This window comes from Podarcis bocagei (assembly GCF_964188305.1).
Source record: "Podarcis bocagei genome assembly, chromosome: 7".
Taxonomy (NCBI): Eukaryota; Metazoa; Chordata; class Lepidosauria; order Squamata; family Lacertidae; genus Podarcis; species Podarcis bocagei.
The window spans coordinates 12,971,630-13,093,525 of record NC_138132.1 but is presented as its reverse complement, the minus strand read 5'-3'; the positions used below and the strand labels follow the sequence as shown (position 1 = coordinate 13,093,525).

The window sequence follows — 121,896 nt, the reverse complement described above, 5'->3', positions numbered from 1 at the left end:
CCAGCCCCGCAAACTCGGACAGCGGGAGAGGCGCAGCGCGCCATCCCGCTGTCTCCCGACATGGTTTGGAGGCTGGCGGAAGGCTTCCTCCTCCCCCAGCCCCGCAAGCTCCCAGAGCGATGCCAAAGCTGTGCGCAGCTTCGGCATGGCTCTGGGTCCCGTTCTGGGGGAGGGGGAAGCTCGGGCTTCCCCGCCCCAGCCCCGCGCCTGGCGGGGGGGGGGATAATTTTTTTTTGCCTTTATTTTCCCCCCCCCCCCAAATCTAGGTGCGTCCTATGGACCGGTGCATCCAATAGTCCGAAAAATACGGTAGCTTTGGAAATCTCGGGATCCCTCCAGCAATTGTCCTGTGCATAAAAAGCAAAGGTTGGAGTTATTTTCCATTTTCATCCAGAACGGATACGGCTCTTTTTCAGAAAAAGGTTGCCCACCCTTCTATCTGAGGGAGAGGTTTCGGATTAAAAAAACATGTTGTTGTTGTTTTCCAACAGAGGAAACCCACCTGATGGCGGCTATCCGAGGCTGTGCAACAAATAATACGTGTGATTACGTTAAGGGGTTAAGGGAGGCTGGTTTTGATTATGTAGGAATTATGATCGATGAAGCAGAGTGCACCAAAGCAATGGACGACGATGCCAAAGAGCTGTAGCTGAGGGAAGGCAAACCTCCGCCACCCAGAAGAACCCACCATTTATGGAAATTGGAGGCCTAGTGGTTGAAGCAGGGGAGGTCTCAGCCTGAGGACTCCCAGGCTTTCTTTCCAGAAGTCTAGAAGCTCCCCCTCAAAGACAGGCTGTATTTGACTTTCATGTTCAAAATAAATATATATGGCAAATAATGTGTTTTGTATTATTTTACCAAATGCAACAATTGTTGGGGGGAAATAATAGTGCTTGGGGATGGGAGATATGTTTCGCAGGGGTGAAATCCAAGGTCAGACTTCCATGTCCAATTTTAACTTAACCTAGAAATAGTACCTTGGTTTAAGAACTTTGCTTCAGGATGAGAACAGAAATTGTGCAGCGGTGGCGCAGCAGCAGCTGGAGGCCCCATTAGTTTAAGTGGTGCTTCAGGTTAAGAACAGCTTCAGGTCAAGAACAGACCTCCAGAACGAATTGAGTTCTTAACCCGAGGTACCACTGTACTACCTGCACCCCAGGCCCCTAGGCCCTGTGGAGGGGAATGCAGTGGCTGCATTTGGCCCCCAGGTCAGTGGTTCCCCACTCCTGGTATAGATTACTCAAGGCCTCCATAGTTTCCCAATTTTCTCTCTCCTTTTTCTTCCTTTACTCAGCCAAATGAACAGCTTGGTGATTTTAGAAAGAAATTGTGAAACCATGTTTCTTCAGCAGGTACATTGTGAATCCCCTCATCTTCAGCAGGTACACTGGGTGAGCACCACTTTGAGGAAATCAAAATTTGGGCTAATGTTAGATTTCTCACAAGCTTCAACTGGCACAGCTTGCATCAGCCTGCTGAACCAGTCCAGCTGTTACAGAACCCTGTTGTTGCAATGACCAGCAAGATGCCGGTGCAAAGCCTCAAAGCAGGACTGGACAGCAACACCAGTTGTCCCCATCCCGTCCCATCCCGTCCCCCCACTTGTCATTCCCACAAACTGACATTCACAGGAATACTGTCTCCAACACTTGAGGAAGAACATGGCCAAATTGGTTAGTAGGCATTGTTAGTCTTATCCTCCATTATTTTCTTCTAATCCTCAATCAAACACATCCACGTTGCTGCCCATCTTTACTTCCTGAGAGCAAATTCCAGAGTTTAACTATGTGCTATTTCAAACAGTACAGCGGCCGCTCGGGTTGTGTTACCTTCGGGTAATGTAACTTTCAGGTTGTGGATGCAGCAAACCTGGAAGTAGGGTTGCCGTTCATGCACATGCAGAAGCGCTCTGTGCACCTTGTGCATGCGCAGAAGTGCTCCATGGCGCCGCACACATGTGCAGAACAGGCGCCTCCGGTTACGAAGATTTCAGGATACGGCCAGGCCTCCGGTATAAATCCCGTTCGTAAGCAGAGGTACCACTATACTTTCTTCCATCTTTCGTGAATCTTCCAACATTCACTGTCCTTGGCTTCCTACAAATTCTAGTATTGTGAGGAAGGAATAACAGCTTTTCTCTGTCCTGTTGCAATAAAGGCTTCCTGTGAATTGAAAGCTGACTAAACCTCTGATAGTAGTAGTAGATAGGTAGCCGTGTTGGTCTGCCATAGTCAAAATAAAAAAAATTCCTTCCAGTAGCACCTTAAAGACCAACTCATACCAAGAACTAACTTAGTTGGTCTTTAAGGTGCTACTGGAAGGAATTTTTTTTATTTAAACCTCTGATGTGTAGGGAGCTACAAGAATTGCCCCCAATAAAAGGATCTCACTGCTTGAGGTGTAGCATAAGGGTTTGTGCATTCCTCAAGGCACTTTTGGCTCACATTGCTCAGGAATCAGTGGAAATAAACATAAGCACCTTGAATGTGACCTGGCAGCAAATTGGCAACCAGTGCCACTGTCTCAGCAATAGAGTGACACGTAGCCAGTAGCCTGCTGCTATGAGCACACTGGCTGTTGTGTTCTGCAATAGTTGCAGCTTCTGGACCTGATACAAAGACAGCCCCACTGCATGCTGGCATAATCAAGTCTTGAAGTTACCAGTGCATGAACCCCTGTGTCCAGGCTGCCAAGCAATTGACCTATCTTCAAGACACAGAAATTCATAAGGCTTCCAATTTTTCATGGTTCAAGCTCAGTTTGTTGGCTGTCATGCACCATGGCATCCAAGCACCAATCCAGAGTTTCACTCCAAAACTCCTATTGACTCTTCCCAACAGCTTCATATTGATGTTAAAGAGCCACTGCATACCCTCCAACATTCCTCAGATGAAAACATGGACATTTCTCACTCCACACAACAGACACACACCCCATTTTTGTCCCCCACCCCATCCCCCCACATACAGCATCTTCTGTCAGAAGAATGGCAAGTTCCACAGCCACATCACGAACAGGACACAGCATGTATATCCTCCACTGACCTGAGAATGCCCCATAATCCCAGTTTTATTTTATTTCATGTTTGGTACATTTACAAAAAGAAAAGAATGCACCAATAAATATTTTTTTGAAAGTGGCAACATTAGACACAAACATAAAAGATTTTTGGGGGAGAAGAGAAATCTAGACTCCTTGCACTCCCCCCTCCATGCCGCCCAGGGAGGCCTTGCCCTCTGCTTGCCCCTCAGATCCAATGCATTATGTGGGGGAAAGCCTCAGTTTTAGCAGCCTCTCCTGCTTTACCTTTGCCATCTCTGCATATAATAATAATAATAATAATTTAATAATAAATATATTATTTATACCCCGTCCATTTGGCTGGGTTTCCTCAGCCACTCTGGATGGCTTCCAGCAGAATATTAAAATACAATTCTAAGGCTTTCACCATTCATTCTTCCTTTCAGGGTATTCTCACAACTTTCCACCTCTCACAACAAATCCACATCATTCGCACTGTCTTTGACTTTCATCAGCATCACAAGTGAAACAAAAGCAAAGGACGTGGAGCTGTGCTTGTGTATATCCAACCCCAGTAAAAGATAGTTCCTTAAATCTGCAATTTCCTCTGGACACAGACCTGCAATCCCCACCCCCTGCTCTTAACTCTGTTGTTGTTTAGTCGTGTCCGACTCTTCGTGACCCCCTGGACCAGAGCACCCAAGGCACTCCTGCCATCCACTGCCTCCCAGAGTTTATTCAAATTCATGTTAATAGCTTTGAGAACACTGTCCAACCATCTCGTCATCTGTCGTACTCTTCTCCTTGTGCCCTCAACCTTTCCCAGCAACAGGGTCTTTTCCAGGGAGTCTTCTCTTCTCGTGAGGTGGCCAAAGTATTGGAGCCTCAGATTCACGATCTGTCCTTCCAGTGAGAACTCAGGGCTGATTTCTTCAGAATGGATAGGTTTGATCTTTTTGCAGTCCATGGGATTCTCTTAACTCTAACCAACTTATTTTAAAGAGCAAGTTGACCAATTCTGTACCCCAAACAAGTGCATTTAATGGGACAGAGGAAATCTAGATCATGAGTAACTGTGCGTTTTATTACTGTACAACAAAGGAAACTGGACAGACACTTGTCTCCCCTTACCAAAAATAAATAAATTCGTGATTCTGACTATAAGAGAAATCTGGCAAAATTGCCTGGACTTCTGGAAATCTAATCCAATTTCACTGCTGAGCTTTGAATTCTGGTGTCACCTGATGGGGCTTCACTTCCTGGGTGGTGAAATTGTGGGTGCCACAGGTTAAAGGGGGGACATGTCCTTGGAGCTCTGGGAAGGGGGAAGAGACTGATTTGCCCCAAATGCAACTACATTTAATGGGAGGGAGGGGATCCGGGTCTCCGTGCATTTTATTACTGTACCACAAGGGAAACTGTTGACAGACATTTGTCCCCCTTTCAAAAAAGTTCATGCTGTCAGGGCTTCCAGAAACCTAATCCAATTTCAGTGCTGTAACCTGAAGGGACTCGTTTCCCCACATCCATGATGGTGAAATTGACGCTGGCACAGATTAGGAGGGACGTGTCCTTGGAGTTATTGAAAGGGGGAAGAGATTCAATTGGTTTTCAACATTGTGCTTTACATTATGGTATAGCATGATTAGAATTCAAAAAATTTGTGACACTGTCCTGAACCCATTGTTCCTGGGTGCTGTCAAAGTGCTTCTTGCAATCTTCTATAAATCCCTCAAATTAAGCCTCTTCATGCATCAGTTCCTTGCTTGGCCCAGTGCTGTTCTCGAACTCCTTCCTGTCTTTTCAGCTCTCTAGAATGATGAAGACACTCCTGATCTCCTGCCTCTTCTTGACCCTTCTGAACCCAGGTGAGCAGAACCACAACTGCTGTGCTGATCATCCTGTTTCCAGGAAGGAACTAAGTAGGGGGATCAGCCATTAAAGCAGGAGAAGAAAAGAACAAGGTTCCTTTGAAAGGGAGAGGAATAAAGCATATGGTCAAGCTACAAGGGATCCTCAATCATAGATAGTTTCTTCCCAATGTTTATATTTGTTTTTATTTAACCAAATACATACTGAGAGGTGCAATATCCCCAAGTCCATTGGAGGAGCAATGGGGGCAGTTGCCCACTCTTAGGTAAACCAGAATCTTAGGTTTCATCTACAACAAAGAGTATGTTTCTTGAACTTCTTTCCTGTTTGCTTGCCTCATCGTCCACTCAAATTCTGCCCCTTCTTCCTGAAACTTTGTTCTTAATATTAAATCTTTATTTTACCAAATGCATACAGAGGTGTGGCATCCCCAAGTACATTGGGGGAGCAAAAGAGGCAGTAGTTCACTCTTCAATAAACCAGAATCCTAGCTTAAATTTAAAGCAGTGGTGTCCAAACCTTTTTCAAAGAGGGCCAGATTTGATGAAGAGAAAAGCTGTGGGGGCCGACCAAAGGACCAACCAAAGTTTTTGAGCATTTTTAGGACTGAAGTTGTTTAGATGTTTTCAGGATTTTACCCCAGGAAAATAAACTGCCACAGGGGCCGGATTAAACCGACCAGTGGGCCCCTGAAATGGACTTTGGCCATGCCTGATTTAAAGTAAAGAGAAAGTTGCTTACATTTGTAGAAACTTATGATAGGATAGGAGACAATGTATAGGCACAATTCTTCTCATATTTCGGAGCAGAATTATCCTGCTCCCCCCATGCAATCTTTTAGTTTGCTGGTGTTACACACCACCCCAATCTCTGAGTGGAGTCAGGTTCCAGGGGTACCAGGTGTGCTTACAAGAGTCTGTCATGTTTGCTGGTGCTGATGGGAGTTGCAGTGCAACAACTTCGGGAGGGTTAAAGGTTTCCCCACACCTTCTCTACTGGTCCTCTCCCTCAGCCTGCAGGAGCCATCTTGGACAACCATTCTCTGGTCTATGCAAGGCTCACCCCCATTCAGAGTATAAGATCTACTGAAGGAATATATACTAATTTGCAGAAACTAGTATTCAAATAGTGCCTCCAATGTTGCAGAAAAAAATATATCAATTGAGGATGGTAAACATGAATTTATCCAGTCCGCTTTTGAAGCTATCACATTCGGTGGCCTTTGCTGACTCTCGTAAGATGGAGTTTGTAGCAGAAAGTGTTCTGTTCCTGTACCTTGACGCAGACCTATTCCTCCTACACAGTTACTAAAGTTTTCTAAACCCATTTTCCCCCTGTCTGCAGTGGCATCTCTGACATGTGAGTCTTGTTGGAATGAAGGAAAGGATTGCACAAATGGCACCATTGAGGAGTGTGACGAGTCCAGTGATCAGTCCTGCTTGTCTTCCCTTGCAGTTGGCAAAGTGTGTGAGTGAGAAGAACTTTCAACCTCTTTGATCACCAAAATGTAAACCCCCTGACTCATTTTCTAAGGGCATATCTTCGCCACAAGCCACGGAACATGACTTTTCATAAAGTAGTGTTCTAGGTTCTGCATTGCCTGTAGGAGCAAGGAAGAAATTCAAGTCAGTTCATATTTAAAGGTGTGTTTACTCAATTTGCAGAGCAAAACAAAGCCATCCTTCAGAATCTGCCCTTCTCCCACTTTTGCAATTCAGTTGTCCGGCCATGTAATCAGTAGACAGACGCACATACTAAGGTAAAGTGCGCATATAAGAACCTACAACAAAATAAAGCAACAGTCACCTAATTCATAAGAAGAGCTAAAACTAAGGATAGAAAAGATGGATATCAGTAACAGCAACAAAACAAGCCAAACAATACCCCAACCCAAGTGTCCATTCAGCAGCCCCAGCTTTTGTAGTTTTGTAGGCCAAGTGAAAAATGACCTGCAAGGCAAAGAGCTAGTCTGCCAGGATTCACAGCCAAGATGGTCAACAAACATCCCCCCCCACCCCCATGTGGGAAACCATGACTGCTTAAATCAGTATGACCCTGCAGATAGGGCCTAAGAGTGAAAATAACATTCACACTAAATGTTGATGGGGGGTGGGGGGGGGGGGAGTTGGAAACTGATATGAAAATGTGGAGAAATGAACTTAAAATAAGAAACCAAGAGAAACTGACACTGACATATTGCCCCTTCCTAATTGCCTGTGGTACATGCTCCCTTTATGAGCTCTAGCATCGACTCTCATTGGTCCAGTTATATTATTATTATTATTATTATTATTATTATTATTATTATTATTATTAACTTTTATTTATACCCCGCCCTCCCCAGCCAAGGCCGGGCTCAGAGCGGCTTACAAGGAATAATAAAAACAAGTTGAATGATTACAACTTAAAAACAAAATTAAAATACAACATTAAAATATTGAAACATTAAAATATTAAAATGTAGCCTCATCAGAGGAGGAGAAGGAAAAGAAAAAAGAAAGAGAGGGAGGGAGGGAGGAAATCAAATTGGCTCCAAGCCAAAGGCCAGGTGGAACAACTCTGTCTTACAGGCCCTGCGGAAAGAAATCAGATCCTGCAGGGCCCTGGTCTCATGAGGCAGAGCGTTCCACCAGGCTGGGGCCAGTGTTGAAAAGGCCCTGGCTCTGGTTGAAGCTAATCTAACTTCCTTAGGGCCCGGGACCACTAGGGTGTTGCTGTTTATGGACCTTGAGGCCACAGTTACAGGGTGGATTTGATTTAAATCACGATTTAAATCACTAGTCAGTAAAACTTGATTTACAACATTTTTTTACATAAAGACTCATTCTTGCTGGTATAATCTTAATATTTACAACTAGATGAAGGTTTCGTTTTTGGAATAATAAATTTTCAGAGTAGTTTTTAAATTTATATCAAAAATTACTGATTTGGCTATACTATTAGAAAAACATTGACAGATAATTATAAAATTTTGTGAGGTTTAATAAATTAACTGTTTATATTTGGACTTCTTTTCTGCTGTACTTTATTGGAAGGAGAAAAATAATCATTTCATTAATAACAATTTAAACAATTTATTTAACTAAAACAATAACATTATAGCATATGTATCCATGTTTGTTAACTGATGTGATTAAACGATTTTTTTAGAAAAACCTTAGAGGGAGTTATAGCACACATGAAAAGCTTAAAATAAATCCTTATTTCCTGATGAGTATAGTCTTTGGACTATAATGTAACTTAAATAGAAAACTATCTTTAGGAGGGGGAATCCTCCAAAAGCATTTTTTAAAAACCAATTTAAATTTTAAAAAATCTGATTAAAATTTAAAAAATCTGATTTAAATTTAAAAAATCTGATTTAAATTTAAAAATCTGATTATTTTGATTTTTTTTAAAAAAAATGTTTTTTATCCACCCTGTCATCCACGCTGGCAGCCACAAAACTTATTTCATTCATTAACTGCTTCCCATGAAGCCTCCTGAACTGATCCCACTCAATAAGGAGAAGGGTGGTAGAAACCTCTGGGCAGCCAAAGGTTCTCCAGTCCTGACTCACATTCAACAAATAGATAAAACTGGAGAGCTCTCTTTCCGCTCCAAGCAGGGCCAGCTCAACACAATTGGATACCTGAGTCAAACCATGAAATGTTCCCCACCCCGCAGACATGGAAGAAAGGGTGACTGAAGATTAGGCCTGGGCGATTTATTGATATATCACCCCAGGACCAGTATGAGGGGCAGACCGTGATGACAGCTTCACTCAGCAGTAAATCGGTAGGGAAACCCCGCCTAACCTGAGTCCCTCTGGCTCCAGCACCCAGCACGCTGCGGAAAAACAAAACAAGCTGCAGCCTGGAGCTGGAGGCAGAGGGACTCAGGAGGGGTGGCAGTTTCATCAACGATATATCACTGAGTGAAATAATCATCGTGGTCTGTTCCATATACCTGCAGTGGGAGAAACAAGCTGCATGGACAAGGCTTATACAGCTTGTTCCTCCCTCCCTCCCTCCCTCCCTCCCTCCTTAAACTGCTTGGGTTAAGAGCACACCGCTGCCCTCGACTCAGCCAAGCAGTTTTGCGAAAACCCCAACCTGCCACTGGCTCACATGAACAAGTAGTGGGGTGGGGGCTCTGTTAAAGTGCTCCCCCTCCCCAGCTGCAAAGCCCCAACCCCGCTCCTGCTTGCACACAAGTAGGAGCGGTATATCAGCTGCTAAGCAGGGGAAATGCGAGCCATGTGACCCTTTCCTGTTGAGGGGGCACGGCTGCCCATCTCTCAATAGAGAAGTTTGAAGGAGCCCCCACCTTGCGTGAGTCGACAGCGGAGTGCAGGCTCTGGGCGGAGACAACCTTGGTTGCCACCTGGCTTCCTTTTTCCGCACAGGAGGAAAGACGGAAGCCACTCTGCCAGTCGAAGGCAGCCAGGAAGTGCAGGCCGCCCTGCAAGGCACAGGTAGGGTGGCTTTGCAGCCTGCGCTTTGTGAATGACCACCCCACAAGGAAAGAGGCAGTGTGCCTACATGGGCACCAGCGAGGTGGAGGGAGCCTCAGGAAGGAGCTCCGAGGTGGTATTTGCTAAAATGAATAGAACTTAAGATAAGGTATTTTGGAACTGTAAGGAGAAGGAAGGGAATTTCTTTCAAATGTGGTGGATGTGTCCTAAGATTAAAGTCTACTGGGATATGTTATATAAAATACTTTTAGTAAAAAAATCAGAGGCTTTTTTATTTGCGATCATAGGTGAAGAAATTCCCCTCAAAAAAGACATACCGTATTTTTCGGACTATTGGACGCACCGGTCCATAGGACGCACCTAGATTTTGGGGGGGAAATAAAGGCAAAAAAATTTTATCCCCCCCCCCACCAGGCGCGGGGCTGGGGTGGGGAAGCCCGAGCTTCCCCCTCCCCCAGAACGGGACCCAGAGCCATGCCGAAGCTGCGCGCAGCTTTGGCATCGCTCTGGGAGCTTGCGGGGCTGGGGGAGGAGGAAGCCCTCCGCCAGCCTCCAAACCATGTCGGGAGACAGCGGGATGGCGCGCTGCGCCTCTCCCGCTGTCCCCCGAGTTTGCGGGGCTGGCGACAGGGAGGAACAGGCTTCTCCCCCCGCCAGCCTTCTAGACAAGTCGGGGGACAGCGGCAAAGGCGCGCTGCGCCTCCCCCGCTGTCCCCCGAGTTTGCGGGGCTGGCGACGGGGAGGAGCAGGCTTCTCCCCCCGCCAGCCTTCTAGCCAAGTCGGGGGACAGCGGGAAAGGCGCGCTGCGCCTCTCCCACTGTCCCCCGAGTTTGCGGGGCTGGCGACGGGGAGGAGCAGGCTTCTCCCCCCGCCAGCCTTCTAGCCAAGTCGGGGAACAGCGGGAAAGGCGTGCTGCACCTCTCCCGCTGTCTCCCGAGTTTGCGGGGCTGGCGACGGGGAGGAGCAGGCTCCCCCCCACCAGCCTTCTAACCAAGTCGGGGGACAGCGGGAAGGGCGCGCTGCGCCTCTCCCGCTGTCCCCCGAGCTTGTGGGGCTGGCGGTGGGGCTCTCCTGAAGCCTGGAGGTTGTGGGGCTGGTGGGGGGGAGAAGCAGGCTTGCTTCTCCCACCCCCAGCCTCCAGATCAGGTCGGGGAATAGCGGGATGGCGGCGCTTCGCCATCCCCCTATCCCCCGAGCTTGTGGGGCTGGGGGGGGGGAGAAGCAGGCTTGCTTCTCCCCCCGCCAGCCTCCAGATCAGGTCGGGGAATAGCGGGATGGCGGAGCGCTGCCATCCCGCTATTCCCCGACCTGATCTGGAGGTTGTGGAGATGGTGGGGGGGAGAAGCAGGCTTGCTTCTCCCCCCGCCAGCCTCCAGATCAGGTCGGGGAATAGCGGGGTGGCGGCTCTGCGCCTCCCCGCTGTCCCCAGCTTTTGGGTGCAGGCTGCTGCCCGCAAGCCTTGCGAGCCCGCGGGACATCCCGCTGGGCTTGCAAGACTTGGGATAGCTTCCTGAAGCCTGGAGAGCGAGAGGGGTCGGTGCGCACGGACCCCTCTCGCTCTCCAGGCTTCAGCAAAAGCCTGCATTCGCACCATAGGACGCACACACATTTCCCCTTCATTTTTGGAGGGGAAAAAGTGCGTCCTATAGTGCGAAAAATACGGTAAATATATTTATGTAAGCTACCATGGCAGAAAGGATACTTTTAGCCCAGAAATGGAAGAAGCAGGAACTTCCAACGTTGGAAGAATGCCAGACAAGGATGATTGAATACGCCGTGCTGGCGAGACTGACGGGAGAAATCCGAAACCAGCGCAACAAACTGTTTGAAAAGGACAGGTTATGATTTGATACCTGTTTATAAATATTAGAAGTAAGTTTTTAAGTATGGAGATAAGGTAAATAGGGTGATTTAGAATTGCGAAGATAAAAGTGATTGAATATGGAAGTCAGGGAGGGGGGCGGGAGGAAGTCAAAGCTCAATTTGAGCAAAGATATATGTGATGGTGTTATGTTATGGTGCTGGAGGAGACTCTTGAGAGTCCCACGGACTGCAAGAAGATCAAACCTCTCCATTCTTAAAGAAATCAGCCCTGAGTGCTCACTGGAAGGACAGATCGTGAAGATGAGGCTCCAGTACTTTGGCCACCTCATGAGAAGAGAAGACTCCCTGAAAAAGACCCTGATGTTGGGAAAGATGGAGGGCACAAGGAGAAGGGGACGACAGAGGACGAGATGGCTGGATGGTGTTCTTGAAGCTACCAGCATGAGTTTGACCAAACTGCGGGAGGCAGTGGAAGACAGAAGTGCCAGGCGTGCTCTGGTCCATGGGGTCACAAAGAGTCGGACACGACAAAACGACTAAACAACAACAATATGTGATGAAGAAACTGTATTTGGTTGTTATAAAGGAAAAAAGAAATTTTAACAAACATTATATTAAAAAAGAAAAAGGAAGGAGCTCCAAGGTCCCTGCCACGAAAAAAGGGACATAACAATAATAACAATAACAATAACAATAACAATAACAATAACAATAACAATAATAATAATAATAATAATAATAATAATAATAATAATAATAATAATTTATTTATACCCCGACCTCCCCAGCCAAGGCCGGGCTCACATGGGGTGGCTCAAATGGGGGAGAGGAACTGACAAGGAGGTGACAGATCTTGCCTCCAAGGATCACACCACAGCTTCAAAGGCAGCAGCATCAGGCGATGCTTTTCTTGATGGTCAGATCTCCTGCCCCTGTGGATCAGCAAACATAAGGTGATCATCAACCCTTTCCACATAGGTGGACCAGCCCTATCTCCAGGTCTAGTTATTTCCTTTTCCAATTCTTTCTTTTATAGCACATTTGGGGTCAGCAATGGTTCTCAAGTCCTGCATCGATACAGACTTGTGCGATGCAGACTATTCCAGTGCCTCCATAATGTCATCAATGTACATCCAGAGCAAGATCTCCTGCTGCAAGACAGATATGTGCAACAGCGGACCTCCCGAAAGTAAGTATCATCATCAGGAAAGATGGTCTCACAAAACTCAAGTAATGAGAGAGGTCAAAGAAAGACAAACAAGTTTTTGGCAGTATCCTGATGTCAGGGACTGGCAAGACAAGGAGGAATGGTGGCAGCCAGTCGCTCCAGGAGGTGCCTGAGGGTGACACTAGGAAAGAATAATGTTACTCACAGTTACTCTCCTGAAGCAGCTTCTGGTATTTACATCCTATGCTTTCCTCCAAAACTCTTGAGCTCCCGCTCACTATTTTAGCCTCAAAATACCCAGTAAAATAGGTTACGCTGAGAGATGGTTCCTGCCCCAGGCCACTCAGCAAGTGTCATGGCTACAGTGGAATTTTAACCCTGGTCTCCTAGATTCTAGTCCAACCCTCTAACCACTACACGTCACTGCCTCATTGGTTTCCCAGAGTTCTAGCCCCCAAACCTAGAGTGACCCATTTTCTTTGATGCATTTGCATTTGTACAGATATTTTTAGCGGGAGAGGCATCTGTCCTTCTTGTGTGGGAGGGAATTGATTTCTTTGAGGTTTGCATTCAGGGAATTGATATCTTCTGGTTAAAGAAAATGCTAATAAAGATATATTAGATGCAATGGACTCCAGTGATGCTTAGTTACATATTATAGAGGAACACTATACAGTGGTACCTAGGGTTACATACACTTCAGGTTACACACTCCGCTAACCCAGAAATAGTGCTTCAGGTTAAGAACTTTGCTTCAGGATGAGAACAGAAATCGTGCTCCGGCAGCACGGCGGCAGCGGGACGCCCCATTAGCTAAAGTGGTGCTTCAGGTTAAGAACAGTTTCAGGTTAGGAACGGACCTCCGGAATGAATTAAGTACTTAACCTGAGGTACCACTGTATTATTTTCCCCAACAAATGTTGCATTTGGTAAAATAATACAACAAAGACAAAGAGAAGAACAAGCAGGTGGTGCAAAAAATAAAAAGTAAAAAAGATTTACATTTGTTGCTCCACTCACTTTTGCAACAGGCCCTGCCACTGGCATGTGGCACTGAGAAGGTTGCCCTGAAGGAAATGTGGCCCTCACTGAAACAATTAATATGAAGGTTCCATCTTTAAGCCACGGCTAGGCTCCTGGCGTAGACCAGCTGCTGATACAGGCCTGTATCACCATCCTTTTCAAACTAGGGACAGAAGCTAAAGCTCTATGATGGAAGTTACTGTAACCTTACTCTTTGCTTTCAGCCTGCTCAGATTGAAGAACTTTCCATCTGTTAAATATATTATTTCTACTCCGGTGGGGAGTTTCCCTTTGACAAAGTGTAGGATCATGGCAATGAAAATAATGAATAGAGTTGGGGCAATAATACAACCCTGTTTAACACCTAATCCCACCGTGAATTGTTCACTTTGAGAGCCATTGTTATCTGCAATTGTTGCTGTCATATTATCATGGAGGAGTCGGATGATGCTTACAAATTTATCTGGGCAGCCAATTTTCAGAAGGACAGTCTATTACGATTTACAGTGTTGAACGCCTTAGGTCAAAAAACGACACATACGGGGGTTGGTTTTGATCTCTGCATTTTTCTTGAAGCTGTTGAGTGGTGAAAATCATGTCCACTGTCCCCCTAGAAGGCCAAAAACCATTTTGGGATTCAGGCACAGTCACCTCGGATATTGTTAAGAGATGGTTTGCTAAGATCCTTGCAAGAATGTTGCCACCTGCAGCTGATAGAAAGATGCCTCAATAGTTTCCGCAATCAGTTCTGTCACCTTTAAAAAAAATAATTGATAGTTTTGGCTTCCTTAAAGTTCTGCTGGGATCTCTTCTCCCTCCCAAATTTTTTGATGAGCTTGTGAGCTTGTGTAAGAATTTGTGAAAGGACCTCAGCAGCTATGGGAGAGTTGCGGTTAAGGAGATGTTGGTAACGTTCTTTCCAGCACAGTGCAATAGCTTCTTTATCTTTTAGACATGTGATATAATAATAATAATAATAATAATAATAATAATAATAATAATAATAATAATAATAATAATAATAATAATTTATTATTTATACCCCGCCCATCTGGCTGGGTTTCCCCAGACACTCTGGGCGGCTTCCAACTGAATATTAAAAACAGTACAGCAGATACTATCTGCTGAGCGTAGGGGGCATATGCCATGAATTATTGGCCCATAGATGGTCTTTGTGGCTTGGTTCACAGGCTGCAATAATGGATGTTTTTAGCTTGGTCCAGTGTTCCTCGATGTTATCAGGGAATTCTGAAAGCAGATGGCCCTTAAGAGTCATTTGGAAGCAATCCCACTTAATGGGATCTTGAAGGCCTTGGGTGTTCATTTTGCGCCTTGTTTTCCTTCCTTGAAGCCTGCGTTAAGGTATAATATTGATAACCATTGTGGAGCATATTAGTCAGTCCTGCAGTCGTCGGCACTCGTCATAGCTCTGGTAAGGAGCAGATAACGGCGATCTTTAGCACACACAATAACATAGTCTAAGACAGAGGCAGGCAACCTAAGGACCATGGGCTGGATGTGGCCCAATCACCTTCTCAATCCGGCCCATGAACGGTCCAGGAATCAGCATGTTTTTACATGAGTAGAATGTGTCCTTTTATTTAAAATGCATCTCTGGGTTATTTGTGGGGCATAGGAATTCGGTCATATTTTTTTTCAAAATATAGTCTGGCCCACCAAATGGTCTGAGGGATGGCGGACCGACCCATGGCTGAAAAAGGTTGCTGACCCCTGGCCTAAGAGGTGCCAGTGGTTTGACCGAGGATGCCTCCAGGGAGTTTTAAATTTATTTTTCTGTCAAAAGAGTGTGTTGGTAGTAACAAGGTAGTGCGCTGCACATATCGTCAAAAGTAAGATTCCGTTCTGGTTGCTGTTGCCAGTTCCTTTTTTCCCAATAGTCCCAGGCCACTGATTGAAATCTCGCCCAACTCCTGCATTAAAATCACCCAGGAGGATGAGTTTATCTTCCTTAGGCATCTCTGATAGAGCAGTATCCAGCTGAGAGTAAAAAAATTCTTTAATGTCTTCATCGGCATCCAGTGTTGGTGCATAAGCACTTATAGGAGTAGCCTGTTGGTTTTTGGTAAGCTTTATTTGGGGGGTTGAGAGTCACTCATTAATGCCAGTAGGGACTTCTGACGGGAGCTTCACAAGATCGTTTTTTATAGCAAAGGATACCCCATGTACCCGGATGTCAGGGAACTGCCATCAGAGCATCAGGTGGTGGAGGGACTCAGGCAGGATGAAAGAGACTCAACTGCTGAAGCAGGGACCAGCAGGGGGAGGAGTGGGTCTCTGAGGGAATGCGAGCAGGAGGGAGGGCTCAGGGAGGCTTCCAGCGAGAACAGTGGGGAGGTATCGGAGTCTCCCATAGGGAGACCCATACCTCGCAGGAAACTGTCACGCCGTGAGTCCAGGAGACGCGTTTCCGTTAAGGAACTTCTTTGTTGGAAACGCTTCCGCAGACAGCCACTGTCGGACTCTACTAGTGACTAGAGCAGACATGTCTGAGGAGCTCCGTCACACACGGAGGTTTGTGGGGGCGCACAAACTCTGAGGGAGCACGTTTTCACGCACAAGCAGCTAATCAAACCCTCACACCGAAGTTCTTGTTCAGATAGACCTTTCCAGAAGAAAGTGTAGTCTCCTTTTTCTTCCTTCAGTTGTCCCTCGTCTGCTCTTTGAGTCTCTTGAAGCGCTGCAATATTGATGTTAAAACGTTGCAGCTCTCTTGCAATGATGGCAGTTCTGCATTCAGAACGCTTGCTATCTGTGTTATCTGACAAAGTCTGTATATTCCATGTTCCAAAATTCAATTGTGTTTTACAACCGCTAGGTGGTGACCCCACTGTGTGCGGTCATCCAGTCAGGGGGAAAGGGAGGACGACTATGTTTAGGGCACCTTTTCTAGCCCCTGCCCCATTCCAGGGTGAGCAGAGTGGATCCTAAAAAGGGCTGCTCAGTCATGGATACAGCTGCCGAGCTGCTCAGCTGCCTCGTAACTTAATTTGAAACGACTGAATCTGTATGAACCACCCATGTGCTGGTTCATGACTAGGGGCTTCCAGATTTCATGATCCTGCCCCCATTACCATTTGTCGATTGCCAGGTGACTTTTGGGGTTTGGGTTTGGGATGGGTTTTTGGAAGACACCAGTACGTGAATTTGTTTTATGTGTGTAGATCAGTGCATGCTGACCAAGGCACAGTCTTCACAGTAGGGCTCTGTTCCGATGGCATGAGTAGTCGCAATGAACCAGTAGATTCCTATCTGCTGCAGCCCTTATCCACCTTCACATACCACTTATTATCATCCACCTGTTCTGCCGTTGAGGACTTTTTGGATCATTCTTTGTCTAGCTCCTTCCCTTTGACCTTACCGCCTTGGGTGACCCTGTTAGGAGTACAGGATTCCGGATGGCTTCACTCACACAGATCATAGGAACGTGCAAACCCACTCACCACAAAAAGCTGGTGATCCAGTGAGTAATAAGGCAGTATGATACGTCTGGATTCGCCAGGCCTTCTTCAAACATCTGCAACGTGGGCTCCTGCCTTCGCCAACAGAGGATATCTGCTTTCTAAGAGGATATCTGCATTATTTAATAACATAGCATAGTAAACTGCACATAGAACAAAACCAAAAACCATGTACCAATAACAAGATTACTTGAACAACATGCAGCATTCATGAGCAAAAATTACAAGGGAGCTTCACAGTTTTACCTTAGTGCTAGAAACATTCCTCACATGATGTTACTCACAGTCCCTCTCCTGCAGCAGCTTCTGATATTTACAACCCTACTCTTTCCTTCAAAGAGCTTAAGGTGGCGTGTCTGGCTCTCCTGCTCTCCATTTTAGCCTCAAACACCCGTGTAAAATAAGTCAGGCTAAGGGGCAGTGTCTGGCCCCAGGTCACCCAGCAAGTGTTGTGGCTCAAGTACAGATTAGAACTCTGGTCTCCTCCCACCCTTGTTCCTGATATAGATGTTCACATTCCCGTGTACCTGATGTAGACCTTCACTCACCCCTCCCTTCTTGGTGGGAGGCGGCACCATATTGTGGTTCACCTTAGCATTCCCAACACCCTAGTGTAAGCTTTTATTGTAAACACTATAACAACACTAGGACCAAGAATTCTGGGAGTGGTGCTGAGAGTTAATTGGGAAACCCCTATTCCCTTCACAGAGCTATGGATTAACAAACAAACCCCACACAATAGCTCTTATTAGATACCATTTTTTCTTTGGTGAAATCATTATTTTACCAAAACTAAGCACACGTTTTCCCAGAAGTGATGTTTTTAAGGATAAAATTACTAAGAGCTTTCTTTCTCTTTCCCGCTCTCAGGAAGAGGGCCATTTTGTAGAATTTTATCATTGTTTATGTCCATTCGTGGCTACCATTTTATCTCTCAGAATGCCCCCCCCCAGTGGTGCTCAGTGCTAAGCCCAATTGCTTAAAGTGGGATCCCTTTGCTTGAAATGTATGCTGTGAATGTGGCCCCAGCCAGAAATCCCTTGCACCATGCCTTAATGTAGCCCTGGATGAATGGAGCATGGCTGAAGCACTCCACTTGGAGAAGTGCTGGAAGGTGGTAGGCATCGCTCTTTGAAGGAGGAGTACAATTCCCACCCCTCACATACAGCAAGTTGTGGTTTGCATCTGCAAAAGAAATACATTGACTAACTGCAATGTTGGTGTGGTGTGGTGATTGTTTTCCAGTGCCTGAGCATGAGACGAGGGAGCCCAATGGGTTGAAGTGCCCGAGTTGCTTCTCCACCTTGACAGATGAGTGTGAGGGCAATAAGACCGTCAGCTGCAGAAATGAGGAGGATCAATGCTTCTACGCTGGGGGTCGCATGAAGTTCGGTGAGTCTTGTATAATGGAGTGCAGCTAGGGCCCCATCTTTAAGGAAGCATCATGCCACTTTGAGCAGTCATGGCATCAGCTAAAAGACGCTGGGATACTTTGTTTATTAAGCGTGCTGAAAGTTATTAGGAGACCCACGTTGCCCTCACAGAGTGTGTGGGATGGGCAAGAGCCCAAGGAGGAGGGATGTGTGCACAAGGAGGTGGGAGGAGGAGGAGAATACAGGGAAGGGACTAGTGATTTCTGGGGTTCTTGCCTGGAACCCTGCACCAGTTTATTCCATTTTCCCCCAGAAAAAAAGCCTATTCAGATAGGGACATGCTCTATTCCCTTTTGCTGTTCATTCCATTGAGTTTTAAATGTTTTAATGGTTTTAACTGCTTTTATTGCTAGTGTAAGTATTTCTTGTAAACCCCTAGCAGTTTTTACAGCAATCAAGCGATTTATAGATTTTGTTAAATAAAAATGCATCTTAAAATGGCACTTTACATTGGGGGGGGGCAGGATGGAGACCCACAGGCCCAGGGGCCAAAGGCTCTAGGACACTCTCTCTCTCTCTGGCCCTTCGGATCCTCCTTAGCCACACCTCCTCTCCCTAAGCCACACCCTTCGCAAGCCCCACTTCATACCCTACCTGTATGCTTTGGCCTGGCTGGATTGTTGCCCCTGGACTCTTGGTTACCTGGAGGGAGAACAGAGAGGGGTGTTTGAGTGTATGTATAAAATAGACTGCCGTGTAAAGGTGAATTTTACATATGTTTCCATTGGCATGTGGACCTCCCAGAAGGTCACCCAGACTGGAAAAAGGCTCTTGGTCTGAAAAAAGTTCCCCACCCTTCTGTTTGAGGGAGAGGGTTTTGGATTTCAAAAGCATATGTATGTTTTTTTTTTCCAACAGGGGGAAGCACCATGATGGGCGCTGTCCGAGGCTGTGCAACAGCTAGTATGTGTGACTACGGTGAAGGGATGATGGAGACTGGTCTTGAATCATTAGGAGTTGAGGTCACTCAAGCAGAGTGCACTGAAGCAATAGACGACGATGCCAATGAGCTGTAGCTGAGGGAAGGCAAACCTCCGCCACCCAGAAAAGCCCACCATTTATGGAAATTGGTGGCCTAGTGGTTGAAGCAGGGGTGGTCTCAGCCTGAGGACTCCCAGGCTTTCTTTCTAGAAGTTTAGAAGCTCCTCCTCAAAGACAGGCTGCATTTGACTTTCATGCACAAATGAGGTCATTGAATCATGTCCAAAATAAATATATATGGCAAATAATGTGTGTTGTATCATTTATCCAAATGCAACATTTGTTGGGGGAAATAATAGTGCTTGGGGATGGGAGCAAGATTTCAGGTTTGAAATCCCTCACCAGCCTTCCATGTCAAATTTAATTGTGTCTACTTTGTGCTCCCTTGTTGTCAGGGGTAGTGCATCCCGTTTCACCACAGCAGCCATGCTACGTGACCCCCACCAAAGCATCCCTTTCCACTTTGAGGCAATCAAGATTTGTGCTAATGTTAGATTTTCCACAAGCTTCAACTGGCACTGCTTGCATTCGCCTGCTGAACCAGTCCAGCTGTTACAGAACCCTGTTGTCGAAATGGACAGCAACACCAGTCAACCCCCCCCCCCTTGTGATTCCTGACATTCAGAGGAATACTGTCTCCAACACTTGAGGAAGAACATGGCCAACTTGGTTAGTAGCCATTGTTAGTCTTCTCCTCCATTATTTTCTTCTAATCCTCAATCAAACACATCCACGTTGCTGCCCATCTTTACTTCCTGAGAGCAAATTCCAGAGTTTAACTATGTGCTATTTCAAGCAGCACTTTCTTCCATCTTTCTCAGATCTTCCAACATTCACTGCCATTGTCTGCCCACAAATTCTAGTGTTATGAAAAAGGAATAAAAGCCTTTCTCTGTCCTGGTGCACTAATGGCTTCCTGTGAATTGAAGGCTGACTAAACCTCTGATGTGTAGGGAGCTACAAGAATTGCCCCAGCCAAAGGATCTCAGTGCTTGAGGTGTAGCATAAGGGTTTGTGCACTCCTCAAGGCACTTTGGGCTCACATTGCTCAGGAATCAGTGGAAATAAACATAAGCACCTTGAATGTGACCTGGAAGAAAATTGGCAACAAGTGCCACTGTCTCAGCAACAGACAGACACATGGCCTGCTGTTATGAGCACTATAGCTGTTGTGTTCTGCACTAGCTGCAGCTTCTGTTTTTTTTTTAATGATATTTATTAAGAATTTTAGAGTTACAGAAACAGCAAAAAAGAAAAAGAAAAAGAAAAACTAGGGGGGGAAAGAAGAAACCACAATCAAACAATACAACAACACAATTAAAAGAAAAATAAGCCACAAACATTTAAAAACAAATCCAATATTCTCCAATCCTTAACTGCCATTACCTTCTTTCTTTGACCTCCTCACTCCTCCCTTTTTTTGTATCCTAGTTATTAATTGTCACAGCAAATCCTTTCCATTTTTCATAATTTTCTGTCATTACATTACCTTAATCTATTTTAACCTTATCTTACTATAGAAGACCCTAAAACTTAAAACTTAAATCTTATTTCATAACCCTAACATATTCTTACATAATTCTTTTAACATTTTTACTAAAGCCAAATAATTTCATTCCAGCATTTTTCTAACATTCATCAATTTTATAAAGCAGTCCTAATAAAAAATATATATATATTTTTTCTTCCAATCTTCATCCAGCGTCTCTTCCTCCTGGTCCCGGGTTTTGTCAGTCCTTTCTATCCCATCAATCAAGCGCATTAACCTGGTAATCTTGTATCCGAGGCCCTTAAGTCTCTTCCATGTCCCTTCCGCGGCACTTCTTCATATTTATACCTGTACTTTCCTTTGTCTCCTGCTCCTTTCACTCGTGGGAACTCCAACTTAACAGTGTTTTTGACCCTTCTCAACAAATCAGTCCCTTTTCCATATTCCACACAAAGCCCCATATGGTATTTAAGAACATGTTTCAAAGTCCCTCCAGAATTAAGAGCCCCCACAACCCCAAACATCTCACGGCCCATTGCCAGACTTGAAAAGTCCAAACATCCCTGCATAGGGGGGGTCTATACAACCCCCCATTTCCAAACCAAACCAAACTTTATCCTTCCAAATCTGGCTTTTTCCAAGTTCATTTGTCAAATCCAAAAACTCATGCAGCACTAGCTGCAGCTTCTGGACCTGATACAAAGACAGCCCCACTGCATGCTGGCATAATCAAGTATTGAAGTTACCAGTGCATGAACCCCTGTGTCCAGGCTGCCAAGCAATTGACCTGTCTTCAAGACACAGAAATCACTCATTCATAAGGCCTCTATGGCATCCAGGCACCAATCCAGAGTTTCACTCCAAAACTCCAATTGACTCTTCCCAACAGCTTCATATTGATGTTCAAGAGCCACTGCACACCCTCCAATATTCCTCAGATGAAAACATGGACATTTCTCACTCCCCACCCACAACTGACACACACCCCATTTTGGTCCCCCACCCCATGCCCCCACACAGCATTTTCTATCAGAAGAATGGCAAGTTCCACAGCCACATCACGAACAGGACACAGCATGTATATCCTCCACTGACCTGAGAATACCCTATAATCCCTGTTTTATTTTATTTCATGTTTGGCATGTTTACAAAAAGAAAAGAATGCACCAATAAATATTTTTTTGAAAGTGGCAAGAAAGTGGAAGTCTGATATATAAACAGAGTTTGGAATTTTGCTGACCAATATCACCTGCCAGAAGGGTTCTGGACTCTTGGAAAAGTCAGTTTGATCCCCCCTCCCCATTATATATCATGCCCCAAGAGACCATAGCCTTCCTACAGGTCTACCACATGTGACAGAATGACCCCTTGCCATTCTTACATTTCCAACTTTTTTTGGTACATTCTTATATATTTGATCTAAGCTCTTTAGAGTTAAATAACATCGATACATCACCTTATAATAATTAACTCTTATAGTATGAAGAAGAAGATGGTGAAGGAAGAGGACATGAGCCCAATGTCACTCTCCCCACCCTCTCCATTGTGATTATCAACATCTGGGAGTCCCATTCCTCTTAGAAGAAACAATATGAAGAATCTAAGCTGACAGTAAATTATATAGCAACATTATATATTACGCAAACATATACATAATACTAACATTGCACCAACAAAGCTCTCCCAGGACATCTGTGATGCTGCCACTCTCCCTCTCTCATTGTCCAAATGCCAAATCCACATCATTCACACTATCTTTGACTTTCATTAGCATCACAAGTTAAACAAAAGCAAAGAACGTGGAGCTGTGCTTGTGTATATCCAGTCCCAGTAAAAGATGGTCCCTAAAATCTGCAAGCTCCTCTGGACACAGACCTGCAACCCCCCCCCCCACCTGCTCTTAACTCTGTTGTTGTTTAGTCGTGTCTGACTCTTTGTGACCCCCTGGACCAGAGCACCCCAGGCACTCCTCTCATCCACTGCCTCCAACAGTTTGGTCAAACTCATGCTGGTAGCTTCAAGAACACTGTCCAACAATCTCGTCTTCTGTCGTACCCTTCTCCTTGTGCCCTCAATCTTTCCCAGCATCAGAGTGTTTTCCAGGGAGCCTTCTCTTCTCATAAGGTGGCCAAAGTATTGGAGCCTCAGCTTCATGATCTGTCCTTTCAGTGAGCACTCAGGGCTGATTTCTTCAGAATGGATAGGTTTGATCTTTTTGCAGTCCATGGGACTCTCTTAACTGTAACCAACTTATTTATAAAGAGCAAGTGGACCAATTCTGTACCCCAAACAAGTGCATTTAATGGGACAGAGGAAATCTAGATCATGAGTCACTGTGCATTTTATTACTGCACAACAATGGAAACCGGACAGACACTTGTCTCCCCTTACCAAAAATAAATAAATTTGTGTTTCTGACTATCAGAGAAATCTGGCAAAATTGCCTGGACTTCTGGAAATCTAATCCAATTTCACTGCTGAGCTTTGAATTCTGGTGTCAACTGATGGGGCTTCACTTCCTGGGTGGTGAAATTGAGGGTGCCACAGGTTAAAGGGGGGACATGTCCTGGGAGCTCTTGGAAGGGGGAAGAGATTGATTTACCCCAAATGCAACTGAATTTAATGGGAGTGAGGGGATCCGGGTCACTGTGCATTTTATTACTATGCCACAAGGGAAACTGTGGACAGACATTTGTCCCTCTTTCAAAAAAGTTCATGCTGTCAGGGAAACTGCCTTGGCTTCCAGAAACCTAATCCAATTTCAGTGCTGTAACCTGATGGGACTCGTTTCCCCACATCCAGGGTTGATAAATTGAGGCTGGAACAGATTAGGAGGGACGTGTCCTTGGATTTCTTGGAATGGGGAAGAGAATTAATTAGTTTTCAACACTGTGCTTTACATTATAGTATAGCATGATTAGAATTCTAAAAATTTGTGACACTGTCCTGAACCCATTGTTCCTGGGTGCTGGCAAAGTGCTCCTTGCAATCCTCTACAAATTCCTCCAACTAAGCCTTAGTTCCTTGCTTGTTCTCGAACTCCTTCTTGGTTCTTCAGCTCTCAAGAATGATGAAGACACTCCTGATCTCCTGCCTCCTCTTGACCCTTCTGAATCCAGGTGAGCAGAACCACAGCTGCTGGGCTGTTCATCATGTTTCCTGGAAGGAATTAAGTGGGGGGGGGGGAATCAGCCATTAAAGCAGGAGAAGAAAGGAACAAGGACTTGTGCTTCCTTTGAAAGGGAGAGGAATAAATAATATGGTCAAGCTACAAGGGATCTTCAATCAGGATAATTTGTTCCCAATATTTATATTTGTTTTTATTTAACCAAATCCATACTGAGAGGTGCAGTATCCCCAAGTCCATTGGGGGAGCAATGGGGGCAGTTGCCCACTCTTGGGTAAACCAGAATCCAATCTACAACAAAGAGTATGTTTCTTGAACTTCTTTCCTTTTTGCTTACCTCATCGTCCACTCAAATTCTGCCCCTTCTTCCTGAAACTTTGTTCTCAATATTAAATATTTATTTTACCAAATGCATACAGAGGTGTGGCATCCCCAAGTACATTGGGGGAGCAAAAGAGGCAGTAGTTCACTCTTCAATAAACCAGAATCCTAGCTTAAATTTAAAGCAGTGGTGTCCAAACCTTTTTCAAAGAGGGCCAGATTTGATGAAGAGAAAAGCTGTGGGGCCCGACCAAAGGACCAACCAAAGTTGTTGAGCATTTTTAGGACTGAAGTTGTTTAGATTTTTTCAGGATTTTACCCCAGGAAAATAAACTGCCACAGGGGCCGGATTAAACCGACCAGTGGGCCCCTGAAATGGACTTTGGCCATGCCTGATTTAAAGCAAAGAGTAAGTTGCTTACATTTGTAGAAACTTATGATAGGATCTCGAATCTACAAACATGAGTCCGACCATACTGCGGGAGGAAGTGGAAGACAGGAGTGCCTGGCGTGCTCTGGTCCATGGGGTCACGAAGAGTCGGACGCAACTAAACGACTAAACAACAACAACATGATAGGATAGGAGACAATGTATAGGCACAATTCTTCTCATATTTCAGAGCGGAATGATCCTGCCCCCCCCCTGAAATCTTTTAGTTTGCTGGTGTTACACACACCCCCAATCTCTCAGTGGAGTCAGATTCCAGGGGTACCAGATGTGCTTACCAGAGTCTGTCATGTTTGCTGGTGCTGATGGGAGTTGTAGTACAACAACTTCGGGAGGGTTAAAGGTTTCCCCACACCTTCTCTACTGGTCCTCTCCCTCAGCCTGCAGGAGCCATCTTCAACAATCATTCTCTGGTCTATGCAAGGCCCACCCCTATTCAGAGAGTTTAAGAACTACAGAAGGAATATATACTAATTTGCAGAAACTAGTATTCAAATAGTGCCTCCAATGTTGCAGAAAAAATATATCAATTGAGGATGGTAACCATGTATTTCTCTAGTTCGCTTTTGAAGCTATCACATTCGGTGGCCTTTGCTGACTCTCGTAAGATGGAGTTTGTAGCAGAAAGTGTTCTGTTCCTGTACCTTGACGCAGACCTATTCCTCCTACACAGTTACTAAAGTTTTCTAAACCCATTTTCCCCCTGTCTGCAGTGGCATCTCTGACATGTGAGTCTTGTTTCAATGAAGGAAAAGATTGCAAAAACGCCACCACTGAGGAGTGTGACGAGTCCAATGATCAGTCCTGCATGTCTGCCCTTGGAGTTGGCAAACTGTGTAAGTGAGAAGAACTTTCAACCTCCTTGATCACCAAAACGTAAACCCCCTGACTCACTTTATAAGGCCATATGTTAGCCACAAGCCATGGAACATGACTTTTAATAAAGTAGTATTCTAGCCTCTGCATTGCCTGTAGGAGCAAGGAAGAAATTCAAGTCAGTTCATATTTAAAGGTGCATTTACTCAACTGGCAGAGCAAAACAAAGCCATCCTTGAGAATCTGCCCTTCTCCCATTTTTGCAATTCAGTTGTCCGGCCATGTAATCAATATACAAATGCACATACTAGGGTAAAGTGTGCATATAAGAAGCTACAACAAAATCAAGCAACAGTCACCTAATTCATAAGAAGAGCTAAAAATAAAGATAGAAAAGATGGATATCAGTAACTGTAGGAATGAAAAATCACAGGAGACGAGAGGCAGGTGTAACATGAGGCGTCTGTCAGGGCGGACCTTGAGAGCCTCTTTTATTGAATATTACAAGCATTGCTAACAGGTGGGCCTGTGGCTGATTGGTTGATACATACACACAGAAACTTGTGATTGGTTTAAGAGAGTTTGTGTACTGGTCCAGTAAACGCTTCCGCTGCGCCACCAGCAACAGCTCTCTTTGCAGAGTATTAATTAAGTCCAGTGCAGAGATTCTTGTTGCAGCACAAGCTTCAGAGTCTCAGCAGCAAAGAAATAACGACACAGGGAAGCCTGTCTTTCCAAAGACAGGTTTATTGCAGAAAGATAACAGAAACACCTCCGGAGCTTTCGGACATTTTTGCTTCACGCCCCACACACAGAGAAAACAAACACTCTTTATATACTGAGCAACTTAACAACTTAACAACTTAACGAGCTTGACTACTTAAAGTTACATGACATTGCTAACTTGCCAGCGTCTTAGGTTTCAAACCCTAACATGGTTAACATAAGCACAAGGTGGGGATTACATGTGAGAGGTGGGATTTACATATGATCATTTATCACTGATACATTAAAGGCTGAGAATCGGAGCTAGAACTAGACAGGCATGAAGCCTCCTAATTGAATTGTAACTAGAGATTAATATGGCACAAACAATATAACAATCAAGTTCTGTAGATGTGGTCAGCTAGGCATGGAGAGCAGGTTCGTACAGTGTGTGCAAAAGCAGGGAAAAACCTACAAGCAAAACTTCTCAGAAAGCAAGAGAAAGGAGGAACAAGGCTTCCCCAAAATGGAGCAGTTTTGTGCAGAAAGAGACTAACAGTTATGTGCAGAAAGAAGACTTCCCTTTATCTCCCCCTTTCTTTTCTTGTTAGCAAGGCGTTTTGGGTAAATAAGGCAAAAATATTTCGGGATTAGTGGTGTGCCAGCGAATGCCCAAAATAAGTTCGCCAGGGTCGGTGGGACAAGAATATTTCGGGATACGTGGTCTGCCAGCGCATGCCCAAAATAAATCCGTCCAGGATCGATGGAACAAGAATATTTCGGGATACGTGGTCTGCCAGCGTATGCCCAAAATAAATCCGTCCACATCTCACCATAGGTTTACTGTTGGTGTTGCCATTTCACAAAGTAGGCAGCAAGGAGTTTATTGGGTGGTTGAGGGGGAGAGAAAAGGCGAGAGAAAAGACTTATGAGGCCAGGAACGCATTGAAGGAAGCAACATAACAAAATTAAGATGCATATAATGACAAGGGCATATTTAAAGAGATTACGAAGCCAAGTAAGATTAGGTAGCCAAGCAATAAGCCACTGGGTGAAAGAATCCCAGAGGCCAGAAAATCCAATGTCTTGTGTAATGTGGTGTGTAAGATTTTGCAATCCATAATGATTCACATCCATAATGATGAAGCATCAGCAAATAGTGATAGCAGAACGATTTTGTAAAAGTCCATAGTGAAATTCACTCTGTTCTTTATTCAAAAGGTGAGAAGCTTGTGAAGTAAAATTCAGGGCTTTTTCTGCAGAACAAGCTAAAGAATTAATGTTCATACGATTCTGTACAGCCAATCCAGGGACTCCTAGGAGAGAAACAACTAAAGCGATATATTCAGACCTACTGAAAAAGGAGACAAAAGCATCACAATCATTAGTCAATTCCACATTTCGGGCATTTTTTGGAAGGTCTAGCCTTGTTGGCAGTGCCATCCTTGCTAGCCCCCCCCCCCCCGCCAGGGGCTCTGCATTGTTTAGCAAAATGGCCAGGGCACTTGCAGCTAGAGCAATTCCTGTTACATAGGAGGATTTTAAACCAGAATCAACAATGGCCCTTCTTAATTCTCGCATTACAGAATAAGAAAGGGTTTCATATAGCACCTGTTGTTGTGCTGTGCCTGGGTTTGCATAAGAAATAGGGAAAGCAGATGGCAACACCCCAGCCCACTCAGACTCTTCCTCTAAGGATAGGAGCCCTTTCTGCCTTGCCTGGGAAAGTGCTAGACGCACAGCTCCAGTAGGAGCAGATGCAGGCAAAGGAGACACAGGAGGGAGGGAAGGGGGGATGGGGGTGGGCTGAGGCATAGCTCCTGTATGAGCAGATGCAGGAGGGGGGAAGGGGGAATGGGTGTGGGCTGAGGCATAGCTCCTGCAGGAGGGGGGGAAGGGGGGTGGATGGGATGGAAGCAGGCGAAGGAGGGAGGGATTGGCAGGATTGTGCAGGAGGCAAAAGCTTGGGGTAAGGAGGGGGATTGTCTGCAATAGTTAGAAGTGCAGGAGCCGTGGGAGACGCCTGCGGGGGCAGGGGCCCTAAGTTTGCCACGGCATCTGCACATTTCTGCCAAGTAAGCAGACAGTGAATGGGGCCCTGGGTTCTGCAAAAAGAGTTTTTCCAATCTTTTGCCAAGCCTCTACCCCCAAGGAGCCCGCCTCAGGGTACCAGGGACATTGAAATGCAATCTCACATAGCAAACGTTCAATTTTCTTTAAAGAAACATGAGCACCTGCACCTCTCTGTCTGACTAAATGAAGCAGTTCAGTAGCATGCACTTTCTGGGACTTTGTAAGCTCCACCCCCCATACTCACGGTGTAGCCGGCTAAGACTTCTCCAGTTGAGTGAAGTATGAGGCTGGCTGGCTGCTCGGCTGCGCAAGGGATCTGGCACATCGGGGTCACCAGATGTAGGAATGAAAAATCACAGGAGACGAGAGGCAGGTGTAACATGAGGCGTCTGTCAGGGCGGACCTTGAGAGCCTCTTTTATTGAATATTACAAGCATTGCTAACAGGTGGGCCTGTGGCTGATTGGTTGAGACATACACACAGAAACTTGTGATTGGTTAACATAAGCACAAGGTGGGGATTACATGTGAGAGGTGGGATTTACATATGATCATTTATCACTGATACATTAAAGGCTGAGAATCGGAGCTAGAACTAGACAGGCATGAAGCCTCCTAATTGAATTGTAACTAGAGATTAATATGGCACAAACAATATAACAATCAAGTTCTGTAGATGTGGTCAGCTAGGCATGGAGAGCAGGTACAGTTTGTTTTCCATGAGCTTAGGATGTCTATTACTAATGATTGATCATAGCATGAAACAATGTAACAATCAAGTTCTGTAGATGTGGTCAGCTAGGCATGAAGAGCAGGTTCGTACAGTGTGTGCAAAAGCAGGGAAAAGCCTACAAGCAAAACTTCTCAGAAAGCAAGAGAAAGGAGGAACAAGGCTTCCCCAAAATGGAGCAGTTTTGTGCAGAAAGAGACTAACAGTTATGTGCAGAAAGAAGACTTCCCTTTAAGTAACAGCAACAAAACAAGCCAAACAATACCCCAACCCGAGTGTCGGTTCAGCAGCCTCAGCTTTTGTAGTTGGAGTCAGTCTGTGTGGTTCCTATCTCCCAGGCCAAGTGAAAAATGACCTGCAAGGGAGAGAGCTAGTCTGCCAGGATTCACAGCCAATATAGTCAACAAACATCCTGCCCCCCGCCCCAATGGGGGAAACCATGACTGCTTAAATCAGTATGACCCTGCAGATAGGGCCTAAGAGTAAAAATTACATTCACACTAAATGTTGATGGGGGTGAGAGTTGGAAACTGATATTAAAATGTGGAGAAATGAATTTCAAATAAGAAACCAAGAGAAACTGCCACTGACATATTGCCCTTCCTAATTGTCTGTTGTACATGCTCCCTTTATGAGCTCCAGCATCGACTCTCATTGGTCCAGTTACAGGGTGGAATTGATCACAATTTAAATCACTAGTCAGTAAAACTTGATTTAAAACATTTTTTTACATAAAGACTCATTCTTGCTGGTATAATCTTAATATTTACAACTAGATGAAGGTTTTGTTTTGGAATAATACATTTTCAGAGCAGTTTTTAAAGTTATATCAAAAATTACTGATTTGGTTATACTATTAGAAAAACATTGACAGATAATTATAAAATTTTTGTGAGGTTTAATAAATTAACTGTTTATATTTGGACTTCTTTTCTGCTGTATTTTATTGGAAGGAGAAAAAATAATCATTTCATTAATAGCAATTTAAATAATTTATTTAACTAAAACAATAACATTATAGCATATGTATCCATGTTTGTTAACTGATGTGATTAAACAATTTTTTTAGAAAAACCTTTGAGGGAGTTATAGCACACATGAAAAGCTTAAAACAAATCCTTATTTCCTGATGAGGATAGTCTTTGGACTGTAATGTAACTTAAATAGAAAACTATCTTGGGGGGGGGATACTCCCAAAAACCAATTTAAATTAAAAAAATCTGATTTAAATAAAAAAATTCTGATTTAAATTTAATCTGATTATTTTGATTTTTTAAATTGATTTTTATCCACTCTGTCATCCACCTTGGCAGCCACAAAACTTATTTCATTCATTAATTGCTTCCCATGAAGCCTCCTGAACTAATCCCACTCAATAAGGAGAAGGGTGGTAATAACCTCTAGACAGCCAAAGGTTCTCCAGTCCTGACTCACATTCAACAAATAGATAAAACTGGAGAACTCTCTTTCCACTCCAAGCAGGGCCAGCTCAACACAATTGGATACCTGAGGCAAACCATGAAATGTTCCCCACCCCACAGAAAGGAAAGAAAGGATGACTGAAGATTAGGCCTGAGCGATATATTGACATATCGCCCCAGGAAGGGCAGACCGTGATGACAGCTTCACTCAGCAGTAAGTCGCTGGGGAAACCCCCACCGATCATGAGTCCCTCTGGCTCCAGCACCCAGCACGCTGAGGAAAAACTAAACAAGCTGCTGCCTGGAGCTGGAGGCAGAGGGACTCATGATCGGTGGGGGCTTAATTAAAGATATATTGCTGAGTGAAATCATCATCGTGGTCTGTCCCATATATCTGCACTGGGAGAAAAAAGCTGCATGGACAAGGCTTATACATCTTGTTCCTCCCTCCCTCCTTAAACTGCTTGGGTTAAGAACACACCGCTGCCCTCGACTGAGCCAAGCAGTTCTGCGGAAACCCCAACCTGCCACTGGCTCACATGAGCAAGTCGTGGGGCGGGGGCTTTGTTAAAGTGCTCCCCCTCCCCAGCTGCAAGAGCCCCAGCCCCACTCCTGCTTGCACACAAGTAGGAGTGGTATCTCAGCTGCTAAGCAGGGGAACTGCGAGCTATGTCACCCTTTCCTGTTGAGGGGGCACGGCTGCCCATCTCTCAATGGAGAAGTTTGAAGGAGCCCCCACCTTGTGTGAGTCAACAGTGGAGTGCAGGCTCCAGGCGGAGACAACCTTGGCTGCCACCTGGCTGCCTTTTTCAGCACAGGAGGAAAGACTGAGCCCACTCTGCCAATCGAAGGCAGCCAGGCAGTGCATACAGCCCTGCAAGGCACAGGTAGGGTGGCTTTGCAGCCTGCGCTTTGCGAATGACCACCCCACAAGGAAAGAGGCAGTGTGCCTACATGGGCACCAGCGAGGTGGAGGGAGCCTCAGAAAGGAGCTCCAAGGTGGTATTTGCTAAAATGAATAGAACTTAAGATAAGGTATGTTGGAAATGTAAGGAGAAGGAAGGGAATTTCTTTCAAATGTGGTGGACGTGTCCTAAGATTAAAGTCTACTGGGATATGATATATAAAATACTTTTAGTAAAAAAAACCAGAGGCTTTTTTATTAGGGATAATAGGTGAAGAAATTCCCCCCCAAAAGACATAAATATATTTATGTATGCTACTACGGCAGAAAGGATACTTTTAGCCCAGAAATGGAAGCAGCAGGAACTTCCAACGTTGGACGAATGCCAGACAAAGATGATTGAATATGCCGAGCTGGCAAGACTGACAGAAGAAATCCGAAACCAGCAAGACGAACTGCTTGAAAAGGATTCGAGTAGATTTGTACAATATATGAATGAACATTGCAAACGTTTTAAAACATTTGCAGGATTGATTTAAAATATTTTGTTAGGTTATGATTTGATACCTGTTTATAAATATTAGAAGTAAGACTTTTAAGTATGGAGATAAGGTAAATAGGGTGATTTAGAAATGCGAAGATAAAAGTGATTGCATATGGAAGTCAGGGAGGGGGACGGGAGGAAGTCAAAGCTCAATTTGAGCAAAGATATATGTGATGAAGAAATTTTATTTGGTTGTTATAAAGGAAAAAAGAAATTTTAATAAACATTATATTAAAAAAGAAAAAGGAAGGAGCTCCAAGGTCCCTGCCACGAAAAACAGGGACATGGACTGCCGGTATGAGAGAGTCAGTGTGCTGGGTGCTGGAGGAAGAAGTAATCAGGATAGGCGGGGTTTCCAATTCCGATTTACTGCTGAGTGAAGCTGTTATCACGGTCTGCCCCTCATACAGAAGGCAGCAGCATCAGGCAATGCTTTTCTTGGTGGTCAGATCTCCTGCCCCTCGGGATCCTGCCACATAAGATGACCATCAATCCTTTCCTCATGGGTGGGCCAGCCCTATCTCCAGGTCTAGTTATTTCCTTTTCCAATTCTTTCTTTTATAGCACTTTTGGGGTCCAATATGGTTCTCAAGTCCTGCATCGATACAGAGTTGTGTGATGCAGACTATGCCAGTGCCTCAGTAACCTCATCAATGTACATCCACAGCAAGATCTCCTGCTGCAAGACAGATATGTGCAACAGTGGACCTCCTGAAAGTAAGTATCATCATCAGGAGAGCTGGTCTCACAAAACTCAAGCAATGAGAAAGGTCAAAGAAAGACAAACAAGCTTTTGGCAGTATCCTGATGTCAGGGACTGGCTAGACAAGGAGGAGTGGTGGCAGCCAGTCGCTCCAGGAGGTGCCTGAGGGTGACACTAGGAAAGAACATTTCAAACCTGATTCAGACTGGTGGGACAGGGAGGAGCCACTGACAGAGGGAACAAGCAGGGAAGCATTGGAGCCATAGTATGGGGGTGGCGGGAACTAATAGAACAAAACTCAAAATCACAATAAGATTACCTGAACAACATGCAGCATCTATTAGCAAAAATTACAAGGGAGCATCACAGTTTTACCTTAGAAACACCCATCCCATAATGTTACTCACAGTTCCTCTCCTGCAGCAGCTTCTGGTATTTACATCCTATGCTTTCCTCCAAAAAGCTTGAGCTCCCGCTCACCATTTTAGCCTCAAAATACCCAGTAAAATAGGTTACGCTGAGAGATGGTTCCGGCCCCAGGCCACTCAGCAAGTGTCATGGCTACAGTAGAATTTGAACCCTGATCTCTTAGATTCTAGTCCAACCCTCTAACCACTACACGTCACTGCCTCATAGGTTTCCCAGAGTTATAGCCCCCAAACCTAGAGTGACCCATTTTCTTTGATGCATTTGCATTTGTACAGATATTTTTAGCGGGAGAGGCATCTGTCCTTGTGTGGGAGGGAATTGATTTCTTTGAGGTTTGCATTCAGGGAATTGATGTCTTCAGGTTAAAGCAAATGCTAATAAAGATATATTAGATGCAATGGACTCCAGTGATGCTTAATTACATATTATAGAGGAACACTAACAGTGGTACCTCGGGTTACTTACACTTCAGGTTACATACGATTCAGGTTACACACTCCGCTAACCCAGAAATAGTGCTTCAGTTTAAGAACTTTGCTTCAGGATGAGAACAGAATTCATGCTCTGGCAGCACGGCGGCAGCGGGAGGCCCCATTAGCTAAAAAATAAAAAGTAAAAGAAATTTAAATTTGTTGCTCCACTCACATTCGCAACAGGCCCAGCCACTGGCATGTGGCCCTGAGAAGGTTACCCTGAAGGAAATGTGGCCCTCACTGAAACAATTAATATGAAGGTTCCATCTTTAAGCCCCGGCTAGGCCCCTGGATACACCAGCTGCTGATGCAGGCCTGTATCACCATCCTTTTCAAACTAGGGACAGAAGCTGGGGTTGCGATTTGAACCAAGAACCCCAAAGCTGGCAGCTGCGCTGAGCTGGAGCTTGGCTTAGTGAGCTACCATGAACTGCATACTGGGACCCTCAGGTGCAGAGGAAAATAGGAATAACAGCACACCAGGCAGGGCGACTGGCAAGGCAGTACCGTTATTCTTCTTCTTTGGCGATCACTCGTAGCCAAGTAAGATTGTCTTTCATAAACACAGTTTTAACAATGAGTCCGTAAGTGACTGTGGAGGCCAATTCTGGAACTACACCTCCTTCCACTGTGGGGACGTTGGTTTCTGGGTGGGAGTTGATCATGGTGTGGATTTGCCAAGCATGCCTTCCTCTTAGCACGTTTCTCCCTTACATTCTGAGTTCAAGTGTCTTCAAAGCCCATGACACCTTTGGTAAAGGCTGTTCTCCAACTGAAGCACTCGCAGGCCAGTGTTTCCCAGTTGTCGGTGTTTATACTTCATTTTTAAAGATTTGCCTTGAGACAGTCTTTAAACCTCTTTTGTTGACCACCAGCATTACACTTTTGATTTTTAAGTTCAGAATAGAGTAGTTACTTTAGAAGACGATCATCAGGTATCTGCACAACATGACCAGTCCAACGAAGATGATGTTGAAGAATCATTGCTTCAACACTGGTGTTATTTGCTTCTTCCAGTACACTTATATTAGTTCGCCTGTCTTCCCAAGTGATGTGTAAAAAATTTCAGAGACACCGTTGACGAAATCTTTCGAGGAGTTAGAGATGGTGTTTATAAGTGGTGCATGTTTCACAAGCATACAGTAAGGTTGGTAGTACAATACCTTTGTAAAAAAGCATTATGGTTTCCCTGTGAATGTCCCGGTCCTCAAACACTCTGCACTTCAATCGACAGAAAGCTGCACTCGCAGAGCTCAGGGATGCTGGATTTTGGGATAAGTGTTAGCCCTTGTGGAAAGATAACTGCCTAGGTAGGAGAAGTGATTGACATTTTCCAACGTTACACCATTGAGTTGGATTTGTGGAGCTGCAGAGGGGTTATTTTGTACTTGTTGGTGCAGTACTTTGTTTTTTGGGATGTTGAGTGACAGGCCAAACTTTTGGTAAGCTTCTGGGAAGATATTTAGGATGGTTTGGAGGTCATCCTCTGAGCGTGCACACACTACGTTGTCATTAGCATACTGAAGCTCTATGATGAAAGTTACTGTAACCTTACTCTTTGCTTTCAGCCTGCTCAGATTGAAGAACTTTCCATCTGTTAAATATATTATTTCTACTCCGGTGGGGAGTTTCCCTTTGACAAAGTGTAGGATCATGGCAATGAAAACAATGAATAGAGTTGGGGCAATAACACAACCCTGTTTAACACCTGATCCCACTGTGAATGGTTCACTTTGAGAGCCATTGTTATCTGCGTTTGTTGCTGTCCTATTATCATGGAGGAGTAGGATGATGCTTAAAAATTTATCTGGGCAGCCAATTCTCATAAGGACAGTCCACAGGGCATTACAATTTACAGTGTCGAAAGCCTTAGGTCAAAAAATGACATATATGGGGGTTGGTTTTGATCTCTGCATTTTTCTTGAAGCTGTTGAGTGGTGAAAATCATGTCCACTGTCCCCCTAGAAGGCCAAAAACCATTTTGGGATTCAGGAAGGGTCACCTCGGATATTGTTAAGAGATGGTTTGCTAAGATCCTTGCAAGAATTTTACCACCTGCAGCTAATAGAGAGATGCCTCGATAGTTTCCGCAATCAGTTCTGTCACCTTTTTTAAAAAAAAATATGATAATTTTGGCATCCATAAAGTCTGTTGGGATCTCTTTTCTCTCCCAGATTTTTTGATGAGCTTGCGAACCTCAGCAGCTACGGGGGAGTTGCAGTTAAGGAGATGTCGGTAATGTTCTTTCCAGCACAGTGCAATAGCTTCTTTATCTTTTAGACGTGTGATACTATCTGCTGAGCATAGGGGGCATATGCCATGATTTATTCGCCCATAGATGGTCTTTGTGGCTTGGTTCACAGGCTGCAATAATGGATGTTTTTAGCTTGGTCCAGTGTTCCTCGATGTTATCAGGGAATTCTGAAAGCAGATGGCCCTTAAGAGTCATTTGGAAGCAATCCCACTTAATGGGATCTTGAAGGCCTTGGGTGTTCATTTTGCGCCTTGTTTTCCTTCCTTAAAGCCTATCTTAAGGTATAATATTGATAGCCATTGTGGAGCGTTATAGTCAGTGATCTGTCCAGCAGTCGTCGGCACTCGTCATAGCTCTGGTAAGGAGCAAATCACGGCGATCTTTAGCACAGACAATAACATAGTCTAAGACAGTGGCAGGCAACCTAAGGACCATGGGCCGGATGTGGCCCAATCACCTTCTCAATCCGGCCCATGAACGGTCCAGAAATCAGCGTGTTTTTACATGAGTAGAATGTGTCCTTTTCTTTAAAGTGCATCTCTGGGTTATTTGTGGGGCCTGCCTGGTGTTTGGACATGAGCAGAATGTATGCCTTTATTTAAAATGCTTCTCTGGGTTATTTGTGGGGCATAGTAATTCGGTCATTTTTTTTTTTCAAAATATAGTCTGGCCCACCAATAAATAATAATAATAATAATAAATTTTATTTATATCCCGCCCTCCCCAGCCAAAGCCGGGCTCAGGGCGGCTAACAACAATCAAATAATCAGTCAAATAATCACACAATCTAAAAATATTTCATTATAAAAATTAATTAAATCAAATTGATGGCAACCAATTAAGCAGAATTATGTGCAGGTTGCCAGAGGAGGGAGTCAGGCTGCGCCCTGACCAAAGGCCTGGCGGAACAACTCTGTCTTGCAGGCCCTGCGGAAAGATGTCAGGTCCCGCAGGGCCCTAGTCTCTTTTGACAGAGCATTCCACCAGTTTGGAGCTGCAGCCGAGAAGGCCCTGGCTCTAGTTGAGGCCAGCCTAACCTCTCTGAGGCCTGGGACCTTGAGGATGTTATTATTTGCAGACCGTAGGTTTCTCTGTGGGGCATACCAGGAGAGGCGGTCCCGTAGGTACGAGGGTCCTAGGCCGTATAGGGCTTTAAAGGTCAAAACCAGCACCTTAAACCTGATCCTGTACTCCACCGGGAGCCAGTGCAGCTGGTATAATACCGGATGAATGTGCTCTCGCAGCGAAGACCCCATAAGGAGTCTCGCCGCAGCATTCTGCACCCGCTGGAGTTTCTGGGTCAGTCTCAAGGGCAGCCCCACGTAGAGCGAGTTACAATAATCCAGTCTGGAGGTGACCGTCGCATGGATCACAGTGGCTAGGTCAGGATGAGAGAGATAAGGGGCCAACTGCTTAGCTTGGCGGAGATGAAAAAATGCCGCCTTTGTTATAGCTGTAATCTGCGACTCCATAGAAAGGGAGGTATCGAAGATTACACCCAAACTCTTAACGGCCGGTGCTGGCACTAATTGCACCCCCGCAAGAGATGGGAGTTGCCCCCTCGATCCCATATCGTCCCGCCCCAGCCAGAGGACCTCTGTCTTCGAAGGATTTAACTTCAACCGGCTCCCACGTAACCATCCAGCCACAGCTTCCAGACATCTGGTCAGTGTGTCTGGGGCCGAGTCAGGATGGCCATCCATCAACAGATAGAGTTGGGTGTCATCAGCATAATGGTCTGAGGGATGGTGGACCAGCCCATGGCTGAAAAAGGTTGCTGACCCCTGGTCTAAGAGGTGCCAGTGGTTTGACCGAGGATGCCTCCAGAGAGTTTTAAATTTATTTTTCTGTCAAAAGAGTGTGTTGGTAGTAACAAGGTAGTGCGCTGCACATATCGTCAAAAGTAAGATTCAGTTCGGGTTGCTGTTGCCAATTCCTTCTTTCCCAATAGTCCCAGGCCACTGATTGAAATCTCGCCCAACTCCTGCATTAAAATCACCCAGGAGGATGAGTTTATCTTCCTTAGGCATCTCTGATAGAGCAGTATCCAGCTGAGAGTAAAAAATTTCTTTAGTGTCTTCATCGGCATCCAGTGTTGGTGCATAAGCACTTATAAGAGTAGCCTGTTGGTTTTTGGTGTGCTTTATTCGAAGGGTTGAAAGTCACTCATTAATGCCGGTAGGGACTTCTGACAGGAGCTTCACAAGATCATTTTTGATAGCGAAGCCTACTCCATGTATCCGAAGTTCTTGTTCTGATAGACCTTTCCAGAAGAAAGTGTAGTCTCCTTTTTCTTCCTTCAGTTCTCCCTCACCTGCTCTTTGAGTCTCTTGAAGCGCTGCAATATTGATGTTAAAACATTGCAGCTCTCTTGCAATGATGGCAGTTCTGCATTCAGAACGCTTGCTATCTGTGTTATCTGACAAAGTCTGTATATTCCATGTTCCAAAATTCAATTGTGTTTTACAACCGCTAGGTGGTGTCCCCATTGTGTGTGGTCATCCAGTCAGGGGAAAAGGGAGGCAGACTATGTTTAGGGCACCTTTTCTAGCCCCTCCCCCTTTCCAGGGTGATCAGAGTGGATCTTAAAAAGGGCTACTCAGTAATGGATACAGCTGCCAAGCTGCTCAACTGCCTTGTTCCTTGAGTGGGAATGACTGAATCTGTATTCACCGCCCATGTGCTGGTTCATGACTAAAGGCTTCCAAATTTCATGATCCTACCCCCATTACCATTTGCCGATTGCCAGATGACTTTTGGGGTTTGGGTTTGGGATGGGTTTTTGGAAGACACCAGTACATGAATTTGTTTTATGTGTGTAGATCAGTGCATGCTGACCAAGGCACAATCTTCGCAGTAGGGCTCTGTTCTGATGGCATGAGTAGTCACAATGAACTGGTAGATTCCTGTCTCCTGCAGCCCTTATCCACCTTCACAGCCGTTGTAACATACCGCTTGTTATCATCCGCCTGTTCTGCCGTTGAGGACTTTTTGGATCATTCTTTGTCTAGCTCCTTCCCTTTGACCTTACCACCTTGGGTGACCCTGTTAGGAGTACAGGATTCCTGATGGCTTCGCTCACACGGGTCATCGGAACGTGCAAACCCACTCACCGTGTATTCCTTCATGTTACTACATTCTTTGGGTTCAAGTTGGGAGTCCGTTGCCACTCAGATTGCTGTTCAGCCAACTGCTCAGATCACAGTAGCACATGTTACTGCCGTGATTCTGAATGAAGCGGACAGGCGAGGTGCTAGCTGCATGGGTAAGGGGGAGTCTTCACAGACGTCATCCCAGAATGCAGTGGAACCACCAGATGGCACCAAAGCTTTGAAGGCAGTGAAATGCTACCCGTGTGGACGTCTAGGCCATATGAAGAGGGAATGCAGATTTCCCAGGGCCAAGACAGAGCAGCGCAGCGAAGGCTCATCGCATGGAAAAGGCAAAGGTCCAGTGTCCAGGACAACGCAGCACAAGGCAATGGTCTCACGCTTCACTCCAAAGGTTGCAAAGGTCCAGAAGACATCTAGATCTTTCTTCGTGGTGGATTCGGGCGCAACACGGCACTTATGCAACAACAAGCGTTCGTGTCTTTTACATCACAGGAAGGTGCGATTCCGAGCACAATTCAAAGTGTTGGTGCTGACCTTTAAAGCCCTAAACGGCCTTGGTCCAGTATACCTGAAGGAGCATCTCCACCCCCATCGTTCAGCCCGGACACTGAGGTCCAGCGCTGAGGGCCTTCTGGCGGTTCCCTCATTGCGAGAAGCAAAGCTACAGGGAACCAGGCAGAGGGCCTTCTCGGTAGTGGCGCACGCCCTGTGGAACACCCTCCCACGAGATGTCAAAGCGATAAACAACTACCTGACATTCAGAAGACATCTTAAGGCAGCCCTGTTCAGGGAAGTTTTTAACGTGTGATATTTTAGTGTATTTTTGGTTTCTATGGAAGCCGCCCAGAGTGGCTGGGGAGGCCCAGCCAGATGGGCAGGGTATAAATAATAAATTATTATTATTATTATTATTATTATTATTATTATTATTATTCACCAGGCGGATGACCACATCATCCCCAGTCAAGGCTACGGAACTGTTGTTCTTCACAGTTTGGACTTATCGATACACGATGTTCTCTACGTTCCAGATGCTGCACACGATCTACTCAGTGTTGCACAGCTGAATGAACGGAAAATTGACGTTACCTTCAAGAACAAGAAGTGCACCATCACAAAGAAAAACGATTATGTATTGCATGCTGAATATGTTGATTGTTTGTTTTGTATTTTGATGATGATGTGCAGGATGAAACTTGTTGCATTGCAGGTTCTAACAAAAGTTTGCATGCAGGATGTATTCATGATTTCCTAGGAAATTTGGTCATTTGCATTTTGAGGCAATATCTAAAATGCCTGCCTTGGTTGAAGGTATGACTATTAAACCCTGCAGGTACCACATGAAGTGTAAGGCATGCACAGCAAACAAAGTGAAAATGGCTGCGAAAGGTAAGGTTTCTAGTAGGCAAGCTACAGAACCATACCAGGTAGTGCATGCTGATTTGGTTGGTCCACTGTCGCCCTCTTTGGGTGGAAACAGGTTCTTCATGGTTCTCATTGATGCATTTTCCAGGTATATTTATGTGTACAATCTCAAGCAGAAATCAGAGGCATTTCAAAGGTTCAAGGAATTCTGTGCTTTGTTGGAAAATGTGCATGGTAAGAAGATAAAGACTTTTTCACTGATCGCGGGGGGGGAATTCACTTCTCAGCAGTTTGAAGCTTTTCGGACTGAGAAAGGAATTCAGCACGATTTGTCTAGTCCTCGCTCGCCATGGCAGAACAGACTTTGCGAGAGGGCAAATCAAACATTGCTTCAAGGGTTAAAAATCTTGCTGCATGATGCCAATCTTCCAGAGAGTTATTGGGCGGAATCTTTGGCTTGTTTTGTTTACAGTTATAATCGCAGGTTATCTTCAGTGATTGGTTGTACCCCCTATGAGAAGATGTTTGGCAAGAAGCCTTACATCAAACACATGAGAATTTTTGGTTCTGACATGTGGGTTCACACACCACAAAGCTCCAAGTTAGGCAAGCATGGATTGCATGGTATCTTTCTTGGGTATCAGAAAGGTTCTTACAGAGTAATGATGACTGACTCTAAGGCAATTAGGCTCACAAGAAGTGTTGAGTACAATGCCAAGTGGGGGGAGAATGTGGGAATTTTCCAATGTTATCCTGATGACAGTGATGAGACTGAGGATAGGCAACAGCCACAGCAACAGCAGCAGCAACAGCCACAGCTGCTGCAACAACCCACTGATGAAGGTCCTGATTATGAGTCTGAGACTGAATCAGGTGATTCAGAGGATTTCAAGAGTGTGAAAGCCTCTATGTGACCCTCTGAATGCTATGATCGAGAAGAATTGGAAGAACCATTGTTCACTATAGGTCACTTTTCTCCTAAGAAGGAAGAGGAGAGTGTTGAAGACCTAAGGCTAATTCGCAGGTCTCAGAGAGCCACAAAGGGTAGACCTCCAAAGAGATTTGCTGATGAGTTTGCTAAGACAGCAGTAGCAGCTGTTAAAAGCTCCAAGAAGGTATTTGAACCTTCAAGCTTCCAAGAAATCCAGGATTTGGATTCAAAGGATGCTGAGCCATGGTTAAATGCCATGAAGGCTGAGCTTGATTCCTTAGAGAGGAACAAAACATGGGAGCTAGTTCCAGTAGTTCCAGGAATGAAACTGCTTGGAAACAAATGGGTCTTCAAAGCGAAGACTGATCAAAATGGCAAGATAGTCAGACACAAAGCCAGATTGGTAGCCAGAGGTTTTTCACAGGTACCAAGTGAAGACTATCACGAGACCTACTCACCCACCGTGAGGTATGAGAACATTAGGCTTATGCTCAAGCTTGCTGCAGAGGAGAATCTACACGTTAGTCACCACAACGTGAATACAGCTTTTCTGTATGGATCTCTAGATGAATCTCTTTATATGCTTCCACCTGATGGCGTACAGGTAAATCAGGGATTTGTTTGTGCTCTGAAGAAATCCCTTTATGGTCTCAAACAAAGTGCATGGTGTTGGCACACAAAACTCACTGAAGTATTGTTTTCTCTAGGTTTTCAGCAAGGGAAAGCTGATCCATGTGTATTTGTCAAAGAGGAGGGGCAAAAGAAGCTGTATTGCTTGTTTTATGTTGATAATATTCTGTTCTTTTGGAAAGATGTCACAATGTACAATAACGCCCTAGCTCAACTGAAAGAGCATTTTGACATGAAAGATCTTGGTGAGGTAAACAACTACCTATCTCTGGAAATAGAGAGCGATCAAGATGGTAACATTCTAGTACACCAGTCACGGAAAATTGCTGATGTGTTAAGCAAACTAAACCTGATGGATGCTAACCCTGTAGACACACCGATGACAACAGGTTATCAGGTAGATGACACTGAAGGAGCATTTTCTGACACTACACTGTACAGAAGTGTGCTAGGTAAACTAAACTTCATTGCCAGATGTTCAAGACCTGACATTGCTGTTAGCTGTAATTTCCTAAGCAGACAAGTCAACAATCCTACTGTTAAGGATTGGAAAGCTCTGAAACGCATAGCTCACTATTTGAAAGGCACTATGCATTACAGACTGAGATTTAACAATCAGAAGTCTGGTGGTCTTGAGATGCAAGTTTTGGTAGTGACACTACAGACAGGAAAAGCACGTCTGGAGTTTGCTATATGTACAATCAGGGTCTTTTTGATTGGTCATGCAAGAAGCAAACAACAGTTAGCTTAAGTACTTGTGAAGCTGAACTGAATGCACTGTCTTATTCACTTAAAGATTGTGAATGGTTGTTACAATTGTGCAAAGACATGAAAATTCCTGTCAAATGTCCAATCCAGGTTTATCAAGACAACAAAACATGTTTAGCTTTGCTGAATTCTGAAGGTTGTAAGCAAAGCACGAAGCATTTGCAATTGAAACTGCAACATGCTAGGGAATGTATTCAGAAGGGACTCGTAATGGTGTCCTATATGCCAGGTAAAGAAATTCCTGCTGATGTATTGTCCAAGGTTGTACCAAGGGATCAACACTGTACCTATGTGCAGAAGTTGGGTTTGTACTGATATTGTACGAACACGCTGTCCAGTGATATTCACAGAAAGGGGGAGGATGTTGGTTTCTGCTTTCTTCACTGTGCAGCAAAATGCTTGTCACAAGACAATTGTTTACATTCCACAGTCAGAGTTACTGTTGGGTTCCCACGGGAAATGGGAGACTGGATGTGACGTACACTGGTTTCCTGTTTTTCACTGTTCTCTCGGTGTTCTTTGTTTCCGAGGGAGTTGCTTCTCTGCTCTCACAGAGGCAGAATGCATGTTTGTATTCTCTCAGCATAGAGTGTAAATAAAGTTAAGAATGTAGGCACATACTGCTTATCCTTCTGCTGTGTGGACTACTCTGCTTGGGCTCAAGATAAGACGAGCCTGTATCAGCTTCAGATGGGCCGAAGCTGGTCAAAATCTCACAACCACAACAAGGTGGTGATCCAGTGAGTGATAACGCAGTATGATACGTCTGGATTGGCCAGGCCTTCTACAAACATCTGCAACGTGGGCTCCTGCCTTCGCCAACAGAACAGTGCTTTCTAAGAGGATATCTGCATTATTTAATAACATAGCATAGTAAAAGAAAAACTGTGCATAGAACAAAACCAAAAACCATGTATCAATAACAAGATTACTTGAACAACATGCAGGATTCATGAGCAAAAATTACAAGGGAGCTTCACAGTTTTACCTTAGTCCTAGAAACATTCCTTGTGTGATGTTACTCACAGCCCCTCTCCTGCAGCAGCTTCTGATATTTACATCCCTACTATTTTGTCAAAAGAGCTTGAGGTGGCGTGTCTGGCTCTCCTGCTCTCCATTTTAGCCTCAAACACCCGTGTGAAATAAGTCAGGCTAAGGGGCAGTGTCTGGCCCCAGGTCACCCAGAATGTGTCATGGCTCAAGTACAGATTTGACCTCTGGTCTCCTCCCACCCTTGTTCCTGATGTAGACATTCACATTCCCTTGTTCCTGATGTAGATCTTCACTCACCCCTCCCTTCTTGTTGGGAGGAGGCACCATTTTGTGGTTCGCCTTAGTACTCTCAACACCCTGGTGTATGTTTTTATTGTAAACACTATAACAACACTATGACAAAGAATTCTGGGAGTGGTAATTTCCTAAGGGTGCTGAGGGTTAATTAGGAAACCCCTATTCCCCTCACAGAGCTATAGATTAACAAACAAACCCCACACAATAGTTCTTATTAGCTCCCATTTTTCCTTAGGTGAAATCATTATTTTACCCAAACTAAGCACATGTTTTCCAGAAGTGATTTTTTAAGGATAAAACTACTAAGAGCTTTCTTTCTCCTTCCTGCTCTCAGGAAGAGGGCCATTTTGTAGACTTTTGTCATCATTTGTGTCCATCCGTGGCTACCATTTTATCTCTCAGATTGCCCCCCAGTGGTGCTCAGTGCTAAGCCCAATTGCTTAAAGTGGTATCCCTTTGCTTGAAATGTATGCTGTGAATGTGGCCCCAGCCAGAAATCCCTTGCACCATGCCTTAATGTAGCCCTGGACGAATGGAGCATGGCTGAAGCACTCCACTTGGAGAAGTGCTGGAAGGTGGTAGGCATCGCTCTTTGAAGGAGGAGTACAATTCCCACCCCTCATATACAGCAAGTTGTGGTTTGCATCTGCAAAAGAAATACATTGACTAACTGCAATGTTGGTGTGGTGATTGTTTTCCAGTGCCTGAGAGTGAGACGAGGGAGCTCAATGGGCTGAAGTGCCCGAGTTGCCTCACCATCTTGACAGATGAGTGTGAGGGCAATAAGACTGTCAGCTGCAGAAATGAGGAGGATCAATGCTTCTACGCTGGGGGTCTCGTGAAGTTCGGTGAGTCTTGTATGATGGAGTGCAGCTAGGGCCCCATCTTTGAGGAAGTATCATGCTACTTTGAGCAGTCATGGCTTCTGCTAAAAGACGCTAGGATACTTTGTTTATTAAGGGTGCTGAAAGTTATTAGGAGACCCACGTTGCCCTCACAGAGTGTCTGGGATGGGCAAGAGCCCAAGGAGGAGGGATGTGTGCGCAGGGAGGTGAGAGGAGGAGGGGAATACAGGGAAGGGCTAGTGATTTCTGCGGTTCTTGCCTGGAACCCTACGCCAGTTTATTCCATTTTATCCCCAGCAACACCTTAAAAGCCTATTCATATAGGGACATGCTCTATTCCCTTTTGCTGTTCATTTGATTGAGTTTTAAATGTTTTAATGAGTTTAACTGCTTTTATTGCTAATGTAAATATTTCTTGTAAACCCCTAGCAGTTTTTACTGCAAGCAAGCGGTATATAGATTTTGTTAAATAAAAATACATCTTAAAATTTGCACTTTAAATTGGAGGGGGCAGGATGGAGACCCATCGGTCCAGAAGCCAAAGGCATTCCTCTAGAACTCTCTCTCTTTCTCTGGCCCCTCAGATCCTACTTAGCCTCACCTGCTTTCCCTAGGCCACATCCCTCACAAGCCCCACTTCATACCCTACCTGTATGCTTTGGCCTGGCTGGATTGTTGCCCCTGAACTCTTGGTTACTTGGAGGGAGAACAGAGAGGGCTGTTTGAGTGTATGTATAAAATAGCCTGCCGTGTAAAGGTGGATTTTACATATGTTTCCATTGGCATGTGGACCTCCCAGAAGGTCACCCAGACTGTAAAACAGCTCTTGGGCTGAAAAAAGTTGGCCACCCTTCTATTTGAGGGAGAGGGTTTTGGATTTCAAAAATATGTATGTGGCTTTTTTCCAACAGGGGAAACCACCCTGACGGGTGCTCTCCGAGGCTGTGCAACAGCTAGTATGTGTGACTACGGTCAGGATATGCTGGTGACTTATCTTAAATCATTGGGATATGACATCACTCAATTAAAGTGCACTGAAGCAATGGACGAGGATTCCAAAGAGCTGTAGCTGAGGGAAGGCAAACCTCCGCCACCCAGAAAAGCCCACCATTTATGGAAATTGGTGGCCTAGTGGTTGAAGCAGGGGTGGTCTCAGCCTGAGGACTCCCAGGCTTTCTTTCCAGAAGTCTAGAAGCTCCTCCTCAAAGACAGGCTGCATTTGACTTTCAGGTGCAAATGAGGTCATTGAATCATGTCTAAAATAAATATATATGGCAAATAATGTGTGTTGTATCATTTATCCAAATGCATCATTTGTTGGGGGAAATAAAAGTTCTTGGGGATGGGAGCAAGATTTCAGGTTTGAAATCCCTGGCCAGCCTTCCATGTCAAATTTAATTGTGTCTACTTTGTGCTCCCTTGTTGTCAGGGGTAGTGCATCCCGTTTCACCACAGCAGCCATGCTACGTAACCCCCACCAAAGCATCCCTTTCCACTTTGAGGCAATCAAGATTTGTGCTAATGTTAGATTTTCCGCAAGCTTCAACTGGCACTGCTTGCATCCGCCTGCTGAACCAGTCCAGCTGTTACAGAACCCTGTTGTCGAAATGGCTAGCAATATGCCTGTGCAAAGCCTCAAAGCAGGACTGGACAGCAACACCAGTTGGTTCCATCCCTTTCCCCCGCTTGTGATTCCCACCAACTAACATTCAGAGGAATACTGTCTCCAACACTTGAGGAAGAACATGGCCAACTTGGTTAGTAGCCATTGTTAGCCTTATCCTCCATTATTTTCTTCTAATCCTAAATCAAACACATCCACGTTGCTGCCCTTCTTTACTTCCTGAGAGCAAATTCCAGAGTTTAACTATGTGCTATTTCAAGCAGCACTTTCTTCCATCTTTCTCAGATCTTCCAGCATTCACTGCCATTGTCTGCCCACAAATTCTAGTGTTATGAAAAAGGAATAAACGCCTTTCTCTGTCCTGTTGCACTAAAGGCTTCCCATGAATTGAAGGCTGACTAAACCTCAGGGGTGCAGGGAGCTACAAGAATTGCCCCAGTCAAAGGATCTCACTGCTTGAGGTGTAGAATCTAAGCTGACAGTAAATTACATAGCAACATTATATATTATAGAAATATATACATCTGAGATGCTGCCACTCTCCCTCTCTCATTGTCCAAATGCCAAATCCATATCATTCACAGTGTCTTTGACTTTCATCAGCATCACAAGTGAAACAAAAGCAAAGGACATGGAGCTCTGCTTGTATATATCCAGTCCCAGTAAAATATTGTCCGTAACATCTGCAAGCTCCTCTGGACACAGACCTGCAATCCCCCCCCACCTGCTCTTAACTCTGTTGTTGTTTAGTCATGTCTGACTCTTCGTGACTCCCTGGACCAGAGCACCCCAGGCACTCCTGTCTTCCACTGCCTCCTGCAGTTTGGTCAAACTCATGCTGGTAGCTTTGAGAACACTGTCCAACCATCTCGTCCTCTGTCATCCCCTTCTCCTTCTGCCCTCAATCTTTCCCAGCATCAGAGCCTTTTCCAGGGAGCCTTCTCTTCTCATGAGGTGGCCAAAGTATTGGAGCCTCAGCTTCATGATCTGTCCTTCCAGTGAGAACTCAGGGCTGATTTCTTCAGAATGGATAGGTTTGATCTTTTTGCAGTCCATGGGACTCTCTTAACTCTAACCAACTTATTTATAAAGAGCAAGTGGACCAATTCTGTACCCCAAACAAGTGCATTTAATGAGACAGAGGAAATCTAGATCATGAGTCACTGTGCATTTTATTACTGTACAACAAAGGAAACTGGACAGACACTTGTCTCCCCTTACCAAAAATAAATAAGTTTGTGATTCTGACTATCAGAGAAATCTGGCAAAATTGCCTGGACTTCTGGAAATCTAATCCAATTTCACTGCTGAGCTTTGAATTCTGGTGTAACCCCTGATGGGGCTTCACTTCCCTGGTGGTGAAATTGAGGGTGCCACAGGTTAAAGGGGTGACATGTCCTTGGAGCTGTTGGAAGGGGGAAGAGATTGATTTACCCCAAATGCAACTGCATTTAATGGGAGTGAGGGAATCCGGGTCAGTCTGCATTTTATTACTGTACCACAAGGGAAACTGTGGATAGACATTTGTCCCCCTTTCAAAAAAGTTCATGTTGTCAGAGAAAATGCCTTGGCTTCCAGAAACCTAATCCAATTTCAGTGCTGTAACCTGATGGGACTCATTTCCCACCATCCAGGATGGTGAAATTGACGCTGGCACAGATTAGGAGGTACGTGTCCTTGGAGTTATTGGAAGGGGAAAGAGATTTAATTGGTTTTCAACACTGTGCTTTAAATAATAGTATAGCATGATTAGACTTCTAAAAATTTGGGACACTGTCCTGAACCCATTGTTCCTGGGTACTGCCAAAGTGCTTCTTGTAATCTCCTATAAATTCCTCCAACTAAGCCTCTTCATGCATCAGTTCCTTACTCAGTCCAGTGCTGCTCTCGAACGCCTTCCTGGCTCTTCAGCTCTCTAGAATGATGAAGACACTCCTGATCTCCTGCCTCCTCTTGACCCTTCTGAATCCAGGTGAGCAGAACCACAACTGCTGTGCTGATCATCCTGTTTCCAGGAAGGAACTAAGTGGGGGTTCAGCCATTAAAGTAGGAGAAGAAAAGAACAAGGTTCCTTTGAAAGGGAAAGGAATAAAGCATATGGTCAAGCTACAAGGGATCCTCAATCATAGATAGTTTCTTCCCAATGTTTATATTTGTTTTTATTTAATCAAATACATACTGAGAGGTGCAGTATCCCCAAGTCCATTGGGGGAGCAATGGGGGCAGTTGCCCACTCTTGGGTAAACCAGAATCCTAGGTTTCATCTACAACAAAGAGTATGTTTCTTGAATTTCTTTCCTGTCTGCTTGCCTCATCGTCCACTCAAATTCTGCCCCTTCTTCCTGAAACTTTGTTCTCAATATTAAATCTTTATTTTACCAAATGCATACAGAGGTGTGGCATCCCCAAGTACATTGGGGGAGGAAAAGAGGCAGTAGTTCACTCTTCAATAAACCAGAATCCTAGCTTAAATTTAAAGCAGTGGTGTCCAAACGTTTTTCAAAGAGGGCCAGATTTGATGAAGAGAAAAGCTGTGGGGCCGACCAAAGGGCCAACCAAAGTTTTTGAGCATTTTTAGGACTGAAGTTGTTGAGGTTTTTTCAGGATTTTAACCCAGGAAAATAAACTGCCACAGGGGCCGGATTAAACCGACCAGTGGGCCCCTGAAATGGACTTTGGCCATGCCTGATTTAAAGCAAAGAGTAAGTTGCTTACATTTGTAGAAACTTATGATAGGATAGGAGACAATGTATAGGCACAATTCTTCTATTTCGGAGCAGAATTATCCTGCCCCCCCCCCGAAATCTTTTAGTTTGCTGGTGTTACACACCACCCCAATCTCTGAGTGGAGTCAGGTTCCAGGGGTACCAGATGTGCTTACAAGAGTCTGTCATGTTTGCTGGTGCTGATGGGAGTTGTAGTGCAACAACTTCGGGAGGGTCAAAGGTTTCCCCACACCTTCTCTACTGGTCCTGTCTCTCAGAATGCAGGAGGCATCTTGGACAATCATTCTCTGGTCTATGCAAGGCCCACCCCTATTCAGAGTATAAGATCTACTGAAGGAATATATACTAATTTGCAGAAACTAGTATTCAAATAGTGCCTCCAATGTTGCAGAAAAAATATATCAATTGCGAATGGTAAACATGAATCTATCCAGTCCGCTTTTGAAGCTATCAAATTTGGTGGCCTTTGCTACCTCTTGTAAGATGGAGTTTGTAGCAGAAAGTGTTGTGTTCATGTACCTTGATGCAGACCTATTCTTCCTACACAGTTACTAAAGTTTTCTAAACCCATTTTCCCCCTGTCTGCAGTGGCATCTCTGACATGTGAGTCTTGTTTCGGTCAAGGAAAAGATTGCAGAAATGCCACCACTGAGGAGTGTGACGATTCCAGGGACCAGTCCTGCATGTCTACCCTTGGAGTTGGCAAACTGTGTAAGTGAAAAGAACTTTCAACCTCTTTGATCACCAAAACGTAAACCCCCAGACTCACTTTCTAAGGCCATATCTTAGCCACAAGCCACGGAACATGACTTTTCATAAATTAGTGTTCTAGGTTCTGCATTGCCTGTAGGAGCAAGGAAGAAATTCAAGTCAGTTCATATTTAAAGGTGCGTTTACTCAACTGGCAGAGCAAAACAAAGCCATCCTTGAGAATCTGCCCTTCTCCCATTTTTGCAATTCAGTTGTCTGGCCATGTAATCAATATACAAATGCACATACTAGGGTAAAGTGTGCATATAAGAACCTACAGCAAAATAAAGCAACAGTCACCTAATTCATAAGAAGAGCTAAAAATAAAGATAGAAAAGATGGATATCAGTAACAGCAACAAAACAAGCCAAACAATACCCCAACCCAAGTGTCGGTTCAGCAGCCTCAGCTTTTGTATTTGGAGTCAGTCTGTGTGGTTCCTATCTCCCAGGCCAAGTGAAAAATAACCTGCAAGGCAGAGAGCTAGTCTGCCAGGATTCACAGCCAAGATGGTCAACAAACATCCCCCCCACCCCCATGGGGGAAACCATGACTGCTTAAATCAGTATGATCCTGCAGATAGGGCCTAAGAGTAAAGATTACATTCACACTAAATGTTGATGGGGGTGGGGGGGAGTTGGAAACTGATATGAAAATGTGGAGAAATGAACTTCAAATAAGAAACCAAGAGAAACTGATACTGACATATTGACCCTTCCTTTTTTTGTTTTTTGAAAATTCTTTTTATTTTATATCTGACATATACACCAACATAAAAAACCACAAACAATCCAAAAAGGATAAAAAAGAGGAAATAAAGCAAAATACAAAGGCACAAAAAGTCACATAACAAAAACATTAGATTCATACTGTTTTGTTGAACTGACTTCCCTCCACCACGGTTTGAGCTGTATCCCAATGTTTTCTTCTGCAGAATCTTTTTACCACTTTTATCTCTACATCGCCGGTTTTATATTACCCCTACTGTAATTTTAATATTTCCTAAATTTGTTTCCATGTATGTAATGAATTTGTTCCAATCATTAATAAATTTGGTGTTTTTCTGATACCTGATCTTCTGTGTCATTTTTGCTAACTCTATATACTCGAATAACTTAATTTGCCATTCTCTGATAGTTGGGATTTTGGGTGTTTTCCAGTTCTGCGCTAACAATATTCTGGCTGCTACCGTTGCATATTGAAACATGGTTTGATCTTCCTTCTTAATCTCATCTCCGACCATTCCTAAAAGAAAGGCTTCAGGTTTTTTAGGGAAGTTATATTTCAAAACCTTTTTTAATTCATCGTAAATGAGACCCCAAAACCTTTTCACTATTTCACATGTCCACCACATATGGTGGAAATCACCCTCCTTCTTTTTACATTTCCAGCAGGTTTTGTCCCCTGTTCTATACATCTTTTCAAGTTTCACTGGAGTGATGTACCAACGATACATCATCTTTTCCATATTCTCTCGGAGTCCAGCACATGCTGTGAATTTCATATCTTTATTCCAAAGTTTCTCCCATCTATCATAATCCAAATTGTATCCCAGGTCTATAGCCCATTTAATCATGACCTCTTTCACCTCTTCGTCCTTGGTGTCCCACTCTAGTAGTTGATTATACATTTTGGACAAAATTTTGGTGTTTCCTTCTATTATTTCTACCTGGTATCTAGATTTTTTCTCCTTCATCCCTCCTTTTTTATGTTCACTCCAGAGGGCATTAATTTGGTGATATTGAAGCCACCCTGTTAGTTTATCCTTTAATTCCTCATATGGTCTCATTTTCCATCCCTTATCTGATTTGACCAGAAGGTCTTCATAGGTCCATCTTGGGCTTTCCATGTTTAGTTTTTTGATTGTCAAGATGTCAACCGGTGATAGCCACCAAGGTGTGCCCCCCTCTATCAACCTTTTATTTCTATTCCATACTTCCAGTAGCGCCCCCCCTGATGACATGGTTGGAGGATCCCTTGTGCACCTTTTCTTTATCCTGCCATAGATACGCATGCCAGCCAAATCTGGCATTAAATCCCTCTAAATCCAGCAAATCCGTGTTTCCCAGGGTTATCCAGTCCTTAATCCAACACAAGCATGAGGTCTCATAATATAGTTTTAGGTTCGGGACAGCGAACCCGCCTCTTTCCCTTCGGTCTGTGAGCAGTTTAAATTTGATTTTTGCTCTTTTCCCCTGCCAGATGAATCTGGACAGGCTCCTCTGCCATTCTTTAAACATTGTCGTGCCCCTGATCACTGGGATGTTTTGAAATAAGAAAATCATTCTTGGGAGAATGCTCATTTTAATGGTAGCCATTCTTCCTGCCCATGAGAGTTTTAATCTACTCCAACTATCTAGGTCTTTTTTGATCTCTCTCCAAGTTCTATTATAGTTGTCTTCTACTAGGTTTATATTTTTTGTGGATATCCAAATACCCAAGTATTTCACCTTTTTCACTACCTTAATCCCAGTTTGCCGCTCTAACTGATTTCTTGCATCTTCAGCTAAATTTTTTGTTATTATTTTTGTTTTGACTTTGTTTAACTTGAACCCGGACAGCTTTCCAAACTCTTCGAGTAACTCTAAAACTTTATCAATGCCTGTTATTGGTTCTTCTAAAGATATTACTAAGTCATCAGCATATGCCTTAGATTTATATTCTTTTGCTCCAATTTTAATTCCTCTAATTTCTGGTGTTCCCCTTATTTTATTCATGATAATTTCCAAAACCATGATGAATAGGAGAGGGGACAGAAGGCACCCCTGTCTTGTACCCTTAGAGATCTTAAACAGGTTAGTTAAGTTATTATTAATAATTAACTTGGCCTTTTGGCCTGAATAGATCGCCTTTATACCTTCTAGGAAGGGCCCTTCCATCCCTACCCTCTCCATACATTTTAACATGAAACTCCAAGATACATTGTCAAAAGCCTTTTCGGCATCTATAAAAATTAAAGCCGCAGGGATATCAATTCTAAGGTCCAAGTATTCAATGATATCTACTATGTGTCTTACATTAACCTTTAACTGCCTATTTGGCAGAAATCCGGCCTGATCTTTATGTATAGCTCTAGTCAAGTATTTCTTTAGTCTATTTGCCATTATTTCGGCGAAGATCTTATAATCATTATTAAGCAGTGATATAGGCCTATAGTTTCTTATATCCAATTTATCTGAATCTGGTTTGGGTATTAACGTGATGTATGCTTCTCTCCACGATTCTGGTATCATCCCTCCTCTTAAAATATTATTAATTACATCCCGTAAAACCGGGGCCAAATGTTCTTCCAATACTTTATAATATTTTTGAGACAGACCGTCTGGGCCTGGTGCTTTCCCTGGTGTGCTGGTCCCGGGGGGGGGGAGGTACTAATACCGTAACCGAAGTTCAGTCCAGAGTCACTAGCAGTTCTCTTCGCCTCTCTGCCCAAAGCCTCTGCAGTTCAGGAGAGGCCGAAGGGTTACTGGGGGAGGCTCACCTGTAGCCACTGAGTCCTCCAGCACCTCTGGGGCCAGAATGGTCTCACCTGGTGCCTGCCCCTGAGGATCTGGCACAGGTGCAGGCTCCTCAGCATCTAGGCCTTGCCCCAGTTCAGCCAGCCCTGGAGGCGGGGACTCCTGTGCCGGCTGGGATTCCTCCGGTTCACTCTCAGACTCGGAATCCCAGGCCATCACACTATCCCCCCTCCCAGCCCCCCCCTCAATTGAGGGTCCGGACCCGGCTTGTTGGGGTACGCCGCATGAAACTCTCGGAGGCAGGCAGGCACGTGGACGTTGGCCGCTGGTTCCCAGGAACGGTCCTCCGGCCCATACCCCTTCCAGTCTATGAGATACTGCAGCTTTCCCCTGCGGTATCGGGAGTCCAGAATGCGTTCCACCTCATACTCAGGCTCTCCCTGAACCAAAACTGGCTGCGGTCGGGGACGGTTCGGGTGGAACTCGTCGGGTGGGGCCACCGGACTCAGAAGGGACCTGTGGAATACCGGGTGAACCTTCAGGGTTGCTGGCAACCGGAGACGGAATGTCACCGGCGAGACCTGGTGCACGATGGGGAATGGGCCGGTGAAACGGGCGTCCAGCTTCCGCGAAGGTCGATAAGGGTGGAGGTGGCGAGTGGAGAGCCATACCAGGTCACCGACGTGGAGTTCCGGCCCCACCTGGCGGTGGCGGTCGGCCTGGACCTTGTACGCCTCCTTGGCCTGGCGCAGCTGCTCCATCAACAGCTGTTGCTGGGACTGGAGCTCCTGAAGCCACTCTGTCACCGCAGGGACCGCAGATGCCGGCAGCACATCCGGAAACAACCGTGGATGAAAACCGTAGCTGGCCTGGAACGGGTTCTGCTGGGTGGACGCATTCACCGCATTGTTATAAGCGAACTCCGCCAATGCTAGGTGGTCGACCCAGTCATCCTGTTGGTAGCTGCAGTAACACCGGAGGTACTGCTCCAGCACCGCGTTCGCCCGTTCCGTCTGGCCATCAGTCTGTGGGTGGTAAGCAGATGAGAGACAGACCTCTGTTCCGAGGACCTGGTGCAAAGCACACCAAAACCGGGACGTGAACTGAACGCCACGGTCGGACACCACACGCTCAGGTAGGCCATGCAGGCGGAAGACATGCTGAAGGTACAGCTGGGCGGTTTCCTTAGCTGAGGGTACGGATGGGCAGGGGGCACAGTGCACCATCTTCGTGAAATGGTCGGAGAAAACTAGGAGACAGGTACAGCCCCGAGACGGGGGTAGCTCCACTACAAAGTCCAGAGAAACTGTGTGCCAAGGACGTGGTGGAACCGGCAACGGCTGAAGAAGGCCGGGGGGTCGCCCGGTCGGCCCCTTGGCCCGCCTGCAGACATCACAACCAGTGACGTAGCGAGCCACATCAGCCTTCAGACGGGGCCACCAAAACTCACGGCTTACCAGATGGGTGGTCCGATACCGCCCAAAGTGCCCTGCTGCTGGAGCATCATGGGTCATCCGGAGAACCTCAGCCCGCAGCGGCCCTGGTGGGATGTACAGACGCCCGTGGTGCAGCAGAAGACCCTGATGCAAGACCATCCCTGGATACTGAGGGCATGACCCTTCGGCCAGTTCCCAGAGTCGTTCCTGGGCCCAAGCGTCGACCCGCTGCTGTTCCCGCACCCGAGCCTGCAGTGGCTCAACCTCCTGGGTAGCCAGGAATGTAGCTGGTGGTAGGATCGTGGTGGGTACTGCTTGCTGTACCATGTCTGCGTTGTCTTCAGGTTTCCGGGACAGGGCACCCGCCTTCTGGTTTTGGGAGCTAGGGATGTAGCGGATCCGGAACTGGAACCGGGAAAAGAACAACGCCCACCGGATCTGCCTTTGGTTCAGCTTGCGGGTGGTCTGGAGGTACTCCAGGTTCCGGTGGTCGGTTCTCACCTCCACCGGGTGTCGAGCCCCCTCAAGATGGTGGCGCCAAACCTCAAAGGCCACCTTGATGGCCAGTAGTTCCCGCTCCCACACGGTATAGTTACGCTCCGCTGGGAGGAGCTGGCGGGAATAGTAGACGCAGGGTAAGAGTGGCGCTTCCGGTCCGCACTGCTGAGACAAGACGGCACCGAGAGCCGTACTGGAGGCGTCAGTCTCTACCACAAAGGGTCGAGAAGGATCTGGATGTTGCAAGATTGGCGTTCTCTGGAAACAGGCCTTCAACCCTTGAAATGCCTCCTCTGCCTCTTTGTCCCAGGAAAACGGCGTCTTGGGGCGCAGTAGCTGGGTCAACGGGGTGGTGCGATGAGCATAATCCGCAATGAAGGTCCGGTAATAGTTGGCGAACCCCAGGAACCGCTGTAGGTCCTTGCGGTTCCGAGGTGCCGCCCATTCTCGAACCGCTGCCACCTTCCCAGGATCCATCTGCACCCCACCTGGTGAGAGTCGGTGACCCAGGAAGTCCACTGACCGCTGATAGAACTCGCACTTGCTGAGCTTCGCATACAGACGGTGCTCGCGCAGGCGCTGCAGCACGGTCCGTACATGACCCTCATGGCGCGCCGGGTCACGGGAGTAAACCAGAATGTCATCCAAGTACACCACCACGTACTTGTCTAGCAAGTCCTGGAACACGTGGTTGATGTACCGTTGGAACACAGCAGGTGCGTTGCACAAACCGAAGGGCATAACTAGGTATTCGAACTGCCCGTACCGGGTCCCGAATGCTGTCTTCTACTCATCCCCGGCTCGGATCCGAATCAAATTGTAGGCACCCCGGAGGTCTAGCTTGGTGAACACCTGCGCCCCTTGCACCCGCTCCAGTAACTCCAAAATAAGGGGCAAGGGGTACCGGTCTGGGATGGTAATTTTATTCAGGGCCCGGTAATCATGGCAAAGGCGGAGCTCCCCACATTTCTTTTTAACAAAGAGCACTGGCGCAGCAGTGGGCGAGGTAGAAGGCCTAATGAACCCACGCTCCAGGTTCTTGCACAAGAAGTCCTGCAAAGCCTCGCGCTCTGGCTCTGTTAAAGAGTATAAGCGACTCACCGGTAGGGGCGCTCCGGGCTGGAGGTCTATGCCACAGTCAAAGGACCGATGCAGTGGCAGCTGGTCTGCCCCCCGCTCCTCGAACACGTCGTGATAGTCCCGGTACTCAGCGGGGAGCATTGCAGCAGCCTCCTCAGTGGGCGCAGCTGCTAGCATCTCAGTCTCAGCAGAAGAACTTGGGTCTGGGAAGTGTACAGTCCGTTTGACCCAGTCAATCTGCACATTGTGAGCCTCTAGCCAGTCCATCCCAAGCACCAGGGGGAACCGGGGCATGGAGGCAATATCCAAAGTTCGCATCTCACGGTGCTGCTGGAGACACAGGACCAGGGGCTGGGTCTCCTGAGTAACGGCTCCCGAACGCAGGAGCCGTCCGTTGATTGCCTCCACCTGTACTGGTTCTGGCTTGTTCTGAAGTGGCACCCGATGACGGGCAGCAAAAGCAGCGTCCATATAAGAGCGGGTTGCCCCCGAATCCACTAGAGCATGGGTAAGGATCCAGGGCCCACCTGGAGGGTATAGACGTACCGGAACCATAAGGTGTTGTAGTTCAATTGGTGCGGCCCCATTCTGTGCGGTTTGGGACCCCAGGTAGCCAGGGCCATCAGCTACTGGGGTTGGCGGTTTCCCTGTGGCTGGCGTTTCTCAGGACAGGACTGGGCATAGTGTCCACTTCCGCCACAATAGAGACATAGATTCCCCTCCCGACGCCGCGACTTCTCTGCGGGGGAGAGGCGTGGCCGCACTGCCCCAAGCTGCATAGGTTCCTCCAATGACTCAGCTGTGCCTGTGGGGCTGCTGGTAGAAACTGGTGCTGAGAACTGGAAGTGCCGGCGGCCCCGAGCCTGACGACGGTCCTCTAGCCAATCGTCTATCTGTAAACTCCGTTGAATGAGGGTGTCTAGCGTGGTGGGGCGTTCCATAGTGGCCAGCTGGTCCAGTATCTCGTCTGAAAGCCCCTCGAGATACTGGTCCCGAAGAGCAGAGTCATTCCAGGTCAAGTCCTGTGCCAGCAGCCGGAATTCCGTGGTGTATGCGGCCACCGTGGACTTGCCCTGTTTCAACCGCCGAATCGCCCGGTTGGCTTGACTCCCCTTCTGGGGGTTGCCGAACGCGGCCTCCAACAGATTGCAAAACCCCACATAGTCCGCCAGCAAAGGGGAGTCCTGCCTGAGCAGCGGCAACGCCCACTTGGCCGCCTGGTCTTTTAACAAACTAATCAAAAAGTGCACCTTGGTGCGGTCGTCAGGGAAGTTCCGGGCGCGCCCCTGAATGTACAGCTTGGCCTGGGCAAGAAACATGGGAAAGCTGGCCGGGGCCCCATCAAATTTCTCATGCAAGGCCACTGGGTACTTGCCAGGAGCCGGGGCGTCGGCCCCAGGAGCCGGTAGGGCGTCCAACTGCTGCTGAAGTGCCGTAACTGCGTTACTGAGCTGCTGCACGGTGTGCGTCAAGGCCTGGTTCTCCTGGGCTATTGCCAACAGTCTAGCCGCTTGGTCAGCCATGGCCTCTGACTCTTCCCGAACGCACCCCAACAAAGAGGGAGTGTGGGTGTGGCGGGAGCAAACTGTGCTGGTCCCGGGGGGGGGTACTAATACCGTAACCGAAGTTCAGTCCAGAGTCACTAGCAGGGTAGACGATCACTAGATGAGACGCGAGGTCCGAAACAGGGAGCCGGGCGGGGGAGCAGGAACGCTGGTAGGGCAGCAGCAGGAAGCCAGGCGGGTAACAGGAACACTGGTAGAGCAGAAGCAGGGAGCCAGGCGGGGAACAGGAACACTGGTGGGTCAGCAGCGGGCAGCCGGGCGAGGAACAGGAACACCGGAGAGTCAGGAGCAGGAAGCCTGGCGAGGAACAGGCACACTGGGAGTGCAGATCTAGGTCTGGGTAAAGCAGGTACTCCACAACGACGTTGCTCCCACAACCTGGGACCCGGCTGCCTGACCTTTATCTTCTTCTAAGGCCATCACACCTGGTTTCATTTTTTTAATTGCTTCCTTCACCTCTTCCACAGTTACTAATTTATTCAAGTATACTTTTTCTTCTTCAGTAAGTTGCTCTCCCTCACTTCTTTCCAAATACCTCTCTATCTCCACTATGTCTTCCTCTCCTTTCTTTTATACAAAGTTTCATAAAATTGGAGAAACTTTCTCTTTATTTCATTGGGATCCTCTATTATTTGCTCTTCCGATTTAATTTTATTTATCATATTTTGTTTTTTCCTTTTTCTTATTTGCCAAGCCAATAGTCTCCCCGTTTTGTTAGCAGATTCAAAATACTTTTGTTTCATTAACTTTATTTTCCATTCTATTTCTTGACTTATTAATGTTGAGTATTGTGATTGGAGCAATTTAGAAATTTGTTTAGTCTTTTCATCCCCTGGGTTTGTTATTAATTTCCTCTCACAGTCTTTTAATTGTTTAACTATCTCTTCCTTCTTTGATTCTCTCAGATTCTTTCTATATTTATTCTGTTGGATCAAAAAACCTCTAAGCACTGCCTTACTTGCGTCCCACACGATATCAATTTTGGTTTCTTTATTCCAATTTATATCCAGATATTCTTTCAGGGTGTTTTTGGCCTTCTCAATAATCTCCTCGTTTTCAAATAAATATTCGTTCATTCTCCACCTATAAGGTCCTAATGATTCGCTTTTTAATTCCAAAACAATTGGGTTGTGATCAGAAAGTGTTCTTGGTTCTATTTCACATTTTCTTGTCCTTAGTGAAAGTTCCCTTGAGACCCAAATCAGATCAATTCTGCTCCAACTTTGATGCGGTTCCGAGAAATGTGTGAATTGTTTCTCTATTGGGTTTTTATGCCTCCAAATATCAATCAAATCTAAATTTTCTCTAAGGTCATTAAAGGATTTTGGAAGTTTTCCTTGATTCATTTTCCTTGTTTTTTCAGTTCTATCTAGTTCCGGTACGGGGACTCCATTCAGATCCCCTAAAAGGATTAACTTATGATCTTCTAATTCTATTAATATTTGTTCCAATCTTTTGAAGAAATCTGCTTTATTTGTATTGGGGGCATAAACCGTTACTACATTGAGCTTTTCCCCTTGGTAGTTAATTTGGACACCTAGGATTCTTCCTTCCTCATCTTTACATATTAACACAGGTTCCCATTTTTCTTTAACATAAACCACTAACCCTCTTTTTTTTTTAACATCTGAGTTAACAAACTCTATTCCCAACTTTTTATTTATCAATATGTGTTTATGTTTTTTAGCTACATGTGTCTCTTGACAACAAATCACATCCAATTTTTTATTCCTCAAAACTTTCTCTATTTTATTCCTTTTTGATTTTTCATTTAGACCGTTCACATTCCATGACAAAATATTTAACATATTCAGTGGGATACGTGGATTGTAGAGGGTTCTTAATTCTAAGACCCTTGGGTATAATGTCCAGGTTCTTGCATTTAGTAAGAAAGAAGATATCAGTCTGTACCTGTGCAAGTTTCTTGGTGAGGTTGATGGACTTCCATTTCATGCGGCTCAATGTGGTGCCTTCCATGGTTCCAGTAGTAGATAGGTACTGTGTATCTGAAGAAGTGTGCATGCACACGAAAGCTCATACCAAGAACTAACTTAGTTGGTCTTTAAGGTGCTACTGGAAGGAATTTTTTTATTTTGACTATGGCAGACCAACACGGCTACCTATCTACTACTGAAAATATTTAACAACATTCCTAAAACTAAGTTTTGTTTATTCTAGTTAACCTTCAAATTTGTGTTCTAGACTTTCAATTTCTTATATATTCTTTCTCCTCTGCCTCTTCCTCTCCCGCTACCTCTTCCTCTTCCTCTACTTCTTCTCTCTCCGCCCCCCTTTCTTCCCGCGTCTCTCTCCTTCCCCCCCCGTCCCCACCCCCCCTCTGTCTCCTGGTCTGTCCTCTGCCTTGCCAAGCTCTTTCTCATACCTACGCAGGAATTTTTCCACCTCTTGCCGGTCTGTCAACTTAAATCTCTTTTCCTTAAAAAAGAAAGCAATCCCTTCAGGGAATTCCCATCTAAATTGTATACCATTTCTTCTCAAAACACCTACAATCTGTCTGTATCCTTCCCTTTTACACAGGAGTCTGACTGGTCATATTGACCCTTCCTAATAGCCTGTGGTACATGCTCCCTTTATGAGCTCCACCATCAACTCTCATTGGTCCAGTTACAGGGTGGATTTGATTTAAATCACAATTTAAATCACTAGTCAGCAAAACTTGATTTAAAACATTTTTTTACATAAAGACTCATTCTTGCTGGTGTAATCTTAATATTTACAACCAGATGAAGGTTTTGTTTTTGGAATAATAAATTTTCAGAGTTGTTTTTAAAGTTATATCAAAAATTACTGATTTGGTTAATTATAAAATTTTGTGAGGTTTAATAAATTAACTGTTTATATTTGGACTTCTTTTCTGCTGTATTTTATTGGAAGGAGAAAAAATAATCATTTCATTAATAATAATTTAAATAATTTATTTAACTAAAACAATAACATTATAGAATATGTGTCCATGCTTGTTAACTGATGTGATTAAACTTTTTTTTAGAAAAACCTTAGAGGGAGTTATAGCACACATGAAAAGCTTGAAACAAATCCTTATTTCCTGATGAGGATAGTCTTTGAACTATAATATAACTTAAATAGAAAACTATCTTGGGGGGTGGGTCCTCCAAAATCATTTTAAAAAAACACAATTTAAATTTAAAAAATCTGATTTAAATAAAAAAAATCTAATTTAAATTTAAAAATCTGATTATTTTGATTTTTAAAATTGATTTTTATCCACGTTGGCAGCGACAAAACCTATTTCATTCATTAATTGCTTCCCACGAAGCCTTCTGAACTGATTCCACTCAATAAGGAGAAGGGTGGTAGAAACCTCTAGACAGCCAAAGGTTCTCCAGTCCTGACTCACATTCAACAAATAGATAAAACTGGAGAAATCTCTTTCTGCTCCAAGCAGGGCCAGCTCAAGACAACTGGATACCTGAGTCAAACCATGAAATGTTCCCCACCCCCCAGACCCGGAAGAAAGGGTGACTGAAGATTAGGCCTGGGCGATTTATTGATATATCGCCCCAGGACCGGTATGAGGGGCAGACCGTGATGACAGATTCACTCAGCAGTAAATCGGTGGGGGAAACCCCGCCTAACCTGAGTCCCTCTGGCTCCAGCACCCAGCACGCTGCGGAAAAACAAAACAAGCTGCAGCCTGGAGCTGGAGGCAGAGGGACTCAGGAGGGGTGGCAGTTTCATCAACGATATATCACTGAGTGAAATCATCATCATGGTCTGTCCCATATACTTGCACTGGGAGAAAAAAGCTGCATGGACAAGGTTTATACAGCTTGTTCCTCCCTCCCTCCCTCCCTCCTTAAACTGCTTGGGTTAAGAACACACCGCTGCCCTCGCCTCAGCCAAGCAGTTTTGCGGAAACCCCAACCTGCCACTGGCTCACATGAGCAAGTAGTGGGGCGGGGGCTCTGTTAAAGTGCTCCCCCTCCCTAGCTGCAAGAGCCCCACCCCCGCTCCTGCTTGCACACAAGTAGGAGCAGTATCTCAGCTGCTAAGCAGGGGAACTGCGAGCCATGTCACCCTTTCCTGTTGAGGGGGCACGGCTGCCCACCTCTCAGTGGAGAAGTTTGATGGCGCCCCCACCTTGTGTGAGTCAACAATGGAGTGCAGGCTCCGGGCGGAGACAACCTTGGCTGCCACCTAGCTGCCTTTTTCAGCACAGGAGGACAGACGGAGCCCACTCTGCCAGTCAAAGGCAGCCAGGCAGTGCAGGCAGCCCTGCAAGGCACAGGTAGGGTGGCTTTGCAGCCTGCGCTTTGCGAATGACCACCCCACAAGGAAAGAGGCAGTGTGCCTGCATGGGCACCAGCGAGGCGGAGGGAGCCTCAGAAAGGAGCTCCGAGGTGGTATTTGCTAAAATGTATAGAACTCAAGATAAGGTATGTTGGAAATGTAAGGAGAAGGAAGGGAATTTCTTTCAAATGTGGTGGACGTGTCCTAAGATTAAAGTCTACTGGGATATGATATATAAAATACTTTTAGTAAAAAAACCAGAGGCTTTTTATTAGCGATCATAGGTGAAGAAATTCCCCCCAAAAAAGACATAAATATATTTATGTGTGCTACTACGGCAGAAAGGATACGTTTAGCCCAGAAATGGAAGCAGTAGGAACTTCCAACGTTGGAAGAATGCCAGACAAAGATGATTGAATACGCGGAGCTGGTGAGACTGACGGGGGAAATCCGAAGCCAGCACAACGAACTGTTTGAAAAGGACAGGTTATGATTTCATACCTGTTTATAAATATTTAGAAGTAAGTCTTTTAAGTATGGAGATAAAGTAAATAGGGTGATTTAGAAATGCAAAATAAAAGTGATTGCATATGGAAGTCAGGGAGGGGGACAGGAGGAAGTCAGAGCTCAATTTGAGCAAATATTTTATTTGGTTGTTATAAAGGAAAAAAGAAATTTTAATAAACATTATATTAAAAAGAAAAAGGAAGGAGCTCCAAGGTCCCTGCCACAAACAACGGGGACATGGGGTGGCTCAAATGGGGGAGAGGAACTGACGAGGAGGTGACAGATCTTGCCTCCAAGGATCATACCACAGCTTCAAAGGCAGCAGCATCAGGCGATGCTTTTCTTGGTGGTCAGATCTCCTGCCCCTGTGGATCAGCAAACATAAGGTGATCATCAACCCTTTCCTCTTAGGTGGGCCAGCCTTATCTCCAGGTCTAGTTATTTCCTTTTCCAATTCTTTTATAGTACTTTTGGGGTCAACAATGGTTCTCAAGTCCTGCATCGATACAGCGTTGTGTGATATAGGCTATGGCAGTGCCTCCATAACCTCATCACTGTACATCCAGAGCAAGGCCACCTGCTGCAAGACAGATATGTGCAACAGCGGACCTCCTGAAAGTAAGTATCATCATCAGGAAAGCTGGTCTCACAAAACTCAAATAATGAGAGAGGTCAAAGAAAGACAAACAAGTTTTTTGCAGTATCCTGATGTCAGGGACTGGCTAGACAAGGAGGAGTGGTGGCAGCCAGTCGCTCCAGGAGGTGCCTGAGGGTGACACTAGGAAAGATTTCAAACCTGATTCAGACTGGTGGGACAGGGAGAAACCATTGACAGAGGGAACAAGCAGGGAAGCATTGGAGCCATAGTATAGGGGTGGCGGGAAGATTACTTGAACAACATGCAGCATCTATTAGCAAAAATTACAAGGGAGCGTCACAGTTTTACCTTAGTGCTAGAAACACCCCTCCCATAATGCTACTCACAGTTCCTCTCCTGCAGCAGCTTCTGGTATTTACATCCTATGCTTTCCTCCAAAAAGCTTGAGCTCCCGCTCACCATTTTAGCCTCAAAACATCCTGTGAAATAGGTTAGTCTGAGAGACGGTTCCTGGTCCCAAGCCACTCAGCAAGTGTCATGGCTACAATGGAATTTGAACCCTGGTCTCCTAGATTCTAGTCCAACTCTCTAACCACTTCACATCACTGGCTCATTGGTTTCCCAGAGTTCTAGCCCCCAAACCTAGAGTGACCCATTTTCTTTGATGCATTTGCATTTGTAGAGATATTTTTAGTGGGACAGACTGGTAAGGCAGTATGATTCTTCTTCTTCTTTGGCGATCACTCGTAGCCAAGTAAGATTGTCTTTCATAAACACGGTTTTAACAATGAGTCCGTAAGTGACTGTGGAGGCCAATTCTGGAACCACACGTCCTTCCACTGTGGGGACATTGGTTTCTGGGTAGGAGTTGATCATGGTGTGGATATCCAAGCATGCCTTCCTCTTAGCACATTTCTCCCTTACATCCTGAGTTCGAGTATCTTCAAAGCCCATGACACCTTTGGTAAAGGCTGTTCTCCAATTGAAGCGCTCGCAGGCCAGTGTTTCCCAGTTGTCGGTGTTTATACTTCATTTTTAAATATTTGCCTTCAGAAAGTCTTTAAACCTCTTTTGTTGACCACCAGCATTACGCTTTCCATTTTTAAGTTCAGAATAGAGTAGTAGTTACTTTGGATGACAATCATCAGGCATCTGCATAACATGACCAGTCCAACGAAGTTGATGTTGAAGAATCATTGCTTCAATACTGGTGATATTTGCTTCTTCCAGTACACTTATATTAGTTCGCCTGTCTTCCCAAGTGATGTGGAAAAATTTTCAGAGACACCGTTGATGAAATCTTTCAAGGAGTTGGAGATGGTGTTTATAAGCGGTGCATGTTTCACAAGCATACAGTAAGGTTGTTAGTACAATAGCTTTGTGAGCAAGCATTTTGGTTTCCCTGTGAATGTCCCGGTCCTCAAACACTCTGCACTTCAATCGACAGAAAGCTGCACTCACAGAGCTCAGGTATGCTGGATTTTGGCATAAGTGTTAGCCCCTGTGGAAATATAACTGCCTAGGTAGGAGAAGTGATTGACATTTTCCAACATTACACCATTGAGTTGGATTTGTGGAGCTGCAGGGGGGTGCAGTACTTTGTTGTTTTTTTGGATGTTGAGTGACAGGCCAAAATTTTCATAAACTTCTGGGAAGATATTTAGGATGCTTTGGAGGTCATCCTGTGAGCGTGCACACACTACGTTGTCATTAGCATACTGAAGCTCTATGATGGAAGTTACTGTAACCTTACTCTTTGCTTTCAGCCTGCTCAGATTGAAGAACTTTCCATCTGTTAAATATATGATTTCTACTCCGGTGGGGAGTTTCCCTTCGACAATGATAATTGTCAGATAATTTGTAGGATCATGGCAATGAAAACAATGAATAGAGTTGGGGCAATAACACAACCCTGTTTAACACCTGATCCCACTGTGAATGGTTCACTTTGAGAGCCATTGTAATCTACAATTGTTGCTGTCATCTTATCATGGAGGAGTCGGATGATGTTTACAAATTTATCTGAGCAGCCAATTCTCAGAAGGACAGTCCACAGGGCATTATGATTTACAATGTCGAAAGCCTAAGGTCACATACAGGGGTTGGTTTTGATCTCTGCATTTTTCTTGAAGCTGTTGAGCGGTGAAAATCATGTCCACTGTCCCCCTAGAAGGCCGAAAACCATTTTGGGATTCAGGAACGGTCACCTCGGATATTGTTAAGAGATGGTTTGCTAAGATCCTTGCAAGAATTTTACCACCTGCAGCTAATAGAGAGATGCCTCGATAGTTTCTGCAATCAGTTCTGTCACCGTTTTTTTAAAAAAAGATAATTTTGGCATCCCTAAAGTCTGCTGGGATCTCTTCTCTCTCCCAGATCTTTTTTGATGAGCTTGTGAAGTTGTTGTGTAAGTTCAATTTCACCCACTTTGAAAACTTTGGCAGGTATCCCCTCAGGTCTGCTGGGTTTTTTGTTTTTCATATGGTTAATAGCTGTACACAACTCTCCCAGATTTGGAGATACTGCAAGCTCATCTCTAAATTGTTTTTGCAGAATTTGTGAGAGGACCTCAGCAGCTACGGGGGAGTTGCAGTTAAGGAGATGTTGGTAATGTTCTTTAAAGCGGTTTAATAGCTTCTTTATCTTTTAGAAGTGTGATACCATCTGCTGAGCGTAGGGAGAATATGCCATGATTTATTCGCCCATAGATGGTCTTTGTGACTTTGTTCACAGGCTGCAAACATGGATGTTTTTAGCTTGGTCCAGTGTTCCTCGATGTTATCAGGGAATTCTGAAAGCAGATGGCCCTTAAGAGTCATTTGGAAGCAATCCCACTTAACGGGATCTTGAAGGCCTTGGGTGTTCATTTTGTGCCTTGTTTTCCTTCCTTGAAGCCTATGTTAAGGTATAATATTGATAGCCATTGTGGAGCATATTAGTCAGTGATCTGTCCTGCAGTCGTCGGCACTCAACATAGCTCTGGTAAGTAGCAAATCACGGTGATCTTTAGCACAGACAATAACATAGTCTAAGACAGCGGCAGGCAACCTAAGGACCAATCACCTTCTCAATCCGGCCCGTGGACGGTCCAGGAATCAGCGTGTTTTTTCATGAGTAGAATGTGTCCTTTTATTTAAAATGCTGCAGCCCTTATCTGCCTTCACAGCCGTTGTAACATACTGCTTGTTATCATCCACCTGTTCTGCCGTTGAGGACTTTTTGGATCATTCTTTGTCTAGCTCCTTCCCTTTGACCTTACCGCCTTGGGTGACCCTGTTAGGAGTACAGGATTCCTGATGGCTTTGCTCACACAGGTCATAGGAATGTGGAAGCCCACTCACCACAACAAGGTGATGATCCAGCAAATGAGAAGGCAGTATGATACCTCTGGATTGGCCAGGCCTTCTACAAACATCTGCAACGTGGGCTTCTGCCTTCACCAACAGAACAAGACTTTCTAAGAGGATATCTGCATTATTTAATAACATAGCATAGTAAACTGCACATAGAACAAAACCAAAAACCATGTACCAATAACAAGATTACTTGAACAACATGCAGCATTCATGAGCAAAAATTACAAGGGAGCTTCACAGTTTTACCTTAGTCCTAGAAACATTCCTTGTGTGATGCTACTCACAGTCCCTCTTCTGCAGCAGCTTCTGATATTTACATCGCTACTCTTTTGTCCAAAGAGCTTGAGGTGGCGTGTCTGGCTCTCCTGCTCACCATTTTAGCCTCAAACACCCATGTGAAATAAGTCAGGCTAAGGGGCAGTGTCTGGCCCCAGGTCACTCAGCAAGTTTCGTGGCTCAAGTACAGATTGGAACTCTGGTCTACTCCCACCCTTGTTCCTGATATAGATGTTCACATTCCCTTGTACCTGATGTAGATCTTCACTCACCCCTCCCGTCTTGTTGGGAGGAGGCACCATTTTGTGGTTTACCTTAGTATTCTCAACACCCTGGTGTATGTTTTTATTGTAAACACTATAACAACACTAGGACAAAGAATTCTGGGAGTGGTAATTTCTTAAAGGTGCTGAGAGTTAATTGGGAAACCCCGATTCCCCTCACAGAGCTATGGATTAGCAAACAAACCCCATACAATAGTTCTTATTAGCTCCCATTTTTCCTTAGGTGAAATCATTATTTTACCAAAACTAAGCACATGTTTTCCCAGAAGTATAAAACTACTAAGAGTTTTCTTTCTCTTTCCCGCTCTTGGGAAGAGGGCCATTTTGTAGAATCTTATCATTTGTGTGCATCTGTGGCTGCCATTTTGTCTCTCAGAATGCCCCCCCCCCAATGCTGCTCAGTGCTAAGCCAAATTGCTTCAAGTGGTATCCCTTTGCTTGAAATGTATGCTGTGAATGTGGCCCGAGTCAGAAATCTCTTGCACCATGCCTTAATGTAGCCCTGGATGAATGGAGCATGGCTGGAGCACTCCGCTTGGAGAAGTGCTAGAAGGTGGTAGGCATCCATCTTGGAAGGAGTACAATTCCCACCCCTCACATACAGCAAGTTGTGGTTTGCATCTGCAAAAGAAATACATTGACTAATTGCAATGTTGGTGTGGTGTGGTGATTGTTTTCCAGTGCCTGAGACTGAGACGAGGGAGCTCAATGGGCTAAAGTGCCCGAGTTGCTTCTCTATCTCCTCAGACGAGTGTGAGGGCAATAAGACCGTCAGCTGCAGAAATGCGGAGGATCAATGCTTCTATGCTGGGGGTCGCATGAAGTTTGGTGAGTCTAATATAATGGAGTGCAGCTAGGGCCCCATCTTTAAGGAAGTATCATGCTACTTTGAGCAGTCATGGCTTCTGCTAAAAGACGCTAGGGTACTTTGTTTATTAAGGGTGCTGAAAGTTATTAGGAGACCCACGTTGCCCTCACAGAGTGTCTGGAATGGGCAAGAGTCCAAGGAGGAGGGATGTGTGCACAGGGAGGTGGGAGGAGGAGAATACAGGGAAGGGCTAGTGATTTCTGCAGTTCTTGCCTAGAACCCTGCACCAGTTTATTCCATTTCCCCCCCAGCAACACCTTAAAAGCCTATTCATATAGGGACATGCTGTATTCCCTTTTGCTGTTCATTTGAATGAGTTTTAAATGTTTTAATGATTTTAACTGCTTTTATTGCTAATGTAAATATTTCTTGTAAACCCCTAGCAGTTTTTACTGCAATCAAGCGGTATATAGTTTTTGTTAAATAAAAATACATCTTAAAATTTGCACTTTAAATTGGAGGGGGCAGGATGGAGACCCATAGGTCCAGGAGCCAAAGGCATTCCTCTAGGACTCTCTCTGGCCCTTTGGATCCTCCTTATCCACACCTCCTCACCCTAGGCCACACCCCTCACAAGCCCCACTTCAAACCCTACCTGTATGCTTTGGCCTGGCTGGATTGTTGCCCCTGAAGTCTTGGTTACCCGGAGGGAGGACAGAGGGGTGGGGTTTGAATGTACAGTGGTGCCTCGTAAGACGAAAAGAATCCGTTCTGCGAGTCGCTTCGTCTTGCGGTTTTTTCGTCTTGCGAAGCAAGCCCATTAGCGGATTAGCGGATTAGCGCTATTAGCAGCTTAGCGGGCTTAGCGGATCAGCTGATAAACAGTTTAGCGGCTTAGCAGATCAGCTGATAAGCAGCTTAGCGGCTTAGCGGGTCAGCTGATAAGCAGCTTAGCGGCTTAGCGGATCAGCTGTTAAGCGGCTTAGCGGATCAGCTGATAAGCGGTTTAGCGGCTTAGGATCAGCTTATAAGCGGCTTAGCGGCTTGGGAAAAAGGGGGGGAGGAAAAAAACCCCGCAGGAACTCGCAAGACATTTTCGTCTTGCGAAGCAAGCCCATAGGAAATTCGTTTTGCAAAGCACCTCCAAAACAGAAAACCCTTTCGACTAGAGGGTTTTCCGTCTTGCGAGGCATTCGTCTTGCGGGGCACCACTGTATGTATAAAATAGCCTGCCATGTAAAGGTGAATTTTACATATGTTTCCATTGGCCAGTGGACCTCCCAGAAGGTCACCCAGACTGGAAAACAGCTCTTGGTCTGAAAAAAGTTGCCCACCGTTCTGTTTGAGGAGGGTTTTGGATTTCAAAAATATGTGTGTGCTTTTTTTTCCAACAGGGGGAAGCAGCCTGATTGGTGCTGTCCGAGGCTGTGCAACAGCTAGTATGTGTGACTACAGTTATGAGATGCTGATGACTTATCTTAAATCATTGGGATATGAGATCACTCAATTAAAGTGCACTGAAGCAATGGACGAGGATTCCAATGAGCTGTAGCTGAGGGAAGGCAAACCTCCGCCACCCAGAAAAGCCCACCATTTATGGAAATTGGTGGCCTAGCGGTTGAAGCAGGGGTGGTCTCAGCCTGAGGACTCCCAGGCTTTCTTTCCAGAAGTCTAGAAGCTCCTCCTCAAAGACAGGCTGCATTTGACTTTCATGTGCAAATGAAGTCATTGAATCATGTCTAAAATAAATATATATGGCAAATAATGTGTGTTGTATCATTTATCCAAATGCAACATTTGTTGGGGGAAATAATAGTGCTTGGGGATGGGAGCTAGATTTCAGGTTTGAAATCCCTGGCCAAACTTCCATGTCAAATTTTATTGTGTCCACTTTGGGCTCCCTTGTTGTCAGGGGTAGTGCATCCCGTTTTACCACAGCAGCCATGCTACATAACCTCCACCAAAGCATCCCTTCCCTAGGTTGTGTGGCAACAGCACAAAGTGGCATAGCAGCAGCAGGATCTGGCTAGATCTTATGAGATTTTGGCAAGAGCTTGCTGGAAAACGGTGCTGATGCCAGTGCCATTTCTCTGCTGCCTATGGGGCAGGTGGGACACCCACTTATTGTGAGAAAGACATAAACTGGACTGTGTACACAACCTTCAAAAAATAAAGAGAAGAAACATTTAGAACGGGCACAGAACCTCTCTGGATCCATTGGGAAAAGTAGGCAGGGGAATGTTAGCAGAAGAGGAAGCAGATGGAGGAAGAGGCGTCGTAGCATTTTATGTAGTCTTACACTAAATGGAAACGCTAGTCTACACACAATATATGCAAACATTTTTGGCGGTCCCCCTTGTGACCCCAAGCAGAGGAACGATGTACCACCTACATCCCCATCTCCTGGGTCCTGTGGTCCTGTGGAGAAGCATGCAGTGGCTGCATTTGGCCCCCAGGCCAGAGGTTCCCCACCCCTGGTAGCGATTACTAAAGGGCTCCATAGTTTCCCATTTTTTTCTCTCCTTTGGCTTCCCTTACTCAGCCAAAGGAGCAGCTTTGTGATTTTAGAAAGAAATTGTGAAACCATGCTTCTTCAGCAAGTACATTGTGAATCCACTCATCATCAGCAGGTACACTGGGTGAGCACCACTTTGAGGCAATCAAGATTTGGACAAATGTTAGATTTCCCACAAGCTTCAACTGGCCAGAACTTACATCAGCCTGCTGAATCAGGCCTGTTACCATCAATTTTGGACGTGCAAAGACTTTATTAAATTCTTGGGTATATTGATTTAATCGGATATAGATCAAATTGTAAAATTAAATTTGAATCAAATTATAAATGAGATTTATTTTGATATTGAAAGGTGGGGAACTCAAAATGAATGTTGTTCCAAAGTTTTTATACATTCTTAGAGGATTACCAATACATAGTCCCAAATTTTACTTCCAAAAAATAAATCAACTATTTAGATCGTGTGTGATGGGACGATGAGCTGCTTGTGCGTAAAATCCAAGTCCCTCAGAGTTTGATCAAGTTTGCAAACCTCTGTCTGTAACGGAGCCCCTTAAACATGGCTCCCTCAGTCGCTGGCAGATTCCGACAGTGGTTGCTTTCAGAATCGCTTCCAACATAAAAGCTCCTTAACGGAAACACGTCTTCTGGACTCTCTGCGTGACAGTTTCCGGCGAGGAGTGGGTGTCCCTACGGGAGGTCCTGAAACCTCCCCACTGCCCTCGCTGGAAGTGTCTCGGAGCCATCCCTCCTGCTCACTTTCCCTCAGCTCAGCTCCTCTCCCCCTACTGGTTCCCTCTTCAGCTGCTGAGTCTCTCCCAACCTGTGTGAGCCCTTCCACCTCCCTTCCTTCCGATGGCAGTTCCCTGACATCCACCTCCCCTCCAGGGCCCCCTTCACCCCCTCCCGCCCCCTCCTCTATGGGCGGTGAGGAGGCAAAACCCCGGAAGGAACTTCCTTCATCTTCCGATGTCTCGAACACTTCTCTCCACCTGTTGCGGTTCCGAGTCTCGAAGTACTCCTCCTCCTCAGAGTCCATCTCCCCTTCCCCTTCCGAATCCGTAAATCCTTCCAACTCCTCCTCTTCATCGGTGGTGCCAAAGTATTCCCTCCGGAACCTCTCCACAGGCTGAGGTTTCCTTGGGAACCTTTGATGGAACGTTTCTATCAATACCTCGTCATTGATATCTTCTGCCATTACCCAAGTGTTTTCTGACTCCGGTTCTCCTTCCCACGCTACCAAATACTCCACCTGATCCCCCTTCCACCTGGCGTCGAGGATTTCTGCCACATGGCTGCTGCATTCCCTTTCTTCTATGACCGGTCCCCGAGTGGACATCCCTTCCCGTCCCCCCTCATACGGTGACAGTAACGACCTGTGAAATACTGGATGCAGTTTCATGTGGTTGGGTAACCGGAGCCTGAAAGCCACTGGGTTGACTTGTTGAATGACGTCAAATGGACCCCACCTCCTGGGTCTTAATTTCTTGCAACCACCTTTGAACGGCAACCCTTGGGTTGACAGCCACACCCGATCTCCCACCCTTATGGTTTCACCTTCCCTTCGGTTCTTGTCTGCCTGCCTCTTGTATTCTTCCTTCGCCCTTTCTAAGTTGAGTTGGAGCTGACGATGGATTGCTTCCATTTCTTCTACAAAATGCTCGGCTGCCGGGACGCTCCATCTCTCCCCTCCTCCCCCTGGGAATGCCCTGGGATGACACCCATAATTAGCCAAGAAGGGGCTCATCCCTGTGGACACATTCTCTGCATTGTTGTAGGCAAATTCCGCCAGCGCCAACTTCTCTACCCAGTCATTCTCTCTGTCATTGACATAACACCTCAGGTATTGCTGGAGGACACTGTTTGCTCTTTCCGCCTGCCCGTTGGTTTCAGGGTGCCGGGCAGTCGAAAAGTTGACCTCCACCTGCAGTAAGCTCATGAGTTTCCTCCAGAACCTGGAAGTAAATTGTTTTCCCCTGTCTGAGACCACCCTCAATGGCACCCCGTGCAACCTAAAAATGTGTTCTACAAATAACTTCGCTGTCTCTTCCGCCGTAACTGCATGCGAGCAGGCTACAAAATGGCACATCTTTGTTAGTAGGTCTACCAGCACCATGATGGCTGTTTTCCCCTTGAACTTTGGCAGATCAGTCATAAAATCTATCGACACTGCCTCCCAAGGTCGTTCTGGGGTTGGTAAGGGTTCTAATAGCCCTGCTGGCGCCCGCCTCTCCCCTTTGGCTCGCTGGCATTGCTCACACCCTCTTACATATTCCCGTACATCTTCCCTCACCTTAGGCCACCAAAATTCCCTGGTGACCAACCACATGGTTTTGTGTTGTCCGAAATGCCCCGCCGTGGGGCTGTCGTGCAACTGCTTGAGTACCCTCCCCCTTAAGTCTCCTTCGGGGATATACAGTGCCCCTTTGTAATACAACGCTCCATTTCTTTCCTCGAAACCCCCTGGTTCCTCTCCCTCACCCCTAAGACCTCTGAGCTTATTCTGGGCATATTCATCATTCTCTGTTTCCTCTACCAGTTCTCTTTGCCCCACCAATGCCGCCCCACACACCCAGCGGTCCTCTGGGATGACATGTATCTCTTCTGGTGCCCCCTCCCCTTCCAAATATTCAGGTTTGCATGAGAGAGCGTCCGCCCTAACATTTTCTGGACCTGGCACATAACAAATTTCAAAGTGGAATTTGGAGAACTCCTGGGCCCATCTCACTTGTCGTTGGTTGAGCACTCGTGCCGTTCTCCAATAGTCTAAGTTCTTGTGGTCCGTGCACACTTGCACCTTATGTTGTGCCCCAATTAATAAATGCCTCCATCTCCTGAACGCTTCATAAATAGCTAGTAGTTCTCGGTCATACACCGTGTAGTTCCTCTCAGATTTGTTCAGCTTTCGCGAAAAAAGGCACACGGTCTCCACTCCGACTTCTCCTTCCCCCCAGGCTGCAGAAGCACCGCCCCCACAGCCTGGTCTGATGCGTCCGTCTCCACTCGCATCGGTTTTTGTAAATCCACATGCAAGAGCTGTTCTTCCGAAGCAAACGCCCTTTTCAGTTCCTCAAAAGCTCGCTCCGCCTCCGCCGTCCAAACGAATTTCCTCTTACTGCTGAGACAGTCCGTAATGGGAGCCGTCAAGTGGGCAAAATTTCTGATGAACTTCCGATAGAAGTTTCCAAATCCAAGGAATCTTTGCACATCCTTCCTTGTTTTCGGTGTTTTCCATTCCAGTACCGCTTGGAACTTGCCAGGATCCATAGCCAATCCCTTGTCTGACAAGCGGTACCCCAGGAATTCCACCTCCTTGGCATGAAACTGACACTTCTCTAGTTTCACCCACAGCTGATTGGCTTGCAGTCTGCCCAACACTTCCCTGACGTCTTTTACATGCTGCTCCTCAGTCTCTGAATATACTAACACGTCATCTAAGAAGGCCACACAATTCTTGTAAAGCAAAGGCCCCAGGACGTGGTTCATAAACGATTGAAAGCACGCGGATCCTGCTTGTAGGCCGAAGGGCATAACTAAATATTCAAATGCCCCCCCAAAGGGGTGAACATGGTGGTTTTCCATTCATCCCCCTTCCTTATTCGTATCAGGTTGTACGCCCCCCTCAGGTCCAGTTTAGTAAAAATCTTTCCCTGCCTGACCCTTGTCAAAATGTCATCAATTCTGGGCATCGGGAAAGTCACTGGTTCTGACACTGCATTCAAGGCCCTGAAGTCCACTACAAGCCTGGGTTTGTCCGTGTTTTTTTTGTCCACAAAAAACACTGGGCTGCCCCCCACCTTCTGCACCAATCCTGGCAACTTTCTGGCGAGCGGGGCGGTTTTCCCCTTCTCTGCACCTTGAGCCCTCCTCTCCTCGAGCCTCGCCGTCTGCAGCGCTAGCTGGATCTCTAACGCCCGGTACCTTTCTTCCAGGCTTGGACCCGCTCCAGCTCCTGCTACTCCGGTTCCGGCTGGGTTGCTCATGATGCCTTCTCCTGCACAAACTGCTCACAGAGACTGTCGGAATGCTGTGATGGGACAATGAGCTGCTTGTGCGTAAAATCCAAGTCCCTCAGAGTTTGATCAAGTTTGCAAACCTCTGTCTGTAACGGTGCCCCTTAAACATGGCTCCCTCAGTCGCTGGCAGATTCCGACAGTGGTTGCTTTCGGAATCGCTTCCAACATAAAAGCTCCTTAACGGAAACACGTCTTCTGGACTCTCTGCGTGACAGTTTCCGGCGAGGAGTGGGTGTCCCTACGGGAGGTCCTGAAACCTCCCCACTGCCCTCGCTGGAAGTGTCTCGGAGCCATCCCTCCTGCTCACTTTCCCTCAGCTCAGCTCCTCTCCCCCTACTGGTTCCCTCTTCAGCTGCTGAGTCTCTCCCAACCTGTGTGAGCCCTTCCACCTCCATTCCTTCCGATGGCAGTTCCCTGACGTCGTGCCTATGGGGTACAAAGCCACCAAAAATATCACTACATAAAATGCAACTTCCAACCAAGGAAGGTGGCTTTGGTCTCCCAAATCTGGAACTATATCACCAGGCCTACCTGCTGAGTAAGACTAATGATTGGAGAGCTAGCAGGAATCCCAATTGGGTTACTCTTGAATATAGTTTCTTTGAACCTCTTGTAGGGTGGACTAAACTCAGTTCCAATTTTATGAAACATCCTATTATCCTGGAGACTATTAAAGCACCTATAAAAATTGGGATGAATATAAATAAAAATAATAAGGACAACCCCTATCAGCATGAGAAATTAACAATATGGGCCAACCCAAAATTAAAAAATGGAAATCAAGTAATAATTTGGCAAAATTGGATGAAAAAAAGGCATTTTGACATTGAATCAATTAATTGACAAATTTGTGGAACATAAGACTTTGCAGTGAAACACAATGGCAATACATCCAATTGATACATATGCTGGAAAGGCAGTTTGGCCCTGACGCTATAACAGCATCGGAAACACCCATGCTGCTACAATATTTAATTTCTGCAACAAAAACAAAGAACTCTACACACTTGCACTATATAAAACCCTACTCAACAGAAAGAAGTATGATTGAGAATATGATAGACAAAAATGGAGTGAAGAGTTAAGGGTACAGATAACAAATGATATATGGGAGTCAAGTATAAAATCAACAGAAATAGCTTCTATGGATCTAAGACTAAGACTTATTCAGCAGAAAATAATATTCAGAGTCCATTGGACTCCAGCAAAACTTTATGAGAAGAAAATAACAAATGCAGACAACTGCTGGAGATGTGGAAGTAAAAATGCAAACTTAGTACATATGATGATTAACTGCCCGATGATAAGATTATTTTGGTGTGAGGTGAGGATATATATAGCAAGAGTAATAAAAAGAAATTGTTATTTAGGGGATTTGAATTTAATTCTAAATTATATACCGGAAACGTGGGAGATTACAAAGAGATTACAATGCATATTAGAAGCAAAAAAACTTGTTTTGATGAATGGGAAGGGCCACAAAAAGATCCCATTGAGCACATGGATTGACAATATGGACAGACTAGTTACATGCAAATGAATTGCATATTGACAGAAATTAATAATGGATAAATATGAAGAAATCTGGAAGGAATACTTAAGTGATAAGGCGGAAAGTGGTGGGAAGTAGGGGAGGAGAGGTGGGGAAATATTGTTAAAAAGGTGTAGTTATAGGTATATCAGTACTCAAATCTGAATTGTTAAATTGTGTTATTAGTGTTATTGTGGTTTTTGTTGTATGTGTTTTTTATGGTTGCTATTTGTATTGAAAAAATGATTAAATAAATAGAAAAACCAGGCCTGTTGTTCCAGAACCCTGTTGTCACAATGGCCAACCAGATTATTTATTTATTTCATTTCTATACAGCTTTATGTTTTAAAGAAAAATCTCAAAGCGGTTTACAGAATATTAAAACATCCCCAAAAAAATTTAAAAAAACTGTAGAAAGTCAAATATAGCGTTTACAGTCAAAGCAATATAATTAACAGAAAACTAAAATATTATCTTAAAGATTTCAAAATAAAACATTGCAAAGGAGGTCAACTACAGAATACATATTTAACGCAACCAAAGTTACCGTATTTTTCGCTCTATAGGACGCACTTTTTCCCCTCCAAAAATGAAGGGGAAATGTGTGCGCGTCCTATGGAGCGAATGCAGGCTTTCGCTCAAGCCTGGAGAGCGAGAGGGGTCGGTGCGCACCGACCCCTCTCGCTCTCCAGGCTTCAGGCAGCTATCCACAAGGCTTCGGAGCACGGCGGGAGTTCCCGCTGCGCTCGGAAGGCTTGCAGATAGCTGCCTGTTCTGGAGGCTGGGGTTGGGGGAAGCTCGGGGTTCCCCGCCCCCAGCCCCGCAAGCTCTGGGAGCGGCGGCGAGCAATCTTGCCACCACTCCTGGACCTGGGGGGGGGGAATAAAAAAAATTGCTTTATTTCTCCTCCTAAAAACTAGGTGCGCCCTATGGTCAGGTGCGCCCTATGGAGTGAAAAATACGGCAACAAACAAAAAAATCTTAAACATTTCCCCCCCAAAAAAAAAACCATTTCCAAGTGAAATCAAAATTTACAACAGCATATTAAAACAGCATAATTAACAAGACAATACAATATTTTCAGAAGCATGACACGGCTGTTTGGCAGGCACAAAAAGATGGGGCAGAAGAATCCCATACTTAGGGTTTGAGGTCAGGCATAGCGATGTCCCTCTGGTCTCCCCAGGAGCCTCTTTAGTAAAGTTGGTGAATCTGGCCCCGACCCCTAGGGTAGGCCAGGTCGAAAAGGCCTTGCAGGAAGCGGCCTTCACGACTCACAGCTGGGCGATGCCTGTGCAAAGCCTAAAAGCAGGACTGGATAGTGACACCACTCTCCCCCCTTGTGATTCCCAGCAGTTGATATTCAAAGGAATACTATCTCCAACAGCTGGGGTAGGATATGGCCAAGTGGGATAGTAGCCATTGATAGCCTTATCCTCCATGATTCCTTTTTCTCTAATCCTCAGTCAAGCAAATCCAAGTTGCTTCCTGTGAGCGAATTCCAGAGTTTAACCATGTGCTATTTCAAGCAGCATTTTCTTCCATCTGTCTCGAATCTTCCAACATTCAGTTTCATTGGCTGCCCACGGATTCTAGTGTTATGAGAAAGGAATGAAAACGTTTATCAATTTTTTATCTATTTTTAGAACCCACCTTATTTATCTTATTGCAAATTGCTTAAAACTGTTCTGAATCTTATGCTTTAATCCCACAATCCATCCTGAGACTTTAAGGTGAGAAGCAGAGAGTCAATAACAACAGCAAGAAGTAGTGAACACACTTGGAATTTTCAGGGGTAGTGGGGGGGGGGTTGATCACCACCAGGATGATCCATCGCTGTAGCTGGAGACTTGATCTGGAATCTGACATGCAGAAGTCATCGTATCATAGAGCTGGAAGGGAGCCCCCCCCCTCCGTCATTTAGTTCAACAACTCAGGTGATAACTGCTCATCTGACAAAACTAGACATGACCCCAGGAAGGTGTACGTATTTGGAATTCTATTCCACCTTTTGCTGCAGATATGTGGGATTGTTACATGTCACATTGTAGCCTTATGAGGCTTTGCCCTCGGGTGGGAAAAATATTGCACCCGGGAAAGGGAAGTGGGAGTCAACAGACACTCAAGGAATAGTTTCAGAGAAAAAGCTTTATTTCTACCATCCATGAACTGGTAGAAGGAGCAAGTGTGATAACTCACAAAACAAGCACAGGTTCACAGTCATTTGCACAGAGCATATATATCCCTTCTAGTTCCCTCCCCTTTCTCCTCCTCCTCCAGGAGTCCTGCCCATGAGTTCCTCTGAGCATGAACAGAAAGCTCCTATCTTTGGGACTATTGTGGACTCTTCCCAGGAAAGGGGGTGAGAAGTCAAGGGGTTTCAGTATGTCCAACATGTTGCAACTGAATGAGATAAGAGTCAGTTCTGTTCTTTTAGCGAGGTCAATTGGCCTGAGAAATTGTTCTATTCAGCTACCTTTGTTACAGCAGAGCAAATGAGCTAATGCCTTTTAGCTGCTGAGAAAATGATTTTGAGAAGCTTTGAGAAGCTTTGAGCCTGCTTTGGGGGGGGTGACTTCGGGCCTAGGTGGGGTCACCTGTCCTCACCTTCCTTCAACATGTCTGTTTACATTCCAGCACAGATTGCTGGCATGAGTGGAACTTCTGCTCTGTATTGCTTTTGTTTTTCAGTCTCTCTCCGAGAAGACGGCAAGGAGTGAAGACATGTTTTCTTTGTCATGTTTTATGTCTAACTAATACGTAGCCTTAGTATTATATCTACACCTCAGGCCTCTTCTGTTGCACAGTTTACACTACTGAGTAATGTGTGCTCAAGTATGCACTGCAGCTTGAGTCACTGACGAACGTCAGAGGAGCAGAGGTCGATGGATCTCCACAGCAGCTGAGAGGGGAGACGCTCCAGCTGGGGCTGAGCCAGCTGGCTTTTAATTCCCAGTTCCAACAGTACCTGGGTCAGAAAGTACGGTGGCAGTGCACTGCGTGTTCCATGGCAGGTGAAGACTTTCTGGTTCCAATGGGCTTTTGGGAACTGACTACTTTAAATTAAGGGATGGTGCCATGATGTTTTTATTGCAATCATTGGCATGGTTTTAATAGTGTTTGTGTGTGTGTGTGTGTGTGTGTGTGTGTGTGTGTGTGTGTGTGGTTTTAACTCTACCAATGTTTCATAGGTGCAAAAATGTTGATGAGCTGGCCAAGTCTGATGGGGTTTTTGCTCCTCTTCAGGATGATGAAAATCATAGGCATGGTTTTAATAGGTTGTGAGTGTGTGTGTGTGTGTGTGTTTTCTTTTCTTTGTTGACTTCCTGTTTGTCTGCCATGACGATCAGATGTGCCAACTTCTGTGCTGGTATTAGAGGATAATATGGGAGAAATTATCCTCCCAACCCCCCAAGGGTCAGGGGGGCACTCCACCTGCAGATCGTCTGATATCTGCTGCCCATCCAGAAGGAAGAGGGGGTAGGGGACGCTGGGTGTACACCGCAGGGTTGTGGCAACTCTCGAAAGTCAGTGTCAAGAGCAGAAAACACCTGCTTTTTAAGATAAAAAATTCACACTTAATTAACAGGCATGCCCTGAACCATCGGAGTTAAAATAACTTGCTGATTTAATCAGCCACTAATAAGGAATCGATCTGGGGAAAGACTTTCATTGTGACTAAAATACAATGGCTTGAAAAATGTAAGTGGACACTATCTTAATTATGAAACGAACTGGTGAAATCTTGATTATGTCTCTGGCAATGATCATTAAGGGAAAGATGAAAGGAATTCCTGATGGAGTTATTGTTTTAGTGTGGAGGAATCATCTCATTAACAGCTAGATGGAGGCCAAGAGGAGAGTTTGAATAGACCAGTGGTTGCATACATAAATGAAAATGAAGTGAAGGATCAACATCGGAATGGATTATTGACTAATTAAGAAATGCAATGTGATATTAGATGATTAGCACTCCGCAAAATTCAAAGCATGTGAAGTCACACAAAGATATATAATTTGGCAATAGACTTGGCTTTTTTATTATATTGTAATTTGGAATGTTATAATGTGGTTTTTATTGAATTATTCAATTGGAAAACTTAATAAAATATTATAAACAAGAACAAAAAAAGTTTTTTGATTTTTTTTTTTTTTTTGCTCCTCTTCAGGATGATGAAAATCCAGCAAGATTGTGAAGAGCAGGAATGAGAAGCTGTGGTCCTCTAGACCAGTGTTTCCCAACCTTGAGTCTCCAGCTGTTTGTTTGTTTTTTTTAAAAAGCACCCGCAATCTCTCTCTCTCCCTCCCTCTTTCTATTTCTCAGATAATAGAGTCTAGATTAGGAGTACTTGGGAGGGGGAAGAGATTTAATTTGTTTTCAACACTGTGCTTTAAATTATGCTATAGCGCGATTAGAATTCTAGCAATTTGTGACACTGTCTGAACCCATTGTTCCTGAGTGCTGGCAAAGTGCTCCTTGCCATAATCTATAAATTCCCACAACTAAGGCTCTTCATGCATCAGTTCCTTCTTCCATTGGGGGGTTGGCATATGTATTTCCTGTCCCTCTTTGCTCTCTCATCATCATCATCCATCCAGCAATGTAGAAACATGTGCTTGTCTGGGCTTTGGAACTCAGACTCCATCATAAACTGGACCAAAGTATGTCTTTGTAACTAGATCTCCATTTTAAGACGGCCTGGACAAAGCTGCTGTATCTGTTACTCTTCAACAAGTATTCTGAGTGAGTAAATGTTATCTTTACCTTTTACAGCAATGATCTGTGTGATTATTAAGGGGAGAAAGGGATAAAGACTTTTTAAGCTGCTGTACTCAAAGGAAGGTAGGATAAAATCTAATAAATACATCCTAGCATCAATACATATCTCTACTTGAAGGGCAGCAGGTGATGGCATGATGTGATGGCATGACATGGTGTGTGTGTGTGTGTGTGGTGGGCACCCACAATCTGGAGCCCAATTTGGTGCCCCTGGTCACAGGTGTCTTCCAATCCTGCTGCAACAGGCTCTTCCCTTTCTCCCCCCCCCCCAAAAAAAAAAATAAAACCAGGAGGGGCATGAAAAGGACAGAGGAGAAATCAGTTGCACGTAGTGTCAGTCTTGGGAAAAGCCCTGGAAATAAGGAGACATGGGCATCAGGGACCTTTTATATTGGCAACTGATTTCAAGAGGTGAAACAGGATGTGTTGCCGCTGCCCTAATGTGTGCAGTATTTTTCACATTGTTTAGCTGGTGAACTGCAACAAAAAACTTGAGGAAGTGTGAATTTCAAAGCATAACAGAGATCTGGTGTGAATTATGTTGTTCCTGATTAAAATGCCAATTTCTCCAGCATTCCTAGTTGGGCTCTATGGGAATCGGAGTCTGTCCACCTGCCCCAGGGGCGGCAGAAAAATGGCACTGGCATCAGCACCATTTTCCAGCAAGCTCTCGCCAAAATCTCATGAAATCTAACCAGAACTTGCTGCCACCATGCCAGTTTGTGCTGTTGCCACACAACCTAGGGAAGGGATGCTTCCGTGTGAGTTACACGGCACGGCTGCTGTGCCATTCCCCATTTCACCTCAAGTGGCAAAATGGGATGCACCATCCCTGACAACAAGGGAGCCCAAAGTTGACACTTTATTGATTAAAATTGGACATGGAAATCTGGCTAGGGATTTCACTCCTGAAATATATCTCCTATCTCCAAGCACTATTATTTTTTTCCCCAACAAATGATGCATTTGAATAAATGATAGAACACACATTATTTGCCATATATATTTATTTTGGACATGATTCAATGACTTCATTTGCATCTGAAAGTCAAATGCAGCCTGTCTTTGAGGAGGAGCTTCTAGACTTCTGGAAAGAAAGCCTGGGAGTCCTCAGGCTGAGACCTCCCCTCTTCAACCATTAGGCCACCAATTTCCATAAATGGCGGGTTCTTCTGGGCTGTGGAGGTTTGCCTTCCCTCAGCTACAAGCTCATTGGCATCATCCTCCATTGCTTTGGTGCACTTTGCATGAATGACCGCAATACTTAATCTTTCAAGAAGAAATTCAAACAACCAATCAGTCCGGTTACAGAAAGAAGCTGTTGCACAGCCTCGGAGAGCGCCCAATACGTCAGCTCCCCCTGTTGGGGGGAAAAAACACACATATGCTTTTGGAATCCAAAACCCTCTCCTTCAAACAGAAGGGTGGGCAACTTTTTTTCAGACCAAGACCCTTTTTTGATTCTGGGTGACCTTCTGGGAGGTGCACATGCCAATGGAAACATATGTAAAATTCACCTTTACACGGCAGGCTATTTTACACATACATTCAAATCCCCCTCTTTGTCCTTCCTCCAGGTAACCAAGAGTTCAGGGGCAACAATCCAGCCAGGCCAAAGCATACAGGTAGGGTATGAAGTGGGGCTTGTGAGGGGTGTGGCCTAGGGAGAGGAGGTGTGGCTAAGTAGGATCCAAAGGGCCAGAGAAAGAGAGTCTTAGAAGGATGCCCTTGGATCTTGGGCCTGTGGGTTTCCATCCTTCCTCCTCTTCCAAATGAAAGTACAAATTTTAAGATGTATTTTTATTTAACAAAATCTATATATTGCTTGATTGCAGTAAAAACTGATAGGGGTTTACAAGAAATATTAACATTAGCAATAAAAGCAGTTAAACCTGAAATATACTTGGAGTTGAGTGTTGATTTCATGCTCTTTATATCAGCTCATGATGAACGGGGAGTGGCTATATATACATTATTTACACAATGGGTCCTGCGTGATTGGCTGATTCAGCTCCCCTCCTGGAGCCTGATTGGGCTGCTGCTGCAGGCCAATCAGCTTGCTGATTCACTTCCTTCTGGAGCCAGATTGGGCGGCTCCTGCAGACCAATCAGGGTGCTGCCATCTAGGATCCTACTTGCCTATTGTTCTAGGATCTAAGCTCAGTACATAACGTGGGTCTCCTAATAAACTTCAGAACCCTTAATAAACTAAGTACCCTAGCATCTTTTAGAGGAAGCCATGGCTGCTCAAAGTGGTGTGATACTGCTTTAAATGCATAGTACAGATGGGCCCCAACTGCACTCCATCATACAAGGCTCACCGAAAGTAAAATGAACCCCAAAGTCGAAGCATTGATCCTCCTCATTTCTACATCTGACGGTACTGATGTACTCGCACGCGTCTGTGTGGGATTCCAAGCAAGCCGGGCACTTCAGCCCATTGTCCTCCCTCTTCTCATGCTCAGGAACTGTAAAACAATCACCACACCACCCCAAGATGGGGGTCAATGTATTTCTTTTGCAGATGCAAACCACAACTTGCTGTATGTAAGGGGCAGTAATTGTTCTCCTCCTTCAAAGAGCGATGCCTACCACCTTCCAGCACTTCTCCAAGCGGAGTGCTTCAGCCATGCTCCATTCATCCAGGGCTACATTAAGGCATGGTGCAAGAGATTTCTGACTGGGGCCACATTCACAGCATACATTTCAAGCACAGGGATACCACTTTAAGCAATTGGGCTTAGCACTGAGCAGCATTGTGGGGGCATTCTGAGAGACAAAATGGTAGCCACAGATGCACACAAATGATGATAAAATTCTACAAATTGGCCCTCTTTCTTAGAGCGAGAAAGAGAAAGAGAAAGAAAGCTCTCAGCAGTTTTATCCTTTAAAAAATCTCTTCTGGAAAAAGATGTGCTTAGTTCTAGGTAAAATAATGATTTCATAAAGATAATAATGATTTCAATAAAGATAGTAGGTAATAAGAGCTATTGTGTGGGGTTTGATTGCTAATCCATCACTCTGTGAGGGGGATAGGGGTTTTCCTATAAATTCTCTGCACCCTTATTAAACTACCTCTCACATAATTCTTTGTCCTAGTGTTGCTATAGTGCTTTCAATAAAAGCATACACCAGGGTGGGGAGAATGGTAAGGCGAACCACAAAATGGTGCCTCCTCCCACCAAGGAAGGAGGAGTGAGTGAACATCTCCATCAAGAACAAGGGTGGGAGGAGACTAGAGTTCAAATCTGTACTTGAGCCACGACACTTGCTGGGTGACCTAGGGCCAGACACTGCCCCTTAGCCTGACTTATTTCACACGGGTGTTTGAGGCTAAAATGGTGAGCAGGAGAGCCAGACACGCCACCTCCAGCACTTTGGAGGAAAAGGTAAGATGTAAAAAGCAGGATCTCTGACAACGTTATACGGAATTAAAATTAGGCCACAATTTTATGTAGGAAGACCTTGGCTTAGGTCTTGGGCGTGTATCCCTCCCGGCCCCCCAACCGGGGGGAACTGGGGCTCATCAGGGTAAATGGGATAGGAGGGTGCTCTGCGAGACATAAGTGTAGCAGGCAGCCAAGCCCATATCCCCACACACAGGGGACAACCTTTCAGTGTATGGCCAGTGAGACCCATATATATAACCCCTTTAAGAGGGAACCTGGAATCGCCACCACAGGGGGGTGAGCCACCCCCCCCACCCCATTACAGGGAAGAAAGGACTAAAGAATTCCACCCAAGGCCATAACCATTGTGACAAGTTGCTATGGGGAAGACAAAACCTGCCAATGCAAGAAAATTTCTTCCCAGTCCTTCAACAGCAACCAGTCAAAGACCGTAGTAGCACCTACTAAACAGGAAGAAAAAGTTAACCTGCAAACAAGAAACATTAAACAAAGGGAGGGTAGGGAGGGTGAATCTCCAGAGCCAAATGCCTGGCTATTGTCAGCTCCAGCCCCTATTTATAAATGGGGCTGGCTCCACCTCCCAGCAAGAAACTTGATTACTGAGGCTGGGTGTGAACCTCCAGAAATTAACACTGAGAGGCAAGCCAGCCCCTGTTTGCCAGTAAGCTCCCTGCGAACTGTAGCACCACGCACGATCCCGCAAAGGGCACCAGCAGTGTAAAGTGTGAATGCTCATTTTTGCGCCACCTGCTTGTTCTCCCCTTTGTGTATTAGATAGGTAGCCGTGTTGGTCTGCCATAGTCAAAATAAAAATATTCCTTCCAGTAGCACCTTAAAGACCAACTAAGTTAGTTCTTGGTATGAGCTTTCGTGTGCATGCACACTTCTTCAGATACACTGAAACAGAAGTTGCCAGATCCTTCTATATAGTGAGAAGGTGGGGAGGGGTGTTACTCAGAAGGGTGGTGGGAATGGGAGATAGGCAGATAGCTGAGAGAGCCTGTTGACGACTCTTAACGACTGTAATAGGTCTTACAGGAAAAGGCAAGGGGTGAGAAGGGGTCAGATCAGCGGCACAGCAATGGGCACCCGCATGGCCCCACAGTATGCCAACATCTTCATGGCAGATTTAGAACAACGTTTCTTGAACTCCTACCCACTCAAACCTCTCTTGTACCTGCGATACATTGACGATATTTTTATCATCTGGACACATGGTCAACAGACCCTGGACACCTTTCACCAGAAATTTAATGATTTTCACCCCACAATCAACCTTACAATGAATCAATCTATGCAAGAAATACATTTTTTGGACACTACTATAAAAATACAGGATGGGCGCATAGACACCACCTTATACCGCAAACCAACTGACCGACAAACATATCTACATGCCTCTAGCTACCATCCCAAACATACCAAACAGTCCATTGTATATAGCCAGGCACTACGTTACAGCCGCATCTGTTCCAATTCTACAGACAGAGACTCTCACCTAAGAGATCTACAGCAAACCTTCTCAGAACTAAAATACCCAGAAGATGAAGTTAGACAACAGATCAACAGAGCCAGACTGATACCCAGAGAGAACTTGCTGCAAGACAGGCCCAAAAAAGAAAATAACAGAACACCTCTAGTCATCACATACAGCTCCCAAGTTAAAACAGTACAACGCATCATCAGAGATCTACAACCTCTCCTGGACAATGACAGTTCCATTTCTCAAGCTCTGGGAGGAAGACCTTTCGTTGCCTACAGACAGCCACCCAATCTTAAACAACTCCTAACCCACAATAATACTACAACCAGACTTAACACAGACACTGGCACCAGAGCCTGCAATAAACCCAGATGCCAACTTTGCTGCCACATACACCCGGACAACCCCATTACTGGCCCCAACAACATCACACATACCATCTCGGGACTATTTAATTGCTCATCGTCTAACATTGTGTATGCCATCAAATGCCAACAGTGTCCTTCAGCTCTCTATATTGGACAAACAGGCCAAACCTTACGCCAAAGAATAAACGGACATAAATCTGACATCAAGAATCACAAAACAGAGAAACCAGTAGGAGAACACTTCAATCTCCCAGGACATTCTATACAAGATCTCAAAGTAGCTGTTTTACTACAAAGGAATTTCAGAAATAGACTGGAAAGAGAAGCTGCTGAATTACAACTCATTACCAAACTTAAAACCATGGAAAGACCTGGGCTGAACAAAGACATTGGATTCTTATCTCACTATACATGACTATACCATTTCTCACCTTCTCACCCCTTGCCTTTTCCTGTAAGACCTATTACAGTCGTTAAGAGTCGTCAACAGGCTCTCTCAGCTATCTGCCTATCTCCCATTCCCACCACCCTTCTGAGTAACACCCCTCCCCACCTTCTCACTATATAGAAGGATCTGGCAACTTCTGTTTCAGTGTATCTGAAGAAGTGTGCATGCACACGAAAGCTCATACCAAGAACTAACTTAGTTGGTCTTTAAGGTGCTACTGGAAGGAATTTTTTTATTTCCCCTTTGTGTAGATACTGTTCCTCTATAGCTTAGTAATTAAGTGGCACAGGAGCCCATTGCATCTAATAGATCTTTATTAGCATTTGCTTTTACCTGAAGATATTAATTCTCTGGATGCAAACCTAAAAGAAATCAGTTCCCTCTCACACAAGAAGGACAGGGGCCTGTCCCACTAAAAATATCTCTACAAATGCAAATGCATCAAAGAAAGTTGGTTGGTGTAGGTTTGGGGGCTAGAGCACTGGGAAACCAATGAGCCAGTGAGGTGTAGTGGTTAGAGGGTTGGACTAGAATCTAGGAGACCAGGGTTCAAATTCCACTGTAGCCATGACACTTGCTGAGTGGCCTGGGGCCGGAACCATCTCTCAGCATAACCTATTTTACTGGATATTTTGAGGCTAAAATGGTGAGTGAGAGCTCAAGCGTTTTGGAGGAAAGCATAGGATGTAAATACCAGAAGCTGCTACAGGAGAGGAACTGTGAGTAACATTATGGGAGGGGTATTTCTAGGACTAAGGTAAAACTGTGACGCTCCCTTGTAATTTTTGCTAATGAATGCTGCAATCTTATTGGGATTTTGGGTTTTGTTGTATTATTTCCCGCCACCCCCATACTATGGCTCCAATGCTTCCCTTCTGGTTCCCTCTGTCAGTGGCTCCTCCCTGTCCCACCAGTCTGAATCAGGTTTGAAATCTTCTTTCCTAGTGCCACCCTCAGGCACCTCCTGGAGCAACTGGCTGCCACCACTCCTCCTTGTCTAGCCGGTCCCTGACATCAGGATACTGCCAAAAACTTGTTTGTCTTTCTTTGACTTCTCTCATTGCTTGAGTTTTGTGAAACCATCTTTCCTGATGATGATACTTACTTTCGGGAGGTCCGCTGTTGCACATATCTGTCTTGCAGCAGGACATCTTGCTGTAGATGTAAATTAAATCCATTATGGAGCCACTGGAATAATTTGCATCACACAACTCTGTCTTGATGCAGGACTTGAGAACCATTGGGATCGTGTAAACTAGTAAAAAAGAATAGGAAGGAAATAACTAGACTGGAGACAGGGCTGGCGCACTCATAAGGAAAGCTTTGATTATCACCTTATGTGGCAGGATCCACAGGGGCAGCAGATCTGACCGCCAAGTAAAGAATTGCCTGATGCTGCTGCCTTTGAAGCTGTGGTGTGATCCTTGAAGGCAAGATCTGCCACCTCTTCATCAGTTCCTCTCCCCCATTTGAGCCACCCAATGCCCCTGTCATTCGTGGCAGGTACCTCGGAGCTCCTTTCTGAGGCTCCCTCCACCTTCGCTGGTGTCCATGGAGGCACACAGCCTCTTTTCTCAAGGGGTGGTCATTCTCTTCAGGAGGAAAGATGCAGCCCACCCTCCCAAGTGAAATCCACAAGGCACAGGATTCAAACTCACTCAATCTTCGCCTCACTATATCTTCGCTTGCAGAGCATGGCTGCCTGCGCTGCCTGGCTGTCTTTGACTGGGAGGGTGGCCTCCGTCTTTCCAACTGTGGTGAAAAAGGCAGCCAGGTGGCAGCCAAGACGACAGCCAAGATGACCTCCACCCAGAGCATGCACCTCACCACTGGCTCGTGTAAGATGGGGGCTCCTTCAAGCTTCTACACTGAGCAGTGGACAGCCATGCCCCCTTCAATGGGAAAGGGTGATGGAGCCCATAGTACACCAGGTGAACAGCTGGGATACCTCTCCTACTCGTGTGCAAGCAGGAGCGGGGTCATGGCTCTTGCAGCTGGGGAGGGGGAGCAGTGTGAGCCAGTGGTGGGCTGGGGTTTCTGCAAAACTGTTTGGCTGAGGTGAGGGCAGCGGTGTGCTCTTAACCCAAGCAGTTTAAGGAGGGAAGGAGGGATGAACAAGTTTTATAAGCCTTGTCATGCAGCTTGTTTCTCCCCTTAACGGTATGAGGGACAGACCATGATGATGATTTCACTCAGTGATATATCGTTGATGAAACTGCCACCCCTCATGAGTCCCTCTGCCTCCAGCTCCCGGCTGCAGCTTGTTTAGTTTTTCCTCAGCGTGCTGGGTGCTGGAGGCAGAAGGACTCAGGATCGGCGAGGTTTCCCCCACCGATTTACTGCTGAGTGAAGCTTTCATCATGGTCCGCCCCTCATACTGGTCCTGCGGCGACATGTCAATAAATCACCCAGGCCTAATCTTCAGTCATCTTTTCTTCCCGGTCTGCGGGGTGGGGAACATTTCATGGTTTTCCTCAGGTATCCAATTGTGTTGAGCAGGCCCTGCTTGGAGCGGAAAGAGAGATCTCCAGTTTTATCTAATTGTTGAATGTGAGTCAGGAATGGAGAACATTTGGCCCTCCAGAGGTTTCTACCACCCTTCTCCTTACTGAATGGGATCAGTTCAGAAGGCTTCGTGGGAAGCAATTCATCAATGAAATAAGTTTTGTTGCTGCCCACGTAACTGGACCAATGAGAGTCGATGGTGGAGCTCATAAAGGGAGCATGTACCGCAGGCAATTAGGAAGGGGCAATATGTCAGTATCAGTTTCTCTTGGTTTCTTATTTTAAGTTCATTTCTCCACATTTTCATATCAGTTTCCAACTCCCCCCCCCCCAATCAACATTTAGTCTGAATGTTATTTTCACTCTTAGGCCCTATCTGCAGGGTCATACTGATTTAAGCAGTCATGGTTTCTCCCGTGGGGGTGGTGGGGTGGGCAGGAAGTTTGTTGACCATCTTGGCTGTGAATCCTGGCAGACTAGCTCTCTGCCTTGCAGGTCATTTTTCACTTGGCCTGGGAGATGGGAACCGACAGACTGACTCCAACTACAAAAGCTGAGGCTGCTGGACGGACACTTGAGTTGGGATATTGTTTGGCTTGTTGTTTTCATATCAATTATGTGGCTGTTGCTTGATTTTGTTGTAGGTTCTTATATGCACATTTTACCCTAGTATGTGCATTTGTCTACTGATTACATGGCTGGACAACTGAATTGCAAAAATGGGAGAAGTGCAGATTCTGAAAGATGGCTTTGTTTTGCTCTGCCAATTGAGTAAACGCACCTTTAAATACGAACTGTCTTGAATTTCTTCCCTGCTCCTACAGGCAATGCAGAACTTAGAACAACTCTTTATGAAAAGTCATGTTCCGTGGCTTGTGGCTAAGATATGGCCTTAGAAAGTGAGTCAGGGGGTTTACGTTTTAGTGGTCAAAAAGGTTGAAAGTTCTCACTTACGCATTTTGCCAACTCCAACAACAGACATGCAGGACTGGTCACTGGACTCATCACACTCCTCAGTCTCGCTGCGGCAATCTGTTCCAACAATGTTCCAACAAGACTCACATATCAGAGATGCCACTGCAGACAGGGAGTAATGGGTTTACAAATCCTTAGCAACTATGTAGGGGGAATAGGTCTGTGTCAAGGTACAGAAATACAACACTTTCTGCTACAAACCCCATCTTACGAGAGGCAGCAAAGGCCACCAACTTGGATAGCTTCAAAAGCGGAATAGATAAATTAATGGTTACCATCCTCAATTGATATATTCTTTCTCCAACATTGGAGGCACTATTCATCTGAATACTAGTTTCTGGAAAGGGAGCTGTTGCACTCAGGTCCTGCTTTCGGGCTTCCCATAGGACCCATGGCAAGAACAAGATGCTGGACTAGACGGGCCACTGTTCATCTATGTAATGCTTTCTATATATATTCCCTCTGTAGTTCTTAAACTCTGTGAATGGGGGTGGGCCTTGTATAGACCAGAGTATGATTGTCCATGGTGGCTCCTGCAGGCTGAGGGAGAGAACCAGTAGAGAAGGTGTTGGGAAACCTTTAACCCTCCTGAAGTTGTTGTACTACAACTCGCATCAGCTCCAGCAAACATAGTAAAGGCTCTGATAAGTGCATCTGGTACCCCTAAAACCTGACTCCACTCAGAGATTGGGGTGGAGTGTAACACCAGCAAATTAAAACATTGAATTTGGGTAGGATAATTCCACTCCAAAATATGAGATCGTCTCCTATCATATACATTGTCTCCTATCATGAGTTTTTACAAATGCAAGAACCTTACTATTTGCTTTAGATATAAGCTAGTATTCTGGTTTATCAAAGAGTGAGCTACTGCCTCTCTTGCTCCCCCAATGTACTTGGGAATACCACACCTCTCTGTATGCATTTGGTTAAATAAAAATTGAATATTGGGAAGAAGAAAAATCTATCATGGAGGATCCCTTGTAGTTTGGCCTTGTGTTTTATTCCTCTCCCTTTCAATGGAACCACAACTCATTGTTACTTTCTTCTCCTGCTTTAATGGCTGACCCCCCGCTTAATTCCTTCCTGGAAACATGATGAACAGCACAGCAGTTGTAGTTCTGCTCACCTGGATTCAGAAGGGTCAAGAGGAGGCAGGAGATCAGGAGTGTCTTCATCATTCTAGAAAGCTGAAGAACCAGGAAGGCGTTCTGGGTCAAGCAAGGAACTGATGCAGAAAGTTGGGGAAATTTATAGAAGATTGCAAGAAGCTCTTTGACAGTACCCAGGAACAACATGTTCAGGACAGTGTCACAAATTGCTAGAATTCTAATCATGCTATAAGATAATGTAAAGCACAGTGTTGAAAACCAGTTAAATTTCTTCCCCCTTCCAAGAACTCCAAGGACACGTCCCTCCTAATCTGCTCCAGCCTCAATTTCTCAACCCTGGATGTGGGGAAACGAGTCCCTTCAGGTTACAGCACTGAAACTGGATTAGGTTTCTGGAAGCCAAGACAGTTTCCCTGACACCATGAACTTTTTTGAAAGGAGGACAAATGTCTCTCCAGAATTTCCTTTATTGTACATTTATAAAATGCACAGTGACTCACGATCTAGATTTCCTCAGTCCCATTAAATGCACTTGTCTTTGGGGTAAAGAATTGGTCCACTTGTTCTTTAACATAAGTTGGTTACACTTAAGAGCAGGGGGTGGGGTTGCAGGCCTCTGTCCAGAGAAGCTTGCAGATTTAAGGGACGATCTTTTACTGGGGCTGTTTTTCTTCTAAGGAGAATGAGACTCCCAGATGTTGGTAATCACAATGGAGGGGGTGAGGAGAGTGACATTGGGCTCATGTCCTCCTCCCTCGCCATCTTCTTTTTCATATTCTTATTTAGACATGTTTATTGTAAGAGAGAATTATTATAAGATGATGTACCAATGGTATTTAACTCCAAAGTGTTGCGTATATGGCAGATTAATTGCGCTGCAGAAAGCATGCTGGGGAGACCACACATTCAGGAAACAACGAAGAAATGCAAAAAAATCTTTTGGTTGGCTTTAATTACAAAAACAAAAACACCTCTTACATTAAATCTGTAAGTATGACCCATTCACCAGAGTACTGTGAGAGGTACACACTGCTCTTTATATCCAATTGCTGATGCAGCTTAATTAACACAACTTAACAGCACCTGCTATACTGTTTCACAGCTGTAAAACTAGGCCATGATATCTACTCTGGCTTTTAAAGAGATACGCATCTTGTGAAACAATAATGAACCTTAATGTTTAAATAAACCATTCAGCACAAAGAGGTTGGCTCAAATGTATAAGAATGTACCCAATAAGTTTTGGAAATGTAAACATTGCAAGGGGTCAGTCTGTCACATGGGGTGGACCTGCAGGGAGGGTAAGGTCTTTGGGACATGTTATATAATGATTTTAAAAAAATCAAAAATCAGACTGACTTTTCCAAGAGTCCAGAACCCTTCTGGCTGGGGATATTGATCAGCAAAATTCCAAAGCAAGGGATCTTTATGCTCACAGAAGCCAGAACAGCTAGAGAGGGAGCTGTGCAGCACCCCCTCTAGCTGTTTTAGCTTCTGCCTTCATCCCGCTGCCCTGCGGAGGCTTCACGCGGCTATCCCTGGCTTTTGCGGGAGGTGGCGGCAAAAGCCAGTGATAGCCGCGATCCCTTTACAGAGCCGGGTGGAGCTCTGTAAAGGGAGGAAGAACTTCCTGACAGTAAGAGCTGTTCGACAGTGGAATTTGCTGCCAAGGAGTGTGGTGGAGTCTCCTTCTTTAGAGGTCTTTAAGCAGAGGCTTGACAACCATATGTCAGGAGTGCTCTGATGGTGTTTCCTGCTTGGCAGGGGGTTGGACTCGATGGCCCTTGTGGTCTCTTCCAACTCTATGATTCTATGATTCTATGATTCTATGGAGTGTGTGTGTGTGTGTGTGGCTCTTGGGGGCTTTTCCCCAAGGAGGGAGATGGGCTGCCCTTCTCCCTCCTTGGGGAAAAGCCCCCAAGAGCCACACACACACTCCACGCAGTTTGTGAAAGGAAGCACTGAGCAGAGCCTGGGATGCATACAGGCTCTGCTCAGCGCTCCCTTTAAATAATATTTTTTTTCTTGAATTCCCCCTCTAGAAACTAGGTGCACCTTATGATCAGGTGCGCCTTATGGAGCAAAAAATACGGTAGTTAAACTCTGGAATTTGCACTCAGGAAGTAAAGATGGGCAGCAACTGGGATGTGTTTGGTTGAGGATTAGAAGAAAATAGTGGAGGAGAAGTCTATCAATTGCTACTAACCAAGTTGGCCATGTTCTTCCTCAAGTGTTGGAGACAGTATTCCTGTGAATGTCAGTTGATGGGAATCACAAGCGGGGGGACGGGATGGGGACAACTGGTGTTGCTGTCCAGTCCTGCTTTGAGGCTTTGCACAGGCATCTTGCTGGCCATTGTGACAACAGGGTTCTGGCACAGCTGGACTGGTTCAGCAGGCTGATGCAAGCTGTTCCAGTTGAAGCTTGTGGGGAATCTAACATTAGCCCAAATCTTGATTGCCTCAAAGTGGTGCTCACCCAGTGTACCTGCTGAAGACGAGTGGATTCACAATGTGCTTGCTGAAGAAACATGGTTTCACAGTTTCTTTCTAAAATCACCAAGCTGTTCATTTGGCTGAGTCAGAGAAGCCAAAGGAGAGAAAAAACTGGGAAACTTTGGAGCCCTTTTGTAATCTATACCAGGGGTGGGAAACCTCTGACTTGTGGGCCAAATGCAGCCACTGCCTGCCTCTCCATTGCTTATACCATTCTTAAGACCTTTAAAAAGAATTTGAACTCTATCTGAAACTGAACTGGATTTAAAATGGAGGACTGAGAAATAATACAATGCCAATTGATGGAATGATTTATAAATATGTACTTTACTAAAAAGGCATCTGCTGGCTAAAGGTCAAGATAAAAAGAAGAGGACAAGATTATTTACTGCGAACACCGACTAAAATAAATTTAGTAACTTTGATTTATTATATTGGATTCTCTTTACTGACTGCCAATATCGGGAGATTTTAAAAGGTGCTACAATGCGGCATTGAGAGACAGAAAATGGAAGGATGTGCCAGACTCCTGGGAGCATCAGAGAGCCCCAACACCATGGTCTTAAACTTTTTACTTATGGTTGTAAAAAGGAACGTTTTTAGTAATTGAAATCTATATAAATATTTTATGTTGGACCTTTTTTTTTTTTACATGAATGGATGCAAAGATTTGAATATATAATTGTTAAAAATTGATATTTGTGGGAGAGGGAATAGGTTTGAAAAATAGGCTTCCTCTACTGCAGGCATCCCCAACCTTTGGCCCTCCAGATGTTTTGGACTACAATTCCCATCAGCCCTGACTATTGGTCCTGCTAGCTTGGGATCATGGGAGTTGTAGGCCAAAACATCTGGAAGGCCGCAGGCTGGGGATGCCTGCTCTACTGAGTCTATGACCTTGATAAAAGTACTGATAAAGCTAAAAAGAATACATGCTGTGGTGGGAAAGAACTCTGTGTTTTGGAATTAAACTCTTTAGAGGAAGCTGGGAAAAGGAGAGAGAATTGCCCACCCCCCACCCCCCGGTCAATCTAAACTGGAAACAGCAAAAGGAAAAAGTTCAGTGCTAAAACTAACTAGTCAGGCCACAAGGCAAGATAATTTAAAATATGAATTGTTTGATTCACTTTTAGATATTAAAATAGAATTTGAGCAGATAAAAGAAGATGTTAACAGTGCAGCCTCTAAAAAATTTAAAATACCAGTACAGTGGTACCTCAGGATGCGAATGGACTCCATTCCGGAGCCCCGTTTGCATCCTGAACAGAACGTAAGACACAACAGCGTATCTGCACGTGCGCGGGTCGCGTTTCGCCACTTTCGCGCATGCGTGTGATGTTATTTTGACCATCTGCGCATGCGCGAGTGGCAAAACCCGGAAGTAATGCACTCCATTACTTTGTTACTCCTGGGTCACCGCGGAGCACAACCTGAAAGCACTCACCCTGAAGCGTATTTATCCCTAGATATGACTATATACTTTTAGAGGCTGCGAGGCCATTAAAAGAGGTGAATGCACAAACCACCAAGGTGGGACTGGTAGACAAACGAGGTCTGAGGAAAATTCAAGGGCAAGTAAGAATAGTCAAAGACAAAAATGAAATTGCACGTGTAATGATATGGGAGGACCTGACTGATAAAGATGGTACCTCGTGTGAAATTATTTGAGAGGCTTTGACTGCATTAGAGAAGAAACAAAAAGGAAGGGCAAAATATTTAAGAGGCTACCTTATGTGGTGGCAATGTAAAATTATCAAAAATGCCTGGGAAAAGACATATAAAGATTTGAAGAAAATGTGGGAAATGATTGTTGTTGTTTTTTAAAAAATGAAGTTATATTGAGGTGTACAGGACTTGATGGATTGTTTGAGTGAAAGACTTTGTTCCAACATGCGAGATTGGATGCCAGGCCAAGACTGATGGAAGGAAGAAGCCCTGGCCAAAGAAGATAAAGAAGAAGAAGAAAAAGAAGAAGATTGGCAAAATAAACTACTGAACTGTGCAGGACAAATTATTACAAAAAACGGCAATTGTTTAATGCATAGTTTTTAAGCTTTGTGTATAGATCTTTACATTAGTATAACTCAGGGGTCAGCAAACTTTTTCATCAGGGGACCGGTCCACTATCCCTAAGACCTTGTTGGGGGCCAGACTATATTTTGAAAAATATAAATACCCTGCAAGCCAGTCCCACAGCTGCCTCCGGACCTGGAAGAGGAACGCACTCTGCACACGCTCAGGAGCACGTCTTGCTGGGCAAGCCGCACACACAGAGCGCTGGGCAGGCGGCACACAGCTTGCCCTCCAGCTGCTCTAGTGCAGGTGCTGAGCACGCCACCAGCAGCAGGGCCGAGTGGGGCGCCAGGCGCAGGGCCAGCAGGCATGCCAAGCTCCAGCTGCCATGCAACATGCCCATCATGATGCCCATGGCATGGCCCAAGCCCACAGCCAGCCTCTCCATCCATGGCCGCACTGGGTTTACTTCAGCATGTGGGCAGCAAGTCTTTGGATTGGCTGCAGGACCTTCCTGCAATCCGAAGCTGTGCCAGCGTCGCCACCTGCCCAGAGCCATCTGCAGCTTTGGATTGGCAGCAGGAGCTTCCTGAAGCCAGTTCGAAGCTGCGCCAGTGTCACCGCCCACCCAGAAGCCGTGCCAGCATTGTGGAAGTCAGTCCCCGTGCAGTGAGACGTCCTCAACGGGCGGCGACTGACCGAGCTGGTGTCAGGGTTTGCGGGCCGGATCTATGAGCCTGGGGGGCCGCATCCGGCCCCCAGACCATAGTTTGCAGGCCCCTGGTATAACTTCTAAAAGTCACTTGTAAGAAGATGAAGGAGGTTTTAAAATTGGATTGTTAAGTATATAAGATTTTATGGACGTGAATGAACAAGTATACAGTATTGGAACCAAGAGGGGGAGTGGAGTGAAATCAACGAAAAATTATGGTTTTATTTGGTTATGATTTTTTTCACCAGGGGTTTTTCATTTTGTTATTTTTGGAAAATTAATAAAATGTTATCCAAAAAAGAAAGTACAGTGGCAGTGCACTGCATGTTTCATGGCAGGTGAAGACTTTCTTGTTCCAATGGGCTTTTGGGAACTGACTACCTTAAATGAAGAGCTGGTGCCATGATGTTTTTATTGCAATCATTGGCGTGTGTGTGTGTCGTTTTAACTCTACCAATGTTTGTTTTTTTAAAAGATATTTATTAAAGGTTTAATAGTTACAGAAAAAAGAAGAAAGAAACAATAAAAAGTTCACAATACATCAAAAATAAAAACAAAAACAAAAAAACAATACAGCAAAACGACAAAAAAAACATTTAAAAAACACATCCAATATCTCTATATCTCTACCTTTCATTTACTTGTATCATCGACCTCCTCACACCTCCCTTTTTTGTATTCTTGTTCAATTAGCTATTTCAGCAAATCCTTTCCATCTTTCTTAACTTTTTCCTCTATAATTTATCTTAACACAATCTAACCTTAAATTTCCACTTTGACCCATTAACAATCTATTTTTACTTAATTCTTTATAACATTTCTGCTAAAGCCATATAACTTCATTCCAGCATCCTTCTAACATTCATTAATTTTACAATATTTCTGTAAGTATACTTTAAATTTTTTCCAATCTTCTTCCACCGACTCTTCTCCCTGGTCTCGGATTCTGCCAGTCATTTCCGCCAACTCCATGTAGTTCATCAGCTTCATCTGCCATTTTTCCTGGGTGGGTAGATCTTGTGTCTTCCAGTACTTTGCAATGAGTATTCTTGCTGCTGTTGTAGCATACATAAAGAAAGTTCTATCCTTCTTTGGCACCAATTGGCTGACCATGCCCAGGAGAAAGGCCTCTGGTTTCTTCAGAAAGGTGTATTTAAATACCTTTTTCATTTCATTATAAATCATCTCCCAGAAGTTCTTAATCCTTGGGCATGTCCACCAAAGGTGAAAGAATGTACCTTCAGTCTCATTACATTTCCAGCATTTATTATTGGGCAGATGGTAGATTTTTGCAAGCTTGACTGGTGTTATGTACCACCTATAAATCATTTTCATTAGATTCTCTCTTAAGGCATTACATGCCGTAAACTTCATACCTGTGGTCCACAACTGTTCCCAGTCAGCCATCATAATGTTATGTCCAACATCTTGTGCCCATTTAATCATAGCAGATTTCACCGTTTCATCCTGAGTATTCCATTTCAACAGCAAGTTATACATTCTTGACAGATTCTTAACTTTGGGGTCTAGCAATTCTGTTTCCAATTTTGATTTTTCCACCTGGAAGCTTAGTTTTTTATCCAAATTATATGCCTCCATTATTTGATAATAGTGGAGCCAGTCTCGCACTCTGTTTTTTAATTTTTCAAAACTCTGCAGTTTTAATCTGTCTCCCTCTTGTTCCAGAATTTCCCAATACTTCGGCCATTTGGCCTCCATATTGAGTTTTTTATGAGCCTTTGCTTCCATTGGTGACAGCCATCTCGGGGTTTTATTTTCTAACAAGTCTTTATATCTTATCCAGACATTAAACAGTGCTTTCCTGATAATACGGTTTTTAAACGCTTTGTGCGCTTTAACCTTGTCATACCACAAATATGCATGCCAACCAAATACATTGTTAAAACCTTCCAAATCCAAGACATCAGTGTTTTCAAGAAGCATCCATTCTCTCAGCCAACAAAAAGTGGCTGATTCATAATAAAGTTTAAGGTCTGGCAGGGCAAATCCACCTCTTTCTTTAGCATCAGTTAATATCTTAAATTTTATACGAGGCTTCTTGCCCTGCCAGACAAATCTAGAGATATCTCTCTGCCACTTCTTGAAGCAGTCCATTTAACTCTACCAATGTTTCGCAGGTGCAAAAATGTTGATGTGCTGGCCAAGTTTGTTTTTTTTTTTTTTTTTAATTTTTATTGGTTTTACAAAATTTTAGAAAACAAACAAACACTTAAAAGGACAAACATACATGTATAATTTCATCACCTATTTTCATAAACCTCTTTTCTCGGACTTCCCCATACCCCCCCTTTCTGCATCCCAATGTCCATAATTTTATAGCAACTCCCAATTGTTACTTTCCAACCTCTGTCATCTTAGTCCTCTCCGTATTCTGACCTTGTATCACTGTATCCCTTTGTTTCTGAGAACCACAACACTTTAACATTCATTAAGTTTATAATAGTCCTTAAGATAACTTTTAAATTTTCTCCATTCTTCTTCCACCGTCTCTATTCGTTGGTCATGGATTCTGCCTGTCATCTCGGCCAATGTCATATAGTCCATCACTTTCATCTGCCATTCTTCCAGAGTGGGTAGATCTTGTGTCTTCCAATACTTCGCGATAAGTATTCTTGCTGCTGTTGTAGCATACATAAAAAAAGTTCTATCCCTCTTTGACACCAATTGGCCGACAATGCCCAGGAGAAAGGCCTCTGGTTTTTTAGGGAAAGTACATTTAAGTACCTTTTTCATTTCATTATAGATCATTTCCCAGAAAGCCTTAATCTTCGGGCATGTCCACCAAAGGTGGTAGAAAGTGCCTTCAGTCTCATTACATTTCCAACATTTGTTATCGGGCAAATGATAAATTTTTGCCAGCTTGACTGGGGTCATGTACCACCTGTAAACCATTTTCATAATATTTTCCTTTAAGGCATTACATGCCGTAAATTTGATACCGGTGTTCCATAACCATTCCCAGTCAGCTGACATAATGTTGCGACCAACATCCTGTGCCCACTTAATCATAGCCGATTTGACTGTTTCGTCCTGTGTATTCCATTTCAGCAACAAGTTATACATTCTAGATAAATTCTTAGTACTGGGTTCTAACAATTCAGTTTCTAGTTTTGATTTTTCCACCTGGAAGCCAATTTTCCTGTCCTGTTTGAAAAATTCCATTATCTGATGATATTGAAACCAATTTTGTACTTTATGTTTCAATTTCTCATGACTTTGTAATTTGAACTTATCTCCATCCTGTTCCAAAATTTCCCAATACTTCGGCCATCCGACCTCCATATTGAGTTTCTTCACTGCCTTGGCCTCCACTGGTGACACCCATCTAGGGGTTTTGTTTTCCAACAGATCTTTATATCTTATCCAAACATTAAACAATGCTTTTCTAACAATGTGATTTTTAAAGGCACTATTGATTTTGTCATACCATAGATATGCATGCCAACCAAAAGCATTATTGAAACCTTCCAGATCTAAAATGTCTGTGTTCTCGAGGAGCATCCATTCTTTCAGCCAGCAAAATGCTGCTGCCTCATAGTACAATTTCAAGTCCGGCAGGGCAAACCCCCCTCTTTCTTTAGCATCTGTCAATATTTTAAATTTGATTCTGGGCTTTTTGCCCTGCCAGACAAATTTCGAAATATCTTTCTGCCACCTCTTGAAACATTCCATCTTATCCAGAATCTGCAAGGTCTGGAACAAAAATAACATTCTAGGCAATACATTCATTTTAATCACTGCAATAAGTAAGAGCTGACAGTAAGAGCTGTTCGACAGTGGAATTTGCTGCCAAGGAGTGTGGTGGAGTCTCCTTCTTTAGAGGTCTTTAAGCAGAGGCTTGACAACCATATGTCAGGAGTGCTCTGATGGTGTTTCCTGCTTGGCAGGGGGTTGGACTCGATGGCCCTTGTGGTCTCTTCCAACTCTATGATTCTATGATTCTATGATTCTATGGAGTGTGTGTGTGTGTGTGTGGCTCTTGGGGGCTTTTCCCCAAGGAGGGAGATGGGCTGCCCTTCTCCCTCCTTGGGGAAAAGCCCCCAAGAGCCACACACACACTCCACGCAGTTTGTGAAAGGAAGCACTGAGCAGAGCCTGGGATGCATACAGGCTCTGCTCAGCGCTCCCTTTAAATAATATTTTTTTTCTTGAATTCCCCCTCTAGAAACTAGGTGCACCTTATGATCAGGTGCGCCTTATGGAGCAAAAAATACGGTAGTTAAACTCTGGAATTTGCACTCAGGAAGTAAAGATGGGCAGCAACTGGGATGTGTTTGGTTGAGGATTAGAAGAAAATAGTGGAGGAGAAGTCTATCAATTGCTACTAACCAAGTTGGCCATGTTCTTCCTCAAGTGTTGGAGACAGTATTCCTGTGAATGTCAGTTGATGGGAATCACAAGCGGGGGGACGGGATGGGGACAACTGGTGTTGCTGTCCAGTCCTGCTTTGAGGCTTTGCACAGGCATCTTGCTGGCCATTGTGACAACAGGGTTCTGGCACAGCTGGACTGGTTCAGCAGGCTGATGCAAGCTGTTCCAGTTGAAGCTTGTGGGGAATCTAACATTAGCCCAAATCTTGATTGCCTCAAAGTGGTGCTCACCCAGTGTACCTGCTGAAGACGAGTGGATTCACAATGTGCTTGCTGAAGAAACATGGTTTCACAGTTTCTTTCTAAAATCACCAAGCTGTTCATTTGGCTGAGTCAGAGAAGCCAAAGGAGAGAAAAAACTGGGAAACTTTGGAGCCCTTTTGTAATCTATACCAGGGGTGGGAAACCTCTGACTTGTGGGCCAAATGCAGCCACTGCCTGCCTCTCCATTGCTTATACCATTCTTAAGACCTTTAAAAAGAATTTGAACTCTATCTGAAACTGAACTGGATTTAAAATGGAGGACTGAGAAATAATACAATGCCAATTGATGGAATGATTTATAAATATGTACTTTACTAAAAAGGCATCTGCTGGCTAAAGGTCAAGATAAAAAGAAGAGGACAAGATTATTTACTGCGAACACCGACTAAAATAAATTTAGTAACTTTGATTTATTATATTGGATTCTCTTTACTGACTGCCAATATCGGGAGATTTTAAAAGGTGCTACAATGCGGCATTGAGAGACAGAAAATGGAAGGATGTGCCAGACTCCTGGGAGCATCAGAGAGCCCCAACACCATGGTCTTAAACTTTTTACTTATGGTTGTAAAAAGGAACGTTTTTAGTAATTGAAATCTATATAAATATTTTATGTTGGACCTTTTTTTTTTTTACATGAATGGATGCAAAGATTTGAATATATAATTGTTAAAAATTGATATTTGTGGGAGAGGGAATAGGTTTGAAAAATAGGCTTCCTCTACTGCAGGCATCCCCAACCTTTGGCCCTCCAGATGTTTTGGACTACAATTCCCATCAGCCCTGACTATTGGTCCTGCTAGCTTGGGATCATGGGAGTTGTAGGCCAAAACATCTGGAAGGCCGCAGGCTGGGGATGCCTGCTCTACTGAGTCTATGACCTTGATAAAAGTACTGATAAAGCTAAAAAGAATACATGCTGTGGTGGGAAAGAACTCTGTGTTTTGGAATTAAACTCTTTAGAGGAAGCTGGGAAAAGGAGAGAGAATTGCCCACCCCCCACCCCCCGGTCAATCTAAACTGGAAACAGCAAAAGGAAAAAGTTCAGTGCTAAAACTAACTAGTCAGGCCACAAGGCAAGATAATTTAAAATATGAATTGTTTGATTCACTTTTAGATATTAAAATAGAATTTGAGCAGATAAAAGAAGATGTTAACAGTGCAGCCTCTAAAAAATTTAAAATACCAGTACAGTGGTACCTCAGGATGCGAATGGACTCCATTCCGGAGCCCCGTTTGCATCCTGAACAGAACGTAAGACACAACAGCGTATCTGCACGTGCGCGGGTCGCGTTTCGCCACTTTCGCGCATGCGTGTGATGTTATTTTGACCATCTGCGCATGCGCGAGTGGCAAAACCCGGAAGTAATGCACTCCATTACTTTGTTACTCCTGGGTCACCGCGGAGCACAACCTGAAAGCACTCACCCTGAAGCGTATTTATCCCTAGATATGACTATATACTTTTAGAGGCTGCGAGGCCATTAAAAGAGGTGAATGCACAAACCACCAAGGTGGGACTGGTAGACAAACGAGGTCTGAGGAAAATTCAAGGGCAAGTAAGAATAGTCAAAGACAAAAATGAAATTGCACGTGTAATGATATGGGAGGACCTGACTGATAAAGATGGTACCTCGTGTGAAATTATTTGAGAGGCTTTGACTGCATTAGAGAAGAAACAAAAAGGAAGGGCAAAATATTTAAGAGGCTACCTTATGTGGTGGCAATGTAAAATTATCAAAAATGCCTGGGAAAAGACATATAAAGATTTGAAGAAAATGTGGGAAATGATTGTTGTTGTTTTTTAAAAAATGAAGTTATATTGAGGTGTACAGGACTTGATGGATTGTTTGAGTGAAAGACTTTGTTCCAACATGCGAGATTGGATGCCAGGCCAAGACTGATGGAAGGAAGAAGCCCTGGCCAAAGAAGATAAAGAAGAAGAAGAAAAAGAAGAAGATTGGCAAAATAAACTACTGAACTGTGCAGGACAAATTATTACAAAAAACGGCAATTGTTTAATGCATAGTTTTTAAGCTTTGTGTATAGATCTTTACATTAGTATAACTCAGGGGTCAGCAAACTTTTTCATCAGGGGACCGGTCCACTATCCCTAAGACCTTGTTGGGGGCCAGACTATATTTTGAAAAATATAAATACCCTGCAAGCCAGTCCCACAGCTGCCTCCGGACCTGGAAGAGGAACGCACTCTGCACACGCTCAGGAGCACGTCTTGCTGGGCAAGCCGCACACACAGAGCGCTGGGCAGGCGGCACACAGCTTGCCCTCCAGCTGCTCTAGCGCAGGTGCTGAGCACGCCACCAGCAGCAGGGCCGAGTGGGGCGCCAGGCGCAGGGCCAGCAGGCATGCCAAGCTCCAGCTGCCATGCAACATGCCCATCATGATGCCCATGGCATGGCCCAAGCCCACAGCCAGCCTCTCCATCCATGGCCGCACTGGGTTTACTTCAGCATGTGGGCAGCAAGTCTTTGGATTGGCTGCAGGACCTTCCTGCAATCCGAAGCTGTGCCAGCGTCGCCACCTGCCCAGAGCCATCTGCAGCTTTGGATTGGCAGCAGGAGCTTCCTGAAGCCAGTTCGAAGCTGCGCCAGTGTCACCGCCCACCCAGAAGCCGTGCCAGCATTGTGGAAGTCAGTCCCCGTGCAGTGAGACGTCCTCAACGGGCGGCGACTGACCGAGCTGGTGTCAGGGTTTGCGGGCCGGATCTATGAGCCTGGGGGGCCGCATCCGGCCCCCAGACCATAGTTTGCAGGCCCCTGGTATAACTTCTAAAAGTCACTTGTAAGAAGATGAAGGAGGTTTTAAAATTGGATTGTTAAGTATATAAGATTTTATGGACGTGAATGAACAAGTATACAGTATTGGAACCAAGAGGGGGAGTGGAGTGAAATCAACGAAAAATTATGGTTTTATTTGGTTATGATTTTTTTCACCAGGGGTTTTTCATTTTGTTATTTTTGGAAAATTAATAAAATGTTATCCAAAAAAGAAAGTACAGTGGCAGTGCACTGCATGTTTCATGGCAGGTGAAGACTTTCTTGTTCCAATGGGCTTTTGGGAACTGACTACCTTAAATGAAGAGCTGGTGCCATGATGTTTTTATTGCAATCATTGGCGTGTGTGTGTGTCGTTTTAACTCTACCAATGTTTGTTTTTTTAAAAGATATTTATTAAAGGTTTAATAGTTACAGAAAAAAGAAGAAAGAAACAATAAAAAGTTCACAATACATCAAAAATAAAAACAAAAACAAAAAAACAATACAGCAAAACGACAAAAAAAACATTTAAAAAACACATCCAATATCTCTATATCTCTACCTTTCATTTACTTGTATCATCGACCTCCTCACACCTCCCTTTTTTGTATTCTTGTTCAATTAGCTATTTCAGCAAATCCTTTCCATCTTTCTTAACTTTTTCCTCTATAATTTATCTTAACACAATCTAACCTTAAATTTCCACTTTGACCCATTAACAATCTATTTTTACTTAATTCTTTATAACATTTCTGCTAAAGCCATATAACTTCATTCCAGCATCCTTCTAACATTCATTAATTTTACAATATTTCTGTAAGTATACTTTAAATTTTTTCCAATCTTCTTCCACCGACTCTTCTCCCTGGTCTCGGATTCTGCCAGTCATTTCCGCCAACTCCATGTAGTTCATCAGCTTCATCTGCCATTTTTCCTGGGTGGGTAGATCTTGTGTCTTCCAGTACTTTGCAATGAGTATTCTTGCTGCTGTTGTAGCATACATAAAGAAAGTTCTATCCTTCTTTGGCACCAATTGGCTGACCATGCCCAGGAGAAAGGCCTCTGGTTTCTTCAGAAAGGTGTATTTAAATACCTTTTTCATTTCATTATAAATCATCTCCCAGAAGTTCTTAATCCTTGGGCATGTCCACCAAAGGTGAAAGAATGTACCTTCAGTCTCATTACATTTCCAGCATTTATTATTGGGCAGATGGTAGATTTTTGCAAGCTTGACTGGTGTTATGTACCACCTATAAATCATTTTCATTAGATTCTCTCTTAAGGCATTACATGCCGTAAACTTCATACCTGTGGTCCACAACTGTTCCCAGTCAGCCATCATAATGTTATGTCCAACATCTTGTGCCCATTTAATCATAGCAGATTTCACCGTTTCATCCTGAGTATTCCATTTCAACAGCAAGTTATACATTCTTGACAGATTCTTAACTTTGGGGTCTAGCAATTCTGTTTCCAATTTTGATTTTTCCACCTGGAAGCTTAGTTTTTTATCCAAATTATATGCCTCCATTATTTGATAATAGTGGAGCCAGTCTCGCACTCTGTTTTTTAATTTTTCAAAACTCTGCAGTTTTAATCTGTCTCCCTCTTGTTCCAGAATTTCCCAATACTTCGGCCATTTGGCCTCCATATTGAGTTTTTTATGAGCCTTTGCTTCCATTGGTGACAGCCATCTCGGGGTTTTATTTTCTAACAAGTCTTTATATCTTATCCAGACATTAAACAGTGCTTTCCTGATAATACGGTTTTTAAACGCTTTGTGCGCTTTAACCTTGTCATACCACAAATATGCATGCCAACCAAATACATTGTTAAAACCTTCCAAATCCAAGACATCAGTGTTTTCAAGAAGCATCCATTCTCTCAGCCAACAAAAAGTGGCTGATTCATAATAAAGTTTAAGGTCTGGCAGGGCAAATCCACCTCTTTCTTTAGCATCAGTTAATATCTTAAATTTTATACGAGGCTTCTTGCCCTGCCAGACAAATCTAGAGATATCTCTCTGCCACTTCTTGAAGCAGTCCATTTAACTCTACCAATGTTTCGCAGGTGCAAAAATGTTGATGTGCTGGCCAAGTTTGTTTTTTTTTTTTTTAATTTTTATTGGTTTTACAAAATTTTAGAAAACAAACAAACACTTAAAAGGACAAACATACATGTATAATTTCATCACCTATTTTCATAAACCTCTTTTCTCGGACTTCCCCATACCCCCCCTTTCTGCATCCCAATGTCCATAATTTTATAGCAACTCCCAATTGTTACTTTCCAACCTCTGTCATCTTAGTCCTCTCCGTATTCTGACCTTGTATCACTGTATCCCTTTGTTTCTGAGAACCACAACACTTTAACATTCATTAAGTTTATAATAGTCCTTAAGATAACTTTTAAATTTTCTCCATTCTTCTTCCACCGTCTCTATTCGTTGGTCATGGATTCTGCCTGTCATCTCGGCCAATGTCATATAGTCCATCACTTTCATCTGCCATTCTTCCAGAGTGGGTAGATCTTGTGTCTTCCAATACTTCGCGATAAGTATTCTTGCTGCTGTTGTAGCATACATAAAAAAAGTTCTATCCCTCTTTGACACCAATTGGCCGACAATGCCCAGGAGAAAGGCCTCTGGTTTTTTAGGGAAAGTACATTTAAGTACCTTTTTCATTTCATTATAGATCATTTCCCAGAAAGCCTTAATCTTCGGGCATGTCCACCAAAGGTGGTAGAAAGTGCCTTCAGTCTCATTACATTTCCAACATTTGTTATCGGGCAAATGATAAATTTTTGCCAGCTTGACTGGGGTCATGTACCACCTGTAAACCATTTTCATAATATTTTCCTTTAAGGCATTACATGCCGTAAATTTGATACCGGTGTTCCATAACCATTCCCAGTCAGCTGACATAATGTTGCGACCAACATCCTGTGCCCACTTAATCATAGCCGATTTGACTGTTTCGTCCTGTGTATTCCATTTCAGCAACAAGTTATACATTCTAGATAAATTCTTAGTACTGGGTTCTAACAATTCAGTTTCTAGTTTTGATTTTTCCACCTGGAAGCCAATTTTCCTGTCCTGTTTGAAAAATTCCATTATCTGATGATATTGAAACCAATTTTGTACTTTATGTTTCAATTTCTCATGACTTTGTAATTTGAACTTATCTCCATCCTGTTCCAAAATTTCCCAATACTTCGGCCATCCGACCTCCATATTGAGTTTCTTCACTGCCTTGGCCTCCACTGGTGACACCCATCTAGGGGTTTTGTTTTCCAACAGATCTTTATATCTTATCCAAACATTAAACAATGCTTTTCTAACAATGTGATTTTTAAAGGCACTATTGATTTTGTCATACCATAGATATGCATGCCAACCAAAAGCATTATTGAAACCTTCCAGATCTAAAATGTCTGTGTTCTCGAGGAGCATCCATTCTTTCAGCCAGCAAAATGCTGCTGCCTCATAGTACAATTTCAAGTCCGGCAGGGCAAACCCCCCTCTTTCTTTAGCATCTGTCAATATTTTAAATTTGATTCTGGGCTTTTTGCCCTGCCAGACAAATTTCGAAATATCTTTCTGCCACCTCTTGAAACATTCCATCTTATCCAGAATCTGCAAGGTCTGGAACAAAAATAACATTCTAGGCAATACATTCATTTTAATCACTGCAATTCGGCCTAACATTGACAATTTCAAATTTGACCATATTTCTAGATCTTTTTTAATCTCTGACCAACATTTTTCATAATTGTCCTTGTACAAATTCACATTTTTGGATGTCAAATAAACCCCTAGGTATTTAACCTTCTTGACCACCGTCAACCCTGTCTCCTCTTGGAATTCCTCTTTTTCCATATCTGTTAAGTTTTTTCCTAAAACTTTGGTTTTTTGTTTATTCAACTTAAATCCAGCTACCTGGCCAAACAGTTGGATTATTTCTAAGACCCTTTTCGTACTAGTGTTTGGCTCTTGCAAAGTCAATACTAGGTCATCTGCAAATGCTCTTAACTTATACTGTTTAGCTCCGACCTGCACTCCTTTAACCTGCTGGTCATTCCTAATCATATTCAGCAACACCTCCAGAACTGAAATAAAGAGTAATGGGGAAATTGGGCACCCCTGTCGTGTTCCTTTTTCTATCTTAAGTTCCTCAGTTATTACATTATTTACAATCAATTTAGCTTTTTGTTCAGAATATATTGCAGCCATACCATTCTCAAAACCTTGGCCTACCCCCATCCCATGAAGATTCTTCATCATAAAGCTCCAAGAAATATTGTCAAAGGCTTTCTCCGCGTCCACGAAAATCAGTACTGCTTTAGTATTTATATTCACCTCTAGCTTTTCCAAAATGTCTATTATATTCCTTACGTTGTCAGCTAGGTGTCTTTTTGGAAGAAAGCCTGCTTGGTTCTTATGAATCTTTTCCATCAACACTTTTTTAAATCTTTTTGCCAAAATGTCTGCAAAAATTTTGTAATCCACATTAAGTAGTGATATTGGGCGGTAGTTCTTCAATTGGGTCTTTTCAGTCTCTGTCTTTGGTATGAGTGAAATATATGCTTCTTTCCACGATTCAGGTGCCTTTTTTCCCTCAAGGATCTCATTACAAACTTCTTTTAGTGGTTGAATCAACCATTCCTTCAGCGATTTGTAGTATCTGGAAGTCAGTCCATCTGGTCCTGGAGATTTGCCCAGTTGCATATTCTGAATGGCAGCCTCTATCTCTTGTTCTGTTATTCTCTGGTTCAGATCCATCTTACTTTGATGAGAGATTTTTTGTAATCCATATTTATCAAGGAATTTGTCTATATCTTCTTCGTTTTGCGGGCCTTGAGTATAAAGTTTTTTGAAATAACTCAAAAAGCAATTTCTGATTTCATTGGGTTTAGATATATTTTTTCCATCCACTTCTAGGCTTGTAACTGTATTTAATTTCTGCCTTTTCTTCAGTTGCCATGCCAGAAGTTTGCCGCATTTATTTGCTGATTCGAATGTCTTTTGTTTCATTTGCTTTATCTTCCATTCAATCTCTTGGTTCATCAATTCCATATATTGTGTTTGATATAACTTAATCTCTCTTAAAATCTCCTGGGACTTTGGTTTTGTTCTTAATTTTTTCTCTCCTTCCTTTATCTTTTCCAAAATCTTTTCTTTTTTCTCATTTTGTTTTTTCCTCTTTATTGAGTTTTGTTGAAACCTCGCATCACCGCTTTACTTGCGTCCCAGATCACTCTTTTCTCCACATCGGCCCTCAAATTTATTTCAAAATAGTCTTTTAAAGTTTTTTGGGCCTTCATAAGGATCTCCTTATCTCGAAAGAGGGTGTCATTCATTCTCCATCTAAATTGACCAGTTGTTGTAAGTTTCATCTCCATTCTCACGGCGTTATGGTCGGAGCAAGTTTTTGGGCAGATTTCCACCTTCTTAATCTTTGGAGCCATACCACTAGTAATCCAAATTTGATCGATTCTGGTCCAGGTCATCATTGCTTGGGAGAAAAAGGTTCCCTCTCTCTCCAGAGGGTTCCTTGTTCTCCATATGTCTATCAAGTCCATGCTTTCCGTCATTTCAAAAAAGGTCCTAGGAAGTCTCCCTTCCTTAGTAACTGTTAGTCTTTGTGCCTTGTCCATATTAGTGGAGTGTGCTGGCCAAGTTTGATGGGCTTTTTGCTCCTCTTCAGGATGATAAAAATCCGAGCATTATTTTTTTTTTGCAGATACTTTTTATTAGCATTTTCCAATAAACAAAAAACAAAAACAAACAAAGCAAAATACAACAAACTTTACAATCATTTTTGATATCATCATCTTCTTTACATTGTGTTAAATTACGTCTCGACTTCCTTCCTTCCCAGTTGCAGATTTCTTGGTATAACTCTTCTCTTACAATTTCTTTTGCATTTTTATACACGTCACAAGGTTTATGTTAATCCTACTGTAGTTCTTAAACTTCTGCAATTACATTCAATATATGTTACAAATTTACTCCAATCTTCTATAAACTTTGCCCCTTTTTGGTGTCTGATTTTATATGTCATTTTCGCTAATTCCTTATATTCAAAAAATTTTACCTACCATTCCGTAACTGTAGGGATCTCTGATGACTTCCATTTTTGGGCTACCAAAACCCTAGCTGCCACCGTCACATATTGAAATAACTTCTGATCCTCCTTTTTTATTTCGTCTACTATTATTCCTAATAAAAATGCCTCCGAGCAGATTTTAAAGAGCTCCTATAGCAGGAATGAGAAGCTGTGGTCCTCTAGGCCAGTGTTTCCCAACCTTGGTCTGCAGCTGTTTGTTTTTTAAAAAATAAATTTTATTGAAGATTTTCTTGAATTACAAAAGCACAAGCAATCTCTCTCTCTCTCTCTCTCTCTCTCTCTCTCTCTCTCTCTCTCCCTGCCAGCCAGCCAGCCAGCCAGCCAGCCTGTCTCAGATAATAGAATCTAGATTAATAGGGACGTGAAATTGAGGCTGGCACAGATTAGGAGGGACGTGTCCTTGGAGTACTTGGAAGGGAGAAGATACAGAATTTTTCGCTCTATAAGACGCACCCGACCATAAGACGCACCTTGTTTTAGAGCAGGAGAACAAGAAAAAAAATGTTCTCTCCCTCTCTGCACAGCGCCCCTTCAGCAAAGCAGCAAGAGATGTGGAGCCCCTTCCATTTCTCCTCCCGCTTCGCTGAAGGGGCGCTGCGAGGAGAGGGAAAGCTGTGCAGCGCCTCTTCAGCGAAGCGAAGCCAGGAGAGCAAGAGGGATCGGTGTGCACTGACCCCTCTCGCTTTCCTGGCTTCAGCGAAATTGGAAGGGGGAAGATATTTAATTTGTTTTCAACACTGTGCTAGGGTATAGCACAATTAGAATTCTAGCAATTTATGACACTGTCCTGAACCCATTGTTCCTGGATGCTGGCAAAGTGCTTCTTGCAATCTTCTATATATTCCCCCAACTAAGCCTCTTCGTGCATCAGTTCCTTGCTCAGCCCAGTGCTGTTCTCAAACTCCTTCCTGGGTCTTCAGCTTTATAGAATGATGAAGACACTCCTGATCTCCTGCCTCCTCTTGACCCTTCTGAATCCAGGTGAGCAGAACCACAGCTGCTGTGCTCTTCATCATGTTTCCAGGAAGGAACTAAGTGGGGCTCAGCCATTAAAGCAGGAGAAGGAAGGAACCAGGACCTGTGGTTCCTTTGGAAGGGAGAGGAATAAAGCATATGGTCAAGCTACAAGGGATCCTCAATCATAGATTGTCTGTTCTCAATATTTATTTTTATTTAAACAAATACATACTGAGAATTGTGGTATCCCCAATTCCATTGGAAAGAAGTTATCAACTCCTGGATAAACCAGAAACCTAGCTTTCATCCACAACAAAGGGTATGTTTTTTCCACTTTTTTCCAGTTTGTTTACCTCATCATCCACTCAAATTCTGCCCCTACCTCCTGAAACTCTGTCCTTTTGTCTCTCGCTCACTTCAGCTAGGTGTTTTCCCCATTTTCTGTCCAGCCCAAAGAGTTTCTCTTAATGGCCTTCTTAATGAGTTAATGACTGACTATCATCACCCTTTTGTTCCTCCAACGACCCCATCCAGCTAGCTCTACTGACAGTGGCACCAACTCTAGGGGGCCCTGGGGGCCTTGAAACCCCCAAAATATTTGCTGTAGGTGCCCAGCCTCTGTCCTCTTCCACTGCTTCACACCACTCACCTTATTAATCCCAGGATTACTCTCCTCCTTTGCTGCTCTCAGTGCTGTGTCTACTAACCTCAATTTCTTCCCTTCCCTTTTCAGTGTACTGTATAGTCAGTTATAAGTGAAGGGCGGATTCAGGTCCATATTGGTGAGTCTGTATAAGAGTGAGAAAAAGAGAGAAAGAAAGAGAAAGATTCCAGAGAAACATATGCAGAGTGTAATGTCAACAATAGGAGGTTTTTCTCCACTCAGGGGTGTCCTGCTGATACAAAATGAACCCCAAGGATATTGACTCCCATTTCATTACTGAACTCCTCAGGTTGGCTTAACACAGACTAAAGACAAGTCGAAGTAGTTATTCCAGTTCCACTGAGCTGCTTGCCCATAATTCATTTTCAATTCAATAGGCAATATGTTGAAACTCATCCTTCAGGTACTCACACATTAAAGCTTAGCCGCCGCCGCCCCCCCCCCCGCACCTCCTCCATGAGGTTTTATCTCCTCACCACATGTGGAGCATCTTTGACAAACTCCAGTGCCCATCATCCAGAGCCATTGGTCATGCTTTCTGGAGCTGATGGGAGTTGTAGTTCAGCTACTTGTGGAGTGTCAAAGGTTTCCTCACACCTGCCCTACAGGTCCTCTCTCTCAGACTGCAGGAGCCACCTAGGACAATCATTCTCTGGTCTCTCCAAGACTCAGCCCCCATTCACACACAGCTTAAGAACTACAGAGGAAATATATATCGACAGCACTGCATAAGTGAAAAATGGCCCGTTTGGTCCACTATCTTGTTGTCACCATGGTGAACCAGATGCCTATGGGAAGTTCGCAAGCAGGATCTAATAGTGCCTACAGTGTTAGAGAGAGAGAATATCTCTTGAGGCTGGAAGCCAGCAACAGACTTATTAACCCCCTTGAATTTATCTATTCCTTTTCTTAAGCCATCCAAGTTGGTGGCCTTCGCTGACTCTCATGAGATGGACTTTGTAGGAGGAACTGTCGTGTTGATGTACTTTAATGTACCCATTTCCCCTATGTGGATGGTGCTAAGGTTTCCTAAACCCATCTCCCCATGTCTGCAGTGGCATCTCTGAAATGTGAGTTATGCTGGAGTCAAGGAAAAGACTGCAAAAACACCTCCCTGTTGGGAATTACAACTCCCATTCAGGAGTGTAATACGGCGATAAATCAATTCTGCGTATCTGGCATTGGAGACGCCAAAATGGGTAAGTGAGAATAACTTTCAGCCTTTTTGACCACCAAAACTTAAATTCCCAGACTCACTTTCTAAGGCCATATCTTAGCTACAAACCACACAGTGTGGCTTTTCATAAAGCAGTGTTCTAGATCCTGTATTGCATGTAGGAAACAGAGGGAAATTCAAGTCAGTTTATCTACTTGGCTCTTTCCAAAACGATATGCAAAGCAAAACAAAGCCCTCCTTCCACTTCCACACTTCTCCCATTTTTGCAATCCAGTTGTCCAGTCGTGTAATTTATATTTTATTCTAGGTCTGTTCCCCTGCCAGATGAATCTAGAAATACTCTTTTGCCATTCCTTGAGGTGTCCTGTCTTGCCTATCACCGGTATCGACTGGAATAGAAACAGCATTCTCTGCTGGTGAATTTTCATGAGGACTTTTCAAAAGTTCTCCATCCCTGCCTCACATTCAACAAATAGATAAAACTGGAGGACTCTCTTTCCACTCCAGGCTGGGCCAGCCCAAGATATTCTGACACCTCAGGCGAACCATGAAATGCTGCCCACCGGCCAGGCAGGGAAGAAGGGGGGACTGAAGATCTACATCAGGAACAAGGGGGTGGGAATGGGTATCTACACTGGATTTTTGTGGGGATAAGATGTATGTTGGCAACAAGGCTGGGAGGAGACCAGCAGCACCTCCTAATTACCAAGCTCCATTTGGAGGGGCTGCCAGGGAGGTCTGGCCTCCAAAGCAAAGCTGCAAAGGTGGCAGCAGCCTGCAATGCTTTCATTGGAGGCTGCCCCTGTGGATTCTTTCCTCTTGTGTGGGCAAGCCGTATCTCCAGGTCTTGTTATTTCCTTCCAATTCTTTCTTCTATAGCTGGTTCTGCGAGCAAATTTGTTTTCAAGTCCTGCGTCAATGGAGAGTTTTGCTATGCAGGCTATTCCAGTGCCACTGTAACATCAGATATGTACATGCTGATCAAGTCCTCCTGCTGCAACACAGATATGTGCAACAGTGAACCTCTCAAAAGTAAGTAGCAGCAGCGGGGGGGGGGGTTTCAAGAGGGCTGGTCAGCCCAGGTACATTCACTTCCCTCTCCCTGCTGGGAAGACCCCTCCCCAGACCCCACCAACATCACTGCCACCCAGCCCTGACAGGAGGCGTTTCCAGGCAACTCAACTTCCCCTTGAGGAGAGAAGAAGAGGCGGGGAGACCATGGAGGTGAAGTGCAGGCCTCTCAGCAGAGTCTGCCTCCCTCCCTCTTTCCTCCAGTCCTTATCCAAATTAGAGGCAGAAGCTCAGGTTGGGATTTGAACTGAGAACCCCAAAGCTTGAAGTTAGGCAGGGCTGAACTACATATTGAGGCCTCCTGAAGGTGGCCTCATCATACTGGTGAGGCAGTATGATGCCTCTGGATTGGTCAGGCCACCCTCGCCTGATATTAGTCCCTCTCCTGCAGCAGTTTCTGATATTTACCCTTTTCTCCAAAGAGCTCACCATTTTAGACTCAAAACACCCTGTGAAATAGGTCAGGCTGAGAGATGGTGGCTGGCATAAGGTCCCCCAGCAAGCGTCATGGCTTGAGCATGGATTCGACCCTTAGTTTCCCAGATTCTAGTCCAGCCCTCTAACCACTACATCACACTGTCTCATTGGATTCCCAGAGCTCTAGCCCTTCCTCCAAAACCTAGACTCCTCCTCTTTCTTTGATGCATTTTAAGAGCTATTTTTAGCAGGACAGAATCCTTTCCCATTTCTGTGTGAGGAATTTACCGTATTTTTCGCTCCATAGGGCGCACCTGACCATAGGGCGTACCCAGTTTTCAGAGGGGGAAATCAAGGGGGGAAATATGATTTTTCCCCCCCCCCAGCTCTGAGAGCAGCAGACAGGCTGCATGCAGCCTGTGCACTTCTCCCAGACCATCTCCCTGCTATTGCGGGAGGTGGGGGAATTCCCCCATCTCCCGCAAAAGCCCACAGGAGGGAGAAGGGACTGACTCGGCCAGTCAGTCCCTTTACCCTCCTTGGGGAAAAGCCCCCAAGAGCGGCACACTCTTTAAAGGCTGCGCGGCTCCTGCGGGCTTTTCTACAAGGTGGGGTAATTCCCCCACCACGTAGAAAAGCCCGCAGAAGCCGCGCACCCTATAAAAAGAGCGCACAGCTCCGGCGGGCTTTTCAACTGAGCCTGTGGGGCTGACGGTGGGGGGAAGCGCTGCTTTCCCCCACCGCCAGCCTCAAAACCAGGTCGGGGAGTAGTGCAAAGGCCTTCCCGCTGCCCCCCAAGCCTGTGGGGCTGGCGGTGGGGGGAAGCGCTGCTTTCCCCCACTGCCAGCCTCAAAGACCAGACTCTCCTGGCTTCAGCGAATGCAACGCAAAGGCTCCGGAGTACAGGCTTCGGAAGCTTCGCGTTGCTATCGCTGAAGCCAGGGAGCCTGCATTCGCTCCATGGGACGCACACACATTTCCCCTTAATTTTTGGAGGGGAAAAACTGCGTCCTATAGAGCGAAAAATACGGTAATTTCTTCAGGTTTGCATCCTTCTAAAGCAAATGCTAATAAAACTATATTAGATACCATGGGCTCCTGCGCCACCTACACAAATCCTTCCCTCACCTCTTGTTCCATTTTCCCTATTTGAAGATGTTGCCCTAAGCTGCTATTAGCCCTATGGAGGAAGGGGGAAACAAGCAGTTAGTCCGGGTGCAGAGATCCACAGGGTCAACAGAGCCAGCCTCCAAGGAATGCTTTGCCTTCTGCTGCTGCTGCTGCCACCAGCACAGTAGTGCCCACCTTGGAGGCTGCAAACGAGCATCAAAGCGGGGGGGGGGGATTACCAACACAGCACTACGTACTTCCCTTTAGCAATCCCCCCACCCTGGTGTATACTGTTGTATACAGCACTAGAAAGAATTATGGGACTGGTAGTTTGTTAAGGGTGCTGAGAGTTGGTAGGAAAAACCCACTCACCCTTACAGAGCTACAGTTTAGCAATCAACCCCCACAAAATAGCTCTTATATAATGGCTACCATTTTGTCTCTCAGAATGCCCTCCAGTGGTTCTCAGTGCTAAGCCCAATTGCTTAAAGCAGTATCCCTGTGCTTGAAATGTATGCTGTGAATGTGGCCCCCGTCAGAAATCTCTTGCACCATGCCTTAATGTAGCCCTGGATGAATGGAGCAAGGCTGGAGCACTATACTTGGAGAAGTGCTGGGAGCTGGTACACATCCCTCTTGGAAGGGGGAGCACAATTCCCATCCCTCACATACAGCCAGATGTGGTGTGAAGCTGCAAACTAACTGCAAGGTTGGGGTGGGGTGGTGATTGCTTTACAGTGCCTGAGCCTGAGAAGAGGGAGGACAATGGGCTGAAGTGTCCAAGTTGCGCCTACTTTGGAGCAGATCAGTGCCGAGCCGCCCAGAAAACCGTCAGCTGCAGAAATGACGAGGACCACTGCTTCTACATTGGGGGTAGAATTGGTGTTGGTGAGTCTCTGCAATCAGTGAGTGCATTTAGGGCCCCATCTGCCCTATGCATTTAAAGCAGTATCACTCCACCTTGAACAGTCATGGCTTCCCCAAAAAACATGCTGGCAAGTGTGCTGAAAGTTATTAGGAGAGCCTGTTACCCTCACAGTGTGTCTGGGATAGTCAGGAGTCCAAGGAAGAGGGATGTGTGAGCAGAGGAGGCAGGCGGAGGAGCAAGTGATTTGTGGGCTTCTGTGCCACCCGTGAGGCAGCTCCTGGTGGTGGTGGAAGAGGGGAGTCAGGAGGAGGAGACCAGGAAGCCAGATACAAAGCAGGAGAAAGAGGCAGGAGAAGATTTGCAGGACATCCCCTTTTCTTCCCATCCATCCACCCTCCCTCAGAGTCTGGAGAGCTCTGGAGACCCAGAGAGAGTCATAGCTTTGGAAACCTCTGGATCCTCCCTGCACTTCCACTTTTCCCATGCCTAGAAAGCAGATTTCCTGGTTGTTTTCCACGTGCAACATCCTTTCTAGGCATGGGTCTGATTGGTTTTGCCTTGCCCCACTGCTTTCCTCCCAGGAAATCTGCAGGCGAAAAACCAATTGCTTATTGTTCCAATTCTGCACCGAACCACAGGGTTTTCCCCAGGGTAAAGCAGCAGAGCAAATAGAAGAATGGATGACCCCTGGGTATCTTCAGGACACAGAGCTACCATTTCCATGATTTTCTTGGAAAAGGAGTTGATTGTTAAACCACTTTGGGAATTAGGCTTAGCCAAGGGAGGATGGTTAAAGCTACTCTGCTGAGCAAGACAAGCTCTTGTGACTCACAAAACTTAGGTAGCTTGTAGTCAGGCCCAGGCTGCTGCTGTCACCCCCACCCCCCCAAGCTGGACCAAGTTGGAACAATCCTAATTCTCCATCACTTGAACTTGAACTAAGAACTGAACTGGAACCTGAAGTGGAGCCGGCAGAAATGACTGCTCTGTTAGAAAGTCTAGATGTGACCCAGGGTATGACAGATAGATGCCAGAAATATACTGGTGACAGCCAGGTGCATATCGAAAAAGTGTACCATATTGTGCTGTTCTGAAAACTACAAGATTGTTGATAAACCTTGATGAATTGCTGCCTGGAACCCTGTAGCTGTTTATTCCATTTCTTCCTAGCAACTCCATAAAACATTTTTGTTTAGACACACCTATCCAGACATGTAGATCAGGATGCATTCCATTCCCTTTTGCTATTCATTCTAATGAGTTTTAAATATTTTAAAGGTTTTAAATGCTTTTATACCTAATGTTAATATTTCTTGTAAACCCCTAGATGTTTTTACTGCAATCAAATGGTAAATAGATTTTTTAAAATACAAACACATCTCAACAATTGCACCTTAATTTTTGAGGGGCCAGGATGGAGACCCTCAGGCCCAGGAGCCACAGGCATCCCTCTAAGACCCTCTCACTCTCTCTGGCCTTTGGGATTCTCCTTAGCCACACCTCCTCTCGCTAGGCCACACCCCTCACAAGCCCCACTTCATACCTATCTAGTTTGGCCTGACTGGATGGCCCACAGACATGTTTGTGTGCGTTTTTTTGACAGGGACTTTTATACTAAAGGCTGCTGCCCGAGGCTGTGCGACGGCAAGTATGTGTCACTTCATTGATGGAGTGGCAAAGGTTGTGAATGAAGAAATCGGATCCTGGATCACTAGAGCAAAGTGCTTCAAAGCAAATCACTCTGCCCATGAGCTGTAACTGGGAGAGAGCGCAAATCTCCAACTCCCGGAAGAACCCACAATTTAGGGAAATCGACTACCTTGTGCTTGAAGCAGGGGAGGTCTCGGCCTGAAGCCTCCCAGCCTTTATTGCCAGAAGTCTAGAAGCTCCTCCTCAACGACAGGTTGTATTTGACTTTCATGTTCAAATGAGGTCATTGAATCATGTCCAATATAAATAAATATAAATATATATGGCCAATAATGAGTGTTGTATCGTGTGTTTTTTCCAAATGCAACATTTGTTGGGGAAAACATTTGCCAGGGGTGTAGTAGAGTCAGACGACTGGGAAAAGTCTGACTCTGAGACTGAGAGAACGCAGTCACAGGCAGAGCCAGAGTAGGTGAGTTGAGCCTTGCACCCTTCAGAGTTTCAAGACATTTTAGAGCAGCAGACCCAGGAAGCTCACAGTCTGGGAATGAAGGGGGAGATGACCTTGGGGGGGAGTTGCTAGGCAACCTGGAGGAAAGCAGCATTCAGAGTACTCTTCTTTAGAGAGTGGGGGTGAAGTCTGCCCACTTTCTCCACGAAGCAGGAGATAGGAAAGGGTTAAGATGCAACAGGAGGACAAGAGGGGAAGGACTGGACATTGTCGGCCTTCATGTTGCGTTCACGGCAGGGAGACAGACTGGGCAATTCTTAGCTGAGAATGGCAGGCTCATGCCGCTCTCTCTGTGTTAATTGTTAATAAACTTACCATAAATCTTCCAAGAGGCTCATTAATTCTTATTGGAGCTTGTTTGCCTGCCTGAGATCATTACATCTCCCTAAGAAAGAGGACTGTTTTGTAGAACATTGTCCACCATTGTGTGTGTGTGTGTGTGTGTGTGTGTGTGTGTGTGTGTGTGTGGTGGCTACCATTTTGTATCTTGGAATGTAGCCCTGAGTGAATGGAGCAAGGCCGAAGCCCTGCACTTGGAGAAATGCTGGAAGCTGGTACAATTCCTGCCACTTACCTACAACGAGATGTGGATTGCATCTGCAAAAGAAATACGCTGAGCAGACTAACTGCAAGGGTTGTTTGACATTGCCTGAGTATGAGCAGAGGATGCCCAATGGGCTCAAGGGTCCAAGTTGCTTCTCCCTCATTTCAGACAGTTGTGTGGCTCAACTGCTTGCAGGGCAGCAGCTGAAGGAAGAGCAAAAGGGTTTCCTTGTGTGTGTGTTTCTTGTGGCTGATTAGCTGCTCTCCCTGTGCAAAGGTCAGAGGGGGCAGGGTTTTCTGTTGAGTCAGGTGATTAGCTGTGGGAGGAGCTTATCAGAGCTTGCATGGCAGCAGCCTGGCGGCATGCGCAGTTTGATCCATCTTTTAGATTTAGGGGAGCTAGTCTCAAACGTTTGTTGAGGGAGACCTAGGTTTTTTTTGGGGGGGGTTATTTGTCCTGTCTTCACTCTTTTTAAGATGGAGGACCACTGTAGCCACCCCCAACAACACGTTTTCAAGATGGAGGGTGAGGGAACAGCTGCAGTCGCCTGCGGTTCCTGCGCAATGTTTGCCATCTTGCCAATGGTTGCAGGCAGCTTTACCTACAGAAATTGTATGTTGATTGCCCTCTTAGAAGACAAAGTCCAGCAACTGGAGGAATGTGTAGCTATGCTCCAAAGAATTAGAGAGCTGGAGCTCTTCTTGGAAGCAACAGAGAACACCGTCTCCACCAAGGAGGAGACAGGGGACACCCCTGAGAAGGAGGCTAGTTCACCAACACAGGTGCCAAATATATGGAGAAACGTGACTCAAAGAAGTAGGAGGCCCAGGGTTCGCTTTGATTGTTTAGAAATACACAATCGCTTTGAGGTCCTCTCCCCTAGCATGGAAGATGAAGAACAGACTCCATTTGAGGATCTCTCCCTCATTACAGTCGATCAGGTATATGAAGACGAGCAGCAAAGTCAGTCCTCAGGGAATGTGCAGGCGACCTTGGAACGGACAGCTCATGGAAGAACCCCGACCAAACCTAAGAGGAGGCATGTAGTGGTGATAGGGGATTCCCTACTGAGGAGAACAGAAGCAGTGATCTGTGGGCCTGACAAGATGTCTCGGGAGGTGTGCTGTCTCCCCGGGGCTAAGATCCAAAATGTAACTGAACGACTGCAAGGAATCATAAAACCCACTGACAAATACCCCTTCCTCTTGGTTCATGTGGGAACCAATGACACTGCAAGCAATAGCCTCCAGAAGATCAAAAGAGACTACGAGGCTCTGGGCAGGAAATTGAAGCAATTAAATGCACAAATTGTCATCTCATCTGTCCTCCCAGTTGAACGACGTGGCCCAGGGAGAGAGGAAAAAATAGTGGAAGTGAACAGCTGGCTTCGCAAATGGTGTAAACAGGAACGGTTTGGATTCTTAGATCACGGACTGCAGTTTCTTGAAGATGGACTTCTGGCAAGCGATGGGCTGCACCTCACAACGGTTGGGAGGAATGTTTTTGCCAAAAATCTCAGAAACCTCATCAGGAGGGCTTTAAACTGACTAATGTGGGGGAGGGAGACAGTGCTCCTGAAGGTAGGAGTCTATCAATTAATGAAGATGATCATCCAAATGTCATAGACCAAATGGAGCAAACAGCACGCGGACCTAGTGGTGGGAGGAAAAAATCCTTAAATAAGAGACACGGGGGAATGATTAATGGACTTCAATGTCTGTACAGTAATGCGCAAAGCATGGGAAATAAACAAGATGAGCTTGAGCTCTTGGTACAGCAAACTAAATATGACATAATAGGCATCACTGAAACCTGGTGGGATAAGTCCCACGATTGGAATGTAATAATGGAGGGATACAATCTATTTCAGAGAAACAGACCAGACAAGAAAGGAGGAGGGGTGGCCTTATATGTCAGGGATGTGTATACCTGTGAAGAGATCCAAGATTTAGAACCTCAAAGCCAAAGTGAGAGCATTTGGGTCAAAATTAAGGGAGAGAAGAATAACAGAGACCTCATTGTGGGAGTTTACTATAGATCCCCAAGCCAAACGGAGGACATAGATGATGCCTTCCTGGAACAGATGGCCAAGCATGCAAAAGGAAGGGAGATAGTAGTAATGGGGGACTTCAATTGCCCAGATATTTGTTGGATGTCAAACTCAGCCAAGAGCATAAGGTCAAACAGATTCCTCACTGGCCTTGCAGACAACTTCATTGTCCAGAAAGTGGGAGAAGCAACAAGAGGAACAGCCATTTTAGATCCAGTCCTAACCAATGTTGATGACCTGGTTAGTGGGGTAGAAGTGGAAGGATCATTAGGCGCGAGTGATCATGCTCTTCTGAAGTTTACTATACAGCGGAAAGGAGCAGCCAAGCATACTAGGACTCAATTTCTTGACTTTAAGAAAGCCAACTTCATAAAACTTAGGGAAGTGCTGGGTGAGATCCCATGGACAGTAATACTAAAAGGAAAGGGAGTTCATGATGACTGGGAGTTTGTTAAGAGGGATATAGTAAAAGCACAACTTCAGGTAATACCAATGAGACGGAAACATGGAAGGTGCCTAAAGAAGCCAGGGTGGCTATCTAAAGAACTTTTAACTTTAACTTAACTGAGTTAAGATTGAAAAAGGATGTGTACAAAAAATGGAAAGGGGGGGAAACCACCAAAGAGGAATTCAAACAAATAGCCAGCACATGTAGACACAAAGTCAGAAAAGCTAAAGCACAGAATGAACTCAGGCTTGCTAGATAGGTTAAAAGCAACAAAAAAGGCTTTTATGGGTATGTCCGTAGCAAAAGGAAGAACAAAGAAACAGTGGGGTCACTCAGAGGAGAAGATGGTGAAATGCAAACAGGGGACACAGAAAGGGCTGAACTCCTCAATGCCTTCTTTGCCTCAGTCTTCTCCGATAAAGAAAACAATGCCCGACCTGAAGAATTTGGAGCAAATGATTCAGCAGAGGAAACACAGCCCAGAATAACTAAGGAGATAGTACAAGAATACTTGGCTAGTCTAGATGTATTCAAGTCTCCAGGGCCAGATGAACTGCATCCAAGAGTATTAAAAGAACTGGCAGATGTGATCTCAGAACCACTGGCAGTCATCTTTGAGAATTCCTGGAGAAC

The 121,896-nt window shown here is 44.8% G+C and overlaps 3 protein-coding genes and 1 long non-coding RNA gene across 4 annotated transcripts in view; 2 read left to right on the top strand and 2 right to left on the bottom strand.

Annotated features, from left to right (window-relative positions):
• Window positions 1–6,280: 6,280 nt before the first annotated feature.
• LOC308590594 (phospholipase A2 inhibitor gamma subunit B-like) lies at window positions 6,281–45,901 on the top strand. Its single transcript, XM_081200786.1, has 4 exons — window positions 6,281–6,360; window positions 12,210–12,362; window positions 44,492–44,638; window positions 45,547–45,901. Exons 2-4 carry the CDS (start codon window positions 12,227–12,229, stop codon window positions 45,702–45,704), a joined length of 441 nt encoding a protein of 146 aa, XP_081056912.1. The 5' UTR covers window positions 6,281–6,360; window positions 12,210–12,226; the 3' UTR covers window positions 45,705–45,901.
• A 2,148-nt stretch (window positions 45,902–48,049) lies between these two features.
• Window positions 48,050–69,626, top strand: LOC308590555 (phospholipase A2 inhibitor NAI-like). Its single transcript, XM_081200701.1, has 5 exons — window positions 48,050–48,231; window positions 49,574–49,696; window positions 63,017–63,169; window positions 67,747–67,893; window positions 69,268–69,626. The coding sequence occupies exons 1-5, from the start codon at window positions 48,180–48,182 to the stop codon at window positions 69,423–69,425; spliced, it is 633 nt and encodes a 210-aa protein (XP_081056827.1). The 5' UTR covers window positions 48,050–48,179; the 3' UTR covers window positions 69,426–69,626.
• A 12,097-nt stretch (window positions 69,627–81,723) lies between these two features.
• Window positions 81,724–91,128, bottom strand: LOC308590525 (phospholipase A2 inhibitor NAI-like). The gene is made up of 5 exons (XM_081200651.1): window positions 91,034–91,128; window positions 89,884–90,006; window positions 87,530–87,679; window positions 83,037–83,183; window positions 81,724–82,075 (listed from the first exon to the last, which is right to left on the bottom strand). The coding sequence occupies exons 1-5, from the start codon at window positions 91,083–91,085 to the stop codon at window positions 81,795–81,797; spliced, it is 753 nt and encodes a 250-aa protein (XP_081056777.1). The 5' UTR covers window positions 91,086–91,128; the 3' UTR covers window positions 81,724–81,794.
• Window positions 91,129–110,582: 19,454 nt separating this feature from the next.
• LOC308590675 overlaps window positions 110,583–121,896 on the bottom strand; it is a 38,672-nt gene continuing 27,358 nt past the window's right edge. The window contains exons 2-3 of the long non-coding RNA XR_014009864.1: window positions 111,399–111,541; window positions 110,583–110,716 (exon numbers count right to left, since the gene is read on the bottom strand). This is a non-coding gene — a long non-coding RNA (uncharacterized lncRNA). The remainder of the gene's footprint in view (window positions 110,717–111,398; window positions 111,542–121,896) is intronic.

Coding starts and splice junctions, on each gene's coding strand:
- LOC308590594 (XM_081200786.1), top strand. CDS start 12,227: ATGGTTCTCAAGTCCTGCATCGATACAGACTTGTGCGATGCAGACTAT. Junction 12,363..44,491: donor CAACAGCGGACCTCCCGAAA/GTAAGTATCATC, acceptor ATTGTTTTCCAG/TGCCTGAGAGTGAGACGAGG. Junction 44,639..45,546: donor TGGGGGTCTCGTGAAGTTCG/GTGAGTCTTGTA, acceptor TTTTTCCAACAG/GGGAAACCACCCTGACGGGT.
- LOC308590555 (XM_081200701.1), top strand. CDS start 48,180: ATGATGAAGACACTCCTGATCTCCTGCCTCCTCTTGACCCTTCTGAAT. Junction 49,697..63,016: donor CCTTGGAGTTGGCAAACTGT/GTAAGTGAAAAG, acceptor ATTCTTTTATAG/TACTTTTGGGGTCAACAATG. Junction 67,894..69,267: donor TGGGGGTCGCATGAAGTTTG/GTGAGTCTAATA, acceptor TTTTTCCAACAG/GGGGAAGCAGCCTGATTGGT.
- LOC308590525 (XM_081200651.1), bottom strand. CDS start 91,085: ATGATGAAGACACTCCTGATCTCCTGCCTCCTCTTGACCCTTCTGAAT. Junction 90,007..91,033: donor CTTGACCCTTCTGAATCCAG/GTGAGCAGAACT, acceptor CCCTGTCTGCAG/TGGCATCTCTGATATGTGAG. Junction 82,076..83,036: donor TGGGGTTCATTTTACTTTCG/GTGAGCCTTGTA, acceptor TCCCCCCAACAG/GGGGAGCTGACGTATTGGGC.